The following is a 144,179-nucleotide window of genomic DNA, read 5'->3' as shown; positions in this document are numbered from 1 at the left end:
CTCAATTACCTATGAATATGGCATAGCAATAGAAATTAGAGAGCGGCGACAGATTGTGTCAACACAAGTGGCATCATCACATTGGTGTGAGCCATTGGGCTCCAAACCCTATGGTTTCGTTATATCAGTGAGGGCCTCCCCATCCCTCACCACCACCCCCACCAGGCTGTGATGCAGCTGTAGAGAATGGGCAAGGGGCAATGCTGAGAGCCCCCCCATTGCCAGATTTATCAAGCCCCTTGTAGGCCAACATACTGGGTCGATAGGCTATGTTTTGACTGGAGAGTCTTAAGTCATGCAGCAAGATATAACAGAAGTCCAATAGCAATGCAAAGATTGGCAAAATGGATAGAAGTGTAAGGTTTTGTGAATCAAAAGGTCACTTCATCAGATGTACTGAATTAGGGGCATAAAATAGATGTAGAATGTTGTATAAAATCAACCTGTTTTATCTTTTGATATCATAAATATACACACATTATTTTTAAAAATTAAAAGAAAAGAGAAAAAAAATCAGACTTCTTCTCTGGTGCAAAGAGAGGGCCGGAAAATTTGGATTTGCCTCTCCCCTAGCCCCAGCGATGTGGCAGGGATAACTGTATATGCATTAGGTGATATAATCACAAAGAAAAGGGACAGGTGGGGGCACATTACAAAGAGAGGTGAGTTTAAAGAAACATCTAATAGGAAGAGCAATCAGATGACTTAGAATATGCAAAGGGAGAGCCACTCCCCACTGTTGTTAGGAAAAATAGTCTAGGACAAGATAAGTACCGTAGATACAACAGGAAGTTACAGGAAGATGCCAAGATACTAGCACTTAGTAATAAAGGAGCAGCACCATGTTCTTGTAAAAAGGACAATCTTCACTCAGAGTAAGTAAAGAGTCCAGCTTTATTTCTATGGGTGTAGCTCTGTTGATTTGTTGTAGTGGAATAAAGGTCCAGCGGACTAATAGCATTTATTTCCATAGTAACTTCACTGATTGGTGCATAGTATCACTGATTGTGACAGCTGGTATTTTTTAAAACTTAATAGCATGTGTTTTTTTTTCTCACAACGGATCTGGCTGTGCTTAGGACTCAAGTGGAGTGGGCAATATTAACTGTTTACAGCCAGACTATTAATGGTCCCTGTGCTTGTATATTTACATTTTCACATGGAAAAGTCACAGATCTTTTGCATTTTATGGCTTTTTCACCATCCCCAATGCCTGCCCACGTCATGTTAATGTAATGTTTCGTATTGTGCATCTGACAAGAGATTCCAAGCCATGAACAGTTTATGTTAAAGAGAAGAAGAAGAGGAGTTTGGATTGATATCCCTCCTTTCTCTCCTGTAAGGAGACTCAAAGGGGCTTACAATCTCCTTTCCCCTTCCCCCTCACAACAAACACCCTGTGAGGTGGGTGGGGCTGAGAGAGCTCCGAAGAACTGTGACTAGCCCAAGGTCACCCAGCTGGCAGGTGTTGGAGTGCACAAGCTAATCTGGTTCACCAGACTGTGCGATATAACTTATGGTATTACTTAACGATATTACTTATGGCCTGATGACTTATTGTATCTCCAATGAATTAACCCTGTCAATTCCGTTTTGCTTGTTTTAACTTATTTCATGTGGTTAGGTTTTGCAATGTTTTTATTTGGCAAAGAGTGGTAAATAAATCTTATCATACCTTATCATTGTTCTCCTCCGTCCCTCCATTTTGTCCTCACAGCAACAGCATTGGGGGATCATCAGCAGAGAGACAGTGACGCGCCCAAGATCACCCAGCAAGCTTCCATGATACGATGGGGATTCATACCTGGGACTCTGAGATCCAGGAGGGTGGAATATGGGGAGGAAAGTGACCATAGCAGGATATAATGCCATTGTGCCCATGCTTAGAAGCTGCTCTTTTCACCAGGGGAGCCATCCTCTATGTGGCGAGCCAGCAGAATGTAGTGGTTAAGAGCAGTGGACTCTTATAACAAAGATTGCGGCATTGGGCTATGATAGTGACTCTCCGAACATGCTAACCCTTACTGCGACATTTGCCCTCATCAAAGAGCGGCTACTAGCAACGGATTATCAACAACTGCAGAGCTTGGCCAACAAATCCTACTTGCCAATGAACATGGCAATTCCATTTGTGCAGGGAAACCCAGCCTACTATATTGCAGCGCTTACCAACCCTATATATAGGAGAGCCTACATGCTGGCTAGATTTAATATTATGCCATCCCCACTCCATAGAGGAAGACTCAAGGGTCTACCAAATGATAAGAGGCTTTGCCCCTGCAGCCCAGGGCAGTTGGATTCCATTGCGCACATTCTCCTCCACTGACACTTTACCAGAAACCAAGATCCAGCTTATTATTACAGATCATTGACTCTATGAAAACCCTGACAGAGCTTGATAAAGTAAATATGCTCTTAAACTGTAATGACCTTGACTGTTGTCTCGCAGTGGCAAAGTTTCTGGCTGAGGTTTGCGAACGGAACTTATGATCCAGCATGAAGTTTTATCTAGTAATTTTAACTGTATTTATATTGTATGTTCTGTATGCCAAAAAAGGCTTATTGAATTGAACTGAATTGAATTGAGCAGTGGACTCTAATCTGAAGAACCAAGTTCGATTCCCCGTTCCTCCACATGAGTGGCAGACTCTTATCTGGTGAACTGGATTTGTTTCTTCGCTCCTACACATGAAGCCTGCTGGGTGACCTTGGGCTAGCCCTCCTCACAAGGCGCTGTTGTGGGGAGAGGAAGGGAAAGATGCTTTTAAGTCCCTTTGAGTCTCCTTACAGGAAAGAAAGGGGGGTATAAATCCAAACTCTTTATTTTGATTTCGGCTGTCGATGGGCTCAGAGATGCTTACGGCATAGAAAATACAATAACATCAGTTGAAAACATTCATGATTACAATAAAAAGGTATGCAGTCAATAGTGCGTTAAGATCATTAAGGTGGAGCAATCCTAATTACTCCTCACTCCCATACCAACACACAGCACAATCCCAATCACATCTGACAAAGGAGAGGGGGCAGAAGGGAGGAGGGGAGGGGGAAATGGAGGCTAGCCAAGATGACTATAACCTCCTTTCCCTGGCAGAACAGCTCTGTCTTGCAGGCCCAGAAGAACTGAGATAAATCCGACAGGGCCCTGGTCTCATTTGGCAGAGTGTTCCACTGGGCTAGAGCCAGAGCCAAAAAAGCTTTGACCCTAGTTGAGGACAGCCGGACACTTTTCAGGCCCTGCAGGGATCACCAACTGGTTGTCATTGTCAGACCAGGTTAGTCCAGGCCATCCAGGTCCAGGGCCTTGAACATAAGGACATAATAACTAGCCTGCTGGATCAGACCAGAGTCCATCTAGTCCAGCACTCTGCTACTCCCAGTGGCCCACCAGGTGCCTTTGGGAGCTCACATGCAGGATGTGAAAGCAATGGCCTTCTGTTGCTGCTGCTGCTGCTCTTGAGCACCTGGTCTGCCAAGGCATTTGCAATCTGAGATCAAGGAGGATCAAGATTGGTAGCCATAGATCGACTTCTCCATAAATCTGTCCAAGCCCCTTTTAAAGCTATCCAGGTTAGTGGCCATCAGCACCTCCTGTGCCAGCATATTCCAAACACCAATCACACGTTGTGTGAAGAAGTGTTTCCTTTTATTAGTCCTAATTCTTCCCCCCAGCATTTTCAATGAATGCCCCCTGGTTCTAGTATTGTGAGAAAGAGAGAAAAATTTCTCTCTGTCAACATTTTCTACCCCATGCATAATTTTATAGACTTCAATCATATCCTCCCTCAGACGTCTCCTTTTCCAAACTAAAGAGTGAGCAGACCATATTTCATTAGTGAGGAGGGTTGTGCGTTTTGTTTCCTTTCACATTACTGCTATCTTGCCACTGTCGCTATCCTTTTAAGATCCAGGGCTGCTAAATAGCGCAGTGATTTGCATAACTCAATCACACTGATAGTCACTTTGCCTCTTTCAGACTGAGGCATTTAGCAACCAATTGTGAACAAATAAATCTAGCCCACGGGCCCACACCTCCAAGGGTGATAGGGTGCTGCTGAGGACCAGGGTGCTTTATTTGTTGTGTTTGGTTTTTAAAAGCTCATTCCATTCCACAAACCAAAGTCAAGGTTGGAGGAAGATAAGTGTTATCAAAGGCCACAAAGTGAGTGAAACTCTGAAGAGTGAGAATCCTTTGGGATTGCTCACACTTGCCTGTTTCGATCTGGGCCTCTTGAGTACAAACAATTTAAAATGGAAAGGAAAGTTAAATATTTGGGAGTTGAAATATCTAACAGAAAACCCAAATATTTTATTTGATAATAATTATTTTTAAAAACCTAGAGTGAAATTAAACAAAATCTAGACAGATCGGGGAAATTACAGTTATCTGTCTCGACCAGAATTGCTGCAATAAAATTTTCTTATTTTTTTTCAATCAATATCTATAATAGTTTCCAAGAAACCTTTTAAAGGTTGGCAAAAGGATTTAATAACATTTATCTGGGAGGGAAGGAAACCAAGAATAAAACTTTAAAACCAACGAGATAGTAAGGAAAGAGGTGGTCTAAGTTTCTTCCCAGTCTAGAATCATATTCCAATATTCCAATGCTGCCAGTTTTGTTTGGATTAAGTGCTGGTTGACATTACAAAACAAACACATTTTAAACCTTAAAGTTCTTATATACAGCTGGCACAAATAACTACGGTATGGAAAAATTGGGGGTACACCAGTCTTTTAAGAATCATTATATAAGACGTGCATTGTATAGAGTGTGGATAAAATACAAAAATAAATCATGGGCTAAGATTCTAAAGTGGTTATCTCCCCATGAGGCATTACATAGTAAGGGAAAATGGCAAAAGAATTTTTTTTTAATCATATGATAATTTGGTTGAATATTCAAATCAGGAAATAAAAGAGTGAAATATGTACCGGTATATATGAGAAAGAGAAAAAGATGATCACAAACATCACAGTTTGTTATTAAAAAGGGATACTGAAATAATAAAAGAGTCAGTGATAAGATGGGCAGAAAATGTGCTGCATACCATTCCACTACAAAACTGGGAAACAGTATGGAAAAAAGACTTGAAATTTGCATTAGAAACAAACGTCAGAGAAAATTATTACAAAATGCTGATGCAGATATTATATATCATGTGTAAACACAAAGAAACACTGAAGATGGATTCATGAATTAGAAGAAAAAATGGTCAAAATTGACTTTAAATTAAAAGCAGCATTGGTTTTACTTACTTAACATCTTACATCTTGAAACTGAAAAGCAACAAAGAACATTAATACTTTACATGAGTATTTATGCCTAGTATTGTAAAAATCTGAAAATACGAAGTGCTAAAGAATGGCTGGATAGGGCTAAATTTTATAGAATTAGATAAATTAACAGTATTATTGAAAGACCAAAAGTTGGATAGATTTATAGCAAATTGGAAACTCTGTAATTTTTTTAAAAAAACAACAACAACAGTACAACGGTCCTGTACTTTTGGGCTTTGGGGCATGAAGTAGCGGAGACAATAATCTATTAATAAAAAATCAAATATTTTTCCTTACAAAAACAGCTCTGAAGTTAGATTTAGCACGTTAGTTTAATATTTGAAACTAACTAACCTGATATGCGTATATAGTCGAAAGTCTTTTTCATTGGTTACCACGTTATCTGTATGCATCGTGTCTTTCTTGCTGTTGTATTACGTTTATTCTGATTTACTTTTTCTCTTTGCTTTTTTTGAAAATAAAATAAAGAGATATTTCTTTTATAAAGTCATTGCTTTAAGGCACAGGTGTCAAACTCGCGCCCCTCCAGATGTTGTGGACTACAGTTCCCATCATCCCCTGACAGCATCATGCTGGCAGTGGATGATGGGAACTGTAGTCCATAACATCTGGAGGGGCGTGAGTTTGACATCTATGCAGGACTCAGCTACAATATACCATGGTTGAACAGGCCTATCTAGGGAACAGTGGGATAAGATGGTAGGGTTTTGGGGAGGGGAGGGTCTTCAGTGGGTGTATGTCATAGAGTTCACTTTTCAAAGCAGCCATTTCCTTCAGGTTAGCCTGGAGATCAATCTTAATAATGGGAGATTTCCAGCTACCATCTGGAGGTTGGCAACCATACTGCTGCTGAAGGTTCTGACTGAGAGCTGGAGCCATGGACACCCCAAAGAAGCAAGGATGTAGGACTCTGGCCCCTTCCGCACATGCAGAATAATGCACTTTCAATCCACTTTCACAATTGTTTGCAAGTGGATTTTGCTATTCTGCCCAGTAAAATCCAGCTGCAAAGTGCACTGAAAGTGGATTGAAAGTACATTATTCTGCATGTGTGGAAGGGGCTCAGAATTCGAATTTGGGATTAAGTCCTGGGAAGGGGGCTCTGAAGAACATTCCCCCTACACTATCCCACTGAGCCACCATCTATTTACATTGAGGAAAAGCAGAGTCAGGCCGGTGAACATTCCCAGTATTCAAATAATGGGGTGTATGTATGTGTGTGCCCATTTTCATAGAGTGCAGTAAAGTGCATTGTTTAGGACCATAGGCCGTTGCAATACATTTTTGCAACACCCCCTCCCCAGCTACTGTTTTTAGAATGTTACAGACAGGGCAAGATTTGGCATTCCTAGCTTTATTCAAGAATGGATGTCAGAGGCAAGACTTGTGGGTTTCACTGTGCGTGTTAAGTGCTGTCAAGTCGCTTCCAGCTTGGGTTAACTGCGGGTTTCGCTAAGGGTACCTTAATCTCACCCCATCTAATGATAATCTGTCGACTTCCTCAGTTTAGGTTCATTTTTCACCATCGGCAGCCCCTATATTCTACAGCCAGATCACTTAAAGCTGATGCACATCTCATGTGTCTCAGGAATTCTCTCACACCAACAGGATAGCAATATCCAGAAGCCGCATCCAGTGACATGGATGCTGTTTGAAAAAAATGTGTCTGTCCAATTATCGTTTCCAGTGCTCATACGCACCTCAAGCAGTCTGTCACTGTTGGGATAATATGACCTATCAGTTGATCTTATTGTCATAAAATATTTTGAGAACCACTGGAATGCAGTACACAAATTTTGTCAAGCGCCTTTTCTCCATGTATACATGGAGTGTCGACCACAGACTTTTTCGGTAGCATTCCCTCATTTATGGAATGCCATTCCTCACTAGGCTTACCTGGTGCTTACATTGCTTATTTTAAGTGCCCAGCCAAAATGTGTTCCTTCACCGGGCTTTTACTTAAAAGGTTGATCTTTTGACATGATTTTATAGTGTGTTTTTAATCTGAAAGCTGTAATTTTAAGCTACTCAATTACCCCTTTTTTTCCTTCGGGCTGGGTTTGTTAAGTCTGGGTTTTAATTAATGACTTTTAATGTTTTATGCTTTTATTATGCCGTAGTTCGCACGCTTCCTATGTCAAGTTCCTTGAAGAGGTGTTATATAAAAATTCTAAGTAAATGAATGACAGTAGGCCATTGCTTTCACATCCTGCCTGTGAGTTCCCAAAGGCACCTGGTGGGCCACTGTGAGTACCGGTAGCAGAGTGCTGGGCTAGATGGACTCTGGTCTGATCCAGCAGGCTAGTTCTTATGTTCTTAATATGTTGCCCATTTCAAATGTTATCATTTTCCCCTCTGTGAATGTAACCTCAGCTTACGGGTTCTGTGGGGCAGAACTTGGAATGAGTTTGCAACAACAAATTTTTAAAAACAAAATGGTTTACTTTCTTAACATATAACAACATATAACATCAACATTTAACATCACACTTCAAGGTCCTGTTCAGGTTGCATTTTGAAGTCCTTATATTTACGGTCTTCTGATATTTCCAAGTCCAATTCTTCTTTGCAAGTGGGTTGGCTCCTGAAGACTCCAAGGGCTTGGTGAACAGGATTCAACATGATGAAGGTTTCCAGGAGAACTCTCACCCATTACAACCACAAAAAAAAAACCCTGAAACAATAAACTCCAACATTTACAGCATAGCAAAAATAAACAACTACCTTCCCAGTAGTTCCCAACAATATTGCAGTTACCTTAACAAGGTGTTAAGGGCTTATACAACCAAGGTCCGAGTCTGGTAGCCTTGTCTCCTCCAACTACATGAGCTCTGCAGCCTTCTCCTGCTTTGGGTCTCCACCCCTTTCTGGGTCAACCCATTCTGAGCATGGGGGTTACATGAACATACTATGACCATTTTATTTGAGATGTCTGTCACAGTTTTTTGATCATTCGTATCTGTCTATCCCATTTTATCCTTCCTCTTCCTCCAAAGAACTCAAGGTAGTATGCACAGCTTTTCCAACTTCTGTTTTTTCCTCACAGCAACCCTGTGAAGTAGGTTCAGCTGAAAGAATTTGACTGGCCGGAAATTAGGTTGAGCTTCATGGCCAATGGAGGACGAACCCGGGACTCGTCTTCACGAACCTGACACTAATCACACCGCTATACTGTATGCTAATTTTAAACTGTAAAATTCTAAAGTTTTCAAAAACTGAACTGAATTCTTTTAACGATTGCTTACGTATAAAACGTCGTGTGGAAAAAACATATTTTGTCAGTAGGTTAAATATTTAAGAGTGCATTTTGTCTCGGGAGTGTGCTTATCAATGATAGTTGCTGACTTCTGGGTTAGAAACTCCTTGCTCATTTCAAGTAAGCTGGGTGTGTCTGTGTTCCTCTTCTCCATGTTGCAGGATTTTTTTTAAAAGAAAGATTTTGAAAATCTGCAACTTGACATTTTATATCAGATTTCAAAATTTGCATGCATTTGTTTTAAACATTTCTTCCCTGCAAGGTCTCAACCAACTGGTTCACTCGGCAGCCTGCAACAGGTCGTAAAATACATTATAATTAAAAATACTCCAAATACTTATAAAACAGTTATTAAATGTCCTAAAACCATGAACACCAGTAAGAACAGATAAAGAACAAAACCTATCTCAAAATCAGTAGAGTTAGCAGTGTCATTAGCGACAAAAGCCAGGTAACGTGGAATCAAATTAGACGACATCCCGCATGAAAATACATACACCCCACAAAAACCACACACCTACTAATCAACACGATACCTGGGAAAACAGGTATGTCTATTATTTATATAGTGTGCCTGTGAAGTATCTTGGGGTTGTGGAAATTTACGATGGAGGACAAATAGGTCACCAACTCAGGAGCCAGACAGGAGAGATAATTATGCCACCAGAAACCGTCAGGCGGATGACTCCAGAGCTCTTGGTGGGCCTTTTAAATGCAGATGCAGCTGATTCTTTGCAGAAAAAAGTAACTCACCAAAAAAACTCCCATCCAGGGTCATTGAACTTTATTGTGAAATATTTTATGTTGTTAATTAGGTCATAATGATAGATGGGGGGAACATTTCCTGGCTGTTTAGTAAAATCTCCTGACCTTTGAGGTTAGGATTGGTTGTGGAGAAATTATTTCTCTTTTTTAAAAAAGCAATTGAGCTAAAAAAAATGTGTGCATGTCACAGCTGACTTACGGCGGCAATCTTATAGGGATCGCTGGGGTGCTGTGTGGTTTCCGGGCTTATAGGGATCGATTTCAAGGCAAGAGATGTTTAGAGGCAGTTTGCCATGGCTTTCCTCCACGTGGCCTGAGAGAGTTCTGAGAGAACTGTGACTGACCGAAGGTCACCCTGCAGGCTTCATGTGGAGGAGCCGGGAAACAAATCTGGTTCTCTAGATTAGAATCCACCACTTTTGTGGAGGAGTGAGTTCTCCAGATTAGAGTCCACCGCTCTTAACCACGACACTATGCTGATTTCTATTTAAAAATCTCATGCAAATATTACCTTTTAAGATTCTGAACCTTGGCTTCCTATAGCTGCCAAAACAGATCCTTTGAAAAATCTAGACAGAGTCTTGAAGGACCTTAGAAACCGGTCAGATTTTGAAATAGTTGTAGACCATGGTTAGTTGTAAAACATACTCCCTTATGGGAACAGAGTTAAGGGTTAGTGAAGTAGAATATAGTGTCCCTCCTAAACAGTTGCACAATACCTGATCCATTGACGCCAGATTCCATAGACATTTGTAAGAACCAAATTGCAATCTTAGCAATTTATCTGAGAATGTGCTATAAAATGCCAGCATTTTTTAAGGTGAGCTGTCCCTTGGCTTCCTCACCTGCTGAAGAGCTGGTATGGAGAGAAATTCCAGAGCCATAGTCCTGTTTGTTTGGGAGAGCCAGCATGGTGTGGTGGTTAAGAGGGGTGGACTTTAATCTGGAGAACCAGATTTGTTCTCTCCTCCACAAGAAGACTGGTGGGTGACCTTGGGCCAGTCACAGTTCTCTCAGAACTCTCTCAGCCCATGTGCAGGCAGGCCATGGCAATCCACCTCTGCACAACTCTCACCTTGAAAACCCTACAGGGTTGCTATAAGTCAACTGTGATTTGACAGCACTGCACACACGCACAGTCCTATTTGTGCCTTGTGATATCTTAACAACGAAGACCTATTTGTGCCTTGTGATATCTTAACAACGAAGACCTAGATTCCATACTAGAAGGGAGCCCCCAAAATCCCGCCCCCAAGGGGGGATCAGTATAATTCTCAGAGCAGTGTGGGGCAGGGGCAATGAGAGGCAAGAAACTAGTGAAGTGCCTTCTGCAAAGCGCAAGGTAATTAGGTCCCCCACTCTAAAGCCTGGGGGAGGCTGTGTTGCCTAGTGGTAGAGCCTCCACTTGGCATGCAGCAGGTCCCAGGTTCGATTCCTGGAATTTCTAGTTATGAGAACAATTCCTGGAATTTCTAGTTATGAGGCTGAGATCCTGGAAAACTGCTGCCAGTCTGAACAGACAATAGTGATTTTGATGGACCAATGGTTTGATTCAGTACAAGGCAACTGTCAGGACCCTTTAGTGCCTTAGTCTGAGTCCTGCCATATTTCTGTCTACTGAACGTTTACTGCTTAAGCAGGCCTGGGAATATTTCCCTATACCAATCGACCCTTACCTCTACAACGACAGAGAGGGGTGGCAGAAGCTACCATATTTCCATCCCAATTCTCAGTGAGGAATATATATACATATACATATATGAATATAAAACAATACCTTCCCACTTTAGGAAAGGGAAGAAGAGATTATAGATTTGACATATCCGTAATAGGAGATATAATACTTTATCTATTTTAACATATTCAATTCTGACAATACAAAACATATTAACTTTCTTAATTTACCATCAATAAATGAGCATTTTACTTTCAAAATATTGATTTTCCCATTTTGAACTGGAATTTCATGGTCAATGCTGCCACCTCTCAGTGAACTGGAACGCCCCCTCCCCAAACACCTCCCTCTTTAGATATTATGACTGATCATAACACAGTCCAGTGGGTAAGAAATAACATAAGGAGCAAATTGTTTCACTGAGGCCCGTTCTGCACAGGCCAATGAACATGGGCGCAGGATGCTAAAAAACCCGTTTTAGGGAAGGACTTCACAGGGATCCCACTCCCAAAACAAGTCTGCCCCATGTTATTTCCTCAAAACCTGTTTTTTTTTAAAAAAAAATATCACTAAACAATTGAGTCTTTTCGAAAACCCCAGCTTGCAGCCACTCGCAATAGAATGGCCGGGCAGAAGACACTTTATTTGCTTCCATTTCCCTTTTAAAAAATTTCACACCTTGTATCTGCGTAGCTACGCAGGTGCAGATGTTTGCATATTGGGACATCGGCGTGGCTGTGGAGGTTCATTTGTGCATGCCTGAAGATTCGCCTCGGATCTATTGCCTGAATCCTAGAGTGGTGCACCGGTGTGATGATGTGATATGTCATCAGCATGATGCTAAATCCCACCACTCCTCACACACTTCAGAATCTGAGGCAGGAGTTCCCTCACCTGAACTGGGTGAATGGCCTCCCCTAGGATGAGCCATTTGACCTCTAGATTCAAAGTAAAGCATACAGATAGGGTTGGATTGGATCCTTCCAACCTATTTTTCGCTGAGGTAAAAAGGAAGGAGGGCCTCCTCTCTGACTACCAAAAAAGACTTATGGGAATCCTGAAACTGCTTAGATAGAAGCCATGTAGGGCAGGATTGTAATAAGGAGGGGGATAGAGTGAGCTTGAATGACAAACTGGCTGGATCCAGCCAATGGTTTCTGCTGACAAAAATATACCAGCAGAAAAGGGGGATGTGATTTTTGCTGAGCCCTCCTTCTCCCTACGAACCTGCTTCACATTTAGGGTTAGCAGCTCTGTGTTGGGAAATACCTGGAAATTTGGAGGTGGAGTCTAGGAATTGCAATAGCAGGAGATCTCCAGGCTCTACCTGGAGGATGGCAACCCATTCCATGCTGTTCTCAGATTTATTTTTATTTTTTTACTGGGCCCCAAAGCATGATTGCGGCAGTGGACAGCAGGCAGCAGTGGAGCAGGGGATTTGGTTTTGGTTGGAACCTGCTCATCTGCGGTCTGAAAGACCAAGGTAGGAGGGTAACTATTGTGCCTTCTCCCCCACCCCCCAGCTTTACCTAAATAGCACCCTTCTCAGAAGAAATTTTGGGCCATGTCTATCAACCAGAGAGCTCAGAATAATGGAAACATTTTTAAAGGAAAAAAAAAACCTTGGCATTTTCTTCTTTTCAAGCTAGTTCACTCCTTGGAGGTGAACGTGTTAAGACGAACCAGTAAAATCCACCTTGAAAATTAGAGAAGGGTTGAGGAAGAAAAAGTGTTGGATTTATACCCCTCTTTTCTCTATCACAAGGAGTCTTAAAGCAGCTTACAACGCCCTTCTTCCCCCACAATAGGCACCCTGTGAGCTAGGTGGGGCTGAGAGAGTTCAGAGAGAACTGTGACTGGCCCAAGATCTCCCAGCAGGCTTCAGGTGTAGGAGTTGGGAAACAAACCCAGTTTTCCAGATTAGAGTCCACCACTGTTAACCATGCTAAGTACCATCATGAAAGACAAACTGAATACACCCCTAAGAAATTCTCAATAAAATAGATCATTGCAGACAAAGGGAAAGGGCAACCGTAAAAGAGACTCTGGGCCCTTTTACCAGATCGGAAAACAAACTCAGCTGGTAAGACTCATGGCCACGTTTCTGCTTCCTGGACAAAAACTGTACCAACTATGCGTGCCGTGCTGCTAAACTCTTCCAAAAGATACAAGCCCCAGGCTTTTGAGGAATGGTCCCGCTTACATAGGGAGAATTTAATGGTGCAGTTAGTGTGCAGAGAGCTAATAAGGTGTCCCATTATCAGATAAAATTTAAATGCCATGCAGGTGGCAGGAAGGTACAATTGTTTTTTTATCCCTGTTATAATATGTTGGCATTTGTTATTTAGCTCAATAGCTGGCTAGCTGGCTATTAGCCACAGTCGTTAATTAGAACTTCCATTTTTCCGAGAATCAGTTTCTATGGCCTGGTCTACACATGCAGTGGAACGAAGGGGTTGAATGGTCCGTACCATTTCAGAAGGGGGGGGGGGGTTACATGCTTTAAAAAAAATAGCACTTCAGGTTCTGGACTCAGCAATTTTGACACAGAAGTTTGCTCCAGTTTGGCATCCTAACCAGTTTAAACAACAAAAGAAAGTGGTATTCACATAACTCCATCTCGACCCCCGTCAGGAAAGGGCAGGATTCAAGTCTGATAAATAATATTATAAGAGATAGTCAGGTTTCCTCTGCTTTGATCTTTCAAAATTGTTCGTGTTGTATTATATACACAATTGTATATAATGTGTTTGTATCCTGTGTGGATAGGAAAACTACATTTTTGCACATCATGACCATGCTGACACCATTTCCCTAACCTCAAATGGTTGCCATTTTCCTTCACTGCTAGAAAGGTCTTTTTGTTTTTATAAAAAAAAATCAACAATAGCCATCCTGTTATATTACTACTGTGATGATCTGTCTGCTAGCTTCTGTGAACTCCCGGATTTCTGGCTCTCCTGTTATAGCGACATGCCTTTCCCCTTATACGTCCACAAAGAAAGCAGCTAGAGACTCATTCTCTGTTTTTATAAATGAAAGCTGTACATTCAGAGGGCAGATAGATCATTATAATGCTTTATCACCCTGACCTGGAGGCCCAGGCAAGACCGATCTTGTTAGATCTTGGAAGCTAAGCAGGGATATTTGGATGGGAGGTCACCAACAAATGCGAGGGTTGCTCCGCAGAGGCAGTGACAAACCACGTGTGAATGTCTCTTGTTGTGAAAACCCTACAGCATGCCGGGCTGTGACTTAGCATCACTTTCAGCTTTAAAAGAAGCTTGGATAGATTTATGGAGGAGAAGTCAATTTATGGCTACCAATGTTGATCCTCTTTGATCTGAGATTGCAAATACCTTAACAGACCAGGTGCTCGGGAGCAACAGCCGCAGAAGGCCATTGCTTTCACATCATGCATGTGAGCTCCCAAAGGCACCTGGTGGGCCACTGCGAGTAGCAGAGTGCTGGACTAGATGGACTCTGGTCTGATCCAGCTGGCTTGTTCTTATGTTCGTATGTTCACCACCAATGTTATATCACTATAGCAACGTGCTGAATGCAATTGTTAGGAAGCGGGTAAGACCAGGTGGACTCTAGAACATAAGAACAAGCCAGCTGGATCAGACCAGAGTCCATCTAGTCCAGCACTCTGCTACTCGCAGTGGCCCACCAGGTGCCTTTGGGAGCTCACAGGCAGGATGTGAAAGCAATGGCCTTCTGCTGCTGCTGCTCCCGAGCACCTGGTCTGCTAAGGCCTTTGCAATCTGAGATCAAGGAGGATCAAGATTGGGAGCCATAGATCGACTTCTCCTCCAAAAAACTGTCCAAGCCCTTTTTAAAGCTATCCAGGTTAGTGGCCATCACCACCTCCTGTGGCAGCATATTCCAATCACACGTTGTGTGAAGAAGTGTTTCCTTCTTCTGATCCGGAGAATTTGATTCCCCGCTCTTCCACATGAGTGGCTGCCTCTTAACTGGTGAACCGGATTTGTTTCCTCTCTCTTATATTGCTGGGTGACCTTGGGCTAGTTACAGTTCTTCAGAACTCTCTCAGCCCCACCTGCCTCACAAGGTGTGGGGAGAGGAAGGGAAGGAGTTTGTAAGCCACCTGAGTCACCTTACAGGAAAGAAAGGTGGCATATAAATCCAAACTACTACTCCTCTTCCATACTGGGTTGAGGGGGGATGACAGCCACAAATGAACTAAAGCAAGGAACATTGTGGAGCAAACCATCACGTGGCTGTTCTGTTTCCACAGCAAACACCTCTGCATTCACAGTGGCAATGAAAGATAGGGAACCGCTGCCATATGGAAACAGCCTTAGCATTTTGCCAGTTGTGCCAGTTTTCCACTTACAGGGAATTCTGCATGCAGGCAAATCTTTGGGAAACATAACCCGGAAGACTGAAGTGGCACAGTCTATTTCACCTTCTCAACCCCATCATTCTCACCTTGTTCCACTGCATGTCTGGACAGGGCCCTTGTACAATTAATATGGGGAAAGCACCCCCCACGCGCCTTGCTTGTGATCTTCACAGTGATGTTTCTGACTGGCCACAACATGCAACCCTTCAGTATAATTCAGCCAGGCCACTTGAAAGTGCATGTTATTCCATTCCAGGTTGACCTAAACTAGATGACACGGTGCAGGGCTTATGCCCCAGCGGACGAAGCTTTTGATTTGCAAAGCAGGTCAGAGGTCCGATCTGCGAACGCTGCTGAGAAAAGAATTCCCCCTTCTCCCCCTTCCCAAATTCTTTCCAGGTATCTCCTGAATTTTTACAGTTGCTGCAGCAAGCCGCTCGCCAGCTGTACGTTTTATGATGTGGCTGTTTGGAAGGAAATATTACAGGAATGTGATCACTTCTTGATTGGGCGTTTGTTGCAAACATTGCTTGCAAGTTTGGGGTGGGGGTTGGCTAGGGTAGCAATCTGGGGGAAAGGTGAGGGCTTTCTTGTCGGAAAGGGTTTGACTGCTCGTCATCCTGCAAGCCACGCAAAAGCGCCCGTCAGATGGAACAAATGGGGAAGAGAAGGGGATCTGCACCTCCCGGCAGGCACCAGATTTTCTGCAATGGCTATTTTGCCATGGGTATATCGCAGTGGTGGGATCCAAACCTTTTAATAACAGGTTCCGATGGTGGTGGGATTCAAACAGTGGCGCCGCTGCACACACGCCCCTCCAGTCCCTATTGGGCAGGGCGGTTGCTTTAGTAACCCCTTCTCGGCACTCAGATAAAATTAGTAACCACTTCTGGAGAAGTGGTGAGAACTGGTTGGATCCCACCTCTGGTATATCGGCATTGCCCTGACTTGGATGATCTGGAGATTAGCCCGTTCTAGTCAGATCTCAGAAGAGAAGTAGGGTCAGCCCCGGTTAATACTTGGATGGGAGACCAGGTTGCAGAGGCGGGCGTTGGCCAACCTCCTCTATTTGTCGCTTGCCTTGAAAATTGTATGCGGTCGCCATAAATCAGCTGCAACTTGGCAGCATTTTCCACCGACGTGCAAAGGGTGTGTCTTTCTAAACTTGCAAGCGCACACACCTGGGAGCTCTGAACAGACTGGGGCTTCCTGACAAACAGATGTCAAGTTTTTAAGCAAGCGTATCTGTCGAATGCACTTTGTCCACATTCCGATGGTTAAGGGAAAACAGGAATGAGCTTGGCTTGGGGTTTAGCCATGGCTGACTACCCCACACCTTCACTTTCTGAGAACTGCTCTAACACAGGTCACCTGTGACTCCAGTGGCTTCCTCTCCAACTCACCAAAGCCCCTTCCACGCTTGCACAATAATGCACTTTCAACCCACTTTCACAATTGTTTGCAAGTGGATCTTGCCATTCTGCACAGTAAAATCCAGCTGCAAGGTGCGTTGAAAGTGGATTGAAAGTGCCTTATTCTGCATGTGTGGAAGGGCCCCCAAATTCAAATTTGGGATTAAATCCTGGGTGTGAGTTCAGCGATGTGGGAGTAGCAAAGAAAGAGAACATAGCACAGTCCGGCTGGCACATATAATCATGGAAGGACTTCAGCAGCATGTGCACTTCTGTATTATTTTGAACTAAATAATCGGGTGTGTATGGAGAAACAGAATGTGCTGTAGAGACAGCAGGCAGGGATTTCATTTGTTTTTGAAGTGGTATCAAGTGAAACACCTTGTGCGATGCCTTGGGTGCATGAAAAGATGGTAGGGATACACACAGTCATAAGAACATAAGAACGAGCCTGCTGCATCAGACCAGAGTCCATCTAGTCCAGCACTCTGCTACTCACAGTGGCCCACCAGGTGCCTTTGGGAGCTCACGTGCAGGAGGTGAAAGCAATGGCCTTCTGCTGCTGCTGCTCCCGAGCACCTGGTCTGCTAAGGCATTTGCAATCTCAGATCAAGGAGGATCAAGATTGGTAGCCATTCATTGACTTCTCCTCCATAAATCTGTCCAAGCCCTTTTTAAAGCTATCCAGTTAGTGGCCACCACCACCTCCTGTGGCAGCATATTCCAAACACCAATCACACGTTGTGTGAAGAAGTGTTTCCTTTTGTTAGTCCTAATTCTTCCCCCCAGCATTTGCAATGAATGCCCCCTGGTTCTAGTATTGTGAGAAAGAGAGAAAAATTTCTCTCTGTCAACATTTTCTCCCCCATGCATAATTGTATAGACTTCAATCATATTCCCCCTCAGACATCTCCTCTCCAAACTAAAGAGTCCCAAACGCTGCAGCCTCTCCTCATAAGGAAGGTGCTCCAGTCCCTCAATCTCTGGAACCAGCAGAGTCATGTTCAGTTAGTACAAGTGGACAGTGAATGGTCATGTCAGCCTTTTGCTTCCACAAGGGTTGCTTGCTTCTAAGGTGGAAATCCAAACAGAAATCTAATTTGGGACCCAAACGCAAACCTGGTAAACCATTACGCCTGTATTGTCGAAGGCTTTCACGGCCGAAATCCCTCTAGATGGCTCTTTATCTTTGTTCATGTGGCTTGTACTTGGTCTTGCAGCCCTTCTGATTTCAGTATTAGGGTAACCATTAGCCTGTAGACTAATACTGTAACCATTAGAGTAACCATTAGCCTGTTAGAGTAACCATTAGCCTGTTACTCTAATACTGAAATCAGAAGGGCTGCAAGACCAAGAACAAGCCCCATGAACAAAGATAAAGAGCCATCTAGAGGGAAAGTGTTCTTACCATACATCAAGGGAACCACTGATCGCATAGGAAAACTGATGAAGAAGCACAACCTATAAACAATCTACAGACCCACTAAGAAAATTCAACAGATGCTACGTTCAGCAAAGGATAAGAGAGATCCTTTAGCTACTGCAGGAGTCTATCGCATACCATGCAGCTGTGGACAAGTCTACATAGGAACCACCAAACGCAGCGCACAGACACGTGCATCAAAGAACCACGAAGGCACTGCAGACTATTTCAGCCAAGAAAAAATCAGCAATAGCAAGAACACATGATAAAACCAAATCCTGGACATGAGAATATTATTTGAGAAAAAAACAGAAATTCCTGGACCCACTCTAGAGAAGCCACTCACCGTCAGACTACACAGAGAAGCAATTGAAATCCATAAAAGCACATGGACAGAATTTTAACAGGGAAGGGAAAAGAGAGGAAACTATGAAAATAGAACAAGAACTTGGCTGCCAGTGTTGCAGAAAATACTAAGAGTCAAGACAGTGTCTAACCAGCTCCACAATAACAAACACAGTGGATGCATCTCATATGAACAAAAGAAACAAAGGCCAGGATGATACTTCTATTCAGATATGCTCCCACCAGTGACCTTACTTTATCTCCAGTGTTACGCCCATGCTATAGTCTTCATTGTTACTCATACTTCTATTCAGATGCCCTCAACTATTGACCTGGCTGCCTTCTTTGTTACTCACAGACAAGGTTTCTCCAACCACCCTGGACACTCCAACAGATATATATACTCCACTTGCTTTCCCAACATCAGATCCTCTGAAGATGCCAGCCACAGATGCAGGCGAAACGTCAGGAGAGAATGCTGCTAGAACACGTCCATACAGCCCGGAAACCACACAGCACCCATTACGCCTGTATTTGCATGTCACGGGTGATCAGAGGCTATGGCTTTTCCATATGGGCTATTTGCCCTGGGTGAATGCTGCTGGGTAGTGTTACCCTCGCCAGTTCCACATAGAACTGTAGTGCATAAGTTGATGGATCTTTCCCAAACTTGCTTTGCTCTAATATTTTGGGGAAGATTGCAGCGAAGTCCGGATAGCTGACGTTTGAAGGGCAAAGTCCCGATTTTTCCAGTCCCACCCACATTTTCCAGTCATTTTCACTTTCTCACTTAGTCTTCATAGCACCCCCCCCCCAAATCCTAACCTTTTTTTTAAAAAAAATAGGAAATTCACATATCAACATACTAATGTAGTGACAGATTGTTATGACAACATTTAGTTTTAAAATCCTCGGAAGAAGAAAAAGAGGAGGAAGAGGAAGAATAAGGATTTATACCCCCCCTTCTCTCCTTTAAGGAGATTCAAGGCAGTTTACAAACTCCTTTCCTTCTCCTCCCCACAACAGACCCCTTGTGAGGTAGATGGGGCTGAGAGAATTCTGAGAGAACTGTGACTGACTCAAGGTCATCCAGCAGGAATGTAGGAGTGGGGAAACAAATCTGGTTCACCAAATAAGAGTCCACCGCTGATGTGGAGGAGCAGGGAATCAAAACTGGTTCTCAAGATTAGAATCCACTGCTCTTAGGCTTTATCCACAATGTGAAGAAGAAGGAAGACCCGTGGTATTATGTGGGGCTGGAAGGAATGGCCATCACAGCGGGTAGGAAAAGCTAAATGCAGCTCCCTGGAAGCCCCGTTGCACAGGAAAGCTTCACTGTGTAGAAAAGCCAAATGCAGGATTGCTAAAATCCATCCTGGACTGAAGACACATGTTCCCTCTGGGCCCTGCTCCCTCCGTCTCCAACATCATATGAAATAAATGGCACGACTTGTTCATCTTTATGGGCCCTTCAGGTGGGACCTGGAGATCTCAAGGAATTCCAACTGATCTCCAAGCCACACACCCTCCCCCCCCCCCCCCCCCCCCCCCGGAGCTTGTGGCTGCTTTGGGAGGGTAGATTCTATGTTATTGGCCACCAGCTGAGTTCAGCTGTGCCTCTTATAACTCCCCTCTCCACAAGCTACAACCTCAAATCTCCATGAATTTCCCAAGCTGAAGTTGGCCACCTACTGAGCTACCCTCCTCAGAACTGATTCCCTAAGTCCTACCCTCTGTGATCCTGTCAGCACATTTATCAGCCTGCAAAGGGACCAGGCAGAGAGACAATCAAGGTGAGTGAAAAGCCATATTGGTGAGCTGTAACCAGGGTTACATGTCGCATCTGAATGCAGCCTTAGCTGTGAGAAACATCAGTCTCCACAGGACCGGTTCCCATTTCTCAAGCGAAGGGTCGTCACTGGGAGGGGGTGTTCTGATGGAGATAAAGTGAAGTGACTTTATGAATATGCAGTCCATAATGCTGGAAGAAGGCAGGTCATCGTCACTGTAGATTCAGGAAAGGGATTTGGGCGTCTTAGTGGATAGTTCCATGGGAATGCCAACTCAATGCATGGCAGCTGTGAAAAAGGCAAACTCTATGCTGGGGATCATTAGGAAAGGAGTTGATAATAAAACTGCAAGGATTGTCATGCCCTTATATAAAGCAGTGGTGCGACCTTTTCAAACACTTGGGAGTACTGTGTCCAGTTCTGGGCTCACCGATGCGATCCTCAAAGGAATATTGAGGAGATAGAAAAAATTTGCAGAGAAGGAGCAACAAGGATGATTGAGGGACCTCGGAGCACACCTTCCCTAAAGGAGGGAGAGGCTGCAGCGCTTTGGGACTCCCTTTAGTTTGGAGAGGGAGGCTACGGCATTGGAGGGGGGGATAATGATTGAAGTCCTGTAAAAATTATGCATGGGGTAGAAAATGTTGACAGAGAGAAATTTTTCTCTCTTTTCTCACAATAAGTTAGAACCAGGGGGCATTCATTGAAAATGCTGGGGGGAAGAATTAGGACTAATAAAAGGAAACACTTCTTCACCCAAAAACGTGTGATTGAGTGTTTGGAATATGCTGCCACAGGGAGATGGTAGTGATGGCTCACTTAACCTGGGTAGCTTTAAAAAAGGAGCTTGGACAAAGATTTATGGAGAAATGAAGTCGATAATGGCTACCTAATCTTGATCCTCCTTGAATTACTGGCAGGGTGCAAAATGCCTTGTATGCAGACCAGGTGCTCAGGAGCAGCAGCAGCAGAAAGGCCGTTGCTTTCACATCCTACAAGTGAAAGGCTCCCAAATGGAGGCACCTGGTATTGGGCCCCACTGCATGGAGTGAGCAGTCGCTGGACTAGATGGACTCTGATCTGATCCAGCAGGCTAGTTCTTATGTTCTTATGTTCAGAGGGTAGCCCGTGGTTAACGTCCTACGAAGTGGGAGAACAGCTTGGATTTTAGGAAGGGATCTCAGTAAGAGAACCAATGAGGTTTTCAAAGCTGTATGACTTTAGAGAATCGAAGTAACTCACTTCAGTCAGAATTTTCACAAGTGATGACAATTATGCTGGTGGTGTTGGTGGACTGCTAGTATACACAACATACAAGGGGCAGGGATGAGGCTCAGTGGCAGTGTGTGCAGAAGGTTCTGGGTTCAATCCCCGCTATCTCCAGTTGAAAAAAGGATCAGGTAGTTGGCAGCAAGAGAGTCAGTGTGATGTAAGGGTTAAGAGCGGCAGACTTCAGTCTGGAGAACCAGGTTTGATTTGCCCATCCTCCATATGAAACCCGTTAGGTAACCTTGGTCCAGTCCCAGTTCTCTCAGTACTCCCTCAGTCCACGCAGAGGCAGGCAATGGCAAACGACCTCTGGACTTCTCTTGCCTTGAAAACCCTTTGGGACCACCATAAGTCAGCTGTAGCAGCACATACACACACAGTAAAGCTTCCACTCCGGACGCAAAACTGTAACCCTCTGTTGAGATGTGCACTGGCAAGAGCTTCCAGGCAGCACAGAACTCCTCAGCTGCTTCTGCCTGAGCCGGTCGCAAACGCAAGAGAAACACCCAACAGAATTCAGACAGAAACCACAACTCCAGAGGGAACAGAAAACGGCTTTGAGTGGATGCTTTTACAAGACGATTCTATACATGAAAGATGGTAACGAAAAGAAAAGTACAAGGGCTCTAATCCTCTCCAATCCCTTACACTGTCAAGTTGCGAGGGCATGTGCTGTTTTGAGATTACGCACTTCTAAGTGTTGGTTTAGCTGCTTAGTGAAAGATGCCAGCTGAATTTTGGCATAGTGAACAAAACAATGGTAGACTGATTCATACAAGGACAGGTCTCTTTCTTTCTTTCTTTCTTTCTTTCTTTCTTTCTTTCTTTCTTTCTTTCTTTCTTTCTTTCTTTCTTTCTTTCTTTCTTTCTTTCGAAGGAGCACCATTCAGACACTTTCAGGGCAGCATCGAGCCCCTAGGGAGGCAGCACAGCATAGCAATTAAAGTATTTGACTAGGACTGGAGAGACCCGAGTTCAAGTCCCCCCCACTGCCATGTGACTGGCTTGGTTGGGCCAGTCACTCTCTCCCAGTCTAACCTACTTCGCAGAGCTGTTGTGAGCATATAATGGAAGAAGAAGAAGAAGAAGAAGAAGAAGAGGAGGAGGAGGAGGAGGAGGAGTAGTAGTTTGGATTGATATCCCCCCTTTCTCTCCTGTAGGAGACTCAAAGGGGCTTACAATCTCCTTGCCCTTCCCCCCTTGCCCTTCCCCCTTGCCCTTCCCCTGTGAGGTAGGTAGTCCGAAAAGCTGTGACTAGCCCAAGGTCACCCAGCTGGTATGTGTGGAAGTGCACAGGCTAATCTGAATTCCCTGGATAAGCCTCCACAGCTCAAGCGGCAGAGCTGGGAATCAAACCCGGTTCCTCCAGATCAGAGTGGACCTGCTCTTAGCCACTGCTCTTAGCCACTACACCACTGCTGAAAGAAGGGTGAGATCCAAGACATTTGGACACATGTGTACTTTCCCATGAATACCTTTTGGGAATGAACAAAGGAGAGAGACGTGTGCTTGTGACTCAGGACTAATAGAAACAGGGAGTGGACTGTGGGTCAGTGGAAGAGCCTCGGCTTACCATGCAGAAGGTCCCAGGATCGACTCCCGGCATCTCCAGTTAAAAGGCCTAGGAGGTGGGTGGTGTGGGAGATCCCAGTCTGAGACCCTGGAGAGGTGCTGCCAATCAAAGTAGACAGTAGTGACCTCAATGGAGCAATTCTTTGATTGAGCAGAAGGCAGCTTCCATATACAAAAGGCTGGAGCCTCAGAGACCAAGCCTTAACAAGCCTACTCAGATATAAGCCCCATTTTATTCAGTGAGGCCTACAGCCAGGAAATCACACTTAGAACTGTACCCTAAGCCACTCCTCACTCACACAACAGGCTCTTTTGCTTATGCAGGTGTTCTGCCCCTTCCTCTCTTTCATCTTACGCCCCATACTGTTCGGAAGGTCTACTGACTCCCCCTCCCAGCTCCTTTTTGGGGACAATTGCAAAGTGTACTTAGGTTGCTAGTCTCCAAGTGTGGCCCAGGGATCTCCCGGAATTACAGCTGATCTCCGTACTACAGAGATCAGCTCTTCTGGAGGAAACAGCTGCTTTGGAGGACCACCTCTATGGTATATATGGGTTCTAGAATTCTCTCCCCAATAAGTTTGCCAACCTCCAATTGGAAACGTCCTGAAATTGCAACTGATCTCCCAGATTAGTTCCGCAGAGGAAATGGCAGCTTTGGAAAGTGGACTCTATGGCGTTATACCCCGTTGAAGTCTCTCCCCTCCAAAAACCTCACCCTCCTCGGGCTCAAATCCACCCACCCCAAAAAAATCTCCAGCTATTTCCCAGTCCAAAACTGACTCATTTAAGTAAGAAGAGGAAAGTGAGAAAGTTTGGTTTCTTTTGTGTTTTTCCAATAATTCTTATTTGATCAACAAATGATTACAGGAAAAGAACAGAAGGTTAACATTAATAGCAATAAGAATAATAATACCTTTTAAAAATTATTAGAATAGATCTGCATTCAGGATCTGGTGAAATAAATTAACGTTAGCCAGTATACTGAATAGAACAACCTTAGTCATTAACCATTAAGCAATCTAGTCATCTCTTGCTACAGTCTAATTGATTACACTAACAAAGGAATTAATAGACAGATATGTATAGTTTTTGGACATAAAAACAGCGTTATAATAGTTCAAGAAGTTCTTACTCTAATCGGGTCATTAAAATGATATTTGTACTTTGAAATTATCTATTAATGTGTTTGTGTGTTTGTATATATAAAAGGTATATATAAAGAATTTGCATTATTTTTTGTTTTAATTGCTTATTTCAACCAAAATAATACAATACAATAAAATTCTGTTTCATTTGTGTATCGACAATTATTACAATACATATATATTGACTTTCAGAAAAAAATTGTATTAATATTAGAGCAGTGTACAGTGAGTCAAAAAGGTAAAGAAATAAAAAATAGAAAAAGAAAAATTATTATCTAGCAGAGTAGAAAGGATATAAAAAGTAAATAAAGAAAAAAGAAGAGAGAGAAGAGAAAGGAAAGAAAGAAAAAAAGCAAAAAGGAACCCAGGGAAAGGGAGGACTTCCAATTTAAGGGAACCCCTATAAGGGATTGTATTGTTACCTTAATAAATACAGCATTTGCTATATTTTTTCTGTATATCCATAAATTAATCATTATTTAACACTGAAGGTACAGTAATAATTTGTTTGTTCCATATCTTACTTGTACAAAATCATTTAAATGTTGCCAAGTCTCTGAAATCTTTTCTATATTACTCTTTTTAAATATACCAGAAAGTTTGTCCATTGATGCCTATTCAATTAACAGTAAGATCCAATCTTGCATCTGGTGTGTGTGTGTGTGTGTGTGTGTGTGTGTGTGTGTGTGTGTGTGTGTGTGTCTTCTTCCAGTTTCACGCAATCAGAATCCTAGCAAGAATATGCATCATTCTTAAGCTTGATTTCATGTCTGCAGCTGTGCTGTCAGTGCTTCGGATCCAAAATATTTGGAAGTGTCACCTCTTATGCGTGCCAAGCCTGAAACAACATATTTTTGATGCCTTAAATGTATGATTCTGCCTTGTGCTTTGTGCGTGTTTAGGATCGTGGCCTTTCCAACTCCCAGAGCACCTAAGAAGTAATTGTCATTGCCAGCAAGTGGAGAATGAAATATTTACACGTGGGGAACTGCAACCAATAGGACAAGTGCTGACCTCAGGGCCAGGGTCACCGGAGTCTTATTCCCAGCTTACCCCCAGGACAAAATAGGTTTTACTTTTCCATACTCCACTGGAAAAGGAGCAGGGCAATTACTCACGGAGGGGGTAAAAACCCTCCTTAGAGGTCTCTCGATGGAGATCCCAACACAAGCAGGAAGTATTATTATCTCACTTTTCCTCAATTTGGTGGCGCCCTTAATGAACATTTAATTAACGCTGTGACATTTTAAATTGCCTGGCGCATCCCTGTATGAGCAAGATAACAGGGGCAGAGCCAGCTCTTCGGCTGATTCTCCGTGGTCTTTAATTAGCGCCGGCTTTTTTAATTTGTTTAATTTGTACTCTCCCGTTGAAATGACTCCTTTTTGGCACGGCTTGAAAAGGAGCACCTCTTTTTCTCATTTGGGAATTTGGGCACGACCGCATCGTCAGAAGAGTCACGGCACAGTTTGCCGAGGCACCAAAAGTCCAGGTTCAGAAAGTGCAAGGGAAGGATCCGGATGAGTCAGGGCGGGACAGCGCCGAGTGCCTTTGTTGCGTGCCTCCTTGCACAACGAGTGCATTAAATGTGGGTTAAGCAGTGAGCAGGGTTCACGGGACGAGGTTGTTGTGGTTGAGAGTGATGATGGGAGAAACTCCCTGCAGCCCCAAATTCCAATTATAATTGGGGAGGGGATGGCCCTGTGACTCAGTGGCAGGAACTGCGTCTTGCAAGTAGAAAGTCCCAAGCTGAATACCTGGCCTCTCCAGGAAAAGGACTGGGAAATGACCTTCTTCACTGGAGAGCAGCTGCCTGACAGAGCGGGCAACACTGAGTAGGTTAGACGGAAGGTCTGACTCAGCGTTAAGGCAGTTTCTTACAAACACAATGAGAAAGAGTGGCTCAGATCCAAGCTAATGTTTCTGCGAGTGCCTGCAGAGCTTCGTTCTCCTCCACACCCCCGTGACAGCCCAGAATATTCCCCCTAATCGTCTCCCCTGGGGACAGGATTTCAGGGGGCCTGCGGAGTTCCCAGGGGAGAGAGGAAAGTTGCATTCTGCAGGTGGCGCACCTTGGGCCTGCAGAAACGTTAGTCTGGCTTCGGCTCAACGTCTGCAAGAGCTTTCAGTAAAAGACTGTGTTTTGATAAGAGTTTTTGAATGAGTTTATTTTTTATTCGGGGGAAGGAGTTGGCTCACTGCCACTCGGGAAGGTTAGTGAAAATGAAGGAAGCAGCCATATGCCTCTCTCCTGAAGGATAGGTGCCCCAGGGCTTTGCCCTATGGTGGGCTGTTTGCACAAACTCCACACGGACCAGCCTTGATCTTCTCCTGAAGGAAAAGAAGGAAGAGCAACCATCCCAGCCAATGGTATCTAGACACCTTGCTCATGGGCTGTAGCTTGCAGTGGCTTAGAGAGGGGGCATGGTCTACAGAAAATGTTACAGAAACATTGGTTTGTGTTACCCTTCTGTGTCATTACAAAATTTAATTGTGGCCACCCAAAATTTAGCAACATTAATAGTGGCCTGAGAGTTCTCATTGCTTAAGAGCTTCTCAATCTGTTCGGCCTGGAAACTTATTTAACTCTGGAGAGATCAGTTTATTACGTATGCCGTTATAAATTGGGCAATACAGTAAAATGTGTTCCCATGTTTTTACTTGCCCTATACCACATAGGCAGACTCTCTCAGTAATAGGGCCAGAAGCCCACTAAGTTCACAGTCTAAAATTATTTATGTCCCCCCCCCACCACCACACACACACACATTGGCTTCAGCTACGTTCACTCCTCTATATTAAAACAACAACAACAATCCTCAGTTCAATTCCTGCAATTGGGACAGTTTTATTCAGTCCAAATCGAAAGGCCATTTTATTACACCAACCAAAATGGTGGGAAAATGTCTAAGGTCTTCCAACGTCTTTTATCAAGGCTGCAAACTGAGGAAAAAGAGGTCAGGGAGCAAATCCATCACTGTTTCCAGCAGTGCCTGTTATGTCCCATCCTCATCGCCAATATGTTATGTCTCAGGAATCAGGAGTCAGAGGAACAAAATATAGTACTTTATTTCATAGCTGCTACTCACACATAGCCTAAAATCACTCTGCAGCTGTGCTCAATATAACACACATACTAATTACCAATTCCAGTGCAACAGCTGCAGACTCTTAAAACAATACAGTACCTCACAATCAATACAATACATTACAGTGCCCTTGGAAGACAAGGGGTTCCCCAAACTCCCTCCATCTTGCGGCATCCTGCCACAACTCCCACAATTCTGTTCTTTGGTATTGGTGCAACCCAAAGACTAGCATGGGAGTAGGGATGCCAGCATATGACAGTCAGGAGCATTTTGGGAGATGATTTTGCATCACACTGTGGGATCATGCTGTTCTCCTCTCCCTGTTTGTTTGTTTGTTTGTTTGTTTGTTTGTTTGTTTGTTTGTTTGTTTGTTCATTCATTCATACCTCGCCCTACATTGAAGTCCCAGCACGACTTACATAATGGGGATGAGCGAGTTGTGCTCCTACCCCTCCATTAAGTGATAGAAGTGGCCAGAGCAGTGGGGGCATGGAATTTCCTACAGGGGAATGGGGGTGGGCAAGATAGCTGTCTGTCATGAAATGGCACAAATCACCAAAAGCCACCCCCCCCCCCTCTATGGGCAGAAGTTCCGCATGATCGAAGTCTAGGATGTTGCCATTATAGTCATGTGACAGGAAGAGGGGTTGCCAAAGATATACCCTCACTGGTGTCAAGGTCAGGACCGTGGGTCAAAAGAAGATCTCAGGACAAGACTCACAAGCCAAACACCAGCTGACGTGTCCTGCTGCTTTCACACACGTTGGATAATGCACTTTCAATGTGCTCTCACTTTAAGCATCACTTGCAATGGTGAAAAATCACGTTGTAAAAGATTGCTAACGTGCACTGGACATGCATTATCGAACATATGTGGTGGCTACCTGCTTTGACTGCCCCAATAGAACCAGTATTGTGTAGTAATGAAAGCAAAGCAGTGAAGAGAGGCAAGTTCTAATCTTTGGCTCATTCCGCACATGCAGAATAATGCACTTTCAAACTGCTTTCAGTGCTCTTTGAAGCTGTGCGGAATGGCAAAATCCACTTGCAAGCAGTCACTCATCCTGACCGTCCTTACAGAGGTATGGTCACCACAAAATGGGAGGACAGACCACCAAGCACTTTAAAGGAAGGGTGGAATGAAACTAAAAACTATAGACAGAAAATATTGCAACGACAGCCACCTCTGATGGCTTTTACAGAGGATTAAACAAATCCACAGCGGACATGCTTACTGATGGGAATTAGGCATGATGACTAAAAAGCCTCCAAGTTCAGCAGCAGTGTACCAGTAAATACCAGCTGTTAGATACAGCAGCAACAGGCCTCTTGCCTTGCTTTCAAACTTCTCAGGCCTATCTAGTTAACTTCTGCAGAGAAGATGATACTAGACCTTCCTTTTGATCCAGAAAGGTTGCAGCAGCTCAGAGATACAGTCACTGGCAGCCTTGTCAACCGGCTGAAATAGCTTCTGCGGTCTCTTCCCTGTCATCTAAACCACAGCACAACCCTTCCTTTTATTTGCGCACAACTCAGGAGGAAAACCTCCAGAGGTCAGTAGAAACAGAGAGGTGAAACTCAGCCACAGATGTCTTGCAGCCACGGGATTGAAATGATTCACTGCCTTCTTTGAAGTAAGGTTGCCATCTAACTAGGGAAAAACCAGCCCGACTTGCTCCTCTGCTTTGAACAGAAGCATAATGGGAAGACAGCAGGCACTTGCTGTCAGAAGATCAGGACGTTGTTAAACGTATAGAGCAGTGACCCTGTCCCCTTATAGTCAGCAACTGCAGGCCAAGGCTCATAAGAGCTGGTGCCATCATTCCACACAATAGCCCATTTTCGCAATGGAGTGGAATTTGGTATACTGTATTTGATTGGGGGAAATGCCTGACATCTTCCATGCCCAAAATGTAAATATCAAGAAAACAGAAAGATCCCCAGCAGGACTGAGGTTCTCGTCCTCTACCCAACAAGATGCACCCGATTAAATTGCTTTGCTCCTTACCAGAATGAAAACGAACCAGGACTTGGGTTGGCTTTACACCTCCAAGAGGACAAAAGAAGAGTCCTGCTGGATCAGACCCAGAGACCAGCCTTCTGTTTCTCCCAGCCTTCTGTTTGGACAAGATCAGGAAAAATGCTGATCTTGTCCAAATGGATGTTTTAGAGGAAGAAACCCATTCCACGGCACACACGATCCAGCACACATGGAACTCTTTCACAGGATCCCAAGCAGATGGTTTTAATTTCAAATTAAGATACTGTGTGGAATTTGTTTGACAGAAGGCAGGAGATCTGTCTTCCCTGTAATAATACTGCCTTAGAACATTAAAAAGTACTGCTTAGCTATAGGGGCTGGAGTCACAGACCTCCAGGTGAGTCCTGGAGTTCTCCTGAAATGACAACCATCTCCACACTTTAGAAGCTAGGAGAAATGGAAGTCCTAGAGCTGCTATGGAGAAGGGATGCTGTAGGACTTCCATTTCTCTTATGACACCTGCAGATCCATTGTCGGTGCATGCCACCCAGCAGCCAATTGTGTAAATACTAAGCAAATTAATCAGCCAGCCAGCGGTCCTATGTAAACATTATTTTTTTAAAAAAAAAGCTTTATCGTTTGGTGTTCATTTAAGTCCGTGCTAGTGACCTTATCTTGTGCATGGGCAGTTTTGCATGAGCTTATGGGTCTCCCGTGTCAATTAACTACATGAACAGCTGTCAAACAGCTTCTCAGCTGTGCAGTAGCTGTGGTGATTCGTTGCCTTTCCTTGCATCTGGCTTGCATGTTCCCCTCAGATATTGGAAGCTAAGCAGGGTCATCCCTGGTTCATATTTGGATGGGAGACCACCAAAGAATAGCAGAGTCGATATGCAATAGAAGGCAACCGCAAACCAGTTGGTCAGTCTCTTGCTTTGAAACCCCCCTAAAGGGGTATACCATAAATTGACTGTACTTTACACACATAGTAGGTTAGATGATTCTAACCAGGGTCATGACCCTGCAAGGCAGGCAATGACTCTCCACCACCGCAGCTAACGTGCCGCTGAGAAGCTGTTCGACAGTTGTTTGAGAAGGATGGCAGACAAGTGAACAGACCGGACATTGGACTTATAGGTGATTGTAGCTGGCTGGCCACCTGGATCTACACCTGATACTAGACTACTGTATTGCTTTCTACCTAAGCCTCCCCTTGAAGTCAACTTGGAGATTCCAACTGGCACAGAACGATGCAGCTCGGTTACTATCAGGAGCTAGGTAGAGCCTGCATATGAGTCCCATTCCTCAGCTACTCCATTGGCTGTCCATCAACAACTAGACACAGTTCAAGGTATAGGCTATTACATGTATGGCTCTTCATCAACTCAGTCCCTCAAATCTGGGCCGGCTCTCCCTCTATGCTCTGCTTTGACAGCTTTGCTCACCTGAGCAGGCCTTCTGCAGGTTGCCCTTTTTGCAAATGGGCAGAAAGAATCAACAACTGCCTATACCTGGGCATTCTCTGATGTGCCCGCCCCTCCATTTTGTGAAACAGCCTTCCAGATAAGGTCAGGAAGGCTCCCTCTCTCCTGCCTTTCAGCAAACTATGCAAACCTGATTTACTCCAGAGGGCTTTGAAACACCCGTAATTAGGGCTGCATTGTAGCAAAATGCATCTGAAAGTTGCTTTGGTAAAAGGATAGGGCTATACTATCGTGTAGAATACATACAGTCTGTTGATAGAAGTATGTTCTTATCATGTAATTTCTTCATAGTTTAATAATCCTTTGTTTCAGCTCTGTTTCAGAGTTCGGCTTGTTTCCAGATTTTTGCAGTCCTAATACTATTGCATTGTTGCATTGTTGTGTACTGGATGTCCCATGTTGTCGATTGTGTTTGACCTACCCTGTGTAATCCGCCTGGAGCCACAGTGAGAAATGCAGATTATAAATAAAAGGTAAAGATGAAGACAGTCCCCTGTGCAAACACTGGGTCATTACTAACCCATGAGGTGACGTCATATCACAAGGTTTACTAGGCAGACTGTGGTCCATTAGATGTGGAGAATTTTCCTCCAAGCTCTTTGCTCTTTTATGGGGTGGTAGTAGGGTCTCCTCACATTTCTCTGTTTATATGTGAGGGGCGCCCCACTGCCTGTTGCGTAATTTGCCTACTTCCTACTTCCAGGTTGTTCCCAGTTGTTGCTAGCTTTGCTTTTAAAGCCCTTAAAATTTTTACATAGATGTTTTTATGTTAGAGCGATATTTCTGTGTTATATCAATATTTTTGTGCTTTTTGCAAAAGCTGGCCAGAGATCCTCCAGAAATGTCCATGAGAAATTGGAGGGGGGGGGGGGGCAGGGAGACCAGAAGGAGCAGAAACCCCATAGTGAGGAAAAACGTTGGGGTTTCCCCACTCTCACTATCTGCCAGGCATTCAGGGTCTGTGGTGTGACGGTACAGAAATCTCTGCCCCCAAGGAAACTTTCCCTAGCTGCAAGGCAGAGCAGCAGTGCATAATTGGCCTGTGTTTATGGGGTGGTTTTGCCATTGTCTTCCCCAGTCATCTACACTTCACTCCCAGCAAGCTGGGTACTCATTTTACTGACCTCAGAAGGATGGACCTCAGAAGGATGGAAGGCTGAGTCAACCTTCAGCCAGCTACCTGAACCTGAACCTGACTTTCATTGGGACTAAACTTGGGTTGTGAGCAAAGCCTTTAACTGCAGCATTGCAGCTTACCATTCTGTGCCACAGGGCAGGTAAATAAGATAAATATGACACATTTGCCCATGGAATGTGATGGTTGCCGTGGATCAGCCTGCCCTCTATAAATTTATCCCATCCCCTTTTTACATCCATTTTTAGGTCTAAAAGAAGTTACCTGCCGCGGTAAGAAAGCATCTAAAGTCCCATACCCAAACCACCCTCTTCCATGTGAGATTAAAATATAGAAGACAAAGGTCACAAATGTGGCTTGAAATCCCAGCCCCACCTGAGATGTACCAGAGTTGGGGGGAATTCCCCTCTTCCACTAAATAAACATTCCCATTGAGAAAATGCGCAGGATCCCTGGTAGTTTCTTAACTGTGAACACCATTTATGAACCCAAACACAACATGATCATTCAAGCCTGTGCAGGGAGCAGCTAGTGTGCATTATGCAATCTTCAGTACTGTCGAGATTTCTGCATTATTCGATGTCTGAATAACTGGGATCTCTCTGTGTGTGCGAGATTCGGGCTGCTTCCCCATGTCGATTTTTACATGTATGCCATGCTGCTATTGCCACCCAGAGGACAAATCTAGTAACTGCAGCTCATCATCATCTGTACTTCAATTTTTAATTTCGTTTTCATCTCATTTTTCGCAGCCGCTGAAGCACCAAAATGTATTGTCCAAAGTCTAGAGGCACAACAGACATGGGCAAGCTTATTAACTGAGTGTCCTGGTTTTCCCAGGCTGTGCGGTAGTTTCTGCTCCTAACATTTTGCCCACATCTGTTGCAGATAACTTCAGAGGCATGGAATGGTAAGATGTGTTTCTCTCCGGGTCAGTGTCACGTGAACTTGCTAGAGAAAACACCTTCATTCAAACTCTCTAATTTGAATCTAAATGTGAGCCTCAGATTTTTTAAAAAATATCCCAATAAAGATGACAATTTGGTAAATTGTCTCCCTTCAGAATGGCTGGTCTAAACACCCAAAAAATTAAAGGACTGGAACAGCTTCCCTGTGAAGAAAAGCTAAAGAGTCCGGGTTTTCAGTTTAGAAAAAAGGAGAGAGATGCTAGAAGCTTATAAAGTTATGCAGGGGTGAAGAAACTAGATGTCCCTTTTTCTTCCTCTCATAATACTAGAACTTGGGGACGCTCAACGAAGCTGATGTTTCTAGTAGATTCTAGACAGACAAAAGGAAATGCTTGTTCACTCACTGAGTGATTGAATCATGGAATTCACTACAAGTGTATGTAGTAATGGTCATGAGCACCAATGACTTCAAAAGGGGTGTGGACATATTCACAATAGAGATATCTATCCATCAATGGCTATTTATGACGAAAGGGAACTTTCATCTTCAGAGGTAGCAAACACCTGAAACCCAGTGCTGAAAGGCAACATCAAGTCACCCAGAGGTTGCTTCCAGACCTCTGGAAGACAACCTCCACATGGGACCTTCCAGAATTACAACTCCAGACTGCAGAGCTCTGTCCCCCTAGAGAAAATGACTGCTTTGGGGGGAGGACTCTAATAAGGCATCATAGTCGGCGGAGGCCTCTCCTCTCCCCAAACCCAGGCCTCCTCTGACTCCACCTGAAAATCAGTATTGCTCATATACATTTGGAACCACCTCTCCCACTACAACCCGCCCCCCATTTCTGTCATTATCTGGGGCATCTTGCAGGTGCCAGGTACCTTTACCTTTTAAGTACTGTCCTTGCCATATGCCTAACTTGAGTCACAACACTCAATGCAGGTATGATGTGGTTCAGGAGAGCAAATGAATACATTGTTCCATTGCAGCAGCCTTCATTTAAGAATGAACTTCCAGCAATGGACAGCAACATGGGAGGTGACGCGGCTTCTTTTGTTCAGTGGGATGGCTAGCAGTGCAAGGCACAGGTGTAGGACTTGATACCAGTGCAAGGCACTCCTAGACATTCAGCTGCTGCACCCCTTCATGGTGAGAAGCTAGCAGCTTCCATGGGAGGGGGTATGGCTCTGTGGTAGAGCATCTGCTTGTCATACAGAAGGTCCTAGGTTCAATCCCTAGCACCTCCAGCTGGAAAAAACCAAGTAGTGGGTGATACGAAACACCTTTTGCTGAGACCCCGGAGAGCCATGGCCAGAGTAGACAATACTGACCTTGATGGATGAGTGGTCTGATTCAGTAGAAGGCAGCTTCATGAACTTTGTACTTCCTGGATTATGGTGGGTTGTGCCTCAATGGTGCCTCAATGATGGAGCAAAGCAGAGGTTTCCCTGTTCAGTTCCTGGAATCTCCACATTAAAGGAACAGCTAGAATAATAGAATCATATGGTTGGAAGGGACCACAAGGGCCATCCAGCCCAACTCCCTGCCATGCAGGATCACATAGACAAAGGACTCCTGACAGATGGCCATCCAGCCTGTTCAAAAACCTCCAAAGAAGGAGACTCCACCACCCACTGAGGCAGTGTATTCCACTGTCAAACAGCCCTTGCAGTCAGGAAGTCCTTCCCAATGTTTAGGTGAAATCTCTTTTCTTATAGCACGTGGTGTGAAAGACTGAGACCCACTGTCAATCTGAGTAGACAAGGCTGATCTTGACAGACCAAATGTCTGACTCAGAAGAAGAAGAGTTTGGATTTATACCTCTTTTCCTCTCCTGTAAAGAAGCTCAAGGTGGCTTCCCAACTCCTTCCCTTCCTCTCCCCACAGCAGACACCTTGTGAGGTAGGTGGGGCTGAGAGAATTCTGAGAGAACTGTGACTAGCCTAAAGTCATCCAGCAGGCTTCATGTGGAGGAGAGGGGAAACAAGTCCAGTTCATCAGATAAGAGTCTGTCACTCATGAGGAGGAGTGGGGGAATCAAACCCGGTTCTCCGGATTTGAGTCAGTCACTCTTAACCACTACACCACAATGTGTCAGGACTCCACTAATTTCCATCAAAGGAAGTCCCTTACTGAACAAAGACAACCTTTTGATCCCTGACCATTTAACATCAAAGCTTGACCAGATAGGATCTTAAGATCTGGAGAATCTGTGTTCTTTCCCTCCTGAGCTTGGCCTTGTTTGGGGGAGGGCAGCATAGAAATAAAATACAATACATACATGATTTTTTAAATAACCTCCACTGTTCTGATGAGTTCAGAAGCTTGCACAATGTTTCGTGCTCAATTCAAGTCCAGAAGCATCTTAGAGACCAATAGGGTTTGGTGGGTGTGGGGTGGGGTATGAGCTTTTAAGAGTCAAAGTACTATTTGTCAGATGCCCATCCTCAGGTCTAGCTCTTCTATTGCAGACCAGTGTCCTCTGAAACCGTATTCTGGATAATTTTGGTTGCCCATAAGAACAGGTATTAGGAGCCCCAAGCTGCAGAGTGGTAAACTTCACTACTGCGGTCAAAGCTCTGCTCACGACCTGAGCTTGATCCCATCAGAAGTTGGGTTCAGGAAGCCAACTCTAGGTTGACTCAGCCTTCCCAGGGTTGGTAAAATGAGTACCCATCTTGCTGGGGGTAAAATATGTGGACAGCCAGAATGGTGTAGTGGTGTAATGATCTGGGACCAATTCCTCAGTTTAACTGTTTCCATCCCAACTGCTTTATCTCCATAAATGTCAGACTTTCCTGAAATGAAATACAGTGGAACCTCAGTTTTCATTGCCTTTGGTTTTCATCGGTTTCAGTTTTCATCGATTTTTTCAGTGAAAAATTTGTCTCGGTTTTCATCGATTTGCCTTGGTTTTCATCGATTTGCAGTAAGGTGCAGGGGTTTGTGGAGAAAAATCACTTGGACAAAGCTGTTCCAGGCTGTGTCTACAACTTGTTTAATGACAATTCAAACAAATCTTAAAGAGGCGTCAGAAACAGACCTCTTGGGACAGCTTTCTGGTGCGACATTGGTCCACTGGCTCTGAAGCTGGTCCTAATGTTATTGTTTGTTACTGTTTTCAGTATTAAACACTACAATTATTCATCAAAAATGTGGTTTTGGTATGTTTTTGGAGCGCCTAGAACAGATTAATTGGATTTACATTGATTCCTATGGAAAAGTTTGCCTCGGTTTTCATCGGTTTCGGTTTTCATCGATTCTTTTCAGATGGATTACCAATGTTCCACTGTATTCCCCCCCCCTTCTCTGCCAGGTTCCACTGTATTTTTCCCCCTTCTCTGCCAGCATGGTGTAGTGGTTAGGATCTGGAGAACCGTGTTTGATTCCCCACTCCTCTGCATGAGTGATGGAGTCTTATCTGGGTGACCTTGGGTTGGTTGCAGTTCTCTCAGAACTCTCTCAGTTCCACCTAGCTGACAAGGTGTCTGTTTTGGGGAGAGGAATGAAAAGAGTTTGTAAGCCATCATGAGTCTCCTTATAGGAGAGAAAGGCAAACTCTTCTTCTTGTAGTTGACTGGGGGAAGCTATGGCAAACCAATGGTAACCACTTTGTAAACACAGTCTGACTAGTAAATGTCATGATTTGATGTCACCCCATGGGCCAGTAATGACCAGTAATGCTTGCGCAGGGGACTACTTTTATCTTTTTTCAAAGATAAAATAAAATAAAAGGCATTACATGGATTTTGTTTCCCGTTCTGGATTTCACAGGGGGACATGCGAAGGTTATAACTTTTTCTTTTCGATCCAGCCCGGTATTTTCTGAAAATGTTGGCTTTCCCCAGCTCCCTTGTGGGGAGGATTACAGCTAAGTAGGGTGCCTGAAGGGGTACATCACACACAGATGGTTTCCACAGCCAACAGTAATTATACCAGCTAGATTGTTCAGTTCTTGTTTAGCAAATAGCAGCTGTGCAGTCCCCATGACACGGATGGAGTCGCCTGTTCTGCGACACTCTAATTCAGCTTGATTTCGATCGCTGCTAAAGGCCTGTTTACACTGGAGAAAGTGCTGGTGGTTGGACTTCTCCTTTTCCTGCTTTCTTTCTGCACCTCCAAAAGACACAAACAGGGGAAAGCATCATCACCTTTACAAGAACCTGCAAGTCAGCACGACTCTGAAGTCGCCCATGCGCTTTCTCTTCAGATCTGTAGGTGAACATTTCCACCCACGTCGTTCTGCGCGGCCCTGTGAGAACTCATAACAGTGAGAGGAGCGCTTATCAGATATGAACATGAGATGGGATATTAAAAGATAATTACCCCCTTTTCTTTCAATTAAACTGAGCGCTAGCGAGTCTCTGCTATGGAAAGATGACAGTCATAATGGAAGTCTGAAGTTTCTCAGCAGGTGCCGACTTGGTTTCGAGCTTTATTTAAAAAGCTGAAGAATGTTCATTTTCCAGACAGGCAGATGGAGAGCCTTTGCCCACAGCAAAGTAATACTTCTTGCTCTGATTCTCCGTACGAGATAATTACTAATATGCAGACACGAGTTTTCCTGCGTAGATGTGAATTGTACCGTGGCTTCCAAGGTATGCTACCATGCTTCCTAGCTTTCATTTTTTAAAAAACATATTTGTACCCAAGTTCTCTCAAAATAAATGCTGTAGAAAAAGTAGACTCTGTCTTCTGGAGTCTTCAGGTCTGCTGGACTTTCAGAATCTGTCACATTTATATAAAAGTCAGCGTGGTGTAGTGCAGTGATTCCCAACCAGGGTTCCGTGGTACCCTGGGGTACCATGAGCACATCTCAGGGGTACCCTGACAATGCTACCGCCTGCCCCGCCCCACCGGAATCAAATGGATTTTGAAGGGGCGGGGGGTGGGGGACGTTTGGAAACCTCATAGACTTCCTTTAAACAACACTGAAAAACAGCATTGTTTTATTTGCCTAAATTCGGTGTGGATGGGGGGGGGGGGTAGATTTAAAGGGAGCTCTCCCTTTAAATCCCTCCAAATCCATGCCAAATTTAGGCAAACAAACAACGCGGCTGTCAGTGCTGCTTTCCCTCCTCTCCCCCTGCTTGCCACTCCCCCCCCCCACCTACAGACCAAAAAAGGGAAAAAAACCTTAAAAATGCCAAAAAAATCAAATGAACCTCAAGGGTACCCTGAGATATGAAGAGTGAGGTTAAGGGTACCGCAACGTCGAAAAAGTTGGGAAACACTGGTGTAGTGGTTACAGCGTCAACCTAGGTTCTGGTCGACACAGGTTTGAATCCCCAGCTCTGCCGTGGAAGCTTGCTGGGGGACTTTGGGCCAGTCTAATGCCAGCCCCCAGTTGGGATCTAGGGATCCTCCGGATTTACAGCTGATCTCCAGACTACAGAGATCAGATTCCCTGGAGAAAATGGATGCTTTGGAGAGTGAACTCAACGGCCTTGTACCTGAAGCATGGGGGGGGGGGAGGAATGGTGCCTGGGGCAACACATGCTCCGGGCGCTCCCCCCCCACCCCATTTACCTTAGCTGGTGGGAGCCTGCCGCTGGCTGCCCTTCAGCCCCAACCCCCCAGCCAGCAGAAGCAGCCTGGCAGGGTGGGGCCAAGGGGAAGGGTGTGGTGGGCGATACTCTGCCCCCACGTGACCAGCTGGCATGCACCTGGAGACATGTGACCCCAAGTCTCTGTGAGCGCCCCGCCCCTGTCTTCTACCCCCTGAGGTCTCCAGGTTCCATCTCAAATCTACAGGAGTTTCCCAACCTAGATCTGGCAACGGTACCCCCATCCCCCTCTGGAAGTTGGGGCGCTCCTGGCAGTCCTAGTCAGTCTTGTGCTCTCAGCCTAATCTACCCAAGAAGGTTACTGTGAGGATAACATGTAGAAACGGGTGGCAGGTTGAAATGTTATTGCTTCCTGGCATTTGGTTGTTGTGATGTACCTTCAAGTTAGCCCTCAAGACCTGCATCGAAGAGTCCTAAAGTTGCCAACTCCAAAATTCCTGAAGATTTGGGAGTGGAGTCTGGGTGGGCAGGGTTTAGAGAGGAGAGGGACCTACACCATGACATAATGCCATGAAGTCCACCCTGCCACGTAGCCATTTTTTTCCAGGGGAGGTGACCTCTGTCACCTGGCGATCAGTTTGACTGCCAGGAGATCCCCAGCCTTCAACTGGAGGTTGGCAGTGCTAGAGAGACCTCATTTAAATCTTGTTCTTGGTTGTGGTTGTAGCCTCCCCACGGCGAGTGTTAAAAGTTTTCCATTTGCAAGTATTCGTTCCCAGCCGGAAGCAACAAAGAGAGAGAGGTTGTCGAAGCTACAGTTGTAAGTCGCTTTGGCCTTTTTTTAAAACGAAAGAGTGGGAAATAAACTTCTTTGGGGAGTTTGTTTAAACAAAGCAACAGCTGTATCTGCATGGCTAGCAAAAAGACAAATATCTTCCCAGTGCTCTCAAGGGCCATCTTGGTGCTTTTGAACAACTGATGTCCTTGGGGGGGGAAACACATTCAAAATAGTTACATTTGGGATTTTAACGAAAGGCAATTCAGTTCTATCCTCCCTCCTTACATGCACAAGAACATTTTAAATATGGGGGGCTGTGTGGTTTCCGGGCTGTATGGCCGTGTTCTAGCAGCATTCTCTCCTGACGTTTCGCCTGCATCTGCATCTCCAGAGGATCCTTCACAAGTCTGAGGCAGTTAATGCTGCTGCCCCATAATGCTGCTGCCCCATAGTCTGTGTGGCAGGAGCTGTATGGCTGCCCCATCTAATTCATTAGAGCCCTGTGCTTTTAACAGATGTTTGAAGGCAGCAGTTCACTTTTGCAGCTCTTCCTCCCAAATTAAATTTCTCGGCAAGCAATTTGCACCTGCACGGCAGAGTAAGCAAGCCAAGTCATATTAAAAGTGCAATGCCAGTCCTATAATCTGGCTAAGAATTAATAAAGTGTCTTGCCACTCTGAGAAAAAAAAAAGCATTTCAGTCTCTCTGGAGCCTCCACCACACGTAACAAGCACATGACTGGCCCATACGATCAGCAGTATTTTTTTATCTAGGGTGATGCTCCAGGCTGATCTTGCATTGAGTAGGTGGTTGGACCAGATGGCCTGTGTGGCCCCTTCCAACTCTATGATCCTATTCTTCCATAACATCTTCTCCACTGATTTGCTAGAGCTGAAACACAGGGGTTGCATCAAACCAGGTTTTCCCCATGTGAAAAAGGAAAGAGGGATCCCTTTTGACCACTGAAAAGGTTATGCTGAGGACCACGGGACTTGCACAGAGAAAAACCATGTAGGGTAGGGGCTGTAGTTAGGGGGAAAATGAGTGAAATGGAGAAATTCAAGAGGCAGACTGGATTCAAACCAGTATTTGTATGTCTATGAACACTGACACTTTCAGAATGAGGCATTTTGGAGCGAGCTTGAAATTTGCATTCTCAATGGGAACAGTTTGGAAAGTTAATGTTTCTTTTTTTTTAATGACTGATTATTGACTGGCACTCTGCTCCAAAGCAAGGCTGCAGTTCCTGTGGGGCTGAAATTTCTGTACTGTTGCCATCCAAGTTGCAGCACTGAAGATCTTGGATGCCCTGCAATTAGTGAGAATGGGTAAACCCTGCTTTCCCCCACTCACTTTGGGGTTTCACGCCTTCTGGGTCACCCCCCCCATCAAAAGCCAAGATTGAAAATGGCCTTTTATGGGGTTTTTTTAAAGCCCTTTAAATGTGATATCGATATTTTGATCCCTGTGAGGAGTGAACCCCTCCCCCACCCAGGGATCCATGTCTGGCATTTCCCTAAAAATACAAAAGTAATGAAAGCAACCTGCACAAAAGCAAGAAATATTGATATCACGTTTAAAAGGCTTTAAAACACACACACACACACACACACACACACACACACACACACACACACACACACACACACACACACAGAGAGAGAGAGAGAGAGAGAGAGAGAGAGAGAGAGAGAGAGAGAGCAACTTTTGATCTTGGCTTTTGTTGGGGAACAATCCAGATGTGGAGACAGGCAAGTGCACAAGTTGTGCACCAGGCAGTGGGGGCATCTCCACACATTTAAGCAAGGAAACGCAAGGAGACTCCACTGCAAAGGCTCTGTGGGGCGAGAAACGCTGAGGAAAACACTCCATGCGTAATGGGCCAGTGTTTCCACCAACTGGAATATTATAAAGCATATTAATATGGGAAGGGGAGGGGGGAGGGGAGAAAATGTTCATTTATGAACACAATACTGAGAATTTCAAAGAGCAATGACAACAGACAAGATATGAATCTGAATTTGTTCACAAACCCAGTTGTGTTTCCTGGAGCTGTACAGACATTTAAATATTACATTTTTATCCCAGCCTTAGAGGAAGACAGCCTGTTGGGTTTGCTAATCCTTCATTTTCTCCTCACAACTGCTCAGTGAGGAAGGTTAGGCTGAGGGAAAGAGACTGGCCCAGGGTCACCCATTGAGCTTCATGGCTGGGGCAGACTTTGAACGGAATCTCCCCAGCATTTGTGATTTTGCTGATGTTTGTAATTATCTAGTTTTTCTCCCATCCCCCTGAGGAATGAGATTATGAGTCTGGGTTGGTTAATGGAAGGGGATTGCAAAAGGGAGAAAGTAGCGGTGCGTCCAGCCTCTGGGCTTCCACTCTTCCTAACCTGGAAGGAATTACCAGTAGGCAAACCAAAGTTACTTCACAAAACAATTAAAAGGAAAACCCACAGGCCCAGTAGTAACTTTTCAACCTTTCACAAACAGGTCTTTGGTGAATAAACCCTGTTTGTATTCAGAGAAAGATTGGAAGTCAAAGTAGGGAAACATCCATAAACAATCTTAGGAAGCAGAAGAAGAAACACACACAATCACACACACACACGCACGCACACACACACACGCACGCACACACACACACACACAGACGGGCTATCATGGGAGATTCTCTGATGTGTATTCAACTGACGAAATACATGAAAAAAATACCAGTAAGGTATTTGGGGCGTATTTTTTTCTTCTTGAATGTACTGACTGCATGTCTCTAGCATCAGCTGCATGCGTGTTATTACTTTGTCCCTTCAGAAGTGTACTTTGGTTTTCCCTGAACCAGACTTACAGTGCCAGCTCTACTACAGGATCATCCCCCAATTCACCTGAGAATAAGAGAGATATTCAATATTTTTATCAATGACTTGGGACAATGGAATAGAGGGCATGCTAATCAGATTTGCAGATGACACCAAATTAGGAAGGGTAAATAATATGCCAGATGACAGAGTCAGAATTGAAAATTCTAACCGGACAGGTTAGAGAGCTGGGCCAAAACTAACAAAATGAATTTCAGCACAGATAAATGTAAGATACTACACTTAGGCAGAAAAAATAAATGCACAGATATAGGAGGGGTGAAACCTGGCTTGACAATAGTAAATGTGAAAGGAATCTGGGAGTCTTAGTAAACCACAGACTGAATACGAGTCAGCAGTGTGATGCGGCAACCAAGAAAGCCAATGCAATTCTGGGATGCATAAGTATGAGTATAGTGTCTAGATCAAGAGACTTAATAATACCTCTCTATTCTGCATTGGTTAGACCTCACCTGGAATACCGTGTCCAATTCTGGGCAGTGCAATTCAACAAGGATATTGACAAGCTGGAACAGGTCTAGAGGAGGGCAACCAAATGGTAAAAGGTCTGGAATCCATGCCCTGTGAGCAGAGATTTAGGGAGCTGGGTATGTTTAATCTGGAGAAGAGCAGGTTAAGGGTTGACATGATAGCCATGTTTAAATATCTGAAGGGATGTCATGTTGAAGACATGTTTTCTGCTGCTTCAGAGACTAGGGCAAGGAGTAATGGATTCAAGGTACAGGAAAAGATGTTCCACCTAAACATTAGGAAGAACTTCCTGACAATATGGGCTGTTCGAGAGTGAAATAAACTGTCTCAGAGTGTGGTGAAAGTCTCCTTCTTTGGAGTTTTTTAAGCAGAGGCTCGATGGCCATCTGTCAGGACTGTTCAGATCGTGTGTTCCTACATGGCAGGGGGTTGGGCTTGATGGCCCTTGGGGTCTCTTCCAACTCTCTATGATTCTAATTAAGAAGAGGCAAGGTTGTTTATCAACCAGTAATTAACATGGATTAACTGTAAAAAACACCCCTTTTGTTGTCTGCTTTGAGCTTTAAAACAATTGAAGCCAGGTGGCTTTAGAATAATAGTGCTTTAGGCTGTCCTACAGTTCTACTTTTTCAAAAGGGATCTCCTGAATTCTTGGAAAGGAGTTAGGTATTCATTGCAGAAGAGGCAGGAAAAGTGTGATGCAATTCATTTACACGTTTTAAAATGTTTTCAGATTCCCTCTTGAGGATATTTTCAATTAAACCTTCATCAGATTTCAGAATAGAAAGTCAGTAGTTTGTAGATAAACACTGAAGCAAGGTTAAGTTAGGTGCATTTTAACAAAACCTAACTTTAGGCTGGGAGGGGGGGAGTTGATAAAATGTTTTCTGAGTCTGTTAGGTACTTAACTTCCCTACCTAACAGTAGTTAGATGGAGTTAGAGATAGTGGTCAGCATGAGGTGCTGACATATGTACCCAAAATGGATCCTGGAGCAAGCTTTCAAATTGTGCTTCCCCAGCCTCTTGCAATCTGGATGTTATGCCTCTATTGGGACACCCCAAGATTGTATTGGCCTTTTTTTGTTGCTGCATCATACTGACAGCTCATATTTAACTTTCTGTCCACCTGTACCCAAAGATCTCAGTAGTGTATCCTCCAGGGAGACAAAGGGGGGAGAAGAGAGCGATACAAAAGCAGAGAGAGAGAGCTGCAGTGACAGGGGAATGCAAAGGAGGAAACATCACCCACATTCCCTCCACCGCCGCCTCCCACCACAAAAGCCTCTGGTTGCTTTAAAATTAAGCTTAGCTAACTTCCAGGGGAGTGGCTGCAGCCAGGAAGAGACTGGGGACAGGAACAATGCCGGGGAAGGAGCAGTCGAGGCCTTGTCCCCACTCCCAGTATCCTCCCGGCCACAGCCGTTCAAATGGAAGAAAATTAAGCCTAATTTTAAAGTAACCAGAAGCTTTTGTGGTGGTGGCGGTGGCAGGGGGGGACGTGGGCCACATTTCTCCCATCCCCGAACACCACCGCAGCAAATGCTTCTGGTTGCTTTAAACTTAGGCTTCATTTTCTCCCAAGGAAGCTGCTGCAGCCAGGAAGACCACAGCGGGGGGGGGGGGAGACCACAGTGGGGGCTCCTTCCCTGGCCTGGTTGCTGTCCCCAGTCTCTCCCCCGTGGCAGCTCCTCGCCTGGAAGTTAAGCTTAACTTTAAATCAACTGGAGGAGCTCTTTTGCAGGGGTGATGGGTAGCTGATCAATCCAAATGGCACCTGGGGTGCAAGCCCCCTCTGTCCCCCCTCTGGCTACGTGACTGGCAGGAAGGGAATGCAACCAGGTCCTGGGGGAAAGGCAACGGAGAAGACCAGAGGGGAAAGGATCGGGCTGTGGCTTTCCCCTCACCTGTGCAGAGGCCTCCTCCACAGCTGCCTCCTATCACCTGACTTCTGGCTGGGACAGTGCAACCAAGAGGCCTCACGGGGCCCTATCCATTGAAGGTGATGCTGGAGTGCCACCTGCAGAGATGCCTGCAGGTGCTGGCACGGGACAAGGGTCTGCTGCTGGGACCGCCCTCCGTTCAGCTGTTGCTGAGACTCAGCAGTAGCTGGAGGAGCAGCCAGAATGGTCTTTGGGGTCGAGTCTGGGGGATGAGAGTGTTCCAGCTCTGGAGCTTACCCCAGAGGCCGCAGGAGGCGCTAGAGACTGGGTGCCCCTCCTCAGGTTCCTCCGGATCCAGCAGGCCTTCTGAGGAGAGACAGGAGAGGAAATGGTGGCACAAGATGCCAAGATGGAGGGGCATCCCAAGGTCTTGTGCCAACATAACCTGGGAAGGAACTTCAAAGAAGCCTGCCTCATTCTCCCTCTCCCTGAGTGTCGAGGCAGCAGGTCAAGGTGGTTCTTTAATTGAGGGCTTTCGGGGATGTCCTAAATGGTCTTAATTTTCAGTTTAGCGCTGTGCAATTTATCTCGGCATGCATCCTACCATTCAACCCAGCCTAGGGGGCCTTCATCTACTTTAAGTGGTTCTTCCTCCAGCTGAAAGGACACTTAAGTTGGAGGAAGGCACCCTAGGCTGGGGGATGGGCTCATGTTTTCCTGAGAGGAGCAGTAGGATGCATGCCACTGATCTGGGAGCTGGCTGGGAAGCAGGCATCACAAAGCGAGCTCTTTGGATAAACTCTTAGTGGTGGAAAGTGTCATCAAGTCGGAGATCCTGTAGGATTCTCAAGGCAAAAGATAAACAGAGGTGGTTTGTCATTGCCTAACCATCTTTGTTTCCCATCCAGGTGCTAATCGTGGCCGCTTCAGGGATCTGATGAGATTGGGGTAGCGCAGGCCATCCGGGTTAGGGTGAAAAATAAACGATCCCCTTCTCAAACATTCACTCAAGAGGGCATTTTGCTGAGCCAGTTGAGAAGGAAAAAATGTTCATCCCTTTGGATGGCCATCACCATCATTATGTTCAATGCTCTTGTTAAATTCAACTTTTGTTTTGTTCCCCTGGTCTGGCAGTGTACCTTGGCTTCAGGTACCCAAGGGAGAGTGATAATTGCTTATAGCTAGGAAAGTACCAGAGCACTCCTGTTGGATCCTTGGAGCTTTTCAGCTGAAGATGGTGTAAGCACCCCTTTTATCCAATGTCAGGAAAGAATTCTTCAGCTACATCTAGTTTTATTGGGTGCCCCCCTTCTCCCCAAGAAGATGGAGAACTTTGGCCCACCCCCCTACAGAAGATTGCCAGGGAGAGCTGACATACTATGCTGGTTAAATTAAGTGCCTAAAAAGGTGAAGAAATCGTTTCAGGGGCCACAAAATATAAAACTTCTAAATATCCAAATCACATCTGTATTAATTGCAAACTAAAATCACCGACAGTTGTAAAAGGCCCACAATATCACAATCACAACACACAGAAGGATCCTATGGGATACTTTTTTGGCCCTTAAGGGTGATATTGTGTACATAAGACAGGCTATTAGGAGCCTTTTACATACATACATATGCATTTTGGATATTTAGCAGTTTTATGTTAAGTGCTAACACTTAAACAATCGCTTGACTTTTTTAGGTACTTAATTCTAGTTTCGTAGGATAAAGTTTGTTCCTCCTTTTTTGTTTGTGCCGATTATGCTGGTCATTCATCAGAGTGTTGAACTAGGCCCCTGATGACCCAAGTTCAAATTCTTACCCTGCCACAAACCCACTGGGTGACAAAGACTTTCACGGCCAGATTCAACTGGTTGTGGTGGGTTTTCCGGGCTGTGTGGTTGTGGTCAGGTGGATTTTGTTCCTAGCGTTTTGCCTGCATCTGTGGCTGGCATCTTCAGAAGTGTATCACAGCAGGAAGTCTGTTACACAGAGGGAAGTCTGGACACAGTGTGTAACAGACTTCCCTCAGTGATGCACCTCTGAAGATGCCAGCCACAGATGCAGGCGAAACGTTGGGAACAAGATCTACCAGACCATGGCCACACAGCCTGGAAAATCCACAACCACTGGGTGACCTTGGGACAGTCATTTTTTCTCTCTCAGCCTAGCCTGACAAGGTTGTTTTGAGGATTTGGAGGAGGAAGGGAGAGTCACCTATACCACCCTGCACTCCTTGGAGGAAAGGTGGCACAAAAATGTACTAAACAAACAAATTACCAGAAAGTCTCTCTCTCTGTCACTCCTTCTTCCTGTTGGCTGGCATCCGAGCCACCAACAGGCACCCGACAGGGGGCCAAATGTGACCCAAGGGCTGGCAGATGTTGATCAGTAACCTAACCTCATTCGAACGGATGGCGCCCAAAACCCTCCAGCAAGACAATACTGCGGGGCTCTTGAGAACCGGCAGGATTTGTCATGTTTAATAAGTCAAGAGGTAATAAGCATTTTTAACTACAAGGATGCTCTCTGGGAAAAAAAATTAAGAGACGTTGTCAAAACACAACCAGACTGTGAATTAGACTGTCATATTGTGGCTCATTCACTGGGAATATTGTCTTGGTATCTTTTAAAAAAAAGTGGGATTGTTGTGGGGAGGGGAGAAGCAGAGACGAAAACCCCACAATAAATCGAAATGTCAGGCACCTATAAATAGAAAATATGGGGGAACGATTCCTTGAGTGCAGCAGACACTTGAAATGTTTTGATCGGAACGGGAGGGGGGAAGTCTGAAGGAAACAAAGAGCTTCTTATAGGTTAACATTTTGGGAGGCAAGAAAGATTATGCAAATTCCGTGACTAAACCAAAGTGTGGAAAATACAACTAATTACGCTCAGAAAAATGGCAAAACTGTTCCAGCTGTTAATAGCATGCATCGACGTTATCAGAAATATCACCCAAGTGTAAACACAATCCTCTGAATTTCTAATCAACACTCTCCAATTGCATCTGAGGACACTTTTCAAAATAAATTAAGCCTAATTTATCACCCTCCCTCCACCTACAAGGAGGCAGCAAAGTATGAACGCCGAACGCTGAAGAACTTGTGCTCAAAATATGTCTGATCCGGGTTAGCGTGAACAAAAGTCTCTCAAAATATGTCATTTTAAATTAGGTCTAGCAGACGGCGGAAAGCTGTTCAGTTCAGTGAAAGGACAAACATTTTACCAAGTGGTGCAAGAACAAACCTCTGGAGTGCGATTTTTAGTGTGGGTATGAATCTGCCATTTTGGTAAGTTGCTGGAATCTGAATGCCGGGTCACAAAGTTCTGTGACCTCATCCCATTTCCTAAAATTAAACCATGATAATTCACTTTAGAAGAAGAGTTTGGATTTATACCCCACCTTTCTCTCCTGTAAGGAGACTCAAGGTGCCTTACAAACTCCGTTCTCTTCCTCTCCCCACAACAGGCACCTTGTGAGGTAGGTGGAGCTGAGAGACTTCCGAAGAACTGTGACTAGCCCAAGGTCACCCAGCAGGAATGTAGGAGTGCGGAAACACATCTGGTTCACCCGATAAGCCTCTGCCACCCAGGTGGAGGCGTGGGGAAACACACCCGGTTCTCCAGATTAGAATCCACCTGCTCTTAACCACCACACTACACTTGCTAGATCAAGGATGGCCAATTGTGACCTGCAGGGTGGATTTGGGGCTTTGAAAAAAAAGTTCTCTCTCCCTCCCCCTTTAAACTTTTCGTTTCAGGCTTTTAACTGGGGCGGGGGGAGAGATCATCCTTTTGTGATTTGTGTGGTGTTTTTCTATGTAAATATTTGATGAGGGTCTTATTTCAGTGATTTTAGGTAGGGTCTTGTAAGTATGCTGGAGTGATTCAAAATGCAGGTCTCTGGATGCGTGACTGAATTGTGTTATGACTAGATGGTAGCTGCACCCAAAGTTATTATCCTAAGTGGCACATGAGGAAAATAAGCCTTTGTAGTAAGGTCTGCTTTAAGGAACTTCAGAGAAAGGAGGAAAACTGTACCCATTTGAAACAATTACGCTGACAAACTATACTGAAATTATTATGCTGTTACGATTCTAAATAAACTGTCTTTAGGTGTAAGTGAAAACAATTGTTTTATTTGAAGTAAAGAATTTCCTTTTACCTCAGAACCACCCCCATACACTGACCAAATGTCACTAAGCCATCCTGTCCTTTGGGTGCCACTAAGAATTCCAAGCCAAGAGCCTTCGGTGGCACTGAAAATAAATGGGGAGCGGTAAGGAAGACAAGAAGGCAGGATAATACACTCCATCTCAGTAGGCTACAGGCCTTTTATTTATTTAAATTTGATTTATTCGAGTTGATTTATATCCCGCCCTATCCCCGCAGGGCTTTACAGCTGTTTACAGGTGTTACATGTAAAGGGGTCTCAGAAAAGAAGCAAAACATCACAATTTTCCTCTGAGGACACTTTTATAGAAACTACTATATTTGCTGGATTTTGTTTTACAGGTTGACTTGGTCTTTGTGGTTTAAAATAATTAATTTCACAACTACCATCCCCCTCTCCTTTTTTTCTCCTTTTCCCTCAATAAATACAGAGCAAAGTGGTAGGAGATAGATATCTAGGCTTGAATTTTGTTGATCAGCTGCCATCTTTATATGAATTACTTGAAGGATTTGCATAGCAACTGTTTTTAAAACTGTATTTTATATTGCAGCGTTTTAAGCTTGTTCGCACTTGATAGTGTATTGGTTTTAATCTCCATAAGCCGCTCTGAGCCCGACTTTGGCTGAAAACTGAATGGGGTACAAATTTAATAATTAAAAAAAATTGTGCCCTTACCACATTATGAATTCCATGTGAGCGTGGAGTTATGGCAGCATTCCTTCGCATCTTGATTAACTCCACCCAGAGGAGAGCCTTGGTTACCACACGGTGTAACGTGTTACCATCAGCCTTTTTGGTTGGAAGATACAGAAATGTGGAACGTTCTAAAAGAGTTTGTTCTTGTGATTTGGTTACTGTCGAAACACTTGACCATTCTCTGTTTGTATGCCCCAAATATGATAAGATATGGATGAAATATACGAACTCCATTTTTTTGCAGTGTTCCCAATGGCAGAGCCTTGAAAGGGCCAGTGTGTGTGTGAGCAGCACTGATCTGTAGATTCGACGCTATGAGGCTTCGAAGCCTCGTCCTGTGAGTCTCTAGGGGTCGTATCCACATACTGACGGAGACACAAATCTCTGAAATTAAGGGTTTTTTTAAATGATGGAAATACAGCACGAGACTGCCAGCATGAGGTCACAAAACGGTGCCAATGAGGAAGTCTGGGGGCTGCAGAGTGGCATGGGAAACGTTTTGACGAGATCCACACAGGAAGTGGAAATGGTTCCACAAAAGAATCCCTTTCAGAAAACCATTTTCAGCAAAAGATCACATGGGAACAGCATCCAAACAAAAATGTTTTGAGGCAGGAAATAAAACGTTTTGAGCTAAAAACCACGCGGAACTCCTCAGAGGAAATGTTTTATTTCCTGCCTCAAAATGTCTTATTTGGTGCGTGCGGAAAGGATCGACATCTCTGTTGTCAAAATCCCTCCAACCACAATGGCAGTGGGCATGCAGGGGGGAGGGGGGAGTTTGCCTTTGTCCAACTGCTGGGAGGGATGGTACCTCAGCACCAGGCTTATTGCGCCTCTCCCATACCACTGGTGATGCTCCAGCCGTGAATGCCAGGAACAGAGAACTAACTGCAAGAACTCTGACTGAACAGGGTAGAAAGGGCCAGTCACTTGAGGTTGGGTTGGAGATGCCAGCAAAGTGGGGTGTGGTCCATTTGGTGGAAAGAGAACAGGGATTGGAGAGGGTTCAAGCCAAGCAAATCTCAAGAAGATGCCTTGAAAAATAGTGCAGTTATTTCAGTATGGAGGGAAAACAGCATGGTATGGCCCACTCTCTGCAGGTCCTGGGTGCTGAGCAGGATTGATAGATGGATGGGAGACCAACCAAAGAAAGCACTGTGGCAAACCCCCCGTCCTCCTCCCTTGCCTTGAAAGCACTGATAGGGCCGCCGTAAGTCAGCTGTAACTCTTCACTACTTACTTAAGTCCTTCAACACAGCACAGTGGATATGGAAAGTCAGCATGAGAAATAACAGGAAAATAAACCAGAATATGCAGGCAACGCAAATGAAAACGGCATCGAGAATAACTGCTGCAGCAAATATGTGCCATTAGTCTTTGGAATTGTAAAAAAAAACACACACGAGAGGACAGAATCGGATAAGGACGTCACACTGTAGGAAACATAGTATTACGTCGTGCTTTATTTGTAAGGAAGAGACAGTGACAAGAATGGAAACGGAATATTCAGCAACATTCTACACCTGAGAAACTGGGATGAGATCTGCCTGTTACTAGTGAAACAGCCAGGGCAAAACCTGCAATGCTGCTTATCACTCCGCTAAAAAAAAAAAAAAACCAGCCCAGGGATTTCTCAAACTCTAGATTTTTGTGGATGGAGAAATGGGACTCACTAAAGTGATCTTTCGGTAAGGAAAAGGGCTGGCTAAATATCCTGTTCGTTTGAACCTTCTCAGATTGCCTCGTGACCCATCGATGCCAGGGTTGAAGAAAAACTGTACGAGAAGGATGTCAAACGATGCTGTGTCTCCAGCCTACAATTTCCAACACAAACAGGGCTGATAATGAGGACAGCTGGCTTGCCAGATATTGGGCGGCTGCCACAGAATCTGGGTGATGGAATCCTGCCTTCCGTTCCTATACTAATACGATGCACATGTTCCAATTATGAAAATGAAGTAGGATCAAGTAAAATCACTGAATGAATGTCAGTGGTGAGCAAGGGTAACAGGTACTTAAAGACTACCACTTCAAATTGCCTCTTCTGAAAACAAGCAAAGCCAGTCTGAATAATGTTTCCCCCGCCCCCCCCCCTCATCTACATCAGTTACTTTTGAATTTGCAGATCACTTAGCATGTTGCATGAAACCAGATTACAAAGACCTTCCTTGTCAGAGGGAAAGTAGAACTCGTGAGGAGCTGGGCACATGATCGCTTCAAAAATAGTAAGCTGTGTGAGTAATCCAATTGGAAGACTGCTCCTTGGAGCGCTTGGCTGAGCTGTGGGAAGTAAAAATAGACTTGTATGCTTCTGATTTCTCCTCCTTGTTTGCAGCAGATCGCTTGAGGGGCCCAGATGCATTTTTGCTTTCTTTTTCAGATGAAGACAACGTGCTTTCCTCAGCTGCTGCAGGGGGAAACAACCCCAAAACCAAACAGTGAATGTGAGTCAGTGGTGAAACTGCACTCTTAAAACTGCATGCATATGCAGACAGATGACATGGTAGATAAGATGACATTTTAGGGCAAATTTTGGCAGACGGTAAGATAGGATCACACTGCAAAGCCGGTTGAAATCTCCACAAAAGTAATTAAAAAAAACAAAAATACAAAACTGTACATAATTTAAAATACAAGTCAAGAACCTTTAATGGCATGTATTTTTAAAACCACAAACAAACAAACAAACAAACAAACACACACACACACACACACACACACACACACGGTAACCAAAAATGAACTTACAATGACCAGGCAAAAATTTGATTAAGAGCGCTTTCTTATAACAATACTAAGAAACCTGGCTATTTGCTCTAAAGCAGCACCCAGAATGTAGTTCAAAAGAAACACTGTTGATCGGTTCAGCTTTTTTGTTGATCGGTTCGGCTTTCAGAACCAGCCAAGAGAGGTAGCAGAAGCCTTAATCTAGCTGTCTCATATAGAGAGCAGTGGAACAAATCATGACGCACAGATTCCTCACTAGTTAACCTGCATACACAAAGTCTTTCATAGTGAAGGATATTTGCACCTCTTCCTCGTCTCACAGCAGAAGGTAAGACATTGCACCTGCTAAAGTTAGTGCACGACACAGCTTAGGGTCAGGAAGTAAGGACAAATATTTGGCCATGCCCCAAGAGTCGTATGAAATGCGTGGGACCTAGGGAAATTGGTGAGCCATACTTGCTAGCCTGGGCCATCAAGCAATGACACTCAAATGCATATCATTTGCCTATGATTGTCTTCTGCACTTCATTAGGCGGTAACATGGCTAAGGTGTCCACAGTTAGACCCAGGGCAGTCAATAAGAGCCCACCAATCTGAAGAGTACAGCGTGGATAAAGCAAGAGAGATAAAGTTCTTATCATCATGTCTCAAGCACAGTTTTACCCAGTATTTGAAAGTTATACTCCAGGCCCTGGTCTCAAGGAGGTGTTGACCTGCCTCCGAACAGAGAGTGGCGTAGGGGACTGAATGGGGCAGTCCAAAGATTTTATAAAGGAAGGTAGATTGGATCCGTTCAATATCCCAGTTCCTGGAATGGATCCAAAGAGGGACACCATACAGAAGTTGAGCTCACGCCTTAGCGTTGAAAATTTTCTTCTCTTCCCTTAGTCTAATTTAAAATACAAAAGCAAAGCCAACCCCAAAACTGTACTAAGATGAATATTCTTTGGAGTGTTGTGGGGTTTCCAAGCTGTATGGCTGTGTTCCAGTAGCATTTTCTCCTGACGTTTCGCTTGCATCTGTGGCTGGCATCTTCAGAGGATCACTGCCACCGATGCCAGCCACAGATGCAGGCAAAACGTCAGGAGAAAATGCTACTGGAACACGGCCATACAGCCCGGAAACCCCACAACACTCCAGTGATTCCGGTTGTGAAAGCCTTCGACAATACACTGAATATTCTTCCTTTTTCAATGTTTATGCATATTCAGCATGGACATCTAACAAAAGTGATACAGAAATGGAAATCTGAATGGTTTCTGGAACATGGGAGATATAAGGTTCATGATCTACAAGGAAACTTCCCAAATCAGCTTTAAAATGGGACCTGGGTTAGTGTTGACTATAGTTATGGCTAGTGCTGTTAGCCACATTTAATCCGGCAGGAGAAAGATGGACATAAGAACATAAGACAGAGCCTGCTGGATCAGACCAGAGTCCATCTAGTCCAGCACTCTGGTACTCACAGTGGCCCACCAGGCGCCTTTGGGAGCTCAAATGCAGGAGGTGAAAGCAATGGCCTTCTGCTGCTGCTCCTGAGCACCTGGTATGCGAAGGCATTTGCAATCTCAGATCAAAGAGGATCAAGATTTATTTATTTATTTATTTATTGGTTCCACTTTTATACCGCCCTCCCCCGGATTGGTAGCCAGAGATCGACTTCTCCTCCATAAATCTGTCCAAGCCCCTTTTAAAGCTATCCAGGTTAGTGGCCATCACCACCTCCTGTGGCAGCATATTCCAAACACCAATCATGCTTGAAGAAATGTTTCCTTTTATTAGTCCTAATTCTTCCCCCCAGCATTTTCAATGTATGCCCCCTAGTTCTAGTATTGTGAGAGAGAAAAAATTCTCTCTGTCAACATTTTCTACCCCATGCATAATTTTATAGACTTCAATCATATTCCCCCCTCAGACGTCTCCTCTCCAAACTAAAGAGTCCCAAATGCTGCAGCCTCTCCTCATAAGAAAGGTGCTCCAATCCTTCAATCATCCTCATTGCCCTTCTCTGCACTTTTTCTATCTCTTCGATATCCTTTTTGAGATGTGGCGACCAGAACTGAACACAGTACTCCAAGTGTGGTCGCACCATGGCTTTATATAAGGGCATGACAATCTTTGCAGTTTTATTATCAACTCCTTTCCTAATGGAGTGCTTGTGTGTGTGTGATGCTTAAGAGGGGAGAGGGTGGGAGCTGGAATCCTAGGGCCCCATCTGATCCCTGAACCTTGACTAAGAATGTGTCATATTACAGACTGGATCCAACCAGGTTGGTGAAAAAAGAAGGTTGTGTGTGTCTTCTTCAGCCACCAAAAAGACTGTGATGGGTTTCATGGGATTTATTGATTTGCACTATGTAAATCCACTTTTGAGTCTCAGTGAGAAAGGCAGACTATACATAAGCAAACAACAGTCTCTTCTCTGTGAAGAGACATCCAGCAAGCACAGTGTAGGTCGATAACATCACTAAGAAGAAATTTCAAATGAGCAGTGTACTAGAACTCCCTAGTACCAGGAGGGACAAAAGTCATAGAATCATACAGTTGGAAGAGACCCCAAGGGCCATCAAGTCCAACCCCTTCCATGCAGGAACAGACAATCAAAGAACTCCTGACAGATGGCCATCCAGTCTCTCTTTAAAAACCTCCAAAGGAGGAGACTCCACCACACTTCGAGGCAGTGCATTCCACTGTCAGTACATTCTACAGCCCTTACTGTCAGGAAGCTTTTCCTGATGTTTAGGTGGAATCTCTTTATTTTCACCTTGAACCCATTACTCCTGGTCCTCGCCTCTGGAGCAGCAGAAAACAAGCTTGCTCCCTCCCCAACATGACATCCCTTCAAATATGGCTATCATGTCACCTCTTAATCTTCTCTTCACCAAACTAAACATACCCAGCTCCCTAGATCTCTCCTGGTAGGCCATGGATTCCAGACCTTTTACCATTTTGGTTGCCCTCCTCTGGACCCGTTCCAGCTGGTCAATATCCTTGTTGAATATCCTTCAGGTAAAACATGACCATCGCAAAGAGGAGAGACTAAGAGGAGAGACGAAGCCCCAAAAAACCCCCCCGGGCAATCCTAGGCCAAGTTCCAAGACCAGTTCCAAGCAGATTGCTGGACCAACATTCCACCACTGTTCACATGTTTATGGGACGTAAACAAAGGACTGTTCACATTTTTATAGGATGTAAAACTTATGAGACTGCATTGGGAAGCACATACCCACCTGTACCCTTGCAAAAGGCAATGTTCCTCTTTTCTCCGGAATTAATGTTTGCGGAATCCTGTCCCGCACTTGATGTTGACGGTCCAGGTGACTCTTTAAAACAGAAGAGGCATGTGGCAGGAGATCAAAAGATAAAGGCCCCAGCTGCCTCCTATTAAAATCAATGGCAAAGCTCGTGTATCTCAGTCACACCCACCCTGTTATTACTTAAATGGCGATCCGGCTCAGCAGCTTTGAAAAGAAATCAGCGGCACAGGCCTGGGGACAGAGAGCAACGTCCCCAAATGCAGCGAAACCACAGATACTAAGCAACAGGTTCTTATCATCTCTGCACAGTCGCAAGCTAGTTGTGCTGGCTTACTGCACAGGCAGGGGAGTCATTTGTTTTTAACAAGCAGCGCAATATTGTTGTCTGCTTCCAGGAAATATGAACCTATGAACCTTCCTTGCAAGCGAAGCCAAGATTGGAGGAATGGCGCTTGGATCCCTTAGAGGCGTAGCTGGGTCAAACTGCGCCCAGGGCAGACTCTGTGTTTTCTGCCCCCAGCCCCATGGGCCCCACTCCTGTCCCGATCCCCCGTAGCCCCCCACTTACCTGAGTTCTTAGTTTCAGGCTGAAAAGCGGCCTGTTCAGTTCAGGCTGAAAAAAGCCTGGGCGGGAACTACACTACCCCGGAAACCCTGGGGCTCTCAAGGTCTCCTGAGTAGTGTAGTTCCTACAAGGGTCCATTTCAGCCTGAATGGAACAGGCTGCTTTTCAGCCTGAAACTAAGAACTAAGGTAAGTTGGGGGGGGGGCGGCGCGAGGAGGGGTCATGGGGGAGGGGTGATTTTCCACCCCCAGGTGTGCACCTGATGCACAGCGCACCCCCCATCCCCTTGTAGCTTTGCCTGTGCTTCAACTGAACTGAAAAAGCAGTTTTGCAGTTACTGCAATCAAAGGAATAAGGTTGAAAGAAGGAGAGGGAATCAACCCTCTTTTGAGCACCAAAAAGTCAATGCTCAGGACTGGGGACTCACATGGACAAAAGTCACGTAAGAGAAAGGCGACAGTGAGGAACGGAATTGGAAAAAAAATTGGGTGGGAATGCCACTAGCAGAAAAACCAGCCACTAAAAAGGTTGCTCAACATGAGTTCATTCACAAATTCAGAACAATGAACCTCCAGGGCTGAGGAGGACATAGGGTTCCTATCTAACTAAAGATGCTAATTTTATGACCCATAAGCATTTCTTCCCTGCTCCAATCAATTGACTGCATTTTGCACTGTACCTCTTCATCCTGATTCTGTTCTTTGCAACACCCCTCTCAGAACACCCTGTTCTTCGCAACACCCCTTCAGACTGGGATATGAGGACTCAGAAATCCTCATTCCTACTTTTATCTGATGAAGCAAGCTTCGCCTCTTGAAAGCTTCTATTCTGACATTCTTGTTGGTCTCAAAGGTGTTTCTGGACTTGACTCTTCTACTCTTCTACAGCAGGACATCACAGCTACCCCTGGAAACAGCCCCAGATAAGAGGATTTTGGTTGCAATTCCCCCATGGCAATCACCTTACCTTCCACAGTACTGGATTTCACAATAGTCTCTGCCGCTTTTGGTTTCTTGGATTTCTGAAACAACAGAGGACAACATTGAAGGTATTTTAAGGGCTCCAATAGCGGCAACATTTCAGCATACATTTCATAATTTATTTATTTATTATTTATTTTATTAGGCTTTTATACCGCCCCATACCCGAAGGGCTCTGGGCGGTGTACAGCATATAAAAATAACAATGTAAAATAGTTAAACATTTAAAAGCAGCGATAAAAACTAGAAATTTGATTTATGCAATAGATCTCGGTAAATAGAGATATAATTGGAGTCCAGCATTCCAGATTTAAAATTCCCTCTCCCCCGAAAAGGGGGGCATGGTGAGTCTCATTAGGTGGTAGGTGACCTAGATGACAGGGCCACAAGGGGGGGGGGCACCATTAGCGGCCGGTTCCTCCAAAGGCCCTGCAGAACTCACCAAGGTCCCACAGGGCCCAGACGGCTGGAGGAAGAGCGTTCCACCAAGCCGGGGCCAGGGCTGTAAAGGCCCTGGCCCATGTGGAGGCCAGCCGCATCACTGAAGGGCCAGGGACTACTAGTAAGTTGGCCTCCACCGACCGGAGAGGCCGTGCAGGGACATATGGGGTGATGCGGTCTCGAAGATACGATGGTCCCAGGCCGCGTAAGGCCTTAAAGGTCAACACCAACACCTTGAAGGTGATCCGGAACTCTACAGAAAAATCTGCAGAGGATGCTCTGAAGAGGCAGGCAATGGCCAATCATCTCTTGTCTTGAAAACCCTACTCAATTGCCATAAGTTAGCTGAGACTTAATGGCACTTAGCACACACATTGTCTGAGGACCCAGGTGCTAAAAAGGAACAGGGATTTCTTTGTAGAGGATCCCTGCTGTGGACAGCTTTGCTGGCGTGACAGACCAGTACCCCTACCCTCCAGGCATCCCAAGTCAATCCCTGACTACAGGGGGAGTAAGTGGCATCCGCCTATGACAGACATGTTGACATCACTTTCAGCATCCACCAGAAATGACATAATCACAGTGGCACTCTAGTATTTGGGCAAAAACTCTATGGTAAAAATGGCTTCTACCAGATTTTTTTGCAAAAATACCAGAATGTTGCAGCAACATGATGATGTCACTTCTGATATATGCTGGAAGTAATGACACCATGCGGCTGGTGTCAGTGACCTAGGCCCGCCTCCCCTGCTGGTAAGCCCCCTCCCTGAGGGCCAGCTGATTGGAGACAGTGGAGGATGAGCCTGAGGGATCCCTCACCTCCAGCAGGGGGTTGAAAACTCTAATTCCAAGAGACAAGCTAATCATATTTCAATAGGCTGAGATTCTTGGGTTTAAGCAGGACTTCAAACTGAAATAATTCTCTCTGACAAACACCCTCTTAAGTAAATCTGTGTGCAAAACTGTAATTGTTTAAAGCAGAGTTTTGCTATCTACTGTTACTATATAGGAAGAGAATTACACGATAAACCTCAGACTATGCACACACAGATCCTAAGACTTGTTGAATATTCTGCTTGCTCCTTCCTCCTCACACTTAGGTCCTTGTGCAGATATATTCTACTCCAAATAATCTTCTACTCATTGAGCTTCTTGAAACACAGTACTTAAGAGGTAAGAGTTTGATTCTGTGTATATAGATTTGCGAAGGAACAATGGGATTAAGATCTTTTTCTCAACTGTTTATTTTTAACATTTTTACTGTGAGGGAGAGGCATGTTATCCCTGCAGAGACAAATACACAGTTTTGAGAATTGCAAAACCAAGCATCTGTAATAATATCTTCTAGATGGAAAAACTGCCCAAAATATTTCTACTGAAACCTCTGGAAGATCCATTGTGAATAGGTTAATGGAATTCATTTACTCCCCAAAATTAAACATCCCATGAATACATAGTCTCATGCTACATAATTAAAAATGAATCCTTATTGCATGATGAATAATCTTTGGAATATAATGTATCTTAAGTTTTAAAAAAACTATTTAAATTTTCTTTAGATCTTTTCTCAAAATATGTTATTTTTTTAAAATTCTGATTTTATTTTTTTAATCCAATTTTAAATTTTAAAAAATATTGATTTTTATTCACCTGGAATCATTTTAGGAGAAGGGGAAGGTGAAGTAGTAGAAATTACCTCAGGTTCCCATTCTACCTTCCCAGACATCCTCTGCAACAGCAGCACATAATCCAGCGTGGTGTAGTGGTTAAGAGCAGGTGGATTCTAACCTGGAGAACTGGGTTTGATTCCTCACTCCTCCACCTGAGTGGCAGAGGCTTATCTGGTGAACCAGATGTGTTTCCGCACTCCTACATTCCTGCTGGGTGGCCTTGGGAAAGTCACAGTTCTCTTGGAACTCTCTCAGCCCCACCTACCTCACAAGGTGTCTGTTGTGGAAGGGAAAGGTGCTTGTATGCCACCTTGAGTCTCCTTACAAGAGAGAAAGGTGGGGTATAAATCCAAACTTATTTTCTTCTTCTAATACTCCCTTACTGATTACATGCAACCGATGTTGTAACAATAACCAATTCAGTCATTGCTCTTGGAAGGTGTGATAGGGTGAGTGGGGGAGCTGAGAAAGCAACTGGCCATCACAACTGACTGACCATGTTGTGGGGTTGTGGAACCTTTCCATTTGTGCTGCAGTTGGGTTGTGGTGGCTGCCGCCGTAATTATTATTTGTATATTGCTGATGGTCACTAACCTAGATGCTTGTCTTTGGCTAGCCTAATTAATTCTAATTCTTTTTTACCACTATAAAACCTGAACTCCATCTCCAAACATCTGCTGACTAAATTACTTTTCATCAGACATGAGTTTGTTGTGCTCTTTGAAGCAAATTGTCACCTGTTAAAATAAGCACCTGGTAAAGTAGGGCATTTTTTTTCATAGGAGTGTGTGTGTGAGAAATTCAAATGTCTGACTGCTATAATGCCTTACCCACACTATAGTGCCTTACCCACACTATAGCCCACATTCTCTAAATCCCAAGATTTACACAGCAAAGAGGTTCCCAACAGGAAAGCCAACAAAGAGAGTGCTTCTCATTCAGACAGGGTAAATATTCCAAAAGGTGAGACAGCCAACCCAAACTAAATACATGGGGTTGTATCTGGGCAAGACTGGAAATTACTACAGATGATGTTTAAAGCAGAATGTGCCAAAGCAGGATTACAGCTGAACCCCAAGAAGACAAGGACCACAAACAAAACCCAAATAAGTGGGTTCTAGATCAAATCTGACTAAACTGAGGATAACATACTTTGGTCACATTATAAGCAGACAAGAGTCACTGGAAAGGACAATAATGCTGAGAAAATTCAAAGGTTAGTAAAGAAAGGGGGCCACATGCCTGATGCATTTTGTGGGCTGATGGGAATGTTTGCCAAGCTTATTATATTCTTATAGTTATTAAAATAAAAAATATATAAATGGAAGTGAGATCCTTGCATTTCAGTTATTACTTTACAAGCATGTCCTAATGGCAAAATGGGTCCCACTTCAAAAAGGATAAGACATAGAGGATTACTCTGTAAATGAAGGAGGAGGAGGAGGAGGAGGAGAAGAGGAGGAGGAGGAGGAGTTTGGATTTATATCCCACCTTTCTCTCCTGTAATGAGACTCAAAGGGGATTTACAATCTCCTTTCCCTTCCTCTTCCCCAACCAACACCTTGTGAGGTCGGTGGGACTGAGAGAGTTCCAGGAGAACTGTGATTAGCCCAAAATCACCCTACAGGCTACATGTGGAGGTGCCCGGAAACAAACCTGATTCACCAGATTAGAGTCCAGTGCTCCCAACCATTACACCATGCTGGCAAGTCATCCCATGGGTCAGTAATGATTTGGTGCTTGGAGGGGGGGGGGGGCGGATCTACCTTTACCTTTTAACCAAAGGTACTATGTAATGTAATTTGAAAGGCAGGCTGACATGCATCCTATTAATCCCATCATCAAAGCTGGCAGCCTTCCCCAGCTTAAGAAGTGTTTCTTTAACTTGTGGCCCTTCCTCTAGCAGAAGAGCTGTTTAAGTCACGGGAAAGTTTCCTGGAACAAGGCATCTAAACTACTGCTGAGAAGAGAGGTAGCACACAGGCCAAATATTTGTGCAGGTTTCATCCAGCAGGTGGCAGCAAAGAACAGAGGAAGACACATTAAAAGATTTTCATTTCATTTCACTTTATAAGATGCACTTATAGTAAGGGTGAGGATGCCCTTTTGTTGCCTCTTCTTTTCTCATCAAGCAAGGTCAACTGAAAAAGACATTGTATACTTAGTGCAAACTGGACATTTCTATTGCTTGTTGTAATTAGGCTGCTTCTGATGTTACGTTGCCTTTTGCATCCTGAAAGCAGTTGCCAGGGAACAGAAAACAGTCCAGAGTCTACATCTTTGCAAGGTTTGGAAGGAGTCAGGGACAAGATGGAAGATTCGCCTACACCACCAAACTCCTTCAAACTCCTCCCGACCCCCAAGTTGAGAACCACTGGTTTAGATGGACTGAGTTTTCTTGCACTGGTGTTGGTATGTTGATTCCTTCTTCTTCGTCTAGGGGGGAGAAGCGGTTCTGTATGGTAAATGTTTCCAAAAGAGGCTCCACAGCAGTGGTTCTCAACCTTCCTAATGCCGCGACCCTTTAATACAGTTCCTCATGTTGTGGTGACCCCCAACCCTAACATTTACCCATTTTACAGATGGAGAACACTGATGCAGAGAGTCTTAGGCGACCCCTGTGAAAGGGTCATTCGACCCCCAAAGGGGTCACGACCCACAGGTTGAGAACTGTTGCTCCATAGGCTGCAGAGTTGCTGATAGTACTAATTCACTTTGCTTGAGTTTTGGCTGCTCTGAAGTATTAGGCGAGTCTGCCCTCTTCTTTCTCTTAGCCATTTGTTTTTTGTTTTTGTTAGGCATTAGCAAGTTGTGAAGTTAACGAGGGAAGGAAGAGTAGCTGTGCCCAAACTGAATAAGCCTTGGCCACAGTATCACCTTTGGCTATGCTGGATCAAAGCTGGCACAAAGCTGAAGTGTAAACACGGGCAGCACTAAGACAAAACGAGTTTGTAGCTTGCAATAATAGGAATCGATTGTGCTTGCGATGTTTGGGTTGACTCGAGTCCTTATGATGAGGATGTTGGCATCATAAAACAAAATTCTCCAAAGTTGATTGAAGTTTCAAAGAATGGAGCTCAGACATTCAAGGTTGCTCTAATCAGAATTACTAAAAACCAGTGAGTACACAGCTCCTTGACCTTTAACATAGAGATAAAAGCTAATTAAAAATGAGGAGCGGAGATGGGCGTCTTGCGGAAATGCTATATTTCAGGTAAGCTGTGCGTTTTCCCCACCATATGGGGGAGGGGATGTACATGTATGATGAAATATCTTGAAGCAAATTCTGTCTGCATGTCTAGATGCCATAGACAGTGTGTGTGTGTGTGTGAGAGAGAGAGAGAGACAGAGAGAGACAGAGAGAGAGAGCGTGAAGTCACAGATGACTTATGGTGACTCCATAAGGAGCAGCAGTGGCACAGTGGTTAAGAGCAGGTGCATTCTAATCTGGAGGAACCGGGTTTGATTCCCTGCTCTTCCGCTTGAGCTGTGGAGGCTTATCTGGGGAATTCAGATTAGCTTATGCACTGCAACACAAGCCAGCTGGGTGACCTTGGGCTAGTCACAGTTCTTCTGAGCTCTCTCAGTCCCACCAACCTCACAGGGTGTTTGTTGTGGGGGGGGGGGGAGAGGAAGAGGAGATTAAAGCCCCTTTGAGTCTCCTACAGGAGAGAAAGGGGGGATATAAATCCAAACTCTTCTTCTTCTTCTCCATAGGGTTTTCAAGGCAAGAGACGTTCAGAGGTGGTTTACCACTGCCTGCTCCTGAATGGGCTGGAAGAGTTCTGAGAGTATTGTGACTGGCCCAAGTTCACCCAGCGGGCTTCATGTTCAGAAGCCCCTCTTAACCCCTACAGGGCCTACACCATGCTGGCTCTTATACAGATAACATACCTTTCCCAATTTGCTCTTAAGCCTTCTGTCTTCCATTCTTTTCTTCAGGACTTCTACATCCTCTTTTGTTCCATTAAGTACAATCACATCACCGTCTTCAAAAGGAACAGAACACTGTAATGAGACAAGGACAAAAGTAAACAGAGCATCTTCGTATGATCTCAGTTACATCATGCTTTAAAAAAAGTACACTGCTTCTAACAGAAAGCTGTCTAACCTTGTTTGGGTGATGCATTGATGTTATGTATGCTCTGATGCACCCATAGACCAATCAGATTTTCTGTGTACTTGTGTGGTCTTTCCAGATAAACAGAAGCTCCAAAACTTAACCAAAATAATAAACGAATAACCCTAAATATCTGGCTTGATGAGGGCTAAATATGCTCCAAAAAGATGGAACGTAGAGAGCTGATAAGGGTCAGTCAAATGATAAAAGGATGGGAGGAGAAATTAGCCTCCTCAAACCTTTGAAAGGCTGGAAACAGCAGGAGCAGACCCTCTGAAGAGGCAGACAGGGGAGCTAAAATGGCTGCATGGCAAACATGAACCCCAGAAATATTCCAAAATGAGGAACATTTTGCTACAGTGCAGAACATCTTGGCAGAGCAACAAGAAACATAGTTACGTTGCCAGCTACAGTACAACATTCATAACCATAGTAACAGATTAATTTCATACCTTCCATAATAATGAACCACACTATGAAAATTTTAATAAAACTATTCATCAGTAGGACTTAACACCGTGAGATCTTCTCTTTGTCTTAGCTCTTGCCACTTGCAATGTTAACCATTTATCTCTACCCAACAAAAGCATTACAAGTTTATTCAAGTTTGATTTCCCTAATAACCACAAGGTTTTTCCAAGATATCTTTCCTGGTCTGCTGTAAATCTTGGCCACTGAAAGGTCACATGGGTGAAGTCTTCAATAAAGCTATGGCTGCAAGAGCAAGCTCTTCCATCAACCAAAGTTACCGCCTCCTCCTGATTTTATAATCTAGCTCTTAAGTGGTTGTGGTTTTTCTGGGCTGTGTGGCCGTGGTCCAGACCATGGCCACACAGCCCGGGAAACCTACAACAACCAACTGAATCTGGCCATGACAGCCTTCCACAATAGCTCTTAGGTGTTGGTAGAAGCTGATAAAAGAGGGTACATCTTCCAAACAGATAGCCAGTCATCCTCAGAGATTTTAGTCCAATCTCTGCCACTTCTTAGCTTATGAGAGAGCCAAAGAAGATTTATCTTTAAGGAGTTTGAATAAAATTGAAATAATATCTTTACAGTAAGTTAGTCAAATTTTGTCAACAGTCTAGTAATACTTTTTTGGCTAGCTGGCGTCTGGAACAAAAAATTGTAGATGCTGGAATCAAGAAATTCTACTTCCTCCCATGATACCTTGTAGTAACTACCTACTTTTTAATGTACCATTTTTGGACAAGTCTTTTACCTGTAGATGTTTATTTTTAGCAAGTACTACATAGGCCTAAGTCTTGTCCAGGTGGGAAGAAGCCTCGGCTGTTACAGTAGAAGCCAGTGAAATTTCTGGAGCCGAGACTTTTCCCAAATTCCCAGTGCAGTTGTAAAAAGGGATTCTGCTTTATTCCTTTTTGGCCTTGCCAGGCTGTTTGTTACACCAGGTCTTCTAGGGCAACTTCAGGGTTATAGCTCGATTCTACTTGAAGCCACAGTGTGTTGGAAGTAACAGTGTCTAGCATGCAAAAGAATTGAGGAGGAGAACCAGCAGGGGGTGGTCAATTGGTCAGCTACATGGGGCTGAAAGGTTAGAGACCCTTCCATCCTTTCGAGTCACCACTTGCCTGTCCTTAGACTGCTATTCTTAGGTGTTATTTCCTCCTCCTCAGAAGTTCAGTCTTCAACCTCTCTGCTTCCTGAGCTAGGAAGATAGCTGCAGGCTATTCCTGTCTCTCAGCTTTTCTATCTCAAAAGTAGTCCCCTATACCTTGTCATCACTGGATTTGCCGCTTCTCTGCACACCTCTGTTAACATGGTGAACTACTGCTAGGACTACATCTTACCTTACTCTATGTAACTGGGCAATAAGCTAATTGTTGCAACGACAAACCCTCAACCAATGGGCGCATGGGACACTCTCCTGGGAGCCTATCGGTGGAGGGTTCTGCACTGTGGCACCATTCCCCCACCTAAGAGCAGTGCTGAGCCGCTCTCTCCCGCTTACCCCGCCAACCACTGGCCCTGTCCCCGCCCATTCTTCCCTGACAATTGACGCTGCCCCACCACCACAGCTATGCCAGCCCATGCTCTCCCTTTACGCCCAGAAAAAGCCTGTCTTTCCTCTACGTGCCCTTCTCCACACCTGACACTGAAACTGGCCAGAGTGACGATGGCCTGCACTCTCCTGCTGTGCCTGGCAATAAAAAATAAGGAGTGTTTGGGACAGAATAAGAGTTTAGGAAACACTGCCATTTTAATTACGCTAATTCACAACATCCATGTTTGATTAAGCTTTGCCTACTGCATTATCAGCTGAAAACAACAGAAAGAGGCAGGGGCACGTTGAACAGCGGCCTAGACTTCAACAAGCCCACTCACACATGAGCCAGAATGGTGTACGGTGTATGGTGAGATAGTTGGAGCAGGATCTGTTCTTCACTTCATTCAGTGTCAGTGACTTTCATTCACATAATTGGCCAGCACATGTTTCTTCTCCTCCGCTGTCTGCTTTACTTGCAGCAACCTTCTGCCACCAGATCTTCAAAGAAGGTACAGTCCATCGGTGTCACTACGTGGGTGCATTGTCATAAGCTTCTGAGTTTTTCTATCCAATGCATCCAAATCAGCCTGTGTCCAGCTGTTGATTCCAGAGCTGTACCTGATGATGGATATGGTTGTTGTTGCTATACCAACCCCCCCTGAACACAACCAGTTAAACCAGGGGTAGGGAACCTGCGGCTCGAGAGCCGCATGCGGCTCTTCTGCCCTTGCACTGTGGCTCCACGAGCCGAGCCGCCAGTCCCATCCTTGCCCACCCTGGAGGCAGCAGGGCGGGCGCACCAACTGCCCATGGTCGGCTGGGCCACGCCGCTGGCTTCCCCTCTCACCCGCCCCGTTGGAGCGGGGTGGACGCTTTCCCGGCGGCCGGCAAGGCCGAGCCACCAGCTTCATCCTTGCCCGCCCTGTAGGCAGCAGGGCGGGCGCATCAATGGCCTGCGGCCAGCTGGGCCGCACCGCGGGCTTCCCCTCATCCACCCTGTTCGAGCGGGGCAGGCACTTTCCTGGCGGCCGGTGAGGCCGAGCTGCTGGCCCCATCTTTGCCTGCCCTGCAGGCAGCAGGGCGGACGCATCCATGCGCTTCTCAGAATGAGCGGAGTAAAAGGTAAAAGAACCCCAATATATATAGTGTTATCTTTATTTTAAATATCAAAAATTATTTGCGGCTCCAAGTGTTTTCTTTTCCCATGGAAAACGGGTCCAAATGGCTCTTTGAGTGTTAACTCCTGAGTTAAACTATTTATTACTGATAATAAACCAGTTAATTTATTTACTCCCGGAACTGGAGATGAGTTATCAAGGCTACTTTAATCTTATCTATCCTAGTTAATGAGATTGTAAAATGTAAGAAGGGAAAAGCTTGAGTTCCACCAGAAGCTGCATCCCTCTCTTCGGACAAGCCTTATTTAGCTGTCCTCAATCAGGGTTTTTTTTGGCCCTGGCCGCAGTGTGGTTTAGTGGTTAAGAGTAGTGGACTCTGATCTGGAGAACCGGATTTGATTCCCCACCCCTTCCGCCTGAGGCTGACAGATAGGCCTGCAGTTACTGTGGTGGCCAGACTGAAGGTCACTTTAGAAACGCCAATGCAAAAGCAACAGACCAAGCCCTATAATGCCAACCCCCCATCTACAGGAGGAAAAGCTGGCAGAATCCTGATGGATACAGGCATACTACACAGTAGCATTTTATTTTGTTTGAATCTATGTAATGTCTATCACTGGATCCAGTGATGTCCGTATTTTATACAATATTACCTTCCCAAAATGCATTTCGCACCACGGCAGCGACTGAACAGAATTTCATTTAGTGTTGGGGTCAGAAGCCATAACAGCGCCAAGTAAATGCTACAAGACAACATTCATACAATAAGGCATGTTAAATAAAACCCAATAAAACAGTAAAATAAGGGAAAGGAAAGTTTGAATATTACGTCACTTTGACTTAGAATTCTACCACCATAAGTCAGGAATCTGTTTCTTGCTTATGATGGTTCATAAAAAGATAATAGTTGCAACACTAAAGAGATTAGAGGGGATGACATAAGCGAGTAGAAAATTAATGCAAACCATATCACAGCCAGAAAAATTGTCATGACTTGGTTTAGTTGAAGAAGAAGAAGGAGGAGGAGGAGGAGGAGGAGGAGGAAGAGGAGGAGGAGGAGGAGGAGGAGGAGGAGGAGAAGGAGAAGACGAAGAAGAAGAAGAGGAGGAGGAGGAGGAGGAGGAGGAGGAGGAGGAGGAGTTTGGATTTATATCCCTCCTTTCTCTCCTGCAGGAGACTCAAAGGGGCTGACAATCTCCTTGCCCTTCCTCCCTCACAAAAAACACCCTGTGAGGTAGGTGGGGCTGAGAGAGCTCCAAGAAGCTGTGACTAGCCCAAGGTCACCCAGCTGGCATGTGTGGGAGTGCCCAGGCGAATCTGAATTCCCCAGATAAGCCTCCACAGCTCAGGTGGCAGAGCGGAGAATCAAACCCGGTTCCTCCAGATTAGATACACGAGCTCTTAACCTCCTACGCCACTGCTGCTCTTAAGACAAATAGAGGCATTTAGTGGAGAATACAAAACATCGTGAACAAGATCCTCAGCCTGACTGGCGCAGCCTGGGCAGAAGCAACCTCCCACCCCAAACCGAAAATGTTGTTTCTTTTCCTTTAAACATGGCAACCCCTTGCCCCCACTCTTCTTAAAAGGTTGCCCACTGCCTATTGGCTGTTTCCACCACCTAAATGAGAGAAGAGTATCTAGAAAGGTCACCCCAGCTAAGCAGTCCTTAAAGGGTCTACATGGGAACTAGAGAGAATCGGGGCCGGTCGTCACTTGATGAAGCTAAAGGGCAAAAGATGGATAAAACAAACAGATGGATCAAATTCAGTGCCTGTGGATGTAGTGATGGCCGGACAGATGGCTTTAAAAGGGGGTTAGGTGGATTCATGGAGAATGGGCTCAAATGTAGCTATTAGTCAAGACCACACAGTTAAAGTACCAGGAAGCAATTAGATGGGGTGGGGGAAGGCTTTTATGTCTTATTTATTGACCAAAGGGTCAAACAGATTGCTTAACTAAATAGACAACTGTTCAGATCCAGCAGGATACCTCTGATATTTTACAGGAACTGAGAAAAAGGAATTAATCTCAGGAACAAAGAAATTCCTGGCACATTTCCCTGTGGAATTACCCAGTGACATCTATCCATGTCTCATGGGTGGAGGGGAGGGGGGGGAAGGCTCTCAAATCTGCCCAGATAATGAAGGTGAAACTACTGGAGGCAAGGAAGTCAAGAATCATTTGTGTTAGGATGCTTGCGTTTGCTGCTCGCTTCCCTTCTTTGTCCTCCTAGTCCAAAGCACCCCTCCATCAGCCCACAGACCTTTTGGGATTGATATACTTCCTTGTTTACCCTGAACCTTTAAAGCAGGGATGGAAAGTCTGTCCTGCCTCTTTACCATTCTGCATAATTTATGCTCCTGTCAAGTAACTAAGCACTTCTGTTGCCCTGGGGTAACCGCGGCTACTCTCTCTGCATTGACACTTTCACTGCTTGAGATTCATCACACCATTTCAGCATTTTCACCTAACGCAAACCGGAGGGAGAGACAACAGGGAGCTGGAGCTCAGGCTGCCTCTCTGCTCTTCTTCTTGGCATGGCTTCTCTTTGCATGCCTGCGATGTGAGGGAACTTTTCAGAATAATCTATCTATCCACTCTTTCTTCCTCCCACCCCCTGAATGGATGCCATCACATGGGTTTTTTATGCTACAGTATTTTAACTGTATAATTTATTTACACTGAGCCAGTGTAAAGAAGGATAGAAGTTAGATATCAAATCAACCAATAAATAACAGAAAGGGCTGTACCAGAAGGGTTTCTTGTACGTTGAAGAAGAAGAAGAAGAAGAAGAAGAAGAAGAAGAAGAAGAAGAAGAAGAAGAAGAAGAAGAAGAAGAAGAAGAAGAAGAAGAAGAAGAAGAGCTGGATTTATAGCCCCCCTTTATCTCCTGCAAGGAGACTCAAAGGGGCTAACAAACTCCTTTCCCTTCCCCCCCACAACAAACACCCTGTGAGGTGGGTGGGGCTAAGAGAGCTCCGAAGAACTGTCACTAGCCCAAGGTCACCCAGCTGGCATGTGTTGGAGTGCACAAGCAAATCTAGTTCCCCAAATAAGCCTCCGCAGCTCAAGTGGCAGAGCGGGGAATCAAACCTAGTTCCCCAGATTAGAGTGCACCTGCTCTTAACCACAACACCACGCTGACCCTTAGAGCTATCTTGAAGTCCCTTTAAGAGTTTTCTAATTCTGTCCACCACACATATATCCCAAATGCAGGATAACTTTTTTGTAATGGAATGTCTCCATTGGAACACTTGTTCATAAGAAAACTCTCACATGGAAAGTGTTCTCCTAGCATTGATCGCCTGTGTTATTGTTTCAGTTATGAGCTGGGAGCTGGAGCCAACAGGAACGTATTTTCCAAACTATCTCAAATGGAAACATTCCCAAGGCATCCCCATAAAGCAGATAGACAGAGATGTAGAGATACTCCTCCACTGTGGGGCCCTTCAGAAAAGGGAACATTAAAAATTAATGCCCAGTTCTGGACTGTTGTTGTTCACTGGTCTGTAACGTTATGGGAAGGTTTGCTGGAGATGGCAAAGAAGGGGCCGTCGAGTCACAAATGACTTTCGGCAATCCCTCATTGGGTTTTTAAGGCAAGGGGGGGAGGAGAGCTGGTTTGCCATCGCCTCCCTCTGCACAGCAACCCAGAATTTCTTCAGAGGTCTCCCATCCATGTACTAAACAGGGTGGGGCACTGCTTAGCTTCTGAGGTCTGGCGAGACCGGGCCAGGCTGGACCACCCAGGTGAGGGCCATTGGTACCAGCTTTAAAACAGGATGTTCCCTCCCACAATGGGACTCCTGCTGCTGAATAGCTTATTCTGCCCTTCTCCCTAAAGGGGACCAAAGCGGTTTCCATTGTTCTCTTCTTCTACACTAGGGGTGGCCAACCTATGGTGCTCCAGATGTTCATAGACTACAATTCCCACCAGCCCCTGCCAGCATGGTCATGCCATGTGGGCAGGGGCTGATGGGAATTGTAGTCCATGAGCATCTGGAGCGCCATAGGTTGGCCACCCCTGTCCTACACTGTATCATCGCAACAACCCTGGGAGGTAGGTTAGGCTGTGATTCAAGTACACTCGGCAAGCTTTCATGGAAGAGTGGGGATTTCACACACTTACAAGAGTTCAGTTATAAAAACAAGATCAAGCAAATATGTATTATAAGGTGTACACAAATAGCCAAATTAAAAGCATTTTAGATCCGAAATACAGATTGCTAGCTTTGCAAACAATTGTAACAGATGCAAAGTGGACAGCTGATGCCAATATCAAATGACCAAACTAAGATCATACAGGTTTTAGTCTCAAGGGCTGTCCTCGGGGGTCAAAGGACACATCATGTACACATACAGAAAGTACGGTACCGGTAATACATTTTCACCACAGCCAAATGTTGCTATCTCTTATTCTGTGTGTTGTGATGTAGATACATAAGCCAGGCCATGAATTCCGCCACATGGTTCTTTCACTCACACAATAATATGCATAGATGTTATAATCTGTTGTGAAGTTCCCCACATTTTTTTTTTTTTGGGGGGGGGGGGTTCAGGCTAACACACAGATGATCTTAGTTGGATCATTTGATACTGATATCAAATATGTATTTGCATTGTGACAGCTTTTTCTAAAGCCAGCAGTTTGCATTTCAGATAGGAGATGTTTATAATTGAACATAATAACCCTTGTGAATAAGTGTATACTAGAGTTCATTCCACTTTCCCTGTCCTTGTTGGTTTTAGAGTAGGGATTTCATTCTGGGTTTTCCAGATCATGGTCGAACACTATAGAGTCTAACTCTAACCACTACACCCCATTCAGCTTGGCTGAATTATTGGTTACACGTTTGCTTGTCTCATTGCAAGCTTCAATATTGAACTGACTTGCTTTTTTTATTCCTGTCAGCCGACTGGCTTGTGAGCTGCTCAAATTCAGTTCTGGGAATGGCAGAAATTTTGAAATACACATTCAGTAAATAAATCTTGTTTAATTTTTTTCAAACTCTGTGACACTCGCTTTTTCTCTTGCAATAGACTTTGGCCAAGAATGGCCTACTTTGCATCCTATTCTCCCATGTCCAACCTTTGTCCTGCCAATATCTGCATGAACTACCAATGAACGCAAAACTGTCTTGGGAAGGCATAGCTGATGACACCTGTGACAGCTAGTGAAAAAATTAGAGAGGGCTCCACTTAACGGTTCTGGGTATTCAGGTTTATGATTTAATTTTGCAGTTCCCTTCCTTCCGCAGCCTCAGTAGCAATTACTTTCCACTTCATTGGATTGAGGCAACAAGCTTTAATAATGGCCCTGGAGGCATAAAAGTGCTGAAAGGTGCCACTGGAAAATATTTTTGCACCAATTTTCTACAACCAATCTACCTCAGTCATAAAGAGTGTAATAATCAATCATTTTCGTCTGGATGTTAGATATCTTATCTTTGACCACTGGGGATAGCCATTTGGTCAAAACGTGTTTGGTTCTGAAAGGTCCAAAATTGTTTCGTGGGACTCATTTGTATTGTTTATGTGCATTATGGATGGGAGTGAGTGAGGGGTGGCATGCAAGCGAAGGGAAGGGGAGAGGGGGAGGGGCCCGGCATCTGGACATGGCCCACCCACCCAGGGAGAGGTGGCATGCAAGGGAAGGGGAGTAAGGGAGGGGATGGGAGGGAGTGAGGGGTGGCATGCAAGGAAGGGGAGGGGCCCAGCATCTGGACATGGCTCACCCACCCACCCTAGCAGAGGGAGAGGGAGGGGTGGCATGCAAGGGAAGGGGAGTAAGGGAGGGGATGGGAGGGAGGGGTGACATGCAAGGAAGGGGAGGGGAGGGGCCTGGCATCTGGACATGGCCCACCCACCCTAGCAGAGGGAGAGGGAGGGGTGACATGCAAGGGAAGGGGAGGGGATGTGAGGGTGTGAGGGGTGGCATGCAAGGAAGGGGAGGGAGGGAGGGAGCCTGGCATCTGGACATGGCCCACCCACCCTAGCAGAGGGAGAGAGTGAAGGTGACATGCCACAAGGGAAGGAGGGAGAGGGAGGTGTGAGGTATGAGGGTGGCATACTACATGAAAGGAAAAAAGAAGGAGGGAGGGAGCCCGGCATCTGGACATGGCCCACCCACCCTATAGAGGGAGAGGAGGGTGACAATACAAGAAGAGGGGAGGAGGATGGGAGGGTGTGAGGGGTGGCATGCAAGGAAGAGGGAGGAGGAACCTGGCATCTGGACATAAGCACACCCCACCTATGAGGGAGAGGAGAGGGTGACATGCAAGGGGAAGGGAGGGATGTGAGGGTGGCATACAAAGGAAGGAAGAGGGGAGGGAGGAACCCTGGCATCTGGACATGGCCCCACTAACAAGAAGAGAGGAGAGAGAGGCAGTGACATGCAAAGAGGAAGAGGAGGGATGTGAGGGTGTGAGGGGTGTGCATCAGGAGGAAGAGGAGGGAGGGGCCCGGCATCTGGACATGGCCACACCCACCCTAGCAGAGGGAAAGGGAGGGGTGACATGCAAGGGAGGGGATGTGAGGGTGTGAGGGGTGGCATGCAAGGAAGGGGAGGGGGAGGGGCCTGGCATCTGGACATGGCCCACTTACCCTAGCAGAGGGAGAGAGAGGGGTGGCATTATGTTCTAATGTAGGCTATTATGGGCCGTGTGTGTGTGTGTGTGTGTGTGTGTGTGTGTGTGTGTGTGTGTGTGTGTGTGTGTAAAGAATAGATTATGTCTGAGCGTATTCTTCACTTTCCAATTTTATAATTAGCACCCCAGATGCATTTTTCTTGACCTCTGAGGTAGTTAATTCACAAACTATGGGGCAACCTGGCTGCCTTTAAGAACCTAGCTACAGCAAAGGAATTCTCATTCCTTACAGAAGGGAAGGGCTACATTTTTATAGGAAAGCCAAAAGGAAGCATGTTGAAGTGGCAGCAGGTGGACCCTCCGGTGAAGTGAAGAAATCTGCAGAAGAAATTGAAATGTGGAAGTATGTGGCTCTAAGGTAACTAAGTCAAACCAGAAAATTTGGGTTACTAATGGAAAGTACAGAAAAATTCAGAATTATCTTGTGAGGATGAAGACACTGACACACCGAAGATGTGATGAAGATCCTCACTCCTCACTGGGACGGTAAAATAATTGGAACAGATACTCTTGGATTTTTTTTTCTTTCTCATTAATAGTTTAATGAGTTCAGTTTACACAGTTTTCAGGTTTCTTTTGAAGAGCTATTGCAATAGGAAGACACGTCAATTTCCCCAGATTCTCAAGAGCTTTGTTTCTTTGATCCATAATCAACAATTAAAAAAATCCAGTCTAATCCAGTGCATTTATTTCGTGCAATCTTGCCAGATTTACTTTCTGTTGGAAGATAAAGTCAAACATAAGCAAATTTTCTCTTCAAGGTTAGCAACTAATCAGAATCATCTGTAAGTACAATCTCCAGCAAGCAGTATATCTTCTCTACAAGCAACTACTTACCGTTTATATTGGTGTATAAGTTGAGTTTTTCAGCACTCGACTTATACACGAGTCAGGTGTATTTAAAAAAAAAAATTAGGGTTTTTATTTTGTCGGCTGCCAGGGAGCACAGTTTTTAGGCTAGTGGCACCAAAATTTCAAGGTATCAGATAACACTCCTGATGATACCAGCTAAGTTTGGTAAAGTTTGGTTCAGAGGGTCCAAAGTTATGGACCCCCAAAGTGGGTGCCCCCATCCCCCATTGTTTCCAATGGGAGCTAATAGTAGATGGAGCAACATTTTGAGGGTCCATAACTTTGGACCCCTTGAACCAAACTTCACTAAAACTGGGTGGCATCATCAGAATAATCTCTTGCTGATACACGCTAGGTTTGGTGATGTTTGGTTCAGGGGATCCAAAGTTATGGATCCCCAAAGTGGGTGCTCCCATCCCCCATTGTTTCCAATGGGAGCTAATAGTAGATGGGGCTACATTTTGAGGGTCCATAACTTTGGATCCCTTGAACCAAACTTCACTAAAACTGGGTGGTATCATCGGGGGGGGGGCTTCCTAAAGATACTCTGAAATGTTGGTACTGCTAACATAAACATTCCTCTCCTGACAGGCATTCTCAAATTTTCCCCAGATTCTCCCTTTAAATCACCCCCGCCCCCTTCTGAGTGGATTTAAAGGGAGAATCAGGGCTTATCAGTAGCTGCTGCATTTCCCACCCTTGACTTATACACGAGTCAATAAGTTTTCCCAGGTTTTTTTGTGGTAAAATTAGGTGCCTCGACTTATATGCGGGTCGACTTGTACACGAGTATATACAGTAAACTAGAGAAAGAAATTTATACAACATTTCATATAGATGGTGAGAATTTACCATGAGCATACATGTTTGCATATCTACCCTGTTTCCCTGAATATAAGACATCCCCTGAAAATAAGACGTAGTAGAGGTTTTGCTGAAGTGCGAAATATAAGGCATCCCCCGAAAGTAAGACGTAGCAAAGTTTTTGTTTGAAAGCATGCCCAACGAACAGAACACAGAAAAATAAGACATCCCCTGAAAATAAGACATAGTGCATTTTTGGGAGCAAAAATTAATATAAGACACTGTCTTATTTTCGGGGAAACACGGTAGTAGCAGGTTTAGATACATATTTACTGCTCTGTGTATCAGTTGATGTGGTGTCTGGGGTTTTTACCCATTTTGGAAATGAAGAAAACACTTCTAAGGCATCTGTTATGGTCAGAAGGAAGAAATGGAGCCTTCCCTTGCTAGGAAGTTCCCTTAAACCAAGAGTTCCCAGGAAAGTACCTTGCTAACCCACTGACACCACTAAAGACCTCCTGAGAACCTCTACACCAGCTGCTCTCAACCTGTGGGTCGCAACCCCTTTGGGGGTCGAACGACCCTTTCACAGGGGTCACCTAAGACTCTCCATGCTGCATCAGTGTTCTCCATCTGTAAAATGGATAAATGTTAGAGTTGGGGGTCACCACAACATGAGGAACTGTGTTAAAGGGTTGCGGCATTAGGAAAGTTGAGAACCACTGCTCTACAATGACTGTCTTCCACAGCAGTATTAAAACAATAACAAAATATCTTACATGCAACCTCGTAGCACCTGTGCAGTTTGGGAAAGAGATCAAAGGAAATATTCCAGAGAAATAGACTATATTAAGTGAAGCCAGCCCTGACCTGAATATCTTCAGCTGAGCCGAATCTCGTCAGGTCTCAGAAAATTAAGCAGGAGCAACCTTCAAAGAATACCAGGGTCATGTCCCAGGGAGGCAACGGAAAACCACCTCCACTTGTCCCTTGCCTTGAAAACCCTCTGGGGTCACCATAAGTCAGTGCCACAAAAACACACAAAAGTGAAGACAAAAAAAAAAGAATTTATAAAAGACTTATTAAAAAAAATAAAGGGAAAGGGTGGTTGGATTCAACAAATGGGCGGAAAAAGACAAAATAAAACACTGGGAAAACGCCGCAACATCAACAACACAGAGATATTCAAATTGCAATCCAGCATTGTATTGTAAACAAGGGTCCCAGATACTCATGTGGCCTCCTGTGCCTTAGCAAATTTTTAGGATTTCTGTCACAGCAGGGAGCAGCAATTGTTCAATGTTCAGAACACTGACACAGTGGGGTGCTTGGCTTCTGGTTACTTACTAAAGGAACCAGGAAAACACTGGCCTTGGAAGAGTCAACTTCCTCTTCCCTAGAGAAGGAAGGGAGTTTCCAACAACGTAGGTGCTACCTCAATCCAAGAAGAACTGAGAATGAGGACACTTCTGGCTCTCCAACATGCAGATTATCACCCATTCCTTTGTTCTGGATGGGGCCACCCCAGTGGTGGGATTCAAATAATTTAACAATGGTTATTTACAAGCACCATTTTAACAACCGGTTCTGCCGAAGTGGTGCGAACCTGCTGAATCCCACCACTGGGCCACCCCCAAAATGCTTCTAGCTTAGCTTTAAAAGGTTCTGAATATCACTCTGTTCAGGTGTAGACTGTGCCTGCAATAGAGACCACAAAGAACAAATTGCAAACATTTCCCACAGCTCCAGATAAGAAATTTTGTATGCATACTGCTAACATAGTTGCAGGGTGCTGCAGGGAGGAGAGTAAGAAGGTCCCAAGTGCACCTGGGCAGATGCATTATGCATTTATATAGGATTTATGTTTGTTCCAGGTTTGATCTCTCTCTCACGCACACACACACTACACATCATGTGACAACTCAACATAGTGGGAGCTGCTTGCATTGTAATCTGTCATTTGAAGCAATGCAAAAAAATTGCATCTGAAATTTGCCCTTGATTTCCATTTTACAAATATAAAACCACCTCTTCATGTTGCAGTCACGGCATCTGTGAACAGATCGTCGGGGTTTCTCTCAGTGGTGGGATCCAAAAATTTTAGTAACAGGTTCCCATGGTGGTGGGATTCAAACTGTGGCATAGCGCCAACGGGGCTGGGTGGGGCACGACGGGGGCGGGGCCAGGCATTCCGGGGGCGGGGCATTTCTGGGTGGGGCTGTGGCAAGGACGCAGCCGCTGCGCCGGTCCTTGGGCGGTAAACAAATGGACGCAGGCGCAGGCTGCCACGCATGGAGGTGCACCTCCTGCTAGACTGCTTCAAGTTTTGCGCGCTACTGCTGAGAGGAGGGGCATAACTAAGGCAAAAATCACGTGGCAAAATCACCAATTAGTAACCCCCTCTCGGCACACACAAATAATTAGTAAGCTACTCTTGGGAACCTGTGAGAACCTGCTGGATCCCACCTCTGGTTTCTCTGATGGGAGTCCTGACAACCAGCACCATTCCTGGAGTGAAGCAGTGTCAATTTCAAGGAGTTGGTTTAGGTTTTCAGTGCAGGTACAGCACTAGGTTGCATGGACAGGCAGGTTCCACTGGAGAACCGGGACAGCCAGATTGATCTCATTAAATCTCAGAAACTTAGCAGGGTTGGCCCTGGATAGTATTTAGATGAGTGACCACCAAGGAAAGCCAGTGTCATTATGGAGAGGCAGGCAATGGTAAGCCACCTTTAATAATCTCTTGTCATCAAAACCCTGCTGGGTTGCTATGAGCCCACTGTGACTTGACAGTACTTTACACTCACATTGTGGTACCCAGCTAGACAAGGGACATTCATTTTGACTGAGAATCATTTCCACAGTCCAGGACCCTGCGCAACAATATTGAGAATCCTGACTTTAATCTATCCACATGTGCAAACAGAATGTTCAAAACATCACAGGGATTTGTGTCATTCAGTGCCAAACACCAAGACTTGAGTTAGATACAAGGCATGGAAGCAGAGGCGTAGCTCCAAGGGAACGGGGGGTGCGACACACCAGGCACTGTGGGGTGTGTGGTGAGGGCGTTCTGGGGGCATGGTGGGGGCAGACAGGCGTGGCGAACAGGGACGTGGCAGGGGCAAAGGGTGCACCAGTGCACTGGGTGTTTTCCCCCCTCGCTCCGTCCCTGCAGGGAAGCAACCCCACCCAATACTTCTTCTCCCACAAAACTGGCACAATTCCCTGCTATATAAAAAAGAAAGGTTCACAAAAGGTTCATCTTCTAATCCGCAGAGGTTTGACAACACAGAGGCCGGAGACAGTCAGTCTAGGGGCAAGTGACTACAGTTAACCTTTAACATGATTGGTCAGTTCAACTGTGACTCTAGACCAATGAGAGGCTGTTGCCGGGGCGGGGGGAAAGCATCCTTGTTGGATGTACAAGAACCAATGCATTGTATATGCTGAGTTAAGAGTCTGAGTCTAAGTTGAGAGTGTTGAGTTCAGTGTGCGTTCAATTTTGTTCTTGCTGTAGAGTTCTGTATAGTCTTATAGTCTTGTATAGCATGGACTTGTGTAACCTTGCAACTGCTAATGTAAAACCTTCCTATGGAAAGAACATCTTGAGTGGAGAGTATTCTTTTCCAGAGTGGTAGAAGGTTGCAGTGAGTACATGAAGACTACTAGACCTTCTCTTCTTACCAGAGTAGCTCCGCTTTAAACTCTGCTGATATTCCCAACGTACCTTATTTCGCACTTCAGCATAAGCCAGGAAATATGGTGTAATATAATGCATCTGCACAGCAAGTGGCTGAGGACAACATCAGTTTGTTTTTGCTGGGTATCACACCCAGTGCTAAGTGCACAGCTTTCATGAAACCCAAGCATGGGAGCTGCGTGACTTGAGTGGATTGGGTGAATTTGATGAAAACATGCAGCCCTCCAGGATACATGCCTTAAATTTATCACACACATTATCTGAACCTTCTTTCAGAAACCTTGAAACCGGACCCAAAAAAAGATGCTCAATGCAGAGAAGACTTTAACGGGGACTTGCAAAGCTGATAAATGTGATAGGTTATTAGCTTGACTCTGAAGACTAACCCTCACAGAAAAACAACAATAGTATGGAGTTACAAAGACCTGAAAAATAGTTCTTGGGAAGCAAGCAGCAGCGCTCTTCAGAAAATCCGCACACTTGATGTTCGGATTTCCCTTTCCTGGATAGGTAGAAAGTTGCAGGCAAACTTCAAGAGGTAAGATTTTGCGGAGAAAAAGACTGGAGAAAGAAGGGTTCCTCTGCAGTCATCTGAGCATGTTCAAGTGTGCAGGTTAAGCTGGAGAAACTGGTATATAGACACTATTGGACTCACAAGACAGCTTAATCCCAGTTCTTTGCCAATGTCCCCTCACCGTCAAGAAATATAAAACCACTTTTTTCTTCACAGTTGTCTCAGACTGGGCAAACCGGTTTCAGTCCCTAACCTACAGGTTGATGTGACTCAAGACAGATTCCCAGTGACAAAGAGCAGCTTAATTGCCCATTATGCCTTTCAACTGACAGGGAGAACAATCTTATACAAAGCATGAGTTATGACTGTATTGAACAGCGGTTGAAGAGCTTTCCTGTTCCTGAAATGATTCAGGAACATAGACAATAAGCCCTTTTCCAAAGCAAAGCTTCACAGGACTACTGAATTCTGTGGGTGTGTTGCATGAATTTATGAGATGTCGCAAGCCCAACTGTCTCCTTGATTACACTTGATTACATTATCACTCTGAAATGTATTCCTTCCAGCTTTAAATCTATCAGGTCTTTTGCTCACACAACAGTTTGTAGATCAGATTCCCAAAGGATATAAAAAGTAAAGGAAAGATACACATACAAAAGGTACAGCAAGGGAGAGAACTAACACAGTAGAAAATAAGGCTGGGGCTACTGTTTGATTATTCACAAAAATGGTGCATTTGTCGCTGCTTTTTAATTCGGTTCGTTGTATATCTGTGAAGCTGTTTTATTCTAGACTAGCGTACCCGGCCATGCATTGCTGTGGTGTGCTTCCCGGCGGCAGCCGGGGCAGTTCCTCGTTGCGTCCCTTCGGGTGTGGATTCCTCAGGTGGCGAGCGGCTGAGCTGTTAGTCCCCGCCGCCCCCCGTCCTGGCCCCAGTGTGCTCGGAGCCGGGATGGGTCGCACTCGGCTGGTCCCTGGCTTCTTTCGACGGCTGCCGGACTGGCTTCCTCCTTCCGGGCCATCGCACGTGCAGAAGGGTTCCGTTTCCCCCTGTCCTGGACCCAGTGTGCTTGATGGGGCACAATCAGCTGGTCCTGGCCTGGTTTCCTCCATCCGGGCTGTCGCTGGCGGCTAAGGTTTCAGTCCCCCTGCCCCCAGTGTGCTCGGGGGCGGGATGGGGCGCAATCGGCTGGTCCATGGCTTCTTTCGATGGCTGCTGGCCTGGCTTCCTCCTTCCGGACCATCATTTGCGCCTGGTTCTGGTGCCGGCGCGCTGTCTGTCTTCAAGGCTTTTGAGGTGAGGCGCATGCGCACAGATCCACACCCCTGGTGAGGATGTTTACCTGGCTCAGGTGTGTTACCTGGGCCATTGGAGTAGTGGAAAACATGCTCGCATGGATGAGCAGCGGTCCCTGAAAATTTCAGGGCGTTTGCTCCAGTGGTTCCTGAGTTAGAGCGTGACTAACAAAGTCACGGTTAGCTTTTTATATATATAGATTTCAGCACTGCGCTTTTTCGATTCATTAAAAAACGGTGATTTGGACAAGTTGTACTTAGTACTCTGACATCAGTAAATCCACAAGAAAATGACTTTAAGATCTATAAATGGCACCTTACTCAATATAAATTAAATCTGGTCAATACTGGTGGTACGGGGATTCCAAGTCTGGTTGTTTACATGCTTCTGCAAATGAAGTAGAGTGAAAACATCTTGGAAGACAGGTCAAAATTATTCTGAGCAAATGACAGAGTATTCAATCCCAACAGACCCATGAGAACTTTAAATTATTTGGTAGAACAAGAGAACACATAACGAGTTAGCTTGAGCGTAACTAAAATGAATACTGGTTCCCACAGCAGAGAAAAAGAAATCTTCCTCCCATTTTGAAATGGTCTTTACAAGACCTGAGATGTAGCAATCACGTCACAGAAAATCTACTTTTATCCAAGCAAGAGAATGGCAGATTGGGAAAAAAAAATCAGCTTATTAACTTCTAGGCTTTCTGGAATGAGCGATTTCAGAACAGTATTAGATTACGTGCTTGTTTTTTTCTATGATCTCATCCGTAAGAGCTATAATGAGATTCTGGGTTTTGCAATCGATTTGTAACCTGATTAACAAACATTAATAAGTGTATTCATGAGGTTACATATGAGCATGAGTATGGCACCTGGTATCCTATGCAGCCTAAGCGGATTGCTATGTGATTTAGAGATGGCACATTTGCTACGTCATGGAATTAATAGGGGTGAGTTTTAATTTTTCACTACAATTTTGATATGTAGGGCTTAACCAGAGAGCCAGAATGGTGTAGTGGTTAAGGCGTCAGACTAGGGCCTGGGAAACCCAAGTTCAAATCCCCACTTGTGCCAGGTAAACTTGATGGGTGACCTTGGGCCAGTCACGTACACTCTCAGCCCCAACCCGGGTTAGTATTCAGATGGGAGACCTCCAAGAAATACCAGGGTTGTGATGCAGAGGGAGGCAATGGGAAGCCACCTCTGAATGCCTCTTGCCTTGAAAACCCTATGGCATAGGTGTCAAATTTGTGGCCCTCCAGATGTTATGGACTACAGCTCCCATCATCCCCTGCCAGCATATGCTGGCAGGGGATGATGGGAACTGTAGTCCATAACATCTGGAGGGCCGCGAATTTGACACCTGTGCCCTATGGGGTCGTCATAAGTCAGCTGCGACTTGACGGCCAAAAAAAATGGGAGGGGGGACTTAACGGAATGTTATTCATTAATTTTAGCTTGATAGCATTGTGATTGTCAGACCACTATGTTTCTCCTCCACCATTAATTTAAAGAATTTATGAGAATTACTAGCTCATTCCAGAATTATAAGGAGAAATGTACTCAGCTACCTCACGCCACAAAGGACAGAGATCACCAATCTTCTTAAGAGCCGCTTCCCTTACTGCAGATATTAAAGGCATGCTGAGCAGAGCATCTAAAGAAGACCAAAAAGGGTTCTTTATCCTAAGATCTGGATCCTTCAAGGCTTCAAAAAACACCTTGATTTGTGCAGGACGAAAGCAGGAAACTAAAATGGTTCTTTTAATACTGGAGAGAGTTGCTTTTGATCATTAATGCCCATCAGCAATCTTGCTTTTTTTAGAGGTGAAGGAAGAGCAGTGATCAATTCTGCTCTGAAGAAGATATTGGCATGGGTTTCTGATCTCTGACTAAGCTGCCCTAAAAGCATGAAGTCCCTTTCGTGGTTTCTGCCGAACAGCCGGCCGTGGGAACACTGATTTATACTCACGCAGGCTGCCACTTAGCAAACAGAGGATGTTACTTACAGCAGCTTCCTGTTCGACTGCATTTTGATGGTCCAGGCTCGGGATCTGGTGTCATTGAAAGCCCAATCAGACACCAGGAGTGAAAGGTAAAAAAACCCTTTTATTTTGAGCGGCAGCCAAAAGTGGCTTTTGACTAAAGGCAGAAGCAAAATTACAGTCAAAGTCAAAGGTTATAAAGGCATATAAATATCAATCACAAATGTATCATTCTTTACACCATTCTTACCCAACCTTCTGCATAGGGTAACAGGTGAAGACCCTTTCAGACAAGTTCATATGTCCCATGAGCAGAAAATAGGGACCAAAAGGGTCTAAGGCAGTGATGGCAAACCTTTTTGAGACTGAGTGCCCAAATTGTAACCCAAAACCCACTTATTTTATTGCAAAGTGTCAATATGGTAATTTAACCTGAATATTGAGGTTTTAGTATAGAAAAACAGTTGGATCCAAGGCACGCGTTACTTGGGAGTAAGCTTGGTGGTAGTCGGTGGCTTTGCTTTGAAGCAACTGTGCAATTCTTTGAATGGGTGAATCATGACCCTAGGAGGGTTTACTCAGAAGCAAACCCCATTGCCAGCAACTGAGCGTACTCCCAGGTAAAGGATCACACTTTCGTTCTTCCCATGAAAATCAGTAGGGTTTAACAGCGGTTAACAGGGTTACCTACACTGCTTCCCCAAAACTAGGTCTTAGGTTTAATGCTAATAATCTCTGAAATCCCTGAAATAATTACACTATTATCACATGACAAACTCTGTGCACATGTGCCCACAGAGAGGGCTCTGAGTGCCACTTCTGGCACCCGTGCCATAGGTTCGCCACCACTAGTCTAAGGGGGGAGATTTTGCCATACTAATGAGGTCTAAGGCAACATTCCAGCATAGTTGCTTCTGAACTTCATCTGCTTTAAGGTCATATACTAATATACTGATGTCATGGCTAATGTCTTTATTTCTTATCTTGGAGGAGAAGTAATTAATAACCTTTCTCCATGGTTTATGTTCCTCCAGTATCGTTGAAGAGCAAAAGTCTAATACCACCCTATTTAATTATTGCTTACTGGTAGAAAAGCCCATTGTGCTGAACAATACAACAGGCTCTAGACAGTTGTTGGTGGCTTAAGGGTGCAACCCAAGGGGCAAACCCTTCTGCCTTGCCTCCCCCTTGAATCTATTCTCCCCCTTTTTCTCTGCCTGTCACTCTACATCCAGCAATGCTCCATAGGCAGCCCCCCCCCCCCTTGCAGAGCTGGATCCCAGCTTTGGCAAGGGGCGGGGGAGCAGTCTGTGAAGATGGAGAGAGTTCTTCACACCCTGTCTGCAAAGCTGGATCCCAGCTTTGGCAATGGGGGGCGGGGGAGCCAGCAGGATGCCTGTGAAGAGGAGGAGTGTTCTTGTCATCTCCACAGGGAACCCCCACCCTGTTTGCAAAAGGGGATCCTGACTTTGGAAGAGAGGGAAGGAAGCCCACCCAGCCAGCACCGGAGCTGCACCAATTCCTTGGTGTGTGTGCTTGCACGTGTGAGAAACAGGCAGTCTGGTCAACAGAGTTCTGTGATGTTTCACATACTGTCTGCGCAGGATCATGAGGTAGTTGCCACAGTAGGAAGAGAAAAATGAGGCTAACACAGGGGTTTTCCTTTCCACACTCTCAAGAACTTGTCCCTCACCTGACAGCTTCAGGTGTGTTAACAGGCGGGTGGGCAGCAAACAACTTTCTTCCTTCTTTCCCTCATCCTCTGTCCCTCCCTGATAGTGGAGAGACCTGGCTGCGTGCCCCCATCCCTCCCCCCACTTTGCTGTCAGCAGCACCCAGCCCTTCTCAGGGCAATCAAGGCCCGGCCAATGCTGCTTCTAACAGTCTCCTTTCAAGAGTAACCACCACATTCCACTGTAAAACCTACGCCCAAACTCTGTGTGTGTGGGTGTGTGTGTGGTAATTGGCTGGGAGTGAGTCATGTGTGATGATTGGCTGGAAGTGAGGTGGAAGTGAGTCACGGGCGGCAATTGGCTAAGAGTGAGTTGTCGCCATCCTCCTATTCAAGTGGCCTACATATCCAGCAATGGCCTGGATATGTAGGCCATTTGAATAGGAGGGTGGCAACAACTCACTCCTAGCCTATTGCCACCCATGACTCATAAGTTATACATCAGTTGAGAAGAATTGGGAACTGCCATGATTTCCAACCTTAGTCACTGGAAATGTTCTCTCAAGGAGTCACATTAATTCCATAGTCTGTGATGGCAACAGAAGAACCTAAGCTTAGCTGGGATGCCAGACAGATCCTCTATGGGTCCTGCCCCTACCACCCAGACCCAACCCACACATCTTGTGCATGTTAACTTCTGCCAAGTGATTTCTGACTTATGGTGACCATATTAATTAATGTCCTCCAAAATGTCCCATTATTCAGCCTTGCTCAGATCTTGCAAACTAAGGCCATGGCTTCCTTGACTAAGTCAGTCTATTGCATGTTGGGTCTTCCTCTTTTCCTGCTGTCTTCAACTTTTCCCAGCATTATTGTATTAGTACTCTCGTCTTCTCATGAAGTGACCAAAGCGCAATAGCCTTAGTTCAGGGGTGGCCAACCTATGGCACTCCAGATGTTTATGAACTACAATTCCCATCAGTCCCTGCCAGCATGGCCAATTGGTGGATCCTGACTTTGCATGGCTGATGGGACTGATGGGAATTGTAGTCTATGAACACCTGGAGTACTATAGGTTGGCCAACCCTGCTAGTTTGACATTTTAGCTTCTAGGGAGAGTTCAGGCTTGATTTGATCTACAACCCACCTGTCTGACTTTTCGGCAGTTCATAGTACCCATAACACACTTTTCCAACAACACACTTCAAATGATTCAACCTTCATTTTGTTGGGTTTCTTCATTTGCACACCCCAACATGGTAATGGGGAATGAATGATCTTGATGGCCAAAGAGACATCCTTACACTTAAGGATCTGAATCTAGCTCCTTTGTGGCTGCCCTTCCCAGGCTCCGGCTCCTAATTTCTTGGTTGGTGAGCTTCCCTTTTGGTCAACAAAGAACAGACAATCTTCATCGTCAGCGTAAATGTTGTTTAATTCCTCGTTACTTTTATCTTCTTGAAGTTCAGCTGTAGTCCTTCTTTGGCACTTTCCTATTTCACTTTCATCAGAAGTCATTTCCAGTCTTTACTATTTTCTGCCGGTAATCTAGTGTCATCTGTATATTTTAAATTATTTATGTTCCCACCAGTTTTCACTCCACCTTCATCTAATCCAGTTTTCCTTATGTCCTGCATGTAGATTGAAGACATAAAATACATTCTTCTTTGACACCTGGAAACCATTCTGTTTCTTCATATTCTACTTGAACAATAATCTCTTGTCCGGGCTACAAGTTGCACATCAAAACAACCAGATGCGGTAGCACACCCATTTCTTTTGAAACCAGTCATAGCATGTCAGGATCCACTGCAGTCAATAGCTTTGCTGATGAAATACAAACTGATTTTCTTCTGAACTTCCCACATTTCCTCCAGCAACCACCGTAAACTTACAATATGATCTCTAGTGCCTCTTCCTTTTCTGAATCCAGCCAGAACATCTGGCATTTCTCACTCCATATACGGTAACAGCCTTTTTTGGTAAGATTTTGAGCATACCTGATAGTATCCTTTTTTCAGATCTGGAATGTAGACTGAGGATTTCCAGTCTGTGGGCCATGGTTTTGTTGTCCATGTTTGTTGGCAGATTCTTGTTAAGATTTTGATGGACTATGTTTCTGTGGCTTGAAATAGTTCAACTGATATCCAATCTGCTGCTGGTGATCTGTTTCTCCCAACTGCTTTCTAAGCAGCTTTCAATTTTCTTCCTAAATGTGTGGGGTTTTCTTCAAAAGATTATTCTTGGAAGGAATTTGTCAATCTCTTTTGTAAAGTTTTTCAGTGTACTGTTCCCACCATTTCTTTATTTTGTCCTGCTCAGTTACTGTAATTCCAAACACATGAAAATAAAATCACAAGTATTGCTGTTAGAGAGAATGGGTTCTCTTTAGGTGCCCCAAAAACTTGCCTCATCACAGTCATCTCCATTTTACACCACCTTTCCCACCTAGGAGCTCAGGTTCAAGGACCTTTATGCCTTTGGGGAGAGGCTGTGGCTCAGTAGTAGAGCATCTAATTGAATACAGAAGATCCAGGTTCAATTCCCAGCATCTCCAGTTAAAGGGACCAGGTAATACGTGATGTGAAAGACTTCAGCCTGAGAAACAGGAGAGTCACTGCCGGTCTGAGTAGACAGTGCTGACCTTGATAGACTGATGATCTGTTGCAATAAATGGCAGCTTCATAGGACCCTCCCACCACACCCTGTGTCATCCTCACATAGTTGGCTAGGATTAAAAAAGATCACATTTGGCCCCAGATCACATTTCTCCCTGCTCTTTTGGCAATAAATGAGTCAGTGAATTCATAGGCACATACTAGCGCAGGGGTCTGCAACCTGTGGCTCTCCCATCAATTCCCATCAGCCCCTGCCAGCATGGCCAATTGGCTGATGGGATTTGTAGTCCATGAACATCTGGAGAGCCACAGGTTGCAGACCCCTGTAGCGGCATCCAGACTTCTGGTTCCTAGTCTCCTATCCCCTGCAGCTGTGAGAGGAATAATCAGAAGCAAGGAAGTCTAGCTGTGAATGAACGAGCCTGGTAACATGAGTAGACTTCTTTTTTAAATAATGAAATGCTTCAAAACTCTCTCTCGCACACAAACAAAAAAAATCTATGCTGTTGTTCAGGCAAAAATATAGCTTAAATTCTTCTTCGTTCTATTTTGTTACTCATCAAGGAGATGCCGAAAAGAGAGGATGAATATCTAATGCCTCCTCGGTGCGACACACTTCCTCAGCTCTTTGCCACAAGTCTTGTGACATTCAGTTACTGGCTGGAAAATTGAGACATCGGCACCTATCACGTGAGGAACTATGGCTTTCTGGCGACACTACAAAAAGTCAAGCTTTGCTGAAAATTAGGAACTGGCCCTTGCTCACCCACATGAAAAAGGGGGCTATTCTGTTGTTGCAGTCTTTAAATATTTCAGATAAGTTTGTTAACCAAGGTTTTATAGTGTTATATTGGTTTTGTAGATGTTTTATAAGGTCCATTTAATTAATGGGGCTTGGACAGATTTATGGAGTAGAAGTCGATTTATGGCTACCAATCTTGACCCTCTTTGATCTGAGATTGCAAATGCCTTAACAGACCAGGTGCTCGGGAGCAACAGCCGCAGAAGGCCATTGCTTTCACATCCTGCATGTGAGCTCCCAATGGCACCTGGTGGGCCACTGCGAGTAGCAGAGAGCAGGACTAGATGAACTCTGGTCTGATCCAGTTGGCTTGTTCTTATGTTCTTATGTTCTTAATGATTGTATTGTTTATGCTGTTATTTGTCCTGTTATTACGCTGTGATGAGTCCACCTTTTGTTGGGAAAGTGTAGGATAGAATAAATATCTAAAGGTGCAGCAGCATTGGGCAGCGTCTAGGAAAAATAAAACCCAAGCGAACAGCCTAAGATGAAGGAAAGAACATTCCGAGGTTATGATATCATCAAGTGGTATCAAAATTGAAAGAACATATTGCCAAAGAAGGTGGCCAATTAAGAAAAAAAAAGACTTTCAAACAATTAATTACTGGAAATCCAATGCATTTATTAGGATATATTAAAGGTTATTGCAACATGATACTGAAACAGAGCAAGTAAAAGAATGCATGATAAGATGGATGCAAAATTTAGGAGTAAACATACTCATGAGTCAATGTAAAAATCTTTGGTCTAAAATGTCAAATACTAAGAGAAAATGGTATAAAATAATTTTAGATAGTATGTTACACCTAAAAGATATAGTTAAAGCAAACAAAGATTATAACAGGAAGTGTGCCAGAAATGTCAAAATACAGATGCAACATTCTACGATAAGTGGGGAACAGGCAAGAAAGCAACAAAATATTGGAAAGAGATACATGATGAAGTGCAGAAGACTGTAAAACTCAAATCTGAGATGATTCCAAAAGTATGTTTTTAAACACTGAACGAAGTAACGTTCCAAAAATATGCAATGAATTATTTAACTACATGGGATATGCAGCAAAATGGAAGGCAGACAAATTGGATATTGTTGAACGGGTGGATGAGTAAATTAACGGACAATGCAGCAATGGCAAAACGAACATCTTTTATACACAACAGATCAATTTCAGAATTGAACACACACACACAGACATATAGTTGAAAATTAAGAATAAAGTTAAACCAAAACAGAAGAAATATTTAGGCAAATATATGTTTTATCATAAATATGTTATTAGATATGTTGAAAAGACATAGTAATGTAATTTTTTTAAATGTAATTATAGAGGTTAGAGCTCGAGTTGTGGTTAGTTTGTTAATGATTTAGTACATGCCACGTTATTCCAGGCTGGCATTTTCTTCAGAGATCCTCTGAAGATGCCAGCCACAGATGCAGGCGAAACGTCAGGAGAGAATGCTGCTAGAACGCGGCCATACAGCCCAGAAACCACACAGCACCCAAGTGATTCCGGCCGTGAAAGCCTTCGACAATACATTAAATTTAGATAGTAAGCTCTATATAAACTGTAAGAATATGAAAGGCTACCCTGTATGTATAAGACTATGTTTCCTTTGTGTCCTGAAATAAAAACAAACAAAAAGAGAGACACAATCGAACCTGGGACCCTGAGATTCTACTCTCTCTAAAGCACTACATTGTAGAAGCTCATTTCGTTCTTTAAGCCTCTAAAGCCAACTACTTAACTGAAATAAAAATAACTTCAGGCACAAAGACTATAAGAGGTAAAGTGAAATTATTTTGATCAGAAAGAAGGCATGGACACAAGATTTCTTAGAATGTTCCATCGTTTCTACAGTATCCCTAAAGGAATCCTTGCAACGGCTCTCAATTGCCTGTCGTGATGTGGAAAGTTTTAGCAAGTAGAGAGTTAAAAAACTGTTCACTGTACTCTGCTAGGAGCCAAAGGTCAAAGCCATACCAAGACTATTTATAATCAACAGCAATGCTGTATCTACCGATCTCATTTACAAAGACTTGTTTCACTGCCATACAAGGCTTCCAGAACAAGGAGAGACGAAGAAAAAATTCCCCCCAAAAACCCCTCATGATATTTTTCATTATGCCGTATGGAATATCACTGCTGTTAAATTCGAGAACAATGGACTTTAGCAGCTCAGGGTCATATACACCAACACTATTTTTTTTAAAGTTATTTATTAAATATTAACTCATTTCATAAGACAGGAGGTCACAACATTAGAAAAAGAAGGACCGTGTTCCAAATGTGCCTGAAGGGCAACAAACTACAAATCCCTCTTTTCTTAACTTTGGCTCTCGATATTTGTCTTGTTAGCAGCGGGTGAGTTTATGCGTTCTGAACTTTAGGGGTAACTGTCAAAAGCTACAACCTGCTCTGAAATTACTGAGATTTGAATGAAATTATTCAATTCAAGAAGAAGAAGAAGAAGAAGAAGAAGAAGAAGAAGAGGAGGAGGAGGAGGAGGAGGAGGAGTTTGGATTTATATCCCTCCTTTCTCTCCTGCAGGAGACTCAAAGGGGCTTACAGTCTCCTTACCCTTCCCGGCTCACAACAAACACCCTGTGAGGTAGGTGGGGCTGAGAGAGCTCTGAGAAGCTGTGACTAGCCCAAGGTCACCCAGCGGGCGTGTGTGGGAGTGCACAGGCTAATCTGAATTCCCCAGATAAGCCTCCACAGCTCAGGCGGCAGAGCTGGGAGTCAAACCCGGTTCCTCCAGATTAGATACACGAGCTCTTAACCTCCTACGCCACTGCTCTAGTGACTGGTTCCCATGCAAACAGTTTTGGCTGACCAGGATTCTTACTGAAAAAGCTGACAGAAGAAAATGAGTTTTACTTCATTCTATATGCAAAGCTCTTGAGACCACCGATCTCTTTTCTTCGTAAACTGCCCAAGTCCATAAGCTTCTCTATCTCGGAAAGTTAAGAGGCGTGGGAACGTACGTAGCTTGCCACCACTCACTCATACGTACAATTAAACATTCGTAGCAGTTGCCAATACAGCAGCTGGTAACACTTTCCACTTCTTGCTCGTGATTAACAACTTTAATTTAAATTGAAAAATCGTGGCACTCTGGCAGGCTCAGACATTTCCTCCTCCATCTTGAAAATTTTGCCACTGATAGTTTACAGGCTGACAGGGCAGGGTCACAGCACCTTGACTCCAAACCATGACGTGAGCCCAAGCTTTTATTTGGGTTTGCAAATCAAGGTTTAGAGGCAAAGCAGTAATGATGGTATGCCAACTCAGACATCAGGAAAAGCCATGGCTAGTGAAAACCAAGGAAAAACAGAGAGAAGAGAATTGGCATAAGCACGTGGAAGAAGGGCACCAAAAGGAACACCCCAAAGCACCAAACAACGAACAGGCATGGCTGCTGAATTGAACAGGAATTTTCATGAATGAAAATTTTGAGGGGGGAAAACAGGCTTAATTTTACCTTTAAGAACTGGCCGTTCATTTCTTGCCTTTCACATTCTGTGGTTTAGTGTTTAGTCTCTACTTTTATCTTAGCCATATAAGTTCCGTAATTGATCCCTACTGTGATTACTTTTATTGTAGATTCTCATTCCTCCTCCTACAATAGAGGGGGTTTTTTGGGGGGGGGGGGTACTATCTTTCTAAAGGCGGATACCAGCTCCATGAATGCAGAATCACAGGCAAACAGACTGCGATGAACATATGGATTTCATGCAAATTTCCTACATGAAAGAGATCTCAGCGTAGTAAAATCACAACACCTGAGCTGGTGCTTAGATTCATCAGGTGCTTGGAAAAGGACATAAACAGAAAGCCTGGATGCCGGGTTGGATCCCAGCAGGGTTTCTGCAGGTGAATAAACGTGGGAGGGGTTTTCCCCTGATCCCCCCAAAAGCTACTGTTGTGGATCATGGAAACTGCATGGATATGAACCATGTGGCATGGGAAGGTGGACTGAAAAAGGTGGCCCGATCCAAATCATGATGAAAAATGATCTATGTGATGCTACCTGACATTAAAGCAGACTGCTGGTAAATCTAGCCCAGGGGTCTGCAACCTGCGGCTCTCCAGATGTTCATGAACTACAAATCCTACCATCCCCTGCCATCATGGCCAATTGGCCATGATGGCAGGGGCTGATGGGAATTGTAGTCCATGAACATCTGGAGAGCCGCAGGTTGCAGACCCCTGATCTAGCCCAATGTTGTCTACTCAGATTGACAGCTGTTCCCAAGTAAAGGTCATTCCTATTGGAGACCCTTTAAGAGCAAATTCAAGGGATTGAAACTGGGATTTCCTGGAGGTAAAATGTTTACTAGCACTGAGCTGTAGCCACTCCTATTGAGCCCTTAACACCATCATTATACCTCATACTTTTACATCCTCTCACAGAGGCCCCTTCCACACGTGCAGGATAATGAACTTTCAATCCACTTTCAATGCGCATTGCAGCTGTGAAGAACAGCAAAATCCACTTGCAAACAGTTGTGAAAGTGGACTGAAAAGTGCATTATTCTGCATGTGCGGAAATGGCTAGAGATGTCTAGCAATAAGATGTCCAGCGCCCATCCAAGCCCCGCCTCCTGAGCCCCTCTCTCCCTGATGGCTTCCGTAAGTGGAACGGGGGGGGGGGCACGGGGAGCTGTCATGCCCCCGGGGTGCCATCTAGGCCTGGTACTTCACTGGTAATGTGCCAGTAGAATTGATTGAGGAGATTTCTAGCAATCTTCGGCAAGGCGGCACCTCACGGTTGGTTGGCTTGGACTGTCACTCTTGCAGACTGTCTTCCCTAGACCGTCTCCTTTATTTCCTCCTCTCTGAATGGCTTACACCACATAGCAAAGGCCTACAGTTATTTGTCAAGGCCATTTTAGACTTGCTGTTTTTAAGTCTTCACAGTGACAACGCCAGTTTGATGCAGAGGATGCTGCTTAAGTTGGATCCAAGAAGGGGGGGAAATGATGATGATGATGATGATGATGATGATGATGATGATGATGATGATGATGATGATGATGATGATGATGATGATGATGATGATGGTGATGGTGATGGTGATGGTGATGATGATGGTGATGATGATGATGATATGGAAAGGGTGATCTCTGTTGCCGGGCTCATAGCTGAAAAAAGTTTGAGTCCGGGGCACCTTTAAGACCAACCAAGCTTTTTCCTTGGTATCAGCTTTCCCTCATACCAAGAATAAAACTGTGTTGGCCCTTTCCTTTATTATTAAGCTCATATGACCAAAGGTCCTCAGATTGCCACTGGACTCAAACTTTTTCCTGCTGCTTCAGACCAACATGTCTACCCACCTGTGCCCATGAGGCACTGTTGAAACAGTTGAGCTTGTTTCCATGGACTGTGCATTTTGTATGCAGATTCCGGGTGCCTTTACATCACCATTACTTATGAAACCAGGCAATTCTATTTGGCACTCCTGCTTCCTGATAAAAATGTTGCTGTAACAGATAAGGCGGTTACATTTCATGTGGCGGCTTGCAAGGTATGAAAGAGGACTCTGGCTAAGATGGCATGATTGATATGAACACAGATGTTGTTTTGATTGTATGACTGGAATTAGCGCTCCTCCAGATGAGATCTGGGCCCTGCAGGAACTGGGGCAGTTCTGCAGGGCCTGTAAGAAAGAACTGTTCCTCCCACCATGCAGTTGAGGCATCGATGGTTCTCTCCAACATATGGCTTCCCCAACCCACTCCTTTCCCCTTCGGCATAGAGATGAACTTAATACCCTCACATTTTAGATTAGGTTTTTAAACTGGTTGTGGTTTTACTGCAGCTTAAAACCTATTTTGGTTTTATTTTGCATGTATAAAATGTTGGTTTTATTTTGCATGTATGAAACGTTGCAAAAATCTATTTTGGTTGTATTTTGCATGTATGAAATGTTGGAAGCCACCCTGAGCCTGCAAGCGGAAGGGTGGTGCAGAATGACTAACTTACTAACTAAATAAGATATCTGAATCAGTTGTGATAGTATTTTATGTTGTTCTTTTATTCTGTGCTGATCTCTGACTACAACTTGACTGGCTGGCTGGCTGCCTAACCACCTGGGCTAATAAGTGTGGGTGTTCATGAATTCCAGAATTCTTCACCAGGGAAAAAGCAAGCCGCTAGTCAAGTCTCAGGCAAACATTGCCGATAACAGACAAAAAAAAAGTTCCCGCCCCCTAAGACAGACTGTCTCCCTTCAGTGGCCCATAGCAAGCTCAAAAAGCAGGAACGGCTCTCTTGCAATGTTTCCCTAAAGCTAGATCAAAAAAGAAGAGTTTGGATTTACACCTTGCTTTTCCCAACCGTAAGGAGTGTCAAAGCAGCTTATACACTCCTTTCCCTCCCTCTCCCCACAACGGGCACCATGTGAGGTAGGTGGGGCTGCGGGAGCTCCAAGAGAACTGTGATTAGCCCCCAAATCTCCCCCACAGGCTTCATGTGTAGGAGCAGGGAAACAGATCCAGTTCACCAGATAAAGAGCCCACCGCTCATGTGGAGGAGCGGAAAAAGCAAACCCAGTTCTCCAGATCACAGGCCTAACCGCTACACCATGCTGGTTCTCAAACCAAACCAAACCAAACCACACACTCAGCTGCAGCACAACCTCTAGAGAACTATCTGATGGATGTGTTACCCCTCAACACCTTCTTTTTTCACGCTCTTGGTGATAGAATTCTGTGACATTTGCAGGAGCCGGAGCGGCTGCGTTGTTTCCTTTTTAATGACCCTCTGCAATGCCACACTCCTGACACGGCCCCTGCTCGCCCTTGTGTAGCAGCCATCTCCCACAGCTCCTCCACCCCCCATAACACTCACAACAGGGTAGAGAATCCATTATGCTAATCTATTCTTGGCTCCGCTGCTCCCTTGGCAGCAGCCTGCAGTCTCCAGAGCGAGCGTGTTTCTGCCGAGTTCAGAAAATCTTACACCCAGCTCCGCAAAGCTTCCTCCTCCCTCCTCTCCTCCCCCCCACCCCCAAAGACTGGTGCGATGCAAGAGTCAGCCGAGAGTTTCCCTGATTCAAAGCAGGCTCTCCAGCCTCGTATCAAGTGGCTTGTTTCCCTGTGTGTGTTTACACAGTAAGCATATCGCTTGTGGGCTTCCAGATGAACATCCCACTGGGCCCGGCGTTCCTGCTGTTTTTCTGAGGCCCGCACAGACGGACTTGCACAGGGACAAGATGCCGAATGCAAAGACAGGGCTGGACAGCAAAATGGATATGTCTTCCAGCTAGTGTTCCACGCGACGGATTTCTGCAATCATGAAGTGGAGGGAAAGGCAGTCTCCTTCGCTGAAGCCCAGGGCATGTCGGTAAGGAAAAATCCGATTTCATTTCATTTTTTTTCGTTTCCGTCATTGTTAGCCTGCCTTTCTGAAGGAGAATCAAGGCATGAGAATCAAGGTTTATGGCATGATGCATCCTAAAATGGTATGTTTGCGTGGGTGTGCCCCCCCCCCACCTGCTCTGTTCTAAAAAGCTTGAAATCAGAATTATCAAGCCAGAGGGGATAAAACTGATTTTTAAGCTTAGCTGTTCTGCTTTTAAAAAAGAAAAGAAAAGGAAAGCATAGCGGCATTGCGAAACAGACGTTTACGGGGTATCAAAAAACAGAATTCAGCCATCACTGTTGCTGAAAATATAGCACTCCTCTGATGTTATGGATTTTATGTGCCGACATTGACTAAGCTGAAGAATGTTTTCAAGCATGAGTTGAAGCGTGGGGGTGGGGGGTTGGGATCAATACTAGTAAATCAGTACCAGAAAACTGCTAGGCATTCACCGAGCTTTTCAGACTTGTCCTTCTGTATTTCTCTTCTAGCGCTAGGTATATTCAGCACCTAAGTGTCCAAGGATGGAGACTTTACCTCTCTCTAAGCTCTAGGAGCACATACTGCTGCATTGAGAGTCACAGGATGGTTCAACAAAGCCAAGTCTGTGCAAGAATATGTTCAGAAAGGTAAAAGCATGAGACTGTACACATTTTTTTTGCTAAAATGGGACTGGGAAACATTAGCCAGAAATAGCACCACAAGGAAAAAGCTGTGCTGTTAGGGTCAGAATTTTCCTGTTGACCAGGAGCGATCTGAAATGTGCTAAACACACTAATTTTATTTTATACCTTGCTGTCAAAAGCATTCACTTTGGTGCTAATTAAACCAAAAGAGGGGGAGGGGGAAAAGAGAGATAGTGCCTTGATCAGTTTTCATCACAACAGTGGCACAGACCCCCCTCCCCCTCCGTGATCCAAATAAACAAAGCGGTGGTGAAAGCCTGCTAAGGTACCATCACTAGCGCTGCAACAATAAACACCGCAGACTTAAACAAACATGATCAAACACAGGACATAAGAATACAGTTTTAAAAAGGAAATAGGATCAGAAGCTGAGGAACTGCACAAAGAGTTCCACATGCCCACTTTGTGCTTCTCAAACAACACAGCAAAAGCATTTCCGCCCCCCCCCCCCCCGTGCATCCCCCCCACTGTGGATGCAGGGAAGCTTGAGGGCACCTTGCAATATAGTGTGTGTGTGTGTGGGGGGGGGTATCTTTGGAAAGGCAGCATCAAACATTTTTGTATGTGTGCGCTCTCCAGTCACATTTGACTTATAGTGACCCCCATAGGCAATGAGACTCGTCCAAGGTCACCCAGCAGGCTGCATGTGGAAAGAGTGGGGAATCGAACCTGGTCCTCTGGATTAGAGTCCAGCACTCTTAACCACAATAGCACATTGGCTCTATCAAACATTTCTAGATGGTATTAAATAGCTCTTTGGGTATCAGCCTTTACAAGGACAGTAACACCACCACCACCACCACCCCACACACACAATCTTCTGCAGGAATGAGAATCTACAATAAAAGTAATCATATTAAGGGTCAATTACTGAAGTGACATAGTTCAAATAAAGGTAGAAACTGAACGCTAAACCCCAGAATGGGAAAGGCAAGAAAAGAACAGCCAGTTCTGAAAGGGGAAGTTAAGCATGTTTTTTTTTCACCCTAAAACTGCATTCATGAAAGTTCCCGATATACGAAGTTCCATAGACACAGGCTTAACCTATAACTGGATGCTCTATGGAGGGAGGGGGGAGGGACACAGGGAGAGAGGAGGTGCAGTTTGTGATTGACAGAATGCCCACTCATCTTAAGTCAAACACGGATCTCTCTTCCTATCCTTCCTCAGGTAGATTGAACATGCTTCCCTGAACGATGGTTAAAAGAAAACATCTGGACCACAGAAGATGAACCAACTTGAGGCAGTCAAATCTGGGTTTTTAGTATGCATAGTGGGTAGCGTTTTCATCTTTGCCTTCTTCTACATCAAGAATACAGCCTTCAAGGGAGCCAATGAGCAAAAACTTTCCCCAGGATTAGCTGAATGTGGTTTCTACCCAGACGAGCTGTGCTCGGCTCTCTTTGAGGGCAAAGATGCTGCTCCTCAAATTGGCCACCTCTGTGAACAGGTTCTTCGTGGACAAGAGATGTCTACCTGCATACAGACTCCGTGCAACTGTTCCACGATGCACAAGAGACTCCATTTTATTACCAGGCCGCTGTCGGAAGAAGAAGGGAACTTCTCTTTGGCGTACATCATCACTATTCACAAAGAGCTAGAGATGTTTATCAAGTTGTTCAGAGCCATTTATATGCCTCAAAACATCTACTGCATACACATTGACGAAAAATCACCAAAGGATTACAAGGCAACCGTGCAAATGCTGGTTAATTGCTTTGAAAATGTTTTCATTGCTTCGAAAAGAGAGACCGTCGTTTATGCTGGATTTTCTAGACTGCAAGCGGATATCAACTGCATGCACGATTTGATTCATTCCAAAACTCAATGGAGTTATGTTGTAAACCTATGTGGGCAGGATTTCCCCATCAAAACTAACAAGGAGCTGGTGCAATATATCAAGAGCAAATGGAATGGTAAGAACATGACTCCAGGAATTGTTCAGCCACCTCACATGAAATATCGAACACACACAAGTTACAATGAATACGTACACGCGGGAAAATCTTACGTGTATCCAACGAAGAAGGTGAAAGGTCAACCACCCCACAATTTGACTCTGTATTTTGGAAGTGCCTACTATGTACTCACAAGAAAATTCGTAGAATTTGCACTGACCGATGAACGTGCAAAAGATTTGCTTGAATGGTCAAGGGACACCTACAGTCCTGATGAGCACTACTGGGTCACTCTGAACAGGCTCCCAGGTAAGCAACATTTCTTATACATGTCCTACTCTGGTGCCCCTGATGTTCATGGATTATGATTCCCATCAGCTCCTGCCAGCATGCCAACTGGTCATGCTGGCAGGGACTGATGGGAATCATAGGCCATGAACATCTGGGGCATCAGTGTTGGATACCCCTATACTACAGAGTATACCCACACATTTCATTCTCCAGCCATTGATAATCAATTAGGAGCTAATATGTCAAAATGACTTTCTCATTTGGCCCTTCAGAGTTCATAAAAACAGTAAACCCACAATATTCAGCATCAAAATGCTGGTACAGCCTCCTAGATATTACTTTTAAAAAACCCATTCATCTACAAAACCTGTTAGTTTTTAATAGAAGGGCTTTTCCCATCTCAAAGCATCAAATACATGCATAACATTCTGAAGGCATCAGAATTCTATGCTGACTTTAAACAAAAAAGCTTCTGAAACACATAGGAATATAGATGTTCAGGACAATCTCTCATTTAGACGCACCTCCGTTAACTACCCATAAAACATTGTGTTTTTCTCTATTCTGGAAAACTCTTCATAAACCCTCATGACATTGACAATCTCTCTACCCTCCCAATATCCCAGCCAAAAATGTTCCCACAATTCATCTCCTGGGGAGAAAGGGGAGTCTGAGAAACAGGGGTCAAAGATTTGCCAAGGGGTGGGGGTGGGGATAAGATGCACAGAAATGAGCAGCAAAAGTGAACCCATGATATCCCCGTCTCCCCACATTTCAGGCAAGACCAGTGCTTCAAATGTGTCAGTCTCAGGTGATACATGTCCACAGTATTCTGGGTCCTCTTGGGGAAGAAAAAGATTGGGAATGGGTGGACCTTTAAGAGAGCCAGTGGGGTTTAGTAGTTAAGAGCAGGTGCACTCTAATCTGGAGAACTGGGTTTGATTCCCCGCTCTGCCACTTGAGCTGTGGAGGCTTATCTGGGGAGCTAGATTAGCCTGTGCACTCCAACACACACCAGCTGGGTGACTTTGGGCTAGTCACAGTTCTTCAGAGCTCTCTCAGCCCCACCTACCTCACAGGGTGTTTGTTGTGAGGGGGGAAGGGAAAGGAGATTGTAAGCCCCTTTGAGTCTCCGTACGGGGAGAAAGGGGGGATATAAATCCAAACTCTTCTTCTTCTTAACCTTCACAATATGAGATGCTGGAACTAAGTCTGGCAGCCGATTGCTGATGCATGAAGGGATTTGTCTCAAGTGAGAGCCTGTTGTCTTACATCGAAGAAACTGCATGAGATCAGGGGAATGGAGTTTGAGATACACCCTCCATACAAGATCACCTGGGAGCACCACCTAGTTCAGTGTTGGCGAACCTTTTAGAGACCGCATGCCAGGGGCGGGAGCGAGGGGAAACTGCGCCCACGGCATGCGTGCACCCTGTGCCCCTGCCGCACCCCCATCTTGCCCTGGAACGCCCCAAAACACCCCTGCCATGCCCCCACAAGGGCGCATGCCAGTGCATCGCACACCCTTCGCCCTCATGGCGCTATGCCACTGCCAAGTGCCCAAATGGGCAATGGCACGTGTGCCCACGAAGAGGGCTCTGAGTTCGCCACCACTGACCTAGATTGTCTTCTCCCACTCCGTTGCCCGTATTGGCAGAGCCAGCCTAGTTCCTCCCCAAGGTAACTTCTTGGAATGTTTTGTCATCTTCCCTTAGGCTGCTCCTGCCAGGCTACTCCTTACAAGCAAGGGAGTGTTGCACACACTATCACGCCACACCCTTTCATGGAAACTCTGTTCTCCTATGATGTGTAAAATGCAAGGAGGGGTGGCATGCAAGGGAAGAGGAGCCTCCTCCCCTTCCTCCCCTTCCTTGCATGCCACCCCTCACTCTCTCCCCTCACTCCCTCCTCTTCCCTTGCATACCACCCCTCCTTGCATGCCACACATCATAGGGGGGACAGAGCTTCCATGAAAGCACGATGTGCCAAGGCCGGGTGTCTCTCTTACAGCTTGGCAGAACTTCCCTTCTGATGCCAAGACGTGCATCGTCTCCATGACCAGGTGCCAGGGGACCTCCTACACCTTCCGGAGAAATTGCAGGCAGCCTTTGCTTTGAAATATTTTAAGACGTTCTGCGCACTTCCCCTTCCCTCATCCTCAACTAGGCCTCAGAAACAGAAGCAATTGTTTTTTTCCTAAGAGAGTCATGAGATGAGGCCCCACTGAAACGGCAAAAGGAGCAATGCAGGGGAGAGAGAGTCAGCATTTTAAATAATGAACCCTTCTTTTTAACACGACCATTAGATGCCCCAGGCACCACGCCGGACGCGGACTGGGAAGGAAACATACGGACCATCAAGTGGAGAGATCAAGAAGGAAAAGCCCACAACGGCTGCAAAGGTAACACAATGACTAGTGTGCAAAGGTGACACGAAGGTAACACAATGACCGGGCAAGCTTGCCTCGAAACGCACTGTGCGCTTGCTCTCTGCACCAGGCACTGATAAGACACAATGCTTTTGTTCCTTCGGATACAGCTTGAGCGCTGAGCTGACAACATAAGGCTCAAACAAATGGAAGCTGGCACTACATCAGAGTAGGGAAGATGGTTGTCACCCAATCTAGCGCCCATTTCTAAGGGACAACAGGCACTTAATAGCTTTCTGATTGGACCCACAATGTACATCTCAAAACAGACAAAGCAGAGGAAATCCCACCAGGTAGCAGCGGATCAAACTGAGAGTTCTCTAGCAATTACTACATTTACCATAGTAACAAAGTGATGATTACATTCATCTTGAAGTCGACTTGCGTGTACACTACTATGCTCTGCCTCAGATAAAGATGTCAGTACAGTCAATTGAGGTTCAGCAGCAAAGAAAATGGTCTGCTTCCACATTAGAACATAGCCCTAAACTATATCATTCTCAGGACATGAGAATTGTTGTTCATTTTTATGAGCTGCCTTTGTCAAAGCCAATTATTTCATGCATTACTGAAAACGGCACTTTGATTCAAGAGTATTTATACCGGCAGTTCACTGAACGACTATCACTAGAACACAGGTGGACCATTCTACAACAAAGAAGGTCCAGCATGTTGAGTTGGTTGGAGTTTACAGCACAAAGAAGCGGCTTACATGCTGATTAAAAGGGCAAAAGGCAAAAGTTTATCAGGAAGTACATTTAGAATAGGAAAGAGGGAGAGATGGGATGCTGCTATCTTGCTAGCTAGGAGGAGTCCCCACAACTATCTTTCGAGAAGAAGAAGGATATTAGACCTGATAGTACCAATCTAAGGGCAGGCAAGGAGTGACACAAAAAGGACAGAGGGGTCACCAGCTTTGCAGCCCTTTCTCGCTGACCGCTTGCCCAGCCGCTGCTGGGTCTTCTTCTCAGTTTCTTTGAACATTAGACATTGCTACAACCAACAAAGTTCTGTGGCGGAGGAATACACTATCCAACTACCATCTTTTTCTGAGACAGGGTACAGTCTGGTATAGGGTTGGAGTGTCAGACTAGGACTTGAGAGACCCAAGTTTGAATCCCCACTGCCATGGAAGCTTTCAGCCTAACCTATCCTGCAGGGTTGTTGTAAGGAAGAGAGAAGAGTGAACGAAGCTACCCCTGGGGCCCCAATGGACAGAAAAACAGGGTACAAATGAAGTCAATAAATAAAATATCTCGCCAGAGGAATTTTACTACAGTGAGGTAGTCAGACAAGATAGTTTCCCCTTCACCCAGATTTTGTTTTCTTTTTCTGAGGTTTCTGAAAGAGACGCTGTTGAAGGGGTGAGACTACGTAACTGGAGCTTGGCTTGACTCCAGTAGTATCTTAGAGACCAGTGAGATTTTTGGTCCCAAAGATATTACTGGAAACAAATCTAGCTTTCTATGGCAGATTAACGTGACCACTCCCCTGAAACTCTCATCATGGGTAATTATATAAAATAATTTTTATGCTGGGAAGGGTTGACAAGTAGCATTTACATATCGACTGGTGCAATATAGCTTTAATCTCCCAGGATACACATAAACATGCGAATGTCATTTGCTGGAAATACGAATAAGATGAGGAAACATTACCCAGAGATTTAAGTACCTATTCCAGAAACCTTGGGTTTCAATGATGTAAACAGGAACAGCCTGCTCTGAACACGAGTTCTCATCATTTTGCAAGGATTGAATGAACCTCCTGTAACCTCCCAACCCTAACCCTCCTGCAACCACTACAGAAGTAAAGGAGGGAAATGACCTTCCATTTATTTGTCCATCTTTGCTCTCACCCCAAACCATTTCCTTCACTGCTTTTGCACAGAAGGCAACAAGTTTACCCCCTGCAATATTCAGTGTGGCTTTTCTTGACCGTCTAAATAAGGCCACTTTATATTGCCCTTAATTCATATATTCATATAAGGAGCAGCAGTGGTGTAGGAGGTTAAGAGCTCATGTATCTAATCTGGAGGAACCGGGTTTGATTCTCCGCTCTGCCGCCTGAGTTGTGGAGGCTTATCTGGGGAATTCAGATTAGCCTGTACACTCCCACACACGCCAGCTGAGTGACCTTGGGCTAGTCACAACTTCTCGGAGCTCTCTCAGCCCCACTTACCTCACAGGGTATTTGTTGTGAGGGGGGAAGGGCAAGGAGACTGTAAGACCCTTTTAGTCTCCTGCAGGAGAGAAAGGGGGGATACAAATCCAAACTCTTCTTCTTCATATACAAAGAACCTCCCCATTCACAACAGCTGGAACATGCAAACTTTGCATTCCAAGGACCACAAAGAGATACAAAAACCACTTGGTGGGCTGGGTCTGGGTTGGCCCCATTTTATATAACTCAGGCTAAGAATGGGGTTAGGGTGCTGCTCAAGAGGCAAGACTGTAGCCCTTAAACTTCTAAGCCACTCCTCTTAAGCAGATCCAATCCCACCTAGCAGTTGTATGCCAGAACTTTAAAGAACTTTTTTTTCCAAATTTTAATTCATAATCTATATAGGATAAGGAACCTTCTTTTACTTCAGAGCAATACTGTATTGTCTGTGCTGATGAGGCCCAGTCACAGAACGTGCACAAGCTTTTATATCTTGCATGCTCAAACTATGAACAGCTTCACATGTGGGTATTTCTTCTCTTAGTTGCACACATCATAAGAACATAAGAGCAAGCCTGCTGGATCAGACCATAGTCTATCTAGTCCAGGACTCTGCTACTTGCAGTGGCCCACCAAAGATGCCTTTGGGAGCTCACATGCAGGATGTAAAAGCAATGGCCTGCTGCTGCTGCTGCTGCTCCTGAGCACCTGGTCTGCTAAGGCATTTGCAATCTTAGATCAAGGAAGATCAAGATTGGTAGCCATACATCGACTTCTCCTCCATAAATCTATCCAAGACCCTTTTAAAGCTATCCAGATTAGAGGCCATCACCACCTCCTGTGGCAGCATATTCCTAACACCAATCACGCATTGTGTGAAGAAATGTTTCCTTTTATTAGTCCTAATTCTTCCCCCCAGCATTTTCAATGAATGCCCCCTGGTTCTAGTATTGTGACAAAGAGAGAAAAATTTCTCTCTGTCAACATTTTCTACTCTATGCATAATTGTATAGACTTCAATCATATCCCCCCTCAGGCGTCTCCTCTCCAAACTAAAGAGTCCCAAGCGCTGCAACCTCTCCTCATAGGGAAGGTGCTCCAGTCCCTCAATCATCCTCGTTGCCCTTCTCTGCACTTTTTCTATCTCTTCGATATCCTTTTTGAGATGTGGTGACCAGAACTGAACACAGTACATCCTCTTTCTGCTTAAGTATAGCACCCCCAAGCAAAGAATGTCAAGGTGAAGCATGGGTGAGGGGGAAATCCCCTTTATTTTCCATACTACTTCTACTCTGACTTCCTCCAGGGGATCCCCAGTCTGCCCCAACCTGTGTCTTTAAGATGCCTCATTCTAGCCAGCACTGCCCACAGATGGTACGGAAGCTGGGGCAAGTGGAAATTTTGTGTCAATAAAACAATCAAGGGGGAATGGCAAAGGGAAAAGAGTGAGAGAGCAATGGGGCATACCATGAGTCATACACTGCCCACTGCCCATTCTAGAATGCACTCAATCTTGGACTGCCAGTTTACCATTTAGGTTTGTTTATTTATTTACAGGTCATTATGTCAGAGACATCTGTGTGTACGGACTCGGTGATATAAAATGGATCATCGAATCTCCCAATTTGTTTGCTAACAAATTCGAGCCAGAAACGTATCCGCTTGTCATGGAATGTCTCGAGAGGCATTATCGACTCAAAGTACTCCAGCAGGCTGAAGTCCCATTGGAAGAACACTGGGCTTTACAGGAGCATCCTTCTTTTAACATGAAGCCCAACATCTGAGTCAACCATGGCCAACATCACAAGGACGGAAGACAGGAACCAAAGGATGCCATTTTGTTTCACATGTACATTGCAGAAATGAAACCTGACCAATGCAGCACCCGTATTGTATATTTTGGGACCACCAACAGCATTACAAGGGGAAAAAATTATTCATGGATCCACTATCTTTAGCAGTTTGGCCTCAAGCCCCTTTGGATGGAAAGGCATTATAAAAATAAGCTCAATAAATTCTCCAAATACATCAATCAGGGCTGCAGCACTTAGTTAATTGATCGGCTCATTGATTAAAGGCCTCTTAAAACTTCAGTAAACAAAGCTTCCTCCAATTCATCTGGAAGCAAATGTTTTAGAACGCTTCATAGTATTTTCTGAATAAAAGTATCACCTAAGTGACAGGTGTTATATACAAGAGGCATTTGAGGGCTCTTGTTTAAATGGAGGGAATGCCTCTAAGATGCACATATATGGTGCAGCAAACATTATCATCTAAGAATGTGAATGATTTTTTTCCTCCTCCTGGTTTGAATCCAAGCGTAACTGTCGGTATAGCAAATCAATTAAGTTGACCAATTCACTGAAGTGTCATCGACTGGATGACAAAAATCCTTTTTAAAACATTCCAAGTTGCTGGTATAGACAAAGTTACGTATAATATGAAAAGCAACAACCACACAATGTACATAGATTCCAGAACTATCTATGAAAAAGGCTCAAGACGGAATTGGGTGTTGCATAGACAGAATGTTCCATAGGGTGTTCCATAGACAGGGTGATCTATAATGATACAGGGTCTGTAAAGATGTAGGGAGCAAAATGCTAGGTACTGCAAAAGATCTCGCCCAAGCAGAACTGAAGAAAGCCTGTTTATGTTTCTGCTTGCACGCAACCAAATCCTAGCCATTATATAGCAACTCTGCAGATTTCAGTGGAATGTCAAAACGTGGCGCTTGTACAAGATGTTTATAGCACAAACTATTCCATGCCACCTAAGTTATTGAACGTTTGAGATTATATGTGATCGTGACACTGAGGACCGGTGTACGCATGGATCTTTTGCTTTCTGTGTGCTCATAGTTTCCAAAGCTCTTGGGATCAGTGTGTGTGTTGGTACCCGAGTTATTCTTGAAAATTTAACTGAATCCATTTAGAACACGGGCATCCAACAACAAAGACAACAAAACAATGATATATTATTAACAAAATATACTGGTTCATAGTTTTGATGACATGGGGAAAGAAAATTGGGTCCCAAATGTTTTGAGAAGCAGATAAGTCTCATGCCTTGATGTTACATATTTCAGAGTTTGATGGATCATGATCCCATCGCGCTAAGTACCTGTGCCCCATAATTGTGGTGATTTTATGGAGGACTCCCAAAGAATTTTTGAAAAGTTGGTCATCCCTGTTTTATAGCACCTTTTTAAAGGAATAGTCAGTGGTCTTGCCAGCAGCGAATGACCCTTTGGGTTTCTTCTGTCACATAGTACTGGATGAAAGCTACATATACTGCAAGAATAAGGAAGTAACATAGTCTGTTCTGTGTGTGTGTCTGTGAGGACAAGATCTAGGAGTATGGGTGGACTGTAAGCTGATATGCACCGTCAGTGTGACGCAGCAGCGAAAAGGCTAATATGGTCTTGGGGTGTATCGATGTGGGCATATCGTTCCAATCACACCATGTCACTGTCCTACCGCACACAACATTGGTCAGGCAGCACCTGAAGTTCTGGAGGCTTTGCTTCAAAAAGGATGTGGACAGAATGGAGTGATGGCTGAGGAGGGACATGTGGATGATCAGGGGTCTGGAGACCAAGCAGAAAAGTATCAGTCGGAGGGAGGGAGAGAGAGGTGGCATGCAAGGGGAGAGAGGAGGAGGCATGCAAAGGAGGGGGAAGGGCCCAGCATTTGGACATGACCCACCCACCCTAGTGAAGGGAGGGGGAGGGGTGGCATGCAAGGGAGGGGAGGGAGGGAGAGGGGCCACAGCATCTGGACATGGCCCACCCACCCTAGAAGAGGGAGAGGGAGGGGAGGGAGTAAGGGGTGGCATGCAAGGGAGGGACTTGGTAATGTTCAGTCTTGGGATGAGGAGGTTAAAGGGGGACATGATTGACCTCTTTAAGTATTTGAAAGGCTGTCACTTAGAAGTAACGGCAGAGAGCGGACATGGAAGATACGACTCACAATAATGGGTTTAAATTACAGGCGAAAAACCAGGGCATTAGGGATTTATTTTTTTAAATAATACTTCAGAGATGGAAGCAGCTGCCCATGGAGGTGGTAAGCTCCCCCTCAATGGCAGTCTTCAGCTATGACCACTTTCGACTATGCTTTGATGACTCTACTACTTGAGACCACAGGTGTGGGATGCTGTGTTTTGATCCAATGGGAAGTCTTCAGGACAGAAAGGATTTCTGTCTACAGAGTGCGACTTAGGTGTTCCATCAACTAGGTTATGGTGCATACATTCAAACAGGGGGCAGTATCCTCCAGGTCTGTTCTGCCCAAAGTAGTCTTTTCCTCTACTGCACGGGGTCTTTCCCAAGCCAAAAGGTTCTCCTGGAACAGCCTCTTGCATTGAGGAAGACTCCCTGTGCCAGGCGAAAGAAGCCGCTGCTAGCTAACGGATCCACAAGATCCAACCCAGTAAATTGAGTGTTCTGACTCAAAGAAGAACGTGATCTTGAGCTAAGACAATTCAGGAAAAGAAAAATCTGTGGCTGTGAAGAGAACTGCTTTCCTAAGCATGGGCTTAATTTTACATATTAATCAAACAGTCAAACCACTCTATACATCTCAGCCTTCTTCAAACTATCCAACTCAAAATGCTCAATTTAAAAAAAAAACAGCCCATGTATATAGTATCTGATATTGTTACCTGCAATTCAGTGAATTCTATATACTTTATGTCCTACCAAAACTTTTTTTTTAAAAGTCAGATCAGATGTAAACTTTGAATCTATGCGGTTGGATCCAGCCAGTCTTTTCACTCAATCTCACCTACCGGTATTTCTTCTCCTTACTACAGCCCCAATCACACACAGCTTTTGCGTATACTTGATCTCCTGCACAGCCTTTTGGGCACGCAAAGGTGACCTTCTTGATTCCTTCTGCACCAGAAAAAAAACAAGAAGAGTTTGGATTTATAGCCCACCGTTCTCTCCTGTAAGGAGGCTCAAAGCGGCTTACAAACTCCTTTTCTTCCTTTCCCCACATCAGACACCTTGTGAGGTAGGTGAGGCTGGGAGAATTCTGAGAGAACTGTGACTAGCACCAGATCACCTGTGTGATCTGTTTCATGTGTAGGAGTGGGGAATCAAACCTGGCTCACAGATTAGACCAGTGATGGCAAACCTTTGGCACTCCAGATGTTACGGACTACAATTCCCATCAGCCCCTGCCAGCATGGCCAATTGGCCATGCTGGCAGGGGCTGATGGGAATTGTAGTCCATAACATCTGGAGTGCCAAAGGTTCGCCACCACGGGATTAGACTCTGCCGCTCATGTAGTGGAATCAAACCCAGGGAATCAAACGCAGTTCTCTGGATTAGTGTCAAGTGCTCATAACCAATACATCACACTGGCTTTCGGAAAAGCTGTTGGATCCATCACAGACCAGCTACTGAGACTGAACACTTGTGTTATTTTTGCTTTACTGCAAGCTCTTAGACTCAAGCTGGGCTAAATCCATGCTCATTTTTAAGACTTGCTTTTTCCCAATATAACTGTGGGGGCAGCTTTCCTGAGAGGAAGAACAGCTCGGGGTCGAAAGGTCTTTTAATCCTTCCAACCTTTACCTTTTTTTTTTTGCTTCTGCAAAACAACCACCACCAACCTGCCTGCACTCAATCTGAGGGGAGGAAAACAGAGCCGCCGATCATTCCAAATTTCCCCCAGGAGAAGTAAAAATAACTAGGGGCAGAGTAGTATTTTTAAATAGAAAAAAGGGGGAGAAAATAATGAAAAAAAAAATCTCTCTGCTACATCATGCTGTTCTCCCCTTAGGAAAAAGCAGCTCCAGCGGCTGGACTTCAAAAAGACCAATAGCCTTCAAAACATCATGCGTAGCTCTGAGGAACAAAAATTCTGACAGACGCAGAAAGCCGAACAGTAAAACAAAAGTGGCCTTTTGAGGATAGTGTGACACAATCCAGATGCAAAGAGGAAATCACTTCTTTCCAAATAATCCGGCATATAACGGATCTCTGAAAGCATGCCGCAACAGAAAAAGACTTTGCCTCTGCTGTCTGAACAAGAAACAGTTCTAGAAAATAAAGGGAAACAACCCCAGGCACAAGGTGTTCCCACTTGGCAGTTACATACAATCACAAAACATTCCTTTCTAAACTTTGGGCTTTTAGTGGAAGCCGTCTGGGGGGGAGGGGGGACAGATATGAAGATATTAATACCCAATGCATGTTTATCAGCAGATTGCCAGAGTGGCCAACTCATCTTCTGGGCAATTTAACATCTCCCATCTCTTTCTGGGACAGTACAGAGGAGCTATGTGCACTTGACTGACTTCACCTTCAGATTTCGGTTCTTGTATCTAGGACTCCACTGCAGGTCCTAGGATGCAAGCAGGTCTTTCATGCCCAGGGAAAAATAGGGTCCATCTCCTACAGCTTATTAAATTGGCAGGACCAGGACAGGGGGCTTATATCACTCCATTCAATGATGTTTAAAGCCTTCCCCCAGTCTAAGGATACTTCTTCAGTCGGAAGAGCAAAATTCAAGCTTGGTAGCACGTTAAAGACCAACAAGAAATCCAGAGTATAAGCTTCCAAGAGTCAAAGGAATCTCTGACTCTCGAAAGCTTATACCTTGGATATCTTGTGGGTCTCTAAGGTTCTACCAGGCTCAAATCTTGCTCTTCTACTGCAGACCAACATGGCTACCCACCTGAAACCGCCTTACCCTTTATGTTCCTACTCGACCTCTGCGCTCGGCAGAGGCCAATTTGCTGGCGGTCCCCGGCTCCTCAATGATGCGGCTGGCCTTCACACAGGCCAGGGCCTTTACGGCTCTGGCCCCAGCCTGGTGGAACACTCTTCCTCCAGCTGTCCGGGCCCTGCGGGATCTTGGAGAATTCCACAGGGCCTGTAAAACAGAGTTGTTCCACCGGGCCTTTGGAGGGTCCAGCTGCTGAGGTGGTGCCCCCCCTTTCCTCTGCTCTATTTTTACATCAGGCTACCCTATATCATTGGGACCCGCCGTCCACCTCTTTTTCTGTTCTGAGGGGAGGGTTTGATATTAGGTTTATTGGGCGCCTTCTACTTTTACTATATTACCGCTGTTTTAAATGGGATTTTATCACTTATCTTAGTAATTTAAATTGTTGGAGCCTATGTAAATTGTTTTTATTGTTTGCTCCTTGTTAGTAGTGTATTAGATTTTATGTTGTAAACTGCCCTGAGCCCCTTGGGGATAGGGCGGTATAAAAAACTAATAAACAAACAAACAAACAAACAAACTTCTTCAGATGGGAGTGGCTGTGCTTCCGAGCAGAATGGTAGGGCATAAGTCACCAGATTGGAGCCAGTCAAAAAGATACATGCCTAAAGTATGACTCCATCCCTGCCAAAGACTTATATGTGTGGACCTTTCTGATGGATCCAACCCACACTGCTGACACCCGCTACTACTGTTTCACAATATTACAAGGAAACAACATGCATGATGCTTCCTAGCAGGCTTCTGTATCATTTAATGAATTCAACACTTGAATATCATGCCGATCACTCAGGGAGTTTTCACGCAGAGATGGATGCAATTCATGACAATGACTTCTGATGGGAAAATTTAAACTTCAGCGATGGGAGTCCGTTAGCCAATTAACAACAAATAGATTCAACCTCTGCTCTCACTGAGGATAGTATGTAATCTTAACGCTTTCAACAGTCCAGCAGACGACAAGAACGTGTTCTGGCAAAAAGATGTGCCTTTCAAATGATCTATTTTTAAGTGCTCTACTTGAACCACATCGTCCTGCTGGAAACAGGAACTGAAGCATTTCTTTTTGGTAATTTCCCAGATACAGACCTACCATAACTTTGTACTTCGACAAAGTCCCGCCCTTGCTCAACAGAGGAATTTGCCAATTATTAATGACTTCACTGCTGAATTGAGGAGGGAGGTGAACTCTGCTTCTTTGGAAGTCAAAAATGCGAGCCAAAGAACAGGACAGGCTGCACTGATTGCTGTTATGCTCAAGGGGATTTTCTTCTGGAGCTTTCAAGAGGTCTTCACCTCAGCAGTGAGACTGAAGGGGTTAACGTCAGATTGTTTGTACATACCTGGATTGAGGCCAGCCACCACAACGAGAAGGGGACTGCCTTCAAATGCTCTCGTCTGTGGCTTAACTAGGTCTCCAGAATAAATCATTAAACATTTTCCCACAGTTGTAAGAGAGGCCTTTGGCAGCCGAGCTCACTTTAAATAACCCCTGCTTCGTGCTGGTTTTCGGTTCCTTCTTTTCTTGGAAAGCCGATCCCTTGGATCCAAGCTTTCTCAAACATCTTTACAATATATATATATATATATATATATATTGGGGGGGTGGGGGGAAGCGGTGTACAAAACTTATACACTTCGTGTTGTGCAGCAGGCTTGGGCCAGAGGTCACACGGGAGTGACCAGTCACTTGCCAAGTGGTTAAAAGTGGATTTCCATCCATTGTGCCTCTGGTGACGTTGACTTTTAAAGGGACTGCAGGATCTTCTCTTTCGTGGGGAGGGAGCAGCCTAGAGATGATCTGGATGGGAAAATGAGAGCATCAAAACCACTGGCCATCTGCCCCTTCTCCCTGTGCATACACAAGCTTTCTTGCTCTGCCAATGTCAAGACCTGTTCAGTTCTTTCCAGTTCTTAGATAGATAAACTTTAATGTCATTGTGCACGCACAACAAAAATACAAACATCCCCCGATGCACATTTCTGCAGTCCTCACAGCCCATCTTCCACAATCCCCCTTCCAACCATCCCTACACAGCCACAGCCACGTCAACCCGACATCATAGAGTTCAGCATAGCCACAGCTCTAGAATAGAAGCTGTCTCTGAGCCTAGTTGTCCTTGTTTTTACAATCCTATATCATCTGCCAGATGGTAATATTTTTTTAAAAAAGAGCATGCAGGGTGAGACGGGTCTTTCAGAATATTCTGAACTTTCTTTAAGCAGATCTGTAGATCTGTTAGTTCTATATGGAAACTGATATTGACAGAGGCAGACTACCCATTGGGCAGAAGAGGCAGCTGCCTTGGGCGTAGAAATTGTAGGTCGTGTGGGGGGCGACACAATGTCCGAGCGGCCCCGCCGACTCTGGACCCGGCCGCCCGGCCCACAAGCCACCCGAGCAGCCTGCTAACCGAAAGTCAAACTCAGGACGGGGGAGAGCTCCGCCTCCGCAGTTCAGCGTGGCTGCCCTGACCCCGCCCACCATCTCCCCCTGCCCAGCCGGTCGGCCCCTTGGCCTGGAAGGCAGTGCAAGGACTCCACTGAGGCCTGCCTGGCCAGCGGCCACTCATGGCCCCTGCCACGGAACAGCCGCCGCCGCCACCCCAGGGGTCCCCCACATCATGCCGCCATGGCGCTGCCTGTCCCACCCGGGCTGGCCCACCCGCTTCTTCAAGACCTGGCCAGCAGCCACTCACGCCCCCGCCCCACAGCAGCAGCCGCCGCCACCCCCCCCTTGGGGTCTCCCACATCATGCCGCCACTTCTGCCGCTCGGGCCGGGCCGCCCGCTTCCTCTCCGGGGTTGCCCTCTATTGCGCGGTCCTCGGACGGCGGCACTCTGAAAACCACGAGGCCGCCGCTCGCTTCCACCGCCTCCTGCCTGGCAGCGTGGACTTGGTGCTGTGGCCTGTGGAGCTGCCGCCTGCCAGCCAGGAGTCAGTCAGAGGAGGAGGGAGGTCAGGCACCGAGGCAGCGGCGGCCTGGGGGCCGGTGGTGCAGGAGTCACGTGACAGGAGGGCAGCCCGCCCAGCGCCTGAGCGATTCAGCAATCAGCAGGTAAGGCTCAGCAGCTCCCCAACCCCCGGCTTCTCTTTGCGCGCCTGCTTTCACACCTGTCTCCAGAAGGGCTGGGATTCCCGCCTCGACTGTGGCTTCTTTCCTCTCCTTGCATCAGTGGCCTACTTGCATTGGGGGAGGGAAGGGGCTTCCCTTTTGAGGACCTGAAGCAATTCACAGATGCAAAGAGAGAGATGGGAATGGCCTTGTCTCCTTCGGTTGAGGGATTCCTGGAGAATTGGGAAGAGGAGGGAATGAAATAGGGATGTGATTCCCTAGAGTCGTCGCCCCCCCCCCCCAAAGCAGACATTTCCCTCTCCGAAGGAAACTGATATCTGTAGTCTGAAAAGGAGTCATAATTCTGGGAGGTCTCAAGGCCCTACCTGGGGGTTGGCATCTCTGCTGGGACAGGTGGGATGGAGCGCACAAGGATTATTTGTTCTGCCGCACCAAACCTGGAGCCAGCGCTAAATTTAAAGCAGTCAGAGTGGCAGATTAGGGCTGGGAAGACCCATGTTCCAAACAAAAGTAGCATTTCTGGGTAAAGAGCAATTAGCTTGTGTAACTCCCTGCCACAGGATGTCAGGGATCACCCGTTTTAAGATAGCTTCCAAAGGGGATTGGAACCAGCCATGGAAGGGGAGGTTCCTTTGTGGCTCCAGGCCATGCTGATCCTACAGAAGAAGCTCAGTGTTCACGGTCAGCAACTGCAGATGAATGATATGGTAGCTAAGAATGGCAGCTAGCTGAGAGCATTCTTCACAGTCTGCTTTTCTTGCGTGCTTCAGTGTGCTGCCTATTGGGAACTTCATGCCTTTTTGTGTTGAGGTAATGCTTTCCTGGCTTGTCATGTGAAGTGAACAGTGATTCTCGGTGACCTTTGAAAAATAAGCAATCTCTGCTTGTTTAGCTCACTATTAAACATTCATGAGGGTGGGGAGGAGGTTGTGCTAGCTGTTGGATAGCTCAGGAACAAGGAAGCATTCCAAAACCATGACTGAGCATTGCTTTCTCTAAGCAGCTTCTGGAATTTGGTAGCCAGTCTGTTCACTGCAAACCAGGCATTCTAATTCTTGCCCCCGTTTAGAGGACCCCAGTGAAAATGGCAGCAGCATTGTTGTATTGCTTCAAAGTGATCTTTGTGACTGGCAGATGTTTTGTGTGCTCTATGGGTGGCGGCTGAAGCAGGACTTTCTTTGTACATTTAGTGTGGATGGAAAGTGCAGAGCCGTGGCAGGAGAGCTGAGGAAATTATGCATGAATTGAAAAAGCTGGTGTTGAAATCTCACTTGCCCCATTGTGTGATGGAACCTTTCATGAACTTGAGAGATCTGTACCTGTACCATAAACAGCAGCAAGGAGGAGGGTGGGGAGGGTGAAGAGATAAATGCCATCTTACCTGGCTTGTTTCTTAGGAGATACTTAAACTATTTTCTTGGTGGGGACACTAGCTCATTATGAATGGGCATCCACTGCCTCCTGAATTGTGTGGCTTGATTTTAGGGAGTGAGGGCAAACGGTCAACAAATCTGCTTTGGGGTACACGTGTGTATTGCGTCATGCTTTCCAGCTCTGTAGTGTTGTGAGGCTAAGCAGGGTCAGCCCTGGTTAGCACTTGGATGGGATACCAGGGTTGCTATGAAGGAGGAGGCAAGGGCAAACCACCTCTGTTAATCTCTTGCTTTAAAAACCCTACTGGGTTGCCATAAGTCACTGGGACTTAATAGCACTTTACATACACAGTGTTGTAAGGCAGATAGGGGGTGGCCCCTGAAGCATTCCAAGGAAGCACCCATCAGTATCTGTTGACATCTGTTTGGATTTCCAGCAAGCATCATCTAAACTGAGATTGTGTGGCAAACACAAGGGAGTGTGACAGCTTTTCCCTCTGTCATTAGACATTTGAGTGAACATATTTCCCTAGATCACAAATTATGAGGTGGTCCATTTTTACCATCATTACAGGGCGATTGTCATGTTCTGGCACTCACAATTCATTTATACTGCTTGCCAAATAACTAATGCCAGAATCTTTTGTTTTTTTAGCACTAAGGCTCCTTCCGCACATGCAGAATAATGAACTTTCGAACTGCTTTCAATGCTCTTTGAAGCTGTGCGGAATAGCAAAATCCACTTTCAAACAGTTGTGAAAGTGGTTTGAAAACGCATTATTTTGCGTGTGCGGAAGGGGCCTAAGTGGCACCATCTTGATTTCCTGCCTTTGGTGCCAGAGGCCCGCTTTGCCAGTGTGAAATCCAGGTTGGGCAAAAGAATATCCTTCATTCACACAAAATGCACTATCCCTTTGATGGTGGTGTTAAGTTGCAGGGATCAGCTGGTGATCCCAAGTTAGCCCTGAAATGTTCTGCCTGCTCATTTCTGTGTTTCAGACCTTTGTTAAATAAACAGAAGCCAGTCAACTCCCCCTCCTACTAACAGTTGGCATCCTTCAGTGGAGTCCTAAACAAAGATACACCTAGGATTGCACCGCTTACACCAAAATGACTCATCTTATTTATTTAGTACATTTAGTAGAAAGGAATGTTTTAATGGGCATATTGGCATATTGTCCATGTCCCAGGCACTGTTGACAAGTTGTTGGAGAGATGTACAATGTTCTTCATTATTACAGGTGAAAAGCAATTGGTGTGTGGAACTAAAACAATGGAGCCGGAGCAGAGACAACCAAAGAAAAGGCTGAGTGGAGCAGAAGGTCGGAAGAGATGAAAAAATGGCAGAGGCAGCAGCAAAGAAGTTAAGCCCAGGCTTCATCACCTACTTTAAGAAGCCCAAGGAATCAACTTCAATGCAGTCTGAAGAATTACCGGGTCCTTCAACAAGTTTCCCAGTGGCAGAGGTTGTATCTAGTGCAGCATCCCCAGAAGTACAGGAAGACACGAAGGTGGCTACATCAGAAGGTGTTGAGATGGAGGAAGAGGAAGAGATTTTAACTGGGGAGAGAGAAACTGTTTACTAGCTGGAATCTCCTGAGATGGAAGAAGAGGAAGAGATAGTACCTGGGGAGACAGAACCTGTTCCCAACAAACCTCAACATGGGGAGCTGGCAGCAGGCAAACACTCCTCGACATCCTCCATTCCAAAAGTCATCTGAAAGCATGATGTGGGGCTTCTGAAGTTCGACAAGGAAACCGAAAGACCAGTAATTTCTGATGCTTTGAGAATGCTAATGATACAGAAGGGATCCAGGAATTTCCAGAACAGCAAGGGGCCTTTCAAACCTTCAGGGAAGCAAAATCGTCGAATGACCAAAGGGTGATTCCAGTTGAGATCGGGAGACGGTCGCGGTAAGGCAGTGACCCGCACATGGCTCATGTATTCACCCTCCAAAGGGGCAGCATTCTGTTTCTGTTGCCTTCTGTTTTCCAGATCAGAACAACAGACCACATTTGAGATGGAATCTGGGTTTTACCAGTGGAAAAGATGGAACGCGATTACTATTCATGAAAACAGGAGAAGTCATTGGGAGTGCTTTGCCCAGTGGAAAACGATAGAGAAAAATTTGGCTGTAAGCAGAGGAATGATTGACACTGCCCTACAAACACAGATTGAGAGGGAGGAGGAGGAGAAGAAGAGAAGGAGGAGGAAGAGGAGGAGGAGTTTGGATTTATATTCCCCCTTTCTCTCCTGCAGGAGACTCAAAAAGGCTTACAATCTCCTTGCCCTTCCCCCCTCACAACAAACACTCTGTGAGGCTGAGAGAGCTCAGAGAAGCTGTGACTAGCCCAAGGTCACCCAGCTGGCGTGTGTGGGAGTGTACAGGCTAATCTGAATTCCCCAGATAAGCCTCCACAGCTCAGGCAACAGATCTGGGAATCAAACCCGGTTCCTCCAGATTAGATACACGAGCTCTTAACCTCCTACGCCACTGCTGCTCTGACAAAGAAGACCTACTGGAGAAGTGTGTGAATTTGGGCAATGTCTACAGCAGTGATGTGGATGGGCTCAAGCTCTATGAAGACATTCTGCACTGCAGAATGCTACTGACAGGGTGGGCTGACCAGCGGATATCAAGTCCTGAAGAGCTTCTTAAATACATTGTTCAGTTTGGAGATGAGACCATCTTCTTCCATCTCACTGTTGCTATCCAGATACTGCTTGGCATTGCAGTTTCCGTTGCCAGCTGTGAGCGATCATTCAGTAAGTTGAAACTGGTACTTTCATACTTGAGAAGCACCATGGGGCAACAAAGAGTCTGTGATCTTGCTCTGCTAAGTGTGGAAAGAGAAGAGACTGAGAAGTCAAACTTTGAGGAGCTCATCGACACATTTGCAGTGGCAAAGGCTAGGAAGGTGCCCCTGATGTAGCAAGCTAAGGTAAGGGCCTCCATCTATGCTTTGCAGCAAATATTGTTGTGGAGTTCTCCAAAATCTCATTCGGTGAGCTGACATTTACACTCTTACTTGTGACAGGTTGACTGGAAAGGCAGATTCTGCGACCTCAATTTGCTGAGTGTGGAAAGAGGACCTGAGTGTGGACCTTGAAAGCTGGATTTTAGAGTGGCTTCATTGAAATGTTTGGTGTTTTGGTGTTGTTATTGAAATGTTTATCAATTCAAGAAAAGTTTGTGCAATATAAAGATAATACAGGTTTGTGACTTTAACAAATCCATACCATGGAAGACTACCTCAAACTTTTCTTCCCAAAATCTTTGTGTTTTATTCTGAGCATTGCAAGTTAAGTTATTTTCTAAAGAGTAAATTATTTTAAGTTGTTCGAAGACTAAGGTTTGTGACTTTAACAAATCCATACCATGGAAGACTACCTCCAACTTAACTTCCAAAAATCCTTGTGTTTTATTCTGAGTATTGCAAGTTAAGTTATTTTCTAAACAGTAAATTATTCTAAGTTGTTCTAAGACTAAGTTTTCTAAGTTACTAAGGCTCATTCCGCACATGCAAAATAATGCACTTTCAAACTGCTTTCAGTGCTCTTTGAAGCTGTGCGGAATAGCAAAATTCACTTGCAAACAGTTGTGAAAGTGGTTTTAAAACGTATTATTTTGCGTGTGCAGAAGGGGCCTAAGTTATTTTCTAAAGCAGTTTTCACAGTAGTAAATAAACATTTTAAAAGCATTTTGAGAATGTTGTCAAAATTTTTGATTTCTGCTGAGTGGCAGACTATTGCTGTGTATTGCTGTGTTCCGATTTGTGAGTTGGGGCATTTTCTATAATATGATGGTGATTTAGAAATGACCTGGTGTAAAAAATCATTGTTTGGTCGTGGTGGTGGAGGGTGGCCCCCCATGGCGGGATGGGGGGGGGAGCACCAAACTCAGGTTTTGCCCGGGGCTCAGGTTTGCCTAGGTATGCCTCGGCTTACGGACCAGTTTTTCAAGGCACTTCATAATGACGGGAGAGAGTGCCATTGGTCTGTAGTCCTGAAGATTCTTGCCATGTAACCCGGAGAGGAGGTGACATCTGTAATCCTAGGTTGTATTTTAATTGCTGTAACTACTGCTACTGGGTTACTTTCACCACACGCGCGCACATGCAGTCTGCGAGCTGCGGGCTTCAAGGACAGGGAGATGGCGCACCTGGAACCACAGCACAGCTTGAGCAACAGCTACCGAGGGCGTGGCATTCCTTAGCAAGAGGAGCCCGGTAGCATTGTTTATCTTGGATGTTTGCACCAAAACCAGTCTTCTCAAAGTTTTCTAACATGTTGCATTCCTGGGGACTGTCATTCAATAAAACAGATGCCGTTATCAAACAGGTCTGGTTATTGGACAACCCAGAACCAGAACAGTAAGAAAAAGGCGTCCGCTGCTGACTCTTTTCCCTTGCTATTTGGCTCATCCAGGGAAAACACAGAGGGAACTGTGTTGTTTTTTTAATAGCTCAAGCTGCAGATCAAGTTGCAACTTGGGATGGCAATGGTTTACTTTGGGAAAACAGAAAAAGAAAGGCTTTTTCCCCCACACCCCAAAACACTGCAGACCTGCTCTGAAGTGCTGTAAGTTTTGTACACGTTGCCCTTTTGTGTTAGGTCGTTCCCAAGAGGGAGGGAAGGCTGAATGATACAACCTGATCTCGTCAGATCTCAAAAGCTAAGCTGGGCCAGGATTCGGCTGGGAGACGACCAAGGAAGACTCTGAAGAGGAAGGCAATGGCAAACCGCCTCTGCTTAATCTCTTGTCTTGAAAACCTCTTGCTGGGACACCCGTAAACTGGTTGCGACTGGAAGGTGCTTATGTATATAGGTCCCAAGGGGGAAAAAATTAAGCAGTGCCTAAGAACATAACATTTGCCCATATTCCAGCCAAACAGGATTAACTAGACAACATTTTATTTAAGGAAACAGATCTATACTAAAAGCATTCCCACTGGATTTGAACAACAGGAATGGGCCCAAAGCCCATGACGGTGGGGAGGTTTAGGATATGAAGTTGTAATGGAAAAGGAAGTTTTACAACTGACCACCCATTTAGTGTCTTGGGTAAATACGGAAGTTTTCAAAGGGAACACAATACTAACTTTTTTCTGAGAGTTGATGCTTCAAGAGCAGAATGGGCCAGACTTAATTATTTCCAACAACAAGAGCAAAATACTGCAAGCCAAACAGAAAGCACTCAGATGCTTGACTCTATTGGCGGAGTGCCCATCCCTGTGATAAAGGGCCTTTACAATGGCCAGTAATCTGGGATAGATGCCCAGTCCAATTGCCATCCCTTTATTTTCTCTTACTGAAGTAAAGAGCTTCTATTTGCTCAGGTGAGATCCAGCTGGGCTAACTGAGTTGTTTGAGTGGGGAGAAATGGCATAGAACAAGGCAGAGGACACTCCGGTGCCAGAGAAAGGAGGGCAGAGCAGAGGTGTAGCTCCAAGGGGACGGCGGGGGGTGCATGATGCACTGGGCACGCGCTCCTGTGGGTGTGTGGTAAGGGCGTTCTGGGGGCGTGGTGGGGGCGTTCCAGGGCAGGACAGGGGCAGAAGACGCACCAGTGCACCAGATGCTTTCCCCCCTTGCTACACCTCTGCGGCAGAGTTTGCCATAACTTCAACGTTCTTCCCAACCAGAGCTCTAGATATTCCCCTCCCATCATGAAGGCAAGTGAGAGCTATGGAAAATCTCCCCACGAGGCATTTGTGAATTTGGTCATTATCGGTGATCCTTGCCATTAAACTGCCTCTTAATGAACTGGTGTTCCTTAAACATGGCAGCTAACACTAATGGCAGACCCTATTTAACTACCACCATGAAATTAAGTGAGAAATCATAAGGGGGGGAGGGGGATGTCAGTAAGAATAATACTAGCATAAAAAGGTAAACAAATTAGTGTCCTTCCTGAAAGCACATCACCATAAGGATATGTAATCTGAAGTGAAGTAAACCATAAGGATGCCTAACCTGAAACGAAGTGTGCTGACAGGTTGAAAGTTTAGTGCAGTGTTGAGTTGACCCGTTCAGCCTGATCTCATCAGACCTCAGATCTCAAATAATTCCGCTAAATACCCACGGGAGATATGAAAAACTTTTTTGGAAGGTGACACTTCCTCAAGCAACAGGCACAGGTTCCAAACAGAACGTAACAATTAGATCAGAGAAGACAAAGGGACCTGTTTTCTTCACCGAGAGCTTTGGTTTCTTCTCCAGATTCAAATCAAGACACATTGCAGTGGTTTTCGTAAATGTTTCCGAGAAGAATGATACATTTCCTACCCCCTCTACATGTTAACAACAAATGGTATCAGCAGCTACATTTGTCCTTACCGTACTATTTGTAAGGGCACGTTGAGTGCATACTATGGGCGGGCGGGCCAATGAACAACTAGTCTCAAGGACTTTTAGGCACCATTAATCAGTTTTTCTGAAGTTCGGCTTCCTCACGCTGATTAGTTTGAGGAACTGAACAAACAGACCGATCCAGCCCTGCCAAAGGCTATATAAAAGAACCTATAAAAGACACGGGACACCGCTCAGTGTAAGGAGGGAGGACACGTGCTTTGAATATATAAAATTCCAGATTCAGTCCCAGGTAGCTCTAGGAATTTCAAAACAGATCTACTCTCTAGGATCCAGCAAACCCACTACTGGTCCGAGGGCCTAGAACTAGACCAGGGGTCTGCAACCCGTGGCTCTGGAGCCGCATGCAGTTCTTTCAGCCTTATACTGTGGCTCCGCGTGGCCTGGAGATCAGAGGATAGTGTGGGCGTGTCCCTTCAGCCCTCCAGAGCAGCGCTGGAAAGAAAGGTGAGTGGAGGGGCCGAACTGTAGGTGGCTCTGTGCGGAGCCGCCTCTCCAGCTCGGTAGATCTTCGAGGCCGTGGAAAATGGGTCCAAATGGCTCTTTGGGTGGTAAAAATTGCCGACCCCTGAACTAGACTAATAATATTACTTTATGTGGTGCTTTTAGACATTTTGAAATGCATCTACAACATAGGTGTTGAACTCACAGCCCTGCAGATGTTATGGACTACAGTTTCCATCATCCCCGGATGATGGGAACTGTAGTCCATAACATCTGGAGGGCCGCGAGTTCAACACCCGTGCTCTACAACAACCCTATAGCACAGGTGAATATTATTACTTCTATTTTGCTGATGGAGGGAGGGCAGGAAGGCTGCAACCTGCCCGCATCTACTTTTCAAGGTTTCATGGCTAAGATAAGATTCAGAGTGAAAATTACTGCCAGCCCAATCAGAAAAGAAAGAGAAAAAGGGGTGCTCTTGATGCTGAAATAGTCCATCCTTATCCAACCGTTCCCCCAAGAAGCTTGAGGCAGCAAACACGGATCAACCCTCTTCCATTTGATCCTCACAACAACCCCGGAAGGCAAATTAGGATAAAAGAGATCAGCAAGTTTCATAGCTGAGTAGAGTGTTTGAATGAAGGCCACCATAGTTCTAGTCCATAAATCTAACCAGTACACCTTTTTCTCATACTTCCTTTACGACCAATGTGACCCAATGGATATAGCGTCAGGCTTGGGGATCTGATAAGTCTTATTAATTGTCTCTGACCAATCTCAAAGTTCACTAGGTCACGATTTGCAAATATTTATTTATTTGTTTGTTTAATAGACCGCCCTATCCCCGGAGGGTTCAGTCTTATTTGCAAATATCTCTACAGAGTCTGTGTGAAAAACCACCATCAAGTCACAGCTGGCAACCCTGCAGGGTTTTCAAGGCAAAAGACATTCATAGGCGGTTTGCCTTTGCCTGTCTCTGAATAGGCAGAGAGAGTTCCAAGAGAACTGTGACTGGCCCAAGGTCAACCTGGAGGCTTCAGATGGACAAGTGGGGAATCAAACCCAGTTCTCTAGGTTAGGGTCCACCACTGGTACATTTCTACCGTAGTCTCTTTGCAGCAGTGATGTTGTGGTTAAGAGCAGGTGCGCTCTAATCTGGAGGAACCGGGTTTGATTCCCCGCTCTGCCGCCTGAGCTGTGGAGGCTTATCTGGAGAATTCAGATTAGCCTGTGAACTCCCAACACATGCCAACTGGGTGACCTTGGGCTAGACACAGTTCTTCGGAGCTCTCTCAGGCACACCTACCTCACAGGATGCTTGTTATGAGGGGGGACGGGAAAGGAGTTTGTAAGCCCCTTTGAGTCTCCTATAGGAGAGAAAGGGGGGATATAAATCCTCCTCCTCCTCCTGCAGCAGCAGCTCTGGAGGTTGTGGGAGTGGACTAGGGGAATTGCAATGAAGAAAGATCAAAGCTACATCCTCTTCCAGCATAACACAAACATATGCCACTTGTCACTAAAACAACCCCCATTGGAAATCAGCCAACTTAACATCGGTTTTGAAAGAGGGAACAAGGGGAGGGACAGTATTACCTGGAATGGACAACTATCTGAATAAAACAGAAGTTCGGGCTAATATCTATTTTTGCTGTAAGTGCCACTGGACTTCTGTTTTATTTTGCCACAACAGAACACAAGGCTGTTATGAGGCTAACTGGCCTGTAAATGGGTAAAAACAATTACCAAACTAGAAAGATTGGGCACGCAGAATAACAATCCCTACCGAGAATAAAACAATCAGCACAGATTTTGCAAAGGGAAGCTCTGTCTCATCCTACTCCTAAAATTCTTTGACCAGGATTAACAAGCACCTGGATAAGGGAAATCCTGTGCCCACAACACATTTGGACTTTCAAAGTAGCCTTTCCACAAAGGCCCCTGAATTGACTCAGCCACCAGACAGATCCTCTTGGGGATTAGCAACTGGTTAAAAAATAAAGTAGCAAAGAAAAAGAAGCAACAGACAATTCTGACAGTGGGCGGCAGCAAGCAGTGAAGCTTATCAAAGATCTGCATTAGGGCTGGTGTTATTCAATTTGTTCTTAAAAGGTCTGAAATTGGAAATGAGCAATGACAGGGTCACCCTGAATTGCTTTTGACTGTGTGTTTCTGCATAGCAGAGAGCTGGACTGGATGGCCCTTGTAGTCTCTTCCAACGCTATGATTCTTAATTCCATGGATGGCCCAGCCTCACTTGATCTCAAATTCTCCCGCACTGTGTTCTTTTCCTGTCCTTTTTTGAAAAAAGGTGACAGCGTTTTCACACACACTGAATAACGCTCGTATAATCATCGCTCAGTGCAGTTTGGAGATGGATTTTACGGTGTGAAATGGCAAAATCCATTTGCAAGTGATTGCTCAAGTGAAATGAAAGTAGATTTGTGTGTTTTGATTGTGTGTTCCTGCATTGCTAGAGGCTGGACTTGATGGCCCTTGCGGTCTCTTCCAACTCTATGATTCTAGATTGGAAGTGCATTACTCGGCACGTGTTTAAGCACCCTGAGGCTTTCCAGTTAAGGGGAAAAAACCTGCTGAGCATGGGACAGGGTAAACCAGTGGTTCTCAACCTTCCTAATGCCGCAACCCTTTAATACAGTTCCTCATGTTGTGATGACCCCCAACAGATAGAGGAGCGGTGTCTCGGTTCCTAAGACCATCGGAAATATGTGTTTTCTGATGGTCTTAGGCGACCCCTGTGAAAGGGTCGTTTGACCTCCAAAGGGGTCGTGACCCACAGGTTGAGAACCGCTGGGGTAGACACTTTTTATAGCAGACCCCAGCCATTCATGGGGGATCCGTTCCCAGGATCACCATGAATAGCAAAATCCACAAATGCTGGCAGGGTTCTGCTGCTGCCTAGTAAAGAAACAACCAAGTTTTCCCAAACATGTCATCATGCTATGATGATGATGATGACGCAGTAGGAGTAAAAACCGACTGGTGTCAGTGTTGCATGCTCAGAATGTAAATCTGTAAAATCACAACTTTGGAAATGGCAAAGGTCTCCTATATTTGATGCACAGTACGGAAAAAGTAGAAGAAGCGTTTTTCCTCCTTGTTGGAGAGCAGACTTGAGATCACCCAATAACCTTGACCCGTGACAGATTTAGCGCAATAAAAGGAAATATTCCTTCATAGAATATAAAATTAAGTTAGAGAATTTGCTGCCACAAGGTTTAGCGGCAGCCACAAACATATGTGTTCAGAGGCAGTACATCTCTGAAGACTAATTCCTGAGGATGCATCAACAGAAGGAGAATTTACTGTCCAGGCCCTGCTTGAAGACTTTCCATGAGCAATATATTTGGCCACCGTGAGAAACAGGATGTTTAACTAGATAAAACACTGGTTAGATCCAGCACAGTTTGTTTGATGTGCCAACAAATGCTTGTATTCATGTGTACAAGAACGGAAGACACCACAGTCTCTGCTGCTGAGGCTTTGTGCCCACTAAGATCGCGTAGTGCAGTAAGAATTTTCTTGGTGTGCAACAGTAGTCAACCGTAACCCAGAAAATGCCCTTTGTCTATGCCCCTGCAACAACATGATCTTCAAGGGGAGAGAGCAGCCAACAAGTCACCGATGTGCTTCATAAACGTATCCCATCTTGAAACCAGCAATGTATTCCTGTAGCTACCACAAGTGTTGCAGGTGGGTGCACCAGACTCCTTCTTTGACTTTCCAGTCTACATTTCATTCTCAACACAGAATCCAATGAATATTCTTACAAACATTATACCGCAACAAAGCCTTTGCTCGCAAAAGCAGATTCTAAGTTGAAGCGCCCTATAGCATCAATGTGACGAGCACACCGCAAAGAATTACTCAAAGCAGGCAGCCCACAAAACACAGACAAGAACATTTCCTGAAAACTTAGGCCCCTTCCGCACACGCAAAATAATGCGTTTTCAAACCACTTTCACAACTGTTTGCAAGTGGATTTTGCTATTCCGCACAGCTTCAAAGAGCACTGAAAGCAGTTTGAAAGTGCATTATTCTGCATGTGCGGAATGAGCCCTAGTGTGGGCAACAATTGAGTTTCCTGAGGATACTGTGGGAGAGCAGTTTGTCTAAACTATTTTGACCAGGCTATTAGTGACATATCAATGAGCAGTCAGTTCCTACAGGGGTCCTGTCCACACTGGGTCCAGTGGATGGGGAAAGGGGTAGGGTCAAAAAATCCAAAGAATACAGCTTAGCAGGTTTCTACATAGTGCCTGAAGGGACAGGAGCAAAAGATGGCTTACTTTGGGGGTACACCCAAGAACAATCCAAAGGGGCTGCAAAGTATCCTTCTGGCAGAGAATATTATAGAACAAACAAAAAGTTCCCTCTGTGGCCAAACCACCAGACAGATGTTTGTGATGGTCCCAGTTCAAGACGAACCAGAAGAAAAGTGGGTTTTTATAGCCACTTTTTCTCTTCTGTAAGAAGCCTCAAAGGAGCACATGACACACACACACACCCAAGTATCTTCTCATTCATTACAACGAAATCTACTTTGGGGGTATTTGGGTTGTCAGTCCCAGAACCCAGCACCAAATTCCACACACGAATGGAGACACAGAACGTGCACAGCTCCAAACCTCATTTTATTAATCCCTTTGCGAAGAACTATAAGCAGAGCTGGATAGGGCCCAAAAGGCCTCACAGAATACAGCAATGTCTATTCTCCAGTTGATCATTCTCAGTTAATGTACCCAATTCACACTTCAGTGTCTTCTAAGAGGAGGTGAACAGGAATAGTGCACAGAAGTACTCACGAATGAACAGCTTGACATGCAAACCAAGCTACACACTGAGACCTTCCGCTCCTATTATAAACATTGAACATTATGCACTGGATCCTCCTGCCCTCCAATGCCTACGCTTTCCATAAATATGACAAAGTCCTCTCTAGTTATATGAATTGCCTACACGACACTGCTGTATCCCAAAGGCTGCTCCTCCCAGCCAGTGTGACATCCTTCAAATTCCTGGTTGTATTTAAAACCAAACCAAATTGGCAATTCTTCAGTTCTAAACATTTCATGACAGTCATCATTGTTGGATTATCAAAGACCACCACAGTGCTTTTTGGGCTTCCTAGCCTCAGTACACCCCATCCACATCAACAGTTGCCACACAATTTCTCTATGTTCCAGAGGCTTTTAGCAGTGTTCAAAAGTGTATAATCCATTTATACAGGACAACAGGCAAGTCTAAATCTCACTGTCAGCCTGGGTGGCACGGCACAACCTGACCTAGATAACGTCAGGCTAGCCTGAGCTTGTCAGATCTCAGAAGATAAGCAGGGTCAGCCCTAGCTAGTCTTTGCTTGGGAAACCTTCAAGGAATACCTGGGTTGTGATGTGAAGGCAGCAAATGGCAAACCGCCTCGGAACATCTCTCGCCTTGAAAACCCTACAGCGTCACCATAACTCAGCTGTGACTTGATGGCACTTTTCTCCACCATAGCCTGTACATTTTAAGAGACAACTAGAAACACTGGCCAAGCTGTCATCAATGCTACCCACAACTTGATTTTTTTACCACTGAGGAACCTTCCAATAACCTTCCAGAGAACCTCAAGATTCTCTGGAACACACACACATGAATCCTTCTAGCAGTTGGGAACCAAACTTTCTCCTAACTTTTATTAAGTAGGCTTGATCTGATTTCCACCTGCACACCTTTTAAAAACGTCTTGTTTATTGACTTAAAATTTATTAGCTATCTTTCTTCCTTCTGGAGCTCAAGGAGACTTACCATACAAATGAAATGCAAATAATACTCATTGCTGCTTGAGGGAAGTAACTAAAGTCCTCCTAACCATTCCATGAATAAATGTGAGTACAACATGCTTTTTTGTGTGGTAAAAAGTTGGCCATAGCTATTTTATTAACAAAAATTGGTTCAAGGTAAACGAAGTGTACGGCGCAGAATGGGGGTCTGATCTGTGTGCTGGGCAGCCCGAGTGCTGTCCCCCAGACACCTAAATTTTTCTACAGCACGCCTGCTGATGAAAAATTGACACACGCTGGAGCAGCTGTGAGATTCCAGATGGGCAGTTGCCACTTCCTGATGACTCTTTGCTGCCAGGGGCGCAAGCCATAGAAGCCCACGTCTGGGCAGGTGACCCCTTGGCTTGCTCCACCCCAAACCTCATAAGGAGGTTCCAATTAAGCGGGTATTTCGCCCGCTGACCCCAATCAGTCCCCTATGTGCAATCCGCCAGAGAGCTGGCAATGAATCTGAAGGCCAACACTAGCTGAAGATCTGGTGGTTGAGATTTCATAAAATAATAACAGTAATAATATATTGTCGAAGGCTTTCACGGCCGGAATCACTTGGGTGCTGTGTGGTTTCCGGGCTGTATGGCCGTGTTCTAGCAGCATTCTCTCCTGATGTTTTGCCTGCATCTGTGGCTGGCATCTTCAGAGGATCCTCTGAAGATGCCAGCCACAGATGCAGGCAAAACGTCAGGAGAGAATGCTGCTAGAACACGGCCATACAGCCCGGAAACCACACAGCAACCAACAGTAATAATATTTTGTCATGGCCAGCCTGGCAAAAGTCTGGTGAGCTCGAAAGCTTGCATGATGCTTTGTGTCAATGCGGTTGTCTGTCCTAATAAAAGGGATTGCAGAGATTGTGTTCCTATTTTGATAACTGTATCAGTTGTCCCTGTGTTTGAGTTAAAAAAAGAACGGAACAGTTATGTGTTAGTGCTGCAGATCAGATGCTACTAGAATGTTGTGAGCTATGACGCGTTATAAGGAGACAAAACTGGATCAGGTGACCAAAAAGATGCGCTGAGGAGAAGGTGCTGAATGATCACAACCACACCAAGCACATTAGACTAAATCCCCCATGAAGGCATAAAGGTGGTGATGAATAAAACAAGAGAGCTTAATTATCCTCTGTTGTACTGTAGTAATGGAGACTTGCTGTGTATAAACGACACAGACACAATACCCATACTTAGCTGTCAGCACAACAATGCCTCCCTCCAGCTAGAAGGCAGATCCAGTGGATCTTAAAAGACCCCCCTATCATTTCAGGGAGGCAAGGGAGATGGTGGCAGGGACTGCACGAACAATATGTGTCATACCAGAAACACAGAACATCACAAGGGGTTTCTTCTTTTCCTGCTTCCAAGAATATTTGCTTTGCATTTAATTTCTGAGCTATGCATGGGGAACGCTGCGGAACCGAGCTAATTGCCACTTTAAATAAAAACAAAATATTATATGACCAATGCATAACAACCAATGCCCGCCGGACTCATTTACTAAACCTCGGCTGATCTTAAGAAGGTGTTATTAGTCACGCTTCTGAGAATAACCTGTAATCTGTTATCAAACCACTCTTTCAACAACAAAGAACACGAAACGCGGAAGACGATAACAGACTCTTTCTCATGTTCCAGCTGTCACTTCCACCCAAAGTTCTGCAACGTGCACTTGGGGGGAAAAAATTAAGGCTACAAATCAAAGTCTTAACAGCAACATTTTAAAAAAAAAGAATTAATTTTTGACACAGTAGCTTATGCTCACCCTTTACAGTAATCCCTAAAGCAGTTATTTGCTGTAAAGTTTCAGAAGGGGGGGGGGGGTGTTGTGTTAATCTGCAGTAGAAGAGCAAGATTTGTATCTGGTAGCAATTTATAAACCAACATGATTTGCAGGGGAGAAGCTTAGAGAGTCAAAAGTTCCCTTTGTCAGATATTTCGTCTCCTATCTGGCAAAGGGAGCTTTAACGTTTGAAAGCTTATACCCTGCAGATCCTGTTGATCTTTAAGACTCGTTTAATCGCTTGCTGCTAGACTCGTTTACTGTAAAGATCGTAATATTTCAGGCCAGCCGTACTGGGAAGTGTGTCCACTCAATGTGGAAATAAACCTTAAAACTGTAAAATTAGGGCGTTTTGGCTCCTTATATTGTTATGTGGCAAATGACTGAGCCCCATATGACTGAGGCCATGGTATCTAAAGAACTCCCATATGTTCTTGCCTGGGAATTAGATCCCATTGAGAGGCCCCCTTAACTGTTCCATCAACCAAAGAAGCGGGGGGAGGGGGATTGCATCACCCCTCCCCTTTTGATCTTTAGGAAGAAGGTGAAGAAGGTTTTTATGTAGGATCACATTTAATTCAATTACTAGCACTCTTAAATTTTAATTGTTGTTTATGTTACGTTGTGTATTTTATCTATATGGTATCTATACAGAAAGCTGCCTTAAGCTCCATAAGAAGCTAAGAGAATGAGAAAGAGAGACACTCTTCGGCAAATTCTTTCTGGAGCAATATCATTATATTAGGTGCAATAACTCAAGGGACAGCCATGTGAGAATTACTGCCTGGTAGGATGCCACAGAGTACATGGCAACAGATAACAGAAGAAACTGGCAGAGTCAACACAGGTGACGGGAGATGGTTGCCAGATTGTGTTCAAGATTTTAACCTCTGTTTACAATCAACAGTCACTTCAATTAAGCCTGCGTCTAAAAGGCAAATATACATAACATTTTTGTCACGATAACACTCACAATGAAACCCAACTCACTCAATGAAGAGCTACTAGAAACAACCTGAAATTATTACCTCTTCATTACGAACTTGCAGACTGTTTAGAAACTAATCAAATCCTGGGAAGGGAACAGGTCGGCTTCAGGGACTGGTGCAAAAGTCATCTTTTGACTTTACAGTTCTTAATAAGTACACACCCGAAAGTCAGGGCCTCCTTGCTGCTGCTTCGATGGACATGTAGGCAGATTTTGATACACTTGACTGTGGCACAAGTTTAAATCAGCTCTGACTGAGATTCTGTATTCCAATCCCACTGCACAAGTCCACCATGGGTTAGACAAACCACCTTTCAACATAATTTCCCTACAAAAGAGAGTATGACAGGGGTATGTCCTGGCCCCTTATTATTCAACTTATGTATTAACAATATGAGTTCTGCTGTCTGTACTCAGGACTGTAATTCTCCATTTATTGTCAACATTGAAGTTTCTATTCTTCTTTCTGCTGATAATGCAGTTCTATCAAGAACAACATCACGATAGTCCTCTCTGATTAAGGCTTTTGTATCTTACAGTCTAGAAGTGCTTCATAAATGTATCCCATCTTGAAACCAGTAATGTATTCCTGTAGCTACCACAAGTGTTGCAGGCGGTTGCACCAGACTCCTTCTTTGGCTTTCCAGTCTACATTTCATTCTCAACACAGAATCCAATGAATATTCTTACAAACATTATACCACAACAAAGCCTTTGTTCACAAAAGCAGATTCTAAGTTGAAGCGCCCTACAGCATCAGTGTGACAAACACACCGCAAAACCCAAAGCAGGCAGCCCACAAAACACAGATAAGAACATTTCCTGGAAACTTAGTGTGTGCAACAACTGAGCTTCCTGAGGATACTGTGGGAGAGCAGTTTGTCTACATCAGTGATGGCGAACCTTTTTGAGACCGAGTGCCCAAATTGCAACCCAAACCCCACTTATTTATTGGAAAGTGCCAACCCGGCAATTTAACCCGAATGCTGAGGTTTTAGTTTTGAAAAAAAACAGTTGGCTCCCTCTTCCTCCGCCCCACCCACTCAAGCAGGAGCCAGCCTGCTCTAGCCTCCAGCAAGTCCTGCGCACACTGCTCTGTGCCTCTCTAGCATCTCTGCCTCCTCTGCGCCCCCCCCCTTGGGCAGCAGCAACCTGGAGCACAGGCACCAGACCCACCAACTGAGTCCTCCCTACTCACCGCGGTGCACACACATCGTGCTCAGTGGCCCAGGCCAGCCTAGATGTGTGTGTGTTGGGGGGTGTTTTTCCACCCCCCACGATGATCTCTGTGTGTGCATGCCCACAGAGAGGGCTCTGAGTGCCACCTCTGGCACCTATGCCATAGGTTTGCCATCACTGGTCTACACTATTTTGACCAGGCTATAAGTGACATATCTGTGAGCAGTCAGTTACTACAGGAGTCCTGTCCACACTGGGCGCAGAGGATGGGGGAAGGGTCATACAATCCCAACTGTTGAAGATGTCATTACCCCAGGCTAGAGAAGAGGTACAGAGAAAGCAGCAGTTAAGGAAGGTACAAGGACAGTTTAGGATTCTTAGGCCAGGAGTCCTCAACCTACCATGAAGCTGCATGAATCTTTGAAACAGGCTGGTGGCCACAAGTACAAAATGGTTGCTGCAGGAAATGGAGCCAACTACAGGGAGTGAGGTGATGCGTTATTCTAATAGTCACCTTTCACATTTCAGAGAGAAGTTGCGTTTAACAGGATGCCTTTAAAAAGTACCGTATTGTTTTAAAATCTTTTCTTACACATAGTGTATGTAAGTGTTTCTTCCCACAGTGAAGGCCTTTTGTGCTGTGGTGGCCGCTGCTGCCCAAACAGCCTGTTTAAAAAAATCTGCCCAGCCTACCAAATATCCAATGGCCAATAAGAAGGACTGTTAGCAAAAGCCCCAACTGGCCTCACTCATTTTCTAAAAAACATTTCACGGGTTCCAGGAAAGAGGACTGTGGGTGCCATGTTGTCCATGGCTTTCACATTGCAGACCCCTGTCTTAGACAGTCTACTTCGTTCAGGATGGAGAAAAAGGTAGCACATTCACAAAGTTTGCAGAAGTCTGGGCTACCAGAATGAAACCACAAGATAAAGACAAGCAAGGGGAACAGGCAAGACTCCTAGTTCAGGGAAGCGGAACAAAGCTAGACACCACCATGACACATTACTTTCACTGGGGCCATCAAACACAAGACAACAACATTTTCCTTATGGTAAACTCTACTAAACTGACAGCATGAAAGATGAAATCCAGGGGGAAATTCATCCAGTTTTCACCAATTCCAAGGAGCAATCTAACCAGCAATTAACCAAGTTTCAGCCCTTCCTGTTCTTAAAAAAATATGAGCATATGCATTTCTGGGCTGGAACACAGCACAAATTTACAAGAGGTGACATGGTGGGAGGAAGAGAACTCTCAGGACAAAAAAAAATCACTTACCTTGTGACAAGCTTCAGTCTTAATTTCTTTGAGGGCACGCTCGGAGAACACACACCCACAGTTCCGTAAGAAGCAAAACCTTGCAAGAACACAAATAAAATTTTAAAAGATGTTACCAAATGGAATGAGGAGGTATATGCTAGCTGAAGACAGCACTGAAAGCCATCCCATTTAAACTAGTCAGAAGTAGCATTCGCCTCCAGGGGATCCAGGATACAATCCTATGGACACTTAGAAGAGTTTGGATTTATATCCCCCCTTTCTCTCCTACAGGAGACTCAAAGGGGCTTACAATCTCCTTGCCCTTCCCCCCTCATAACAAACACCCTGTGAGGTAGGTGGGGCTGAGAGAGCTCCGAGAAGCTGTGACTAGCCCAAGGTCACCCAGCTGGTGTGTGTGGGAGTGTACAGGTTAATCTGAATTCCCCAGATAAGCCTCCACAGCTCAGGCAGCAGAGGGGGGAATCAGATTAGATACACGAGCTCTTAACCTCCTACGCCACTGCTGCGCCGCTTACCTGGGAAGAAGTCCAATTTAAATTCATGGGACTTACTTCCAAGTCCAGCATGAGTGCTCCAAATCACAAATAAGCCAGAATTTGTATGCAAGATAATGGGAAGGGGGGGGGGGGGGCTCTTCTAATTGTCTAGACAGGCTAGTTGCCAGTAACCATCAGCTGGGATATGCCAAAGCATCCTCTTGTGGATATCCGTAGAAGTACATAGTAAGAAAACAATTTTATAGAGCCCAATGGGGTGTAATAGTTAAGAGGGACAGGTTCTAATTTGGAGAACTGGGTTCAAGTCCTCCACACTAAGCCTGCTGGGTGACCTTGGCCCAGTCATAGTTCTCTCAGAACTCTCTCAATCCACCCAGAGGCAGGCAATGACAAACCATCTTTGAACATCTCTTGCCCCGAAAAGCCCAAGGGACAGCTGCCCTGTGTCAGCTGTGACTTAACACACACAACCTGCAATACTCCAGAGCTGCAATAATGCCTTTCGGTAAATAAGCAGTTACAGATGAAGCAATCACATTCACTTGCATACACATCAGTTTCAGAAGTTACTCAATATGTTTCACTTAGCGCAATAATTAAATAAAGTTTGATTCCTATCACATTCAATGGGTGTCATTCACAGAGCTTGGAGGTTATGTTAGTAAGTGATACCTGTAACAGCACAGTCCTTCCTCACCTTCTCCCATCTGAAGTTAAATTAGGCTTTGCTTTTCAGGACCCCACTGGGGCCAACAGCTAAAAATGACACAGGCCCTAAACTCTGAGAATCTGCTTCAGCATAGAAGTTGCCACTTGTTTCCGTGGCAGAGGACATTTGGAGCATGAATGCTGAGGTATACATGACAGTGGACAAGCAAGCATTCTTGGCCTGACACAATGCATATATTAAATAATAAACAATAAGACATTCCTTCCTTTGCTAACAGTTAATATTAACTTGCAGTTCAAAGTCTCCACTACTCACTTCATCTTAAATGCATATTTTCAAAGCTAAGGAAATCTGTGTGGAATGCAAAGTTATACAGACTGCGAGATCTCCACACTCTACAGATGTCTAGGCGAAGTGTCTCGCCACCTGACATCCACAAGAATCTAAGCAAGAAATAAAAAGTGATGTAAAGGGGGAAATGTTTGGAGGACCAACAAGTCAACAGAAGCAGCTTTATTCTACTACGCAAGTCTGTACTGCTTCAGCATGCTTGCAAAGGATTAGACAGGGTCCTGCATCTTTCAGTGGCCCTCACCTGTGTCTGTGGTCCTTCTATTAATTTATGTATTTATTTTTTTTATATTTCAGATTTATATTCTGCCTGCCCCTCCCCCACTTCAAGGGGGCTCAAAGTAGGTAACAACAAATCAAACACATTTAAAAACAGAAATAATTTTAAACCATTAAAATTCATAAGGTACAAATCTAATGGGACCCTAAGTTCCCAGCAAAGCAGACACCCTAGAGGAGTGAGGCTGAGGGGAGCATATAGAGGAGGGGTATCCCCAATGACCAGTGCATGTAATTCAGCAGCCAAAAGTCCCCAAGCATGTGCCTGGTGAAACATTTCCATCTTGCAGGCCCTGTGAAACTGGGTCAGATCCCTCAAGGCGCTGGCCTCTCTTCAGATATATCTGTGGTGGCAAACCTTTGGCACTCCAGATGTTATGGGCTACAATTCCCACAGCCCCTGCCAGAACGGCCAATTGACCATGCTGGCAGGGGCTGATGGGAATTGTAGTCCATTACATATGGAGTGCCAAAGGTTCGCCACCACTGAGATAGATAGTTCCATCAGACAGGAGCCACAGCTGAAAAGGCTGATGACTAATTCACATGTATGCTTCCCCCAGGAGGAATATAGTCAAGACAAACTTATATGATCAGCTTAGGCAGGATACTCTGAGGTCACTAAACATTTGCAACTTGCTCGTCCAATTCAACTCTCCAGTAATGTTAACTCCTTGAGCAGGGACTTGTACTGCTTCCAACATTTAAGCAGAAGACTTTGGATTTATACCCCACTTTTCTGAACTTTAAATCTCAAAGCAACTTACAAACTCCTTCTCCTCCTCTCCACACTACAGACACCCTGTGAGGTAGGAGTGGCGGAGAGAGTTCTGCAAGGTCACCTAGCAGGCTTCATGTGGAAGAGCGGGGAAACAAACCTGGTTCACAAAATTAAAGTCCATCACTCTTAACCACTACACTGGTTCTCCAAGGTCCAATGTTCCACACTGTGTCTTTTCTAATGCAATGTCCGACTGTCCACCATGTATGAACAGCCAAAGTATACGGGCAGGCAGGGCTGACATCAGCATACCAAGATGGGTCAGTTGCCCAGGGCTTCTGGGAGGGGAGTACTGCCACTGACTCCCACTCACACACCTCCCATGTCCCTTGCCTGTGTGCTTGAAGGGCTTAGCCAGCCCTGGTCCCAGCTGCCCAGAGCTACTAGGGAAGGACATAGGGATGGTGCTCATGGTAGCAAACTGAAGCAACCGACCTGCAGCAAGAAGCTTAGCCCGTGTACTATATGACTTTATAGGACAAGCATCGCAAGCAGTGTCGGAGATACTTATCTACCTGGACCATGTAGATGCTTAAAAGTATTTTTAAGCAAAAGGACATGTGGATTGGAAGTCTATCTGGTAAAGTCACAAAACTGGACATTATCTAGAATCCCCATCTAAATATGAATATCATTACGATTCTTCGCTGAGCGCTTGTTAGCAATAGAGAATGCAACATTGTTGGACTTGGCACATATATCTATTTTGCTTGTCTATGTATGTCATCTGCTGTTTACTGGTCTACTGTTTTATCTTTTTGTTTCTGTGAACTAGGAAATAAGTGTGAGCACAAGTTCACTTTAATTGCACTATAAAGAAATGTTATATTCACTCAGTAGTCAATGTCTTCTGTAGTTTAGGTGTAGCAGGTTTGGCAAGGTAGCAAAACTGCCAGCTGCAAACACCAGCCAGCAAGGACTACCAGAAAAAGGTTGCGGACAGTGCAGGAGACTGAGGGTGAAAACAGGGGGGAAAAAAAGGATGCACAGGCAGGTGGAAGGAATGCAGGTGAGTGGTGTCAAGAGACTGGCTTGTCAGAAACATTGGTCCAGGCTTCAGGGGTACAAAATCATAGATGCTATTATCTCCAAGAACTCAAAGTCATGCTGACTGCAGCTCGAGAGCACAAGATAAGGAAGTGATGGGAGTCTCACATGGGTGCCAGTGAAGCCATGGGGCCTGGAAGTTTCAAAGCCAAAAAATTGGAGTTTCACCTAAACATTCCATCTTGTTAATGCAAGATGGAATGAGGGAACTGACTTGCCCAGTTGGGCCTTCATGCAGCTATAGAGTAAGCAGTCTCATACTAACAGCATACCTGAACGGTTTGGAGCCCTGCTGCTAATACATTTGTAATGTATTTGATTGGTTCATTAGAATCAGGCCAATAGACAAATTAGCAAAAAGGAAGGCCCATTATTCTGGTCTATAGCCTTTCCCTTCCTTTGGGCCAGAACATCTGCCTAGGTCTTTAAAACTCTGTTTGGACTCAGTCTGGTTAGGCAATATCTGGATTAGAGAACCAAGGCTTGTGTAAGTACTCTATCTATATTGTCTGATTTTACTGCATTATTGTATTGGGTCATCGTATTGAATTTTATTTTATTTTTAAGCTGCCTTGAATATGGACTATAGAAAGGCCAGGTATAAACATTTTTAATAAATGAATGCCATATTTAGCCTTTATAATTTTATCTTCACTATAAACTGCTCTTATATTTGTATATTCCTGCACATCCCTTTTAATAAACTTTAACAATTACATTCTGAGGTGTTCTTTGGATTTTGGGGCTACAATCTGAATCCAGGACTTTGGCCTTCACTGGCTACCGGTACCGGGGTAATTGTTTTTGGTAATTATAGAATATTTGTATCCCACCTTGCAAGGACAACCTCCTCATTAAGGCCTGCTAGGGCCAGAGACTCGGGCCTTTGATATCTTGGACGAAGAGTTCATTAGAGACTGGTGGTGGCTAGTTACTCTAGTGAGTGAGGATTAATTCCCCAACTCCTGATACTTCAAGGTGCTGCAGGTTTAAATTCAGAACATTAGATGTTATGAAGTCACATGAGATTAGTGACATAAGAACCCAGGCATATTGTTTTTCATTTATTTTACTAGGAAGTACAGTTATTGAAGGGCAAAGGCTGTTATTCTGGAGAACCACCGGAATTTAGATCTTAAGTTCTAATACACATTTCTCAGACTCAGCTGCCAGCTCTTTATTTGTGAAATATGGCTATACGCTACAAATAGATTCAGCAAATCACCCAAAAAAAAACTACTGAAATATATGAACCAGAATCAGTTAAGGAAAGAAAATGACTCAGAATACATATTTTCTTGCAATTAAGCAGAAAACACTAACCTGTGTCTTCCATTCATTTCCAGTCCCACTATAGGGCAAATAAAACGTGCACTCTGGATGTCATCGTATTTATCCCCTTTTGTGTTCCCCTTGTCACCAGTCCAAGCTGGATTGTCTGTGAGGTTCAGTTCTATGACATTCTGAAAAAGAATACATAGCAGTCTAACCTAAGTTGCTTTTATCTCAGGTAACTTAGAAGGAAGACATAACAGAAGATTCTAATATTAATGAAGTCATGTGTTGACTTCCTTAGTACTGAAGTTCTAATGGAAAAATAACCTGTGCCAAATAAGTGAACTTGCTTCCCAACGGACAGATCTATTCAGTCCTAACAAGCGTAAATGCTTTCTAAAAACTTCAGGTAGCGGAGGCAAGTTAGTATGGAGTACAACTTAACAGCCCCATCCACACTGGAGGCAGCCAGCCCCGCCATTCCTACAGAGGCTTCCTGGTGGCGTGGGGAAGCTCGCAAAACTAAAAAGTCTCCCCACTGTCAAGAAGTCTCTATGGACCGCAATGGACTTACACCACTTTTCTGGTGGCTTAAGTCCAAAGTATGGCCCGCCAGCATAACGTCAGCAAAGGTTGGGAGGGAGCTGACTAATGCCAGCTGCTTCCCGGCCACATTTCTGACCTGCCTCAGCTAGGCTGGCAGTGGCAGGGGCCCTGGGACACTGGTGCGGCATTCAGTGCAGCATTCCAGTGCCAACAGTCAAATGCCAGCGGGATTGCCCCTCCATCAGGATAAGTGCCCGGGGAAGGGTGAATCCACCAATATGCCACTCTCAAGAGTGGATTCCTCCTCCGTCCCATTTGGGTGGGAAACCAGGGCTCATATCACTCATCTAGTTTACACTTAGGAGGAAACCTTGGACCTGTCACCATCTCTCAGTTAGACCTAGGTAACAGGGTTGTTGGGATAAAATGGGATTGGGGAGAACTACATATGCTGCCTTGATCTCCTTGGAGGAAGGACAGAATAAAGATCAAATAATCAAACAAGCCACAGTAAACAATCCTTAAAGTACCAATGAGATATGTGCTGATCACACCCTGAGCATTAATGCCTGCCTTCTGTGAGTACGTGTGCAAGTGCTCCCAAGTCACAACTGACTTATGGCAACCCGAAAAAGGGGCTTTCTAGGCAAGTGGGAAGAGATTTGCCACTCCCTTTCTCTACAGAGTCTTCCATGGTGGTCTCCCATTCAAGTATTAACCCTGCTTAGCTTCCAAGATCTAACAAGATCAAACTATGATCATGCCTTCCTCTTGACTTCTGTGCTTACCATTTAATAATTTAACACCACAATGCTAAAACATGGCTGAGTCAATAGAAGTATTAGAAGACAGAGAAGGCACCAAAGATGAGGCTGAGAAGACAGACATTACCCTGCCTCACTCCTCCCTGTACTTCTTAAGACTCCGCAAGCTCTAGCTGTGAGCTTTGCCCTCCTCCCAGGATGGACTCTGAAAGATAATGCTGCTACCTAGAATTGCCGGTGAGGCCAGAAACATGCGGTGTAGTGGTTAAGAGCAGGTGTACTCTAATCTGGAGAACTGGGTTTAATTCCCCACTCTGCCGCTTGAGCTGTGGAGACTTATCTGGTGAACCAGATTAGCCTGTACACTCCAACATGTGTCAACAGGTGACAGAAAAAGCCATTATGAAGAATAAATCCATTAAAAACTGGATTTAAAAATGCTAACCAATTAGGCATTCAAACCCGACTAAGCATCATAAACAAAAAAGTACAATCAAACATTTTATTATCTTACGACAAACACAGCTAATCCCCACTTGTGGCAATAATCTGATTCATCAAGTATAATCAAAGGGAATTATGCAATTAACTGTTTCATATAATGTTGTCATAGGGACACTGACAAACCACTGTGAAAAAAGAAAGATGACAACATAGATCCTGCATTGTTCCTGCAATGCAGAGAGTTGAATTGATGGCCCTTGGGGTCTCTTCCAACTCTATGATTCTATGATTCACGTGCATATGGTGAGGCTGTGAGCTCTCTAGATAAGACAAAAAGGGTTTGAAGATGAATTTCAAACGGGCAGAAGACCATTTTATCAGGAACATCATGACAGAAGGGGTAAGAAGCAAGTGGGTCAAATAAAAATGATCCATACAAGCAATCAAGGAATACAGAGAAACACATTCGCAAAAGAGAAACAAACCAAATGGCCTCATTTCACAAATGGGTATAATTCTAGAAAAATCCATTCTTCTAAATTTCTTTACAATAAACTGAGCTTATGTTGAAGAACCAGGCATAACTGCCTCTGAACTGGGCACAATAGATACAGCATTCAGTACAAAAATACTGAAAAGAGCACAAATAGTTTTACCTTAATACTCCTGATATGGGATGCAGCCTCCACAATGGCTTTCTCAGAAGATTTGTCCAGCAAAAATTCAATGATCGCATCTTTGTTATATAGCCTACAATAAGAAACGTATTGTGAAAATGGGTTAAATTCAGAACTGATATTTATGCAGAAATTAGGATTCCTCTAAAAGAGAAAAAAATTGCAGTCCTACCTGCCAAGCTCACAAGCAACGATAGGTCTGTTTAATTTTTCCTGACTCAGAGTGCAGTAATACCACTGGGCCACTAGCTCTGCATTTTTGTCCACCTGAGGAAGAACAACATGTATGTCAAGAAGGGAAAACCTTGCTTAAAGCCTAATTATATTACACCCGTCTTTAGGATCCCACCTTCCACAAACACTTCATATTCAATGTGCTTAAAAACACACACAAACTGAATAATTAATAGAAAACAAGTACATAGCTAGTTCTACTTAAACAAATCATCTGCAGATTTCTAACACCAATCTCTCAATTCACCAGTACAGGTTAGAACCATCCACTGTCCCCTGTTTTTATGCAGCCCGTTGCAATAGGCCTATGAAAAAATTGCCAAGAAAAGGGGCAAAACAGCAGTTTCACACACATACTCATCATTATATGCAGGCTGTTGTATCAGAAGTAACAGTGTTTCTTAATGTATATACATGCAGTGAGATATCTACATGGGAGCAATGCCTGCTTGCATGTTCCTATGCCAAAGAGCAGCCCCAACACCATGTCTTGAAATCTTCAAGATTCACTTTTTGCTTTTACTTGGATGTGAGCCTTTCTCTCATGTTATACAAACCATATTTGAACTCATTTCAACTCCAATTCACGTGCACATTCGCCCAGTGAAACTACGAGCTGACAGAGGTTTTGCACTCATTTTCTATGATAACACTGCATAAATAATAAATAAGCACTATTCTCTGGTGCAGCTCTGTACAGAACTACAGTACAGTACCATTAGAAAAATCATTAGACCCTAGCAGAAACACAATGCAATTATTTGTGTAGATAACACCTGCCACCTTGGTAAGAACAAGTTCTGAATTTAAAACAGATCTATTGTCTCCAGTACCATTTCAGCACTAGTGGTCTGGAAGGTGGAAAATGTTCCACTTTCTGTCTTCCAATCAACAATTCTTCCCAAGTCTGTACTTTAAAGAGGAGAGGAAAAAGGAAAAGGGGAGGGGGGGGCTTCACCTTTCCAGGATGGCGACACGTTTAAGACCACTCCCATCATTGCCCGTCCCCCAGGACTTCTCCTATTCCCCGTCAGGCCCCTTCCCAGGCCGCTTTTTACCTTCTCGACCTTCCGAGGCCCCTTCACCAGCTCGTGCCTCTTGGGGATGGTTCCCCCATCGCAACCCATCTCGCCCCGTCGGAGTCGTCCACACACTTCCGGGTTCCCCCACAACAAAGGAACTTCCGGTCACGGAAGATTAGGTTTTCCGGCGCAAAACTTAGAACGGAGAAGGGACGGTATTGATGACGTACGCCGGCACGTTGCTAAGGGGCCCCTAGCAACGCGAGCAGCGCTCTTTAAGAGGAGGCGGGGCAGACAATAGGGGGTGAAATGATCCGCGCCGGTAGGGCTCACTCCCGCGCAGGCGCAATTAGGCCTGGAGTGCGTGATGGCGTTGCTGTCCATAACGACTATAAATTATGTGCTTGTAGTTTTAGGCATATTAGAGTAAGCAGTAGTGAGGTTTGCGTCCGGGTAAACGTGCGTAGATTTGCGTCTGCAATCTTGAAACGGATTTATTTGGTAGTTGATTGCATTGCACTCAGGTGTGCAACTGTCTAAACATGCATCCCTGATTGGGTCATCAGATTTGAGGTCCAGTAAAGTCGCAAAAATGGCTGGAAAGGTTGACGGCAGCAGGAAAAGAGAAAGACCCAACATGAGTTGGATCGACTCTAGAAGAAGCCACGGCCCGCAGTTAGCAAGCGTTGCTCGAACGAAAGAGGGGCACACATTTAACCCTACAAAACTGGGATTAAGTACCTAGAAGGTCAAGAAAATATTTAAAGTGCCATTAAAGGTGCAACTATAAATGTCAAAGTGACATACATATTTATTACATATTAAAATCATCTACACTTTGTAAAAGGCCCACAATAGCCTACCTCATACATACAAAATCACACTTGCAATCACACACAGAAGGATCCAATAGGACACTTTTGACCCTAAAAAAACACGTGTTTTGGCCAAACTACCGTTCTCATTGGTCAAAATTCATGCATTCATGTAATGTCAAGCTTCCAGACTATAAATGACACAAAGCTTTTTTATGACAGACAAATTGCCTATAAACAAAAGAGGGAAATGAACATAATTAGCCAATTTGATATAACACATTAAATGTTAATAAAGAATAGCCCATATATACAAATTCTGAAAAAGCTTACTGAAGAGCTGCTTAAATTGGCATCTAGATCTCCTACACGTAGCCATTTCCTCTTAGCAAGTGTAATACAATGTTAACCAATTCTTGAAGAGAACAGACAAAGAACGAATTACTATTTCTAATTAGGGCAAAATTTACCTTACATCTCGCATGTTGCTGTGTATCTACCCAAAATCCAAATGTATTCCCTAATTAATTGCCTGCTAGGACAAAACCTTATAATGTCTCTGTCAATTGAGCTTTTTAGCTGAAGAAATGTGTTTCAGCTCATTGTGTATTTTATAAGTATTATTGTGTCACCTTGTATATGCCAATAAAGGCCTCAATTACTCTACTCTAATGCCTCAGTCGTAGGAAATCTTTCTAGTCTGGAGCAAACAGATTAGGTAGAGTGCACAGTGCAGCATGTCTTATGTGCACTCCAAATGAAAAAAGGTGGTAAAAGTTCATTAAACTGATGTATTCTACGGGGGAGAGGGGAAAAAACCCTAATAATGTGAAACTCGTGGTTTGTCCTTGCTAAAAGCAGTCCATGGGAGAGGGAAAGAAAAGGAGTGTGATGATTTCTTTCTTACAGAACATTACAAAAAATACACCAATGATATCAGGTATGCCTCCAGTCTATCTCCTCATTCATGCCAAATGAGATCAATGTGCCATGAGTGTGAATCCAATTTTTTTCCCAAGTCTTCAGTCTTTGCAGCAGGTTTGTACTGGAGACTGGCATCTTCACAATCCAAAAGCACAACCATCTTTATGGTTGAAGGCTGAGAAATGGTTCACCAACAGAGCTGTTTTTCTGCCTAATGCAACTTCTGTGTTCATATATTCCAATTTTTATTGCCCTGGTCATGTACCCAATACAGAGCAGCCGCAGTTTGCAAGACCTAAGTAAGGCTGTTAATGGTGGGACATTTTGGAGGACATTGATTCATAGGGGTGCCAAGTGACTTGACTGCATTTAATACACACACACACAAAGTCAGTGAGAAAGAGCCCCACAGTGCAGAGTGATGAAGCTTTGCTCTCAAATTCAGTTCAATCTCAAGGGAAGTTGGGTTGAGGTAGCCAACTCAAGGTTGACACAGCCTTCCATCCTACGTGATCAGTGCCCAGCTTGCTGGGGATAAAGTGTTGAAAACTGGGGAAAGTAATGGCAAACCACCCTGTAAACATAGTCTGCCAGGCTGATCCAAAGGTAGTGAGTTATTTCAATTGATTGTTCACAGTCAGTTATTTAGTCTGCCTAGTAAACATTGTGAGGGGATGTCACACCCTGTTGCTTGTCTTTACCTTTTGTCTTCTAAGTCAGTGAGAGATCAGAGACTAAATGCCCAGAGGTGGATTGCCACTGTTATGCACATTTATTTGAGAATAAATTCCATGGAACCAACTCAAACATTAAGTTAAAGGCAGGGCTGGATGTAGAGGGGTGGCTGTCCTGGTCACCTGACATGGGGGAATTGCTGCCATGACAGCCAGTGGGGCGACCTGTGGGACGGCCACAGAAAAGAGCCCTTTACTAGACTGTTCACAGTTAAATAAACCTTCCCTAAGGTTAACTTCTAAAAGTTAAATCGACTTGTTTCACAGTTGTAGATAATCAGCCTGCTTTTGAAATTAGCATCAAGACAGTTAATAATGGAAACATCTTTCAATTGTCCTAATAAAACTAGTGGTTTAAGAATACTTGCTCAATATGGCAAGTCATTTGACCAGAACTTTTTTGGCTAAGTCTGATTCTCAACCCTAATTCTAAGGAGCTGCAGTATTCAGGAATATCCTTTAAAGTAAAAGTTTCTGCCCACCATGAAATCCTTATTCCTTTCTTCAGTTCATAGATCCCGGTTGTCCCAGATAACCGGTTTAGGACAATGGCGTTTCACCTATGGTTTGGGATGTTCAGATGGGTTGCAGAAGCCAACTACTGGGCTGCAAGCCTCTGTAGAGGTGCTATTTTTGAGGCACTTGCTGTTAGTATGAATGCATAGAAAGCAATGGCCCAATGTCTCCTGTCTCTGATCGACGCACATTGGAAGGGCCAACAAAATGATGGCAAGGTCACTTAAACCTGGAGAAGATTCCTTCTTAGCACAGTACTGTCTATGGCAGGGGTAGGGAACCTGCGGCTCGAGAGCTGCATGCGGCTCTTCTGCCCTTGCACTGTGGCTCCACGAGCCGAGCCGCTGGCCCCATCCTTGCCCAACCTGCAGGCAGCCGGGCGGACGCATCCATGCGCTTCTCAGAATGAGTGGAGTAAAAGGTTAAAAAACCCAATATATACAGTGTTATCTTTATTTTAAATGTCAAAAATTATTTGCAGCTCCAAGTGTTTTCTTTTCCCATGGAAAATGGGTCCAAATGGCTCTTTGAGTGTTAAAGGTTCCCTACCCCTGGTCTATGGTGACTGGCAATGGCTCTCTAACCTCTCAGGCTGAGGCCTTTCCCATCACCTATTACCTGTTCGTTTTAGCTGGAGAAACTAGGGATTGAACCTGGGACTTTCTGTGGCCTCACCTCATACACTCTCCTACTTGTGAAGTTATCTCTTTCATCTTCTCTCCATTGTCCCGCTCTTGCCAGTTGATCCTCCAGTGCTCTTGTGTGGTATAGAGCTCTCTTTTCCCCAGAGAAATGATGAGAGTATGGGTGAAGAACTTTGGGTGACAGAAGAAGGTCAAAGGGGCTGGGCAGGGAGTGAGAGAAGGCAAAAGAGAGCTTTTGCAAGAAGAGGTACACGTGCTAGGGTTACCAGGCCTCCAGGCAACACTTAGAGATCTCCTTTTATCACAGTTGATCTGCAGATGACCAAGATCCGTTCCCCTGGAGAAAATGGCTGCTTCAGAGGGGGGACTCCATGGCATTATTCTGTCCTAAGCTCTCCCCACCTTCTCAGACACTGGTCTCTTCGGGTTCCACCCCCCAAATCTCCAGGTATTTCCTAACCCTGAGTGTGCAACCCTAGTGTGTGTGAACCTGCCTCAGTTAGTTTCTTCTCATTACGGTACACCTGGTGCTTGTCAGGGCGGTACACCTGGTGCTTGCTGGTTCACATGTCCCCGGGCGCCACCCATTTAATCACTTGGGGGGGGGAGGAAAATCATCCCCACACCCTTCCTCCTTCCCCCTGGCCATCTTTCAGGGCTAGAGTGGAGAGCAGCACCAGCAGAGCTGACCTGGCAGGGCCGAGAAAGGGAGGTGGAGGCAGCGCGAGGCAGGAGCCTCCCCCTGGCCCCCTTCCTTCCTGGCCTTGATATTGGCGATGGTCATAACTCATCATGTGATTCTGGTGCCATGTAAATGTGATTCCTTGATTTCGTGCCAGTTTTTTGGGGCAGAGTTTACTCCCACCTGGGGGTAAATGTGCGACTTGGCTCTGGAGCTGTTGCTGATGACTCCACCAATCTGAGCAGCCCACAGCATTGTACCTTATGTTGTATGCATTTATTTTTTTAAAAA

The 144,179-nt window shown here is 44.8% G+C and overlaps 2 protein-coding genes, 1 long non-coding RNA gene and 1 other non-coding gene across 7 annotated transcripts; 2 read left to right on the top strand and 2 right to left on the bottom strand.

Annotated features, from left to right (window-relative positions):
• The first annotated feature begins 34,096 nt into the window (after window positions 1–34,096).
• Window positions 34,097–34,168, top strand: TRNAD-GUC. Its single transcript has one exon. It is a non-coding gene; the product is annotated as a tRNA-Asp (tRNA).
• A 16,544-nt stretch (window positions 34,169–50,712) lies between these two features.
• On the bottom strand, window positions 50,713–139,764 carry RTF2 (replication termination factor 2). 2 transcript variants are annotated; one of them, XM_048496672.1, is made up of 9 exons: window positions 139,610–139,764; window positions 138,490–138,584; window positions 138,297–138,390; window positions 135,935–136,074; window positions 130,984–131,062; window positions 62,832–62,945; window positions 56,813–56,867; window positions 55,255–55,347; window positions 50,713–51,704 (listed from the first exon to the last, which is right to left on the bottom strand). In XM_048496672.1, the coding sequence occupies exons 1-9, from the start codon at window positions 139,676–139,678 to the stop codon at window positions 51,514–51,516; spliced, it is 930 nt and encodes a 309-aa protein (XP_048352629.1). In that variant the 5' UTR covers window positions 139,679–139,764; the 3' UTR covers window positions 50,713–51,513. The 2 variants fall into 2 exon arrangements, with proteins under 2 accessions (XP_048352629.1, XP_048352630.1); XM_048496673.1 differs by having other exon boundaries at window positions 50,713–51,701.
• On the bottom strand, window positions 70,168–77,983 carry LOC125432767. Its single transcript, XR_007244546.1, has 3 exons — window positions 77,859–77,983; window positions 75,857–75,860; window positions 70,168–70,210 (listed from the first exon to the last, which is right to left on the bottom strand). It is a non-coding gene; the product is annotated as an uncharacterized LOC125432767 (long non-coding RNA).
• On the top strand, window positions 94,043–104,732 carry LOC125432765 (beta-1,3-galactosyl-O-glycosyl-glycoprotein beta-1,6-N-acetylglucosaminyltransferase 7-like). 3 transcript variants are annotated; one of them, XM_048496668.1, is made up of 5 exons: window positions 94,044–94,431; window positions 94,947–95,078; window positions 96,306–97,342; window positions 99,630–99,725; window positions 103,473–104,732. In XM_048496668.1, the coding sequence occupies exons 3-5, from the start codon at window positions 96,364–96,366 to the stop codon at window positions 103,697–103,699; spliced, it is 1,302 nt and encodes a 433-aa protein (XP_048352625.1). In that variant the 5' UTR covers window positions 94,044–94,431; window positions 94,947–95,078; window positions 96,306–96,363; the 3' UTR covers window positions 103,700–104,732. The 3 variants fall into 3 exon arrangements, with proteins under 3 accessions (XP_048352628.1, XP_048352625.1, XP_048352626.1); XM_048496669.1 differs by having other exon boundaries at window positions 94,941–95,078; XM_048496671.1 differs by lacking the exon at window positions 94,947–95,078 and having other exon boundaries at window positions 94,043–94,431.
• Window positions 139,765–144,179: the final 4,415 nt, after the last annotated feature.

This window comes from Sphaerodactylus townsendi, linkage group LG05 (assembly GCF_021028975.2).
Source record: "Sphaerodactylus townsendi isolate TG3544 linkage group LG05, MPM_Stown_v2.3, whole genome shotgun sequence".
Taxonomy (NCBI): Eukaryota; Metazoa; Chordata; class Lepidosauria; order Squamata; family Sphaerodactylidae; genus Sphaerodactylus; species Sphaerodactylus townsendi.
The sequence above is the reverse complement of the archived record's forward strand: the minus strand, read 5'-3'. Positions and strand labels throughout refer to the sequence as shown.

Bases quoted from the DNA above. Each gene is read 5' to 3' on its own strand.
- LOC125432765 (XM_048496671.1), top strand. From the start codon at position 96,364: ATGAACCAACTTGAGGCAGTCAAATCTGGGTTTTTAGTATGCATAGTG. The intron at 97,343-99,629 runs GTAAGCAACATT...CACGACCATTAG, and splicing joins CACTCTGAACAGGCTCCCAG to ATGCCCCAGGCACCACGCCG. The intron at 99,726-103,472 runs GTAACACAATGA...ATTTATTTACAG, and splicing joins AGCCCACAACGGCTGCAAAG to GTCATTATGTCAGAGACATC.
- RTF2 (XM_048496672.1), bottom strand. From the start codon at position 139,678: ATGGGTTGCGATGGGGGAACCATCCCCAAGAGGCACGAGCTGGTGAAG. The intron at 138,585-139,609 runs GTAAAAAGCGGC...GTTCTTCCTCAG, and splicing joins GGCCTCGGAAGGTCGAGAAG to GTGGACAAAAATGCAGAGCT. The intron at 136,075-138,296 runs GTAAAACTATTT...ATTCTTTTTCAG, and splicing joins CCCATATCAGGAGTATTAAG to AATGTCATAGAACTGAACCT.